General features: G+C 45.0%; 1 protein-coding gene and 2 long non-coding RNA genes across 5 annotated transcripts; 1 reads left to right on the plus strand and 2 right to left on the minus strand.

Moving 5' to 3' along the window:
• The first annotated feature begins 20,313 nt into the window (after positions 1-20,313).
• On the plus strand, positions 20,314-30,846 carry LOC307222504. Of its 2 annotated transcripts, none has more exons than XR_013841786.1 (3): positions 20,314-21,900; positions 22,175-22,547; positions 24,833-30,846. It is a non-coding gene; the product is annotated as an uncharacterized lncRNA (long non-coding RNA). The 2 variants fall into 2 exon arrangements; XR_013841787.1 differs by having other exon boundaries at positions 22,175-22,295.
• LDLRAP1 (low density lipoprotein receptor adaptor protein 1) lies at positions 26,227-94,384 on the minus strand. 2 transcript variants are annotated; one of them, XM_079987792.1, is made up of 9 exons: positions 94,171-94,384; positions 64,616-64,758; positions 62,842-62,954; positions 55,475-55,589; positions 50,141-50,213; positions 42,996-43,073; positions 38,404-38,534; positions 37,120-37,154; positions 26,227-31,221 (listed from the first exon to the last, which is right to left on the minus strand). In XM_079987792.1, exons 1-9 carry the CDS (start codon positions 94,253-94,255, stop codon positions 31,071-31,073), a joined length of 924 nt encoding a protein of 307 aa, XP_079843918.1. In that variant the 5' UTR covers positions 94,256-94,384; the 3' UTR covers positions 26,227-31,070. The 2 variants fall into 2 exon arrangements, with proteins under 2 accessions (XP_079843918.1, XP_079843919.1); XM_079987793.1 differs by lacking the exon at positions 94,171-94,384 and adding an exon at positions 66,883-67,078.
• An 18,597-nt stretch (positions 94,385-112,981) lies between these two features.
• On the minus strand, positions 112,982-120,284 carry LOC307222509. Its single transcript, XR_013841792.1, has 3 exons — positions 120,257-120,284; positions 115,794-115,859; positions 112,982-113,085 (listed from the first exon to the last, which is right to left on the minus strand). It is a non-coding gene; the product is annotated as an uncharacterized lncRNA (long non-coding RNA).
• Positions 120,285-144,179: the final 23,895 nt, after the last annotated feature.

Below are 144,179 nucleotides of genomic sequence, written 5' to 3' on the forward strand. Positions count from 1 at the left end.
CAGAGGTAGTATGTCTCTGAATGCCAGCTGCTGGGAATTGCAGGTAGGCAGAGTTGCTGCTGCACTCAGGTCCGGCTTGTGGGCTTCTCACGGGAATCTGGTAGGCCACTGGACTAGAGTGGCCATTGGATGGATTCAGCAGGCTCTTATGTTCTTATCTGAAGACACATGGTCTCTGATTCTGGAGGGAATATAAATTACTAGCAGCCATTGATCACTTCATCCTCCCTGAATTTGTTGACTCCCCTTTTCAGCACAGAGGGAGGCAGACATTGGGCCCCCACTCAGCAGAATAATCAGGAGGGCTCCCTAAACACAGTAGGTAGCTGACTTACCACATACTGAAGTAAGCAAAGCAATAACCTTTATCACCTAAGAGAAGGGGAGGGAAAGACCATTAAGCCCAAATTACCAAACAGCACCACAGTATACGAGAACAGGCCTTCTGTTCAGGCCTTGCCACGAAGTTGGTGAGTGGGTTTTTGTTTTGGTTTTTTAATGCTCCCTTGGTTTTGTGCAAATGCAGCAACCCTATTCCTGATGAGCAGAAAGAAACAGAGGTTGAACCTGCCAGCATGTTATTCTCTATGGAGTTGTTTTCCTTTCCTTTACCTCAAAGGGTGAACCTAGGACAATGATAAAAACTTGAAGCTGCAGCTGAGGGACTCTTGTGAATTGCCTGTCAGACTCAGTTCCTGAGGAATTGATGGCAGAAGCAAAGATGCTGTAGGAACACCAAGAGCAAGTCTCCTAGTTGCAGTGAGGCCAGCAAGCAAACCTGACTCCATAAGCTTTTATGGTGGCCTTGTCCACACTTTGCTTGTCCCGTGCCTGGAAAGCACAAGTCTGAGAAGTTTTCTGGTTGTCCTGAGCTTTCCCTGGAGATACCAGCTCTTTAACACTGAATTGGAACAAACACCCATTCACAGAAAAACGGATTGATGCTTGCTCCTATTCAACAGAAATAGCGGGTTTCCCTCGGGGAAGCAGCAAGGCAAGTGGAAGTCTGAATGAGCCTGGTGATAGAAGAGCCTCACCTCACTTGTTCTGGCCTACAAGTGTGCAGTAATGCTTCCTTGGCTGGTTTGAGACAAACCTGGCCTTAGCAGCTATGGTGACACAGAGCCCAGTACTGTACTCTGCCAGGATTCTCTATGGATGCAGAGCTGGTTGTTGCTTTATCCCTGCAGTGAACATAGTGGAATTTTAAACTGGCCTCATGTTGCATCCGACCACTCGTCCAACTAGCTCAGTATCCTCTCCACTGAATGGAAGCAGCTCTTCATGGTTTGGGACAGGGGACATTCCCAGCCTTCCCTGGAGATGCTGGGACTCAACCTGGGACCTCCTGCATGCAAGATACGTGCTCTCCCGCTGAGTATTTATTTGTTCGTTCATATTTATTTTATTACATTTCTAACCTACCTTTTCTCTAAGGAGCTCAAGGTAACACAGATGGTGCGGCTCCTCCCCGTTTTTCATCTTCAAAACAACCCTGTGAGGTTGGTTAGGCAGAGAGACTGTGACTGGCCCAAGGTCACCAAATCAAATTGACAGCTGAGTGAGGATTTGAATGCCTGCTGTCCCAGTTCTTTAACAACCACACTATGTTTTAATATGTAATATTATTTTATAATTGATATTTCTATGCTGCTGGCTTCATTTTTATTTTTGTGTGTGAACTTGATTTAACATCTGATTGCATTGGTATTTTTAATATATGTTTTATGTACATCTCTTAGAGGTTATGTAAATTAGGTAAAATAAAATAAAAATAAAATAAATCTGAGTGTGTCAAATTGTCAGTAGGGATTGCAATCCGTTGGTCACAGGTCCAAAACTCACAGTGGATTCAGAGCCTGGAAAGAAAACCCTGCTAAGTAAAGATGCAGGTGGAGTCCTCAATTCTACTTTGCAACCAGATTCACATCACATAGAAAGTGCAAAAATGAGGGTGGCCCCTAATGAGGGACAAGAGTCCACTCACAGTATAGAAAATCCCCCAATTATGCCTAAGTGCAATTGGAAACAATCTTTCAGAGAGGAAAATATATCTCTTTGCCCTCTAAGCAACTAAATTAATTTCCCTTTAACCTTAATAGTTCTTAGCTATGCAAAATAAGGGCCACTTCTGTACTGCAAAAAATAAATAAGAAAACTTTACATATCCCCACAACTTAGCCAGTGCACAGTCAAGGTGCCCAAAAGATTTCTGAAAAACAATGATGAAATGGTTTGCTCCGTGGTTGGAAAACGCCCTGTTGGAGTGCTAAATGCTTGGCTCTTCTCATGGGACCACTAAGCCTTGGCTAAACACATTTGTCATCTTTACAGTAATTCCATCTGCAGGGCAGTGCAGGGCAACGGGTATCCTTTGGGCAATTATGTTAAGATGGATATACAGCTTCCAGGCTATTTTGCAGGCACCAGACAGATATCATCACACTCTTTTTCTCCAGTGATCTCGAACTGCCAGAATATCGATTAGGTTAAATGCTTCTGACATTTTGTGTGCCTACTGCATACGTCTGGGTAAGAAATGGAGGGCTCATCAACTCCCAAGACTCCCAGTGCACGCTGAGCGAAAACTGCTCCAATGAAGCCAACATTGCAGCGTCAAGGGGCAGCAAGTAGCAGAGGTTGCAAAGGCAATTTCTGAGTAACTAAGTATATGTGATTCCTCCAATGGACTCTGGTTGCCCAGGTAGAACTCAGAAAGGGGGAGGAGGACAAAACAAGAATTAGTTGGCAATGTCTGCCAATGGCTCTGGCTCCACCTAATGTTGGCCTCCCAGTCTTCTGCCCTACCAGTACTAATGTCCACCAGCTTCCACTGTCTACCAGTCTCCTTCACCCCTTATTTGTAAGCAAGTCAGCCAGGATTCCTGCCTAGTTGTCTACTCTCCTTCATCTTGTGCATGGTAGTCCTTCAGAATTAACATTGACTTTGACATCCCATGTATTAGGATGACCAGATCAGAGAAGCTAGCTTAAGGCTACCAGACGTCCCCATTTCCCGGGGACAGTTCCCGGATTTACAAATCAGTCCCCTGATAAAATCCACTGAAGTTGAATAGTGTCCCTGGATTCATTAAAAAAAAATCTGGTAACCTTTAGCTAGCTGGTCTTTTAAGTTCCAGCTCTATGACTGGGACATGTGGATAGCTCAGTTGGTTAGAGTGTGTTACTGGTGATGCCAAGGTTGCAGGTTCGATCCCTGTGCAGTGCTATTTTTCTAGAAAGAGAGGTGCCAGAACTCACAATGAACGCCTCCCTTGTTCTCTTATAGTGGCAATAGTGCTCACCTGAGAGGTGCCAGAACTGAGTTCCAGTGAGTTCTGGCTGAAAAAAAGCCCTGCCATATAGGACAGCTGTCTTCCTGCATTGCAGGGGGTTGGACTAGATGATCCTCAAGGTCCCTTCCAGTTCTATGATTCCATGATTCCAAGACGTGTTGCCTTCTGTCCACAGAACAGATTGGTGCAACACTATCATTCATTCCTGTTCCAGAATCTACAAACAGCCTTCCCCATTAACAATCAACCGCTCTTCCCAGGGAACTGTGGGAATTGCAGCGCTGTGAGAAGAATAGGGGTCTCTTAATGGCACCCTTCACAAACTACAGTTCCCAGTATTCTTTGCGGGAAGCCACAATTTGGTAAAGTGGTATCATGGTCCTTTAAATGTATAGTATGGAAGTGACCTGAGCAGGCACACAAGCTACATGCTCCCCCACCATGAGAAGATAACACCATAGCACTAGAATTCAGGGACATCAAATGAATGTTGGAAGATAAAAGAAAGTACAGATAAAAGAAAGTACTTCTTCACGCAGTTCATAGTTAAATTACAAAACTGGCTCCTGCAGAAGGCAGTGATGGCCACTAACCTAGATGGCTTTAAAACAGGATTAGAAAAATTCAGGGAGGAGAAAGCTATCAGCAGCTACTAGCTTATGTTCTACTTTCCTTGTCAGAGGCAACATGCCTCTGAATATCAGTTGCTGATAATTGCAGATAGAGTGCTGCTGCACTAAGGTCCTGTTTGTGGGCTTCGCACAGGAATCTGGTGGACCACTGTGAGAACAGGATGCTGGGCTATTGGACGGATTCAGCAGGCTCTTATGTAAATACCATAGAAGCACAGTCTCACAGTTATTTCTAAATGTGCAGCTATGCATATCAATTAGCACATGCAAATCTGTGGCATCTTTTTTGGTGATGCAGTTGCTTAATTTTATTTTATTTTTGCAATGTGGTATAGACCATCCTCTTCTATACTTAAAACATGCATACAAAGTCTTTTATTTAAATACACACACATACACACTGCCTCCGTTGAGCTAAATCATCATTTATGCATGCTGCACAGCAGTTAGAAAGATTGGGAGTGGAATGTCAGGTGGCTGAAAAGAAAATGGAGCAGAGTGGAGTAAACTTTGGGGAATAGCAAATGCTCATTTTGACCCAAATTGTGGTGGGATGTGGAGAGAGAGATAGCCACTGCTTCTCACAGGGTCTTTCTCTCAAATACATTATCTGGAGAATTCCAGGCTAGGAAGAAAAGCACTGTGCAGAATTGGATGAATAGAAATTATGTATATTGTTCTACTGCAGGCTGAAAGATGTCTGAAATAGTCAGCCGCAATTACAGATCTTCAGGTACCAGGAATCATCAATATTCCTTTAGAGTATTATGCATTCTCATATTCAGACATATTCACAAGACAACTGTGGGTCCTGGAGGACAAAATTAAAGGAAGACAAAATGTACCTGGTGGGTACAGAATGAGAAAGTTCGCCTCTGGGACATCCTTAGAAAAATGTTACACTAAAAGGGAATTTGACCTACACCATCAGCTCATGCTGATATACCAGCCTTGATTTTTGCCTTATGAACATCATATATGTGCAGGAGTGAATTAAGCAAAAAGGAAAGGGGTGGGGAACGTTGGAAGTCATTTTTCTGACCCCTTTTAGGAGAACACACAATGTCACCTTCTTCGATCTTGGCAAATTGTTGCTTTGCGTCTGCTCCAATTTATCAAATGGTTTCCTCCACCCCCGTCTATCACTTTAAAATAAACCCAGAAGCCACACGACTCCTCAAGGACATAAAATTAGTATACATATCATAGAAAGCAGCTACCTTGACTGCCGCCGCCACCAGTGAATGTATCTGTATTGATACCTAAGAGAGAGAAAGAGAGAGGGAAAGACTCCTAATTAACTGCTCAGTTACCTATATGCATGTATCCCTGGAAAAGGAGGAGTGCTGGCTTTTCCCTGGAGCAATTGTAGCCCAGGCTACACAATTTTGGGTCACATTTACTCCCCACAAAGAATCCCGGGAGCCGTAGTTTGTTAAGGGTGCTGATTCCACAAAGCTACAAATCTCTGCACCCTTAAGGAGCCTCAGTTCTCAAGATTCTTTGAGGGAAGCCATGGCTGTTAAAGTGGTATAAGAGCACCATAAATGCATGGTGTAACCCAGGATATTCTCTAAGTATTCTCAGGCTTCATTGGGCTGCTTGGGTGAAGTTTTGCCCCATTGAATTTCCCTTTCCTAAGGATTTTTGTCCTGCACACTTGTTTCCGTCAAACATACATACTGATGCCTTCCACTTGTGCCTCAGTGGCCCCATTTGGAAAAGAAAGGGGAATGTAGCTTTTTCGGTTATTCTAGACTGTTTTTCATCCAAAAGGAACTCAAGGAAAGGATACAATATAAGATAAAATAAACAGATGCCCAGTGTCGTGTTGTTTCGGTGATTGAATATATTTTTGAATATATGAATTGAATATTTGAATATATTTTTGTTTAAGAAGGCTTTCCCTGAGGTGTGACACAAACATTTATGGTGCAATTGCTTATCTGTATAGGTTAAACCTATGCATTAAAGCCTCCTCTTTGATCTCTATGGGACAGATAGAACTCCCCACACCCTGTCTGCTGTTCAACAACAAAAGCCCGTGTGCACTTTCTAAATTCATGTTCAACATTCCAACCAGTGAGACCATAAAACAGACTATTCCCAAAGAGTTTTTCTTCGCATCCCACACTGCGCATCTCTCACACACCGTGATGCAGTTAAATAGAGATAGGTGAATTTGTCAATATTGGTTTTCTCAGTTTCTCACTTTTCCACTCTTCAGTTCTCCACATTTCCACATCCATTTGCATTTTACAAAAAGTACTCATGAAAATTAATCACCATTTTAGTGCAACTTTCTCCTTATACACATATCAGTGTGCAATTTTGCCCGATATATTCAATTTTGCAAAGCCATGTTCCCTAATATAATGCATTTTTATATGTTATTTTCACTATTATATTATTTCTCTGCATATTTTATCCTAGCATGTGCATTTTGGACATATTATTTGGGTGGAGAAATGCATTGCAAAATTAAGAGAAATGCAAATTTTGAAAGATGGCAGTGTTTCAGTTTATGTACTGTTTTGGAACTTGCAAATTAATTGTGAATTGAATGGAATTTCTCCCCTGTCCCTAGAGTTACCGTAATCATAGCTAACATGATAAGCAACAGGCTGATTTCAATGCACTTAATTAAAACTGAGGAGAAAGAACAAATCAGGATCCCACTAAAACCATCCTAGTCTGAGAAACATCCCAGATTACAAATCATTGCATTGTCAAAGCAAGTTCTTTTATCAATGTCTAAGCTCAGTTGGAAGGGAACAATATGATCACTACTTGCAGAAAAACAGACATTGATTCATTTTTTTAATAAAAGAGAGTAGCTTAGAGGAGGCCTCAAGCCTGGGTGGAGTTTGTCCAACATTTCTCCGATGAAAATAGGGACGTCCCATTCCATAATGATAATTTTACTATTTATACCCCACACATCTTATTGGGTTTTCCCGGCCACTCTGGGCAGCTTCCAACATATATAAAAACAGAATAAAACATGAAACATTAAAAAAACTTCGCTATACAGGATTGCCTTCAGATGGCTCGGGGGTCAGATAACTCCATATCCTCCCACATTTCTCCACTGAAAATAGGGACACCCTAAAGAAAAGCGGGACATTCCAGGATCAAATCAGAAACCGGAACAGTTTCTCTAAATCAGGAACATCCCTGGAAAATAGGGACACTTGGAGGGTCTGTAATCCAGTGGTGGTTGGTGTTACTTAGAGGGCAGAAGGCAGCTGCAGCCACAACCAATGACAGAGCCACCCACGGTCTGGATGTAAGAAAGACAACTGCAGGGAGCTGACGGCTGGCTAAGAGCACACTGTGGTTGGTGGGGCAACCCTAAGAGACTCCAACTCCCATCATACCAAAGCAGTGGGCATGATGGCATGGGCTGATGGGAATTGTAGTCCTGCAACACCTGGAGGGCACCTGGTTGGGGAAAACCAATGTGGGGTCAGGCTCTTATTATTCTGTGGCAACGCAAATACTCTTTGAGTTTAACACATTTCTATAGCATCTTCCAATTCAAAATGTCCAAGTTTTGTAAGAAAGCAGAAAAGGCAATGCTAAAACAACCATAGCAGAAATAAAAACAGACAAGCTAAGGTTAAGAACCTGGGAATATAAAACAATTGCAGCAGGAATAAAAAGAAACATAACTGAGGCTAGAAAACCTCAGAAAAAAGGCTTTGCCTGGTGCCTAAAAGTCCTTTACTGTACAGCTTTTTTCACATGCAACACTGAACTCAAGTACAAGCGATCTCTGTACATGCAGGTCTATTTCCCCACAAATATGGATATGGATTCATACAGCTGTTGTGTACACCATCTTGCAAATGTGGTTCTCGCCTGGAGCAACAGCAGCTTGGTGTGTCATCCTGTCACATCTTACAAGCTAAGAAGCAACAAGACTGGACAATATTTGGACAGGACACTTCAGCAGGGATAATTCACCCCCTTCCCACTTCCTGCTCCTTGTGCCCACAACCCCTGTCCAGAATGCTTCCCAACTGCATGGTATAACTAGGGGTGGAGGAGAAATTAGATTCAATTCACTTTTAAAGGTAGAACTCCTTGGGTGGCTTTTAAAAGAGGATCACACAAATTCATGGAGGAGGAGGCTATCAAGGGCTACTACTTGCCAGGATGTCTATGATCAGGCAGCAATGTTTCTGAATACTAGTTGCTGGAAATGACAGGCAGGAAGGGTGCTCTTGGCCATAGCTGTTAAGTGTCCCTTATTTGAAGGGACAGTCCCTTATTCCAGCGCCATGTTCCGCTACTGTCCCTTATTGATGGATGTCCCTTATATGTCCCTTAAATGATGTCCCTTAAATTTCAAAGGAAGCAGCTCCTCTCCCTCCCTCCCTGCCGGCCAGGGAGGAGGGAGGCTCCAACTGTGTTCCTTGGCTGTGTTGCTCACCCAATAAGAAGTCTAAGAACGACTGGGGGATGGAGCTTGCATGCCTTGTGTGTGGCTAGCTAATGCAAGCTGAGGGGTTTTTTGAATGCTGGACGCCATTTTGTTGCATGTGCTGCTGCAAACTTTGCAGTGCAAAGCCAGGCCGGGGAGCCATCTTAAGTTGAGGCTGCATAGGCCTTGTGGTGCATGTGATTCAGATTATTCAGTTGAACCTCTGGTTACAAAGTTGGTTGGACAGTGTTCTCGAAGCTACCAGCAGGAGTTGGACCAGACTGCAGGAGGACAGGAAGACTGGAGTGCCTGAAACAGATGAGGCTGCAGGTCCCTTATTTTGGCTGCTGGTCCCTTATTTTCAAGGCTGCTGGTCCCTTATTTTCAAATCTGTAAGTTGACAGCTATGCTCTTGGCTCGAAAAAATATGCAAACCAAAGCCATCCATCAAAGTTCACAGTTCCCCAAATTCTGCAAGGTAGTTCTCAAGCCAAGTACAAAATACAAAAATACTTATACTAGGGTAAATTGTGCATAAAAATGCACATGTTTTTGAAAGCAAAATATGAAAATGTGGCAACTGCTTTGCAAAAGCAGGAAGAACTGCATAATACTAGGCTCGGAATGGATGCCACATTCTTGGGTATAATACGGATCAAAAGTGTACATGGCATTTTTCTACCTAACACTAGCAAGACATCTGCCCAATACTCAGATATTTATTCCAGAATAACTGGTAACTTTGCTTTTTGTTGGTCCCAGTGTTGACTTTGTTAACAGTCATTCATTATGCTTGTTAGATACTCTGTTAACTTGATCAGCATCCTTTGCTTCTTCTACTATTATTATTTAAATTTGTTTCCCACTTTTCCATGTAAATTATGCATGAAGAGGCTGACAGCAGAACAAAAATGCAAATCACTACATCATTTCAACAACAATCTGATACTAAATAATATCAAAACACAATCCAACTCCATTTGATTATATGAACATTATAACATTTTAAAGCCATAATAAAACTACCTGTCACTAAAGTGTATCAATTAATGGCAAATATAATAAAAATAGCAACATAAAACTCTTGTTCTAAATTATCTTCAGCACATCTACCTGACTTTATTGTGCATTGACTTGACAGCATCTTTCAAAACAATTATGCTACCCACAGTTAAAACAGTTTTTCAGATGCATCCCCTCTTTAGGACCCTGCTGCATTCCAAATAATTTGCATGCTTGTTTCTTTTGCCTATTTCCCCTCACAGTTGCTTGTGACAAAGGCAGTTCGATTTCTGAGTCTGGCTTTCTTCTGCATTCTTGCTTCATTCTGCTGAACACCTTCAGCAGAATTCAGATAAGTGGCCTGTGTTTTCACAGCTTCAGATGCCCTGCATATCTGAAGACCTTTGTCCAGGACGGATCTCCCTCATGCAGCAGCCGTTCCCCTGAGGACATTATCTCAGAGTCCACATTTAATTCTTTCCCTTATCAGGGACTCTCTCCAGTCACCCAAACCACAATTCTTACTCAGCCTCCTTAATTCTATAACATACTGATCCATAGTTTGACCGGCTTTTTGCATGTATATGAAAAACTTCTGTCTTTCAAACATTTCGTTATTTTTAGGCATGCAGGATACTTCAAACTTCTCCGTTATTTCTTTTAGTTTCATAGCCTCACCTTCAGGAAGCCTGAAGGCCAATGTCTCCTGGTCCCACAACATGTAGGAAAAAAAGGTGGTTTGATCATACCACTTTTCTCTCCTGCAACTCTTGCTACTAGGTAGAGTTCAAATCTTTGTCTGAACCAGTTGTTTTCAACCAGTGTGCCATGGCACCCTGGGATGCCTTGAATGATGTCAAGGGTGCCACGGGCAACACTGGCCTCTGTCCCTCTTCCCTCCCTCCTCTGATGCCCTCTCACATCTCTGCCTGCCAAAGGCTTGCACAGCTGTTTGTTGCAGCAACCCTGGCTACAAGCTCCCCAGGCAAATGGTGCCTCTGGGGCTGGCAAAGGGGTTTTCTCAGGCCCCTGTGGGGCAGTGTGAGGAGGCACTTCTCTTTGGGGCAGGTGGGGCAGCTCAGAGACCAGGGGCGGCTGCCCAGAGGACTCCCAAGGAGAGGGGAGAGGAAATGAGGCTGAAGGAACACTACACAAGGGAGGGTGTTTGAAAAAGGGTGAGAGGCTGCAAGCTCTGCAGGCAAGTGGTGACATAACTGGACTCCTGAGCCCGAGGGGTGCGGAAGGAATAATGTAGTTGGTCAAGGGAGCCATGGACCCAAAAAAGGTTGAAAACCTCATCTAAACCTTTTCCGGATACCTGCAACATCCCCTGACAACAGCAGGCTTGATCATGTTGCTTCCTCCAGCTCTGGTTCCCACAGCTTCTTACCCTTTTCTGTAGCTGTACATTTCAGTGGGCCTTGTTTGAGTAGAACTTAGCTGGATATAAGCCAAAATCTTCAGCCCTGCAATAGCCCCATAACAATACCTCAAATCAGGTGAAAATGGACCAGAAAGCAGGAATTGGATGACTCACAGTGAGACCCTGCTACAGCAATTTTATGCAACAAAACAATCCATGGCCTTTTCAAATGGGGAGGTGTTGGTTTTGTTTGTTACTATGTTATGTATTTTTGTGTTTCTATATTGTAAACTGCCCTCTGATCCTCGGATGGGCAGCTAAGAAATTTAATCAAACAAATAAAATAAAACAACCTCCTAGGAAGTGGTCAGCAGGGGTGTGGAAAAGGTGGTTCCGTTCTCCATAGTTCTGCCCTGTTGGATGCTTGCTTTAGTTGCCTGTGCAGCCCTATGGAAGCTGCACAGCCTTTCTCAGGCTGACTACTATGGCCATCCTTTAGCCATTGATTGGGCTACATTGTTGTCCGATTTCTGCATCCTTTTCGCACTTTTAATATTAACTCGAGTGTTTTGTTTTCAAAAAGCAGCCAGCCAGAAAGGGCCCCAAATCTGGGATTGCGCCATTTGGATAATCTACCTTTGATGGATGTGACAGTTGCTTCAAATGTGTCGTGTGGGTCTACCAAGCTAGCTGTAGACCTTTAAGCCCATAAATTATACAGCTGTTCGATATGAAAATTGTAAAGTCCCCCAAAGAGTGCTATATAGTAATTATCAGTGGAGGCTGGCCTGGGCTGGATAGCTCAGTTGCTTTGAGTGTGTTGCTGATAATGCCAAGGTTTCAGGTTTGATCCCCATAAGGGACAGCTGCATATTCCTGCATTGCAGGGGATTGGACTAGATTATACTCAGGGTCCCTTCCAACTCTATGATTATAAGTAATCTTATGACAAGTGTGGCGCTGCCCTCCCTTCTTTCTGCCCATAGCCAGCCTCCACCAGGGGTGGCATTGTCGTCAGCTTCCTCCTCCTTAGTCTCAGTTGTCCTTATAGAACTCAGCCAGAAGGAGGATGGGGGCAAAACTAGTGTTAGTTGTCACCACCTGTCATTGCCTCTGGCTCCACCTACAGTTGGCTTCCTGTCTTCCACCAAACCAGAATCAAAGGGTGTTGGAAGTTTGGATGCAACTCGTCTTGCTGAGAAGGGGTTCCTTGGGTTAAGACAGATAGAGTAAGGGACCTCCATCTTCCCAGAGTATCCCTGTACCTTTATTGCTATGCTGGCGTTTCTCTATCTCTTTGATGTTTAGACTGGTAAGTCTTAGCTTGCATCCTCTTTAGAACTTCCTGCTCTCTCTCTGAACCTCAAGAGAAGGGGTCATCTTCTGGGTCTGTTTTCTGAGAACCATAGAAGAACTGGAAGGGACCAGAATGATCATTTAGTCCAATCCCCTGCAATGCAGGAATCTTTCGCCCCACACGGAACATGAACCCATGACCCTGAGATTAAGAGTCTCGTGCTCTTTCCCTGTCATAGGCTGATCACTGATAGGCACCACCTCAAAGACACATGAGAAAGGCCTCTGCTGTGCATCTCAGGGTGTGGGCTAGGTGATACTAGTGGAGACAGTCCTTTGGATAGATTCAACCCAAATAGCTGAAGGCTTTAAAGCAGAGGTGGGGAACCTTTTTGCAGCCAAAGGCTGTGCTCTCTAGTAGGCAACCTTCCAGAGACTAAATGCCAGGGGTGTTTGGCACAACTGATGTAATTTGTATCCCTCTACAGCAGGCTATATAAAAGCTGGAGATAGTTGGGATAACTCAGTTGGTAGAGCTGGGGCGTGGGTGAAATATTCCCACATTGGAGGGGGTTCCAACTCTACAATTCTATGATTCTATGATTGATTCTGCTTGCCATTCAGGCAACCAGGAGGCATTATTGCAGTTCAAGGACATATTCCAGTCAGGCAAAAGCAGCAACAAATTCTTGAGAAGGGTGTGGCACAGGGTCAGTGAGGAGGGTGGCCTGAGGAGGAGGCATGGCTTGTGGAGAGCTGTTGACCACTGAGAGGCCTGGAAGACCACATTTGACCCTGGGTTTGAGATTTTTTTCACCCTACATTTAAAAGTTAAAGCCAGAACTTTTATGGGTTCAGAAATGCACCAGAAGCCAGTGCAGCTGGAATGGTAAATATGAATCTGGCCACCTTGCCTTTGTTAGAACCATGGTGGCTGCATTCTGAAGTAGCTCTGGTTTCCAAACAGTCTTTAAGGGCTGTTCCACACAGAGTGTATTACAGTAGCCAAGCATGACTGTGATCAGGGTACGAATTTGTGTGGCTAGATCAAAGCTCTCCACATAGGGCTGCAGTTGGCGCAACAGCAAAGCTGATAAAACACATTCCTAGCTTGCCATAGTCAACGCCTGGTCTGACTGTGCTCCACAGCAAGAGGTGCAAAAAGGGATAGGATAGGAATAATCCCCTCAAGACAGTTGGTACGCAGAGCTGTGCAAATGGAGCTGGGCTGGGGAAGCAAACTGCGGGAATCGGCTTCCTTGTCAAATGGCACAAAACAAATCCATCAACTTGCCGATCAAGCATGGAGCTGAAAGCTGCCCTGCTTGAGTTTTGTCGCTGCTACCTGCACCAGCCCTCCTAATAAAGCCCGTGCACCTGGAATATATAATTTTCTCAGTGATGCACGAGTGAGGAAATAATCCAGCTCATTAGCTTTATGAGTTCTGCAGAGCCAGTGTGGCAAGGGGAGGGAAGGGGCTGAAAAAGCACACGGCAAACCGAGTGAAAAGATACCGAGTCAACAGCACAAACTGATGTAAAGGCAGGCAGCAACACCACGTCAAATAGTCACCTTCTGCGTCGTAATAATACTTCAAGAACAGCAGCTATTGTGTGTATTTTTCTTGTTTTGCAAGGTCCCACTTTCCCGACTCAAAGACTCTTTTCAACAACCACAGGCTCATTTTCTCCAGAGAGAAGGCAGCCGCTCAGCTAATAAATAAAAAAATAAAATAACTCCCAGCCCGCTTGCAAGTATCATTCGCTTGGATTCTTAAAAGTTTCCCTCTGCTGCTCATGTTGAATACGATCAGGCAGGAGGGTGACTGGGGTGTCTTTTGCTTCTTTAGCTGTTCTCCCCCCCCCCCCACCTGCCACAACCCTCTTCTAAACTCAAGAGGCCCTGTCTTTAATCTTGTGACATGCAGCTTGTTCACATATCAAGCAAAGTGTGTAAACAACCTAATACCAAGAATTTTTTTCAAAATCCTCCTCAAGCTTTGCTTTTCAAAATGTGAAGTAAAAGCGTCAACTGCTATGGGAGACTCAGGTTCCCTCCAAACCAAGCCCCATTTGTGTGTGTGTGTGTGTGTGTAAAAGATGATGGGGGGGGGGATTAGGAATGGGCAAATCTGCCCATTTCAGTTTTTCTCAGTTTCTAATTTTTCGAATCTTAAGATCAGTTATCCACATTTCCGCATCAGTTTTTTCACCAATATTTTGTTGCAGAGATACACTTTATTTTGCAGTCTTCCCTAATATAATTCACTTTTGTTTTATTTTCAGTATACAGTATATGCATTTTAATGCACATTTTTGCAAGTATGTGGTTTTAGTACACAAAACTTGGCTGGATAATTGCACTGCAAAATTTGAAGATGTGTCAGTTTTGAAGGATGGCTGCATTTTTATTCCTTTATTGTTTTGGAAGTGTGAATTAGTTAATTTCGCCTTTAAATGCAAACTGAATCAAATTTCTCCCACATCCCTATTTATTGTGAGGGTAAAATGTGGTGGGTGGGTAAGAGAGAATCATGCCTCAACACCTCCTAAAGTTGTATTCCTTGGAGGAAGGGCAAGATATAATGAATAAAACACTCAGCAGGTCTGCTTAGTACCTTTTACAAACACAAAGGATGCATTTGAGGAGGTTGGTGATGATGGAGAAGGTTACCTGTATCCAATGGTTTATTTGCAAGAAGTTTTCTTAAAAATAATTTCCCCCCCGATACTGTGCTGGAGTCTGTATTTAAGCCTCTATTGAAGGAGTGATCAACTTGTAATAATTTAGATATTCTTGTTGCTATGGCTACATTTACAAAAAGCGAAGTGAACCATTATAATTTAAATTTCCAGTTATCAGGAAGAAAAAGAAATAAAGGCGGAAAGCGTTTTTTTTTAAAGGGGGGGGGGTTCCTAGGCATGCAACTGCTTTATTCTTCCCTGTCAGTTGTACTCGCAACATGACAATCAGTTGGATTTGATCAAATTGCCTTGTCAGGAGAGATTTAGTGCATTTTATACATTTAAATATATCCGTGATACTTGGGGCTTCTGCATTAAGCTTGACATTCGTTTGCCTGGACTGTTGCTCAGGTCTCACTCAATGAAGAGCGCCTGGCTCATGGGGCAAATGGGGCACTGCCCCACCACTCTCAGCCAGCTGCCCTGCCTGCCTTCTTACTTAGAGAGGGTGGCTCTGCCTGTCGCCATTGGCTCTAGCTCCACCTACAGGGGGTCTCCTGGCCTTCCATAGGGCACCAGCCATCAATGATGTCACTTTAAAGTTTATGCTGCTAAGAAAGAACAAGAGAGAAACCGCATCCAAACCAAAGGCTCCAGCTTTGGCCCAAAATGGGGGGGGGGGTCCTCAGCATCGTGTCACACCTGTGAAATCACATGGGCCCAGTGCACCAAGCCTGGTGGTGGAACCACCACTGCGCCCACCACAGCCACGGTTGGCAGCAGCGGCGAGGGAAACTGCAGCGGCAAGAGAGCACTGCAGCAGGGCTGGCCGCTTGCAGACCTGCCTGACTTTTCGTCGCCACAGCTACTTCTGCTGGAAACCTGGTGGCAGTGGGAGGTGGCGGCGAAAGAAAAGAAGTTTGTGTGTGTGTGTGTGTGTGTGTGTGTGTGTGTGTGTGTTGCTCTGTGTATTTGTTATTAGAGATGGTGTATGCTCTGGTTCGCCAGAAGCGGCTTAGTCATGCTGGCCACATGACCCGGAAGCTGTACACCGGCTCCCTTGGCCAATAAAACGAGATGAGCGCCGCAACCCCAGAGTTGGCCACGACTGGACCTAATGGTCAGGGGTCCCTTTACGTTTATTAAGCTGAGCAGTTAATGTGCATAACAATAGACCATTATGCACATTCACTACGCTGCATGATCATATATTTAATTTGCATATACTCTAAGCACCTCCAGTTGCCAGGATTCTTGTTTAAAGTGGAATGATATTGCTTTCAATGTAGAGTGCGAATGGGCTCTAATCCACTGTTTCCTCCAATACCTGTGATTGGGCCTTCATTGTAATTCTCAGCGAGGCCTCCTGTCAATTCTGTGGCTGCTTCAAAGTGGAAGAAGCCCGCCCATGTCATCCTCAGCGCTCCACGAGACTACAGAATGCCTTGGGTCCAGCCCTTGATTTAAATATGTCCCAATTATCTTCCCACAAGGGAAGAAAGGAGGAGGGCTGAAATACACAAGCTCAGGAGGACCACAGGAAGCGGTGCCAAAGAATTTGCATAGGTTAGGGCCATAGGAATCGGTCAGCGTCAGAGCACACGACTTGCATACCATCAGTCCCTGCTTCCTAGAAAGACGGCTACAGAATCCGTTGGAAAGTGGCATCCCTGGGCACGCCAACACTCCCTGCAAGCACCAGCCAGCATTTTCATCCTCTTGCTACAGAGAAGCCTTCTTGCAACAGCTCAGACGTTTCCCCCCAAAAGCCTATGTGAAAAACAAGGACCATTGATCTGCGCTTTGTGAAGACGTTAGCCAGGGAGCATTCACTTGCTCACAAGGGGACAGCAGCCATGTATTCATTTCAACAAACAGCCAACCTCATCCCTAAAGCTTTGAGGTTGGTAGTGTTAAAAGATGATTAAAAACAAGTTTCCTGCTTTCGGATTGTGTAGGCACTATATACATTTAAAGCACATTTCCTACCCAAGAATCCTGGGAACTGCAGCCTACCCCTCACAGAACAACAATTCCCAGCACCCTTAACAAACGATGGTTCCTAGGATTCTTTTTTGGGGGGGTTGGGGTTGAGAACATGCTTTAAATGTATGGGGCAGCCTCAGTTTAACCCAAACCCCCAGTTCCATGGCTCACTATATGGCCTTCAAAAGATAAGCTGTTTCCGGCTTTGTGAAGTCTCCGTGGAAAAGAAGCCCCGTAATTGGGAATGAGGAACCGCCGAGAATTCCCTGGGCTCGGCTATAGATAGTGCAGGTGAGAACTTGTGTTATCTTCCGCATTGTATAAATAATTCTCTATGTGCAACACCATCTCTCCTATTGCCTGTATAGCACTTGCCTTGATCTAGCATCAGCAAGCTTAAATAAATGCACCACGGTCTGGTGGTAAAAAAGGCTGTTTACTCCAGTTGCAGCTATTCCCACCCCCTGCAATACAATGAACATTGATGTACATGATTTTATACACACACCCACCCCTACCTATGGGTGTGAAGCGGGGAGTCTAACCTGCAATAATGATTGTGAATACTGTATGGGAAAGAGGGTGGGTTATGCAGTATTCTTGGATATACTGCAAGTACTGCAGTAGATTTATTTTTTTCCTTATTTATCATTTAGAATCATGCTCTCTTGAGCATGTGGAGATCTAACAGAGGCCTGCAGCATGCAGAGGAAAAGAAGAGGCAATGTGTCAATGGACAGGGCGGAGGGAGTTATTCCCTTATGGTAGCAAACTGACTGGACCAGTGCTGAAATGCTTGTGGTCGGTCCATCTACTTCAGGGGTCAGCAGCCTTTTTCAGCCGAGGGCTGGTCCACCGTCCCTCAGACCATGTGGTGAGCCAGACTATATTTTGGGGAAAAAATAATGAATGAATTCCTATGCCCCACAAATAATCCAGAGATGCATTTTAGATAAAAGTACATATTCTACTCATGTAAAAACATGCTGATTCCCGGACCATCCGCAAGTCAGATTGAGGAGGCGATTGGGCCGCATCAGGCCCCCGGGCCTTAGGTTGCCTAAGCCTGATCTAGTTCAATAGTGTCTACACTGACTGACAGCAGCTCTCCAGGGTTTCATGACCTACCAGGGGAGGCTGGGCATTGAACCTGGAGCCTTTTACCTGCAACACACACATTCTCTCACTAAGCCACTCCAGGTATTTAAAGGAGCTCAGCTCCCTTTAAGTTTTACCCCAACCCCCTTCAACCAGTGGTTTCAGAATGCTGCAAAAGAGCAAACAAAAGGCCCACAGGACTGGCCCAAGACATTTTGGCACCTGAGGCAGGCCCCGCAATGATGCCCCTTCCCCATCAGGGAAGAAGGGGTGAGAGAAGAACTAGAGGAGGGGAGATCTACACTAGGATATGTTGCCCCTGTGGATCATGCCACCTGAAGCAGTCACCTCACCTTGTCTTATAAATGGGCTGGCCCAGGTCTCCCAGGGTGTCATGTGCCACCAAGCCTCTTCAGCACCGCAGGCAGTGACATCAGCTGGAGACAACAGGCAGGTGGACAAGAGGGCCAGGGTCTAGGCCAGAGGGCTGTGCCTTTAAGGGGGCTCCATTCTCCAGCAGGAAGGCAGAGCCTCGGAGGAATAATCAGGTTTGAGGATTATACAAGTGCTACATGGGACTCAAGCAAGCCAATTCACTGTGCTCCCTGTCACACCCCATAGATTTGAAAAAGGGTACTCACTGTGCGAAGAAGCCTTGCAGTGCATCTGCCCTAATCCCAAGAAGCAGGAGGAGTCAAGACCACTTCAGTAGTTGTATTTAATGGTGAACAATGGATTAACCACTCAGAAGAGGAGCTAGGACTCACCACAGAGCTAAGCTGAAGGTTCCAACTAGTTCCCACTTAATTATGGAGGTGCAGAAGCACACCTGAAGCAGGTGGAGTTTCTATTACAAACCAGTTGTGTCTCTTAAAGAGACAGGTCACATATACTACACTCCCCACCAGGGTTTCTGGTTCACCCCACCCCACCCCATGGCTACTGAACATGCTCAGCTCTCATTGTACTGTTGTTTTCAAAAAGCGCTTCCCCTCTTAATCCTCCCACCTGCAAATCACGGGGTTCCTCTGAGCACGCTGATTCCTCCCTCTCATTCCTCAGTGGCCGCATTTCCACCCCCAGTGTGGGCACTCACCACCTGCATCTGCTATTGGAGGAAGTGATAATAAGGGCTCAGTTACCACTCATGAGAATAAGCTGTGTTTTCCTGGGACCTGTGCAGGGTTCTGAAGAACGTGGCAATGGTGAAATACTCCACTATCTTTTCTGCACTTGTTGAAGACCTTCCTTCTGGATCCAGCTTTCAAAGCGCAGACCTTTATACTAGTCTGTCTTTTTTCTTACATTGTTTTTACATACAGAATTATTTTTAATTGACTGAATATGGAATTGTTTTCCATTGTATTTACATATGGAATTGTTTTTATTGATGTTTCCGCTGTGAGATATTTTATGGAAAGCAATTCATAAATGGCGTCAATAATAATAATTGCACACAAGACCCTGTCTGTTAGTAACTCTTACTACCTTCCCTGGATCATGGCCAGACCTGATTCCTTGAGACACATGGGGGTCTGGGCTGGACCGATTCTTCTGCACAATGCTTTTCTACGCATTGCAAATGATTTTGGATTGAACTGATGATTACTACACAATTTTTAATGGTGGCATAATCCCTCAAAGATGTATCTACTTCTTTTTCACTGTACCGATATTTTGTGCTGCTGTAACCTCTACATTCAGCCCTAGTTTAAATCTTGGTTTGAGATGTAAACATTTCAGCAAATGTTGTTTTCAACATGCACATTAAAAATAGATGAAATCTGTCTTTATAGGTTCTATTTGTCGACTAAGACTGCAGTCCTAAAGTTGGGGAGGAGGGGGATGTGCCAAAGGCAGATCATCTGCCTCATCCAGCCCCCTGTTGGGCTCCCATCAGTGGGGCAGCAGTGAGAGTAGATCAGCTTTTTTACTCCTAGGGATATAGGACACAACCTTATACAGAGTCAGGCCATTGGCCCATCTAACTTAGTATTGTCTATGCGGACTGAAAGCAGCATTCCAGGCTTTCAAACGGTGATGTTTCCTTCCTAGAGATGCCAGGGATTGAACCTGGGACATTCTGCATGCAAAGCAGATACTCTACCACTGAACTCCACTGAACTACAACTCTTCCCCAACCTTCCTCTGGCCTTGTATTTGCTATTTCCTTCTCCCTTTGGGAACAATGAGAAGGAAATTCACTACGCCACATCCAGGGCTGCTGTAGTTTCCGCCCTGCCTTGGAGGTGTTTCGGAAGACAGTGAAAACTATTTGCCCTGATCTGTCCAGCCATGCCAAGCCCCAGTCCCCCCCCCCCATTTGCTTCCACCAACATCTCAGCTTCAGCAGCAGGGCAAAAGCAACAGAAGATACCAGGGCAGCATGGAAAGGGAATGCAACATGGGATCTCCCACAAGGGTTGCCAGGTCAGGAGCATCCCAGACCCTCAGATTTCAGGGTCCAAACCTTTGACCTCGGGGCAAGCATTATCCTGTCTCCAGTTGGGAAACCATCCTAGGGACTGTAGGGTTGCAGGGTTGTTTGTCCTTCAGAATAATGATACCCCCCTTTCCGTTTTTTAAGACTTTTACCCACACACACATAGAGAGAAACAAACAGGAACAATGAAAGCAGCAACAGAGTAATAAATATAATCCCTTTTAATTTACTGATTTTTGCCTCAGTATCAGCAACTACGTTGTGTTGATGACTTTAATTTCACCTTCACTAATAAATTCTCATTTAATTAAAAAAAAACCTTATACATGTAACTCTTTCCCTGCCTTCTCCAGAAATTGACTGCAACCTAACCCTCCTTACTTGAGAGTGAGCTCCACTGAATTCAATAGGACTTACTTTTGAGTAGACATGGTTGCGACTGTGTTGTTCAATGTGTCATATACAGCATCTCTCATACTCTAACCAGCTATTGATCTGCAGACCTTCTGCATTTTCCCATTTACTTGTCACCTCACTTTGCACTTCTGTGATTAATTAACCCACCAATTCTCATTTCTCAGTTGGCATTGCATCCTTAACGTATCTCAGAATAAATCTTAATGGTCGTAACAGTATAAAGTGAAAGGTAATTGTTCTTAGAAACTCAACAATTTCCTACCAATCTATATAGGTTTCTATACATCCCTATCATAAAATAAAGTCAATTTCTTTAGTTAAGTAGGGCTGCCATATGTCCCAGACATTACTGGGATTTCAAAGGCAGAATCGACGTTCAGGGGGAATTTCCAAAAGGCAGCACTTTGTCCTGGATCTTAGGCAAGTCAACTGAAAAACAATTTGGGGGGTTTCCTGGCAACCCTAATTCAAGTATCCATCCTAGCTAAGATACGGCAGGTAGGAAATAGTTTTGACACAGAGGTGGCAAATGTCCAGCCTGGGGGCCAAATTTGGCCTGGCATGGGTGCCAATTCGGCCCATGAGGCTGTTTCCCCCCAAAACCTTATCCACCTACTGCACACCATATGTGATGTCATGTGTGGGGCAGGTAGATGCACATCTGAATTGGTTGCACAGCAAATCCCTGTAGGAAGCAGGCTGGGACTCCTCACCTATCAGCTGATGAGTGGTGACTTTGACCCCACAGGATTGGCTGTGTGACCGAGTTCCCCATGAAGAGCTTGATCATCAAGCTGATCCCTTCAGAGAGCAGCTTTGAACTCGCCACCCATCAGTAGATAGGCAATGACTTCAAGCCTGCTTGATCAACAGCACTTCATGGAATCACAGAAGCTTATTTGAAAGCCCTGCATGGTGCTTTAAAGTCCCCAAAATATTCTTCAACACCAGGTGATTGACAGATGGGTAACCCCACCTACATGTCAAATCTGGCCTCTGAGAGGTAGAGGCCAGGTCAGGTTTCCCACCCCTCCTATGAGAGACAGAGTTGTCTCAGTGGTGGCCCCTTGTTGATGGAATGTTTACCTCAGAGAGGCCTGCCTAGCAACTGCATTAATGTCCTTTCAGCACCAGGAGAAAATGTTTTGTTCTCCTAGACATTTTTAAAATGTGCTTTTTAAATTACCAGTTTCTGCTGTCTTTTTATGTGTCTTCCACTCCCTGGCATTTTAAAAATTATATGTTACTGCTGGGTATGGTTTTTAACTCCTTTTTATAAATGCTTTTGTGTTGCTCATTGTTCAGTTCAGTTAATTTTATTTTGTTGCAATATTATATAATGCAGCACCTAATAAATTTTGTAAGTGAATAATTAAACGTGACTTACTAGGTTTATAGATGGCCCCGTTCTCACATTTCAAAATCCATATCTGCCTACTCATTTCACTCAACCTCACAACAACCCTGTGAGGTAGTCATATATTAAGCGGTATACAAATGAAATAATCAATTATTCTCTTTTGACAGCTGGGGAACTGAGGTGGAGAGTGAATTGCCAAAGGCCGTGCCAATGAAACTGTGTCTGAACTAGGATTTGAAAAACAAAGTCTCCTCCAGGCAGCATGTTATCTACTGACAATAATTCAAGGTGAAAAAAAATATACTATGCTAAACAGAAAAGATAAGAAAGAAACTTGCATCAGATTAAGATTGCAGCTATTTGCCCTATTTTTATTTTTAATCTAGTGCTGCAGTTGAGTTTTCAAAGCTCTAATTACCTGGATATACTTTACTGCCTTTTACAAACTCTAATTTTTGCACAACCCAATGGAGCAGCTTCTTCAGGAGGAGGAAGATGACCTATTTACATTTCCCCCCTTCATTGAAACGCAGTCTGAAGGTTTGTTTACCTCATTGCATAGCTTGCTTTAACTTCAGTTCTGTTTACACAATCCAAATACAGTGGTACCTCGGGTTACATGCGCTTCAGGTTACATACGCTTCAGGTTACAGACTCCGCTAACCCAGAAACAGTGCTTCAGATTAAGAACTTTGCTTCAGGATGAGAACAGAAATCATGCAGCAGCAGCGCAGCGGCAGCAGGAGGCCCCATTAGCTAAAGTGGTGCTTCAGGTTAAGAACAGTTTCAGGTTAAGAACGGACATCCAGAACGAATTAAGTACTTAACCCGAGGTACCACTGTATAAATTCAGGGGTTCCAAAGAATCTAAAGAGAGGTGGTGGCAGCAGTGGGGACTGTCTTGACAGCAGCAATGTGTTCAGTGGTGCCATTGGGGTAGGGCTTTGGGGACAGAAGACCAGGTCCCCACTTAGAAGCAATAGCAGAAGCCACCCCCGCAAACACAGCAGTGGTGGATTGCAACATTTTGAAGTGGACCTGGAGTAAAACCACTAAGTCCAGAGTCTAAAGTAACCTAACTGTACCACTGGATGTGTTTCTGACATGACTCGTTTCTTGTGCAAAAAGGAAGAAAAAAAACACGTTTAACTCCTAGTGATCGGTTTCTAAGAATTGAGATATGGGTTGGGGGTGGTCTCAAGCCTGCCTGAAAGTTTAACCTGCAAACTCTACCTTCTACTTAACCCCAGGGGTCTAGGAATTAGGTTGGTCCAATGGATTTATTAGATGGTCCACAGGGGTGGGGCAGAACATTATTAGTATTATTACATTGTCCTAGGGCAGGCTACAAGTAAAACAACATTAAAATCAAAACACTATTACACAATATATATATTTTTAAGTTTTAAACAACTTAACATTACAGAAATAAGGTGGATCCTTAAAATATACATCTTGAAAACCAGGATGAACACCTGCATCTTCATATTCCATGAAAACTACAATAAAGGTGCACGTCACACTTGTGTGTGTATTGCGGTGGGGGGGGAGTTCCACAACTTAAGGGCTGCCACAAAGAATGCCCTTTCCTGCCTCCCCCGACCACCCCCAAATTTCATTAGTTTATTACTCCTTCAGATATTAGGAGTGTATCTTATTTCTGTATGCTTGCCAGTGACCCTTTGCATTTGGGTTGTGACATTGTTGACTGTGAGTGGTTTATAGAATTGTAGAGTTGGAAGGGACCATGAGGGTCATCTAGTCCAACCCCTGCAATGCAGGAATCTTTTTGCCCAGCGTAGGGCTCAAACCATTGACCCTGAGATTAAGAGTCTTATGCTCAACCGGCTGAGCTACCTTGTTGTGTGTCTTTATGTATGAGTGGCTGATAGATGTAATGTTTGAGGTTGTGAATGGTTGTTGTGGGTATGTGGAATGGATGGTGAGCAAGATTGGACGAATGATGGTGTGTTATTTGAAAATTTATGTTAAATTTCTCTGTAGTGCTCTCCAATTTATTATTATGTTTATGGATATTTCTATGTATTTTGTTAGGTGAACTATTTGATATGGTTTTGTTGTGCTTATTATGTAAACCGCTTAGAGATCCTTTTGAATAGTAAAGTGGTCAATAAATGGAAATAGTGATGATAATAATAATCAAACAGGCAAGCATGTATTTCTAGGAACCTCCCAATGGGGCAAAATTACACACTTCCTACCCCTGGGGCTCTTTGCCCTCACTAGAGCACTCCCCCTTTCAGCCACAAAGACAAAAAGGGCAACAAAAGGGGGGTGTCCCTCTCAGTGTAACCCCAAAGAGTGCTCTGCAGTGGTTGGATTTAAAAACAATTACAGGAAATGTCATCAGCAACCCACTATTTTACCCTGCTCTTCCTGCATCAGGAGAATTGTCAGGCGACAAACAGTTTTAAGCTGATGATTGTGACGTTTGCTCCCAGTTGGACTTATCAAGTTTTCAACAGATTTTTAAATTGGATATTTTTATCTGTATGGGTTTTTTTAAACCAATTTATTACCTACCCAAGCTTTAGGGATGAGGTGGTGGTAGAGATAAATAGATCAATAATGAAAGGGATTTGCGGAGGGCAAGGCAGAAAGAGATTCTGGATTCCCGAGATTCAACCCAGAAGCTTGAAAAAGGTCACATCAAAATTGAAAGATCAATTTGCTCCATGGCACCTTCATCAGTTATTCATGAGGCCGGGTGGCAGACACTTAGTATTCACAATTTGAGACATATCCTTAGACTGGAACAGCCTATTTAAATAGTAAAATTAACTTTTGGGGAATATTCCACACAGGTACAACACAGACGAAATAGCAGGGCATCTTCGTAAACTTCCGCCTGCTCAGTATTCAACACCCATTTCCAGAGAGTGAAGTCTTTACACTTCAAGTTTACGTTCCATTTCTCCTGAGGTAAAGTGGTTAAAAAAAAAACAAATAAAAAACCTCGTCTGTTTGTCAATAGCCAAAAACTAATAATTTCTTGCTTTTCTTCCTGTTATGTGGCTTAACAATTAAGAGGAAGGGAGGAAGGGAGAATAACGTGCCTCAAAGTAAGTTGAGTATTTGAATTGTGCCATTTGTCAGGGCTATATACAGATACTTCAATGACCAGGCGTGACGGTGACCGATATGCTCCTCAGAACAAGAACACGAAGGCATAAGATGCTCTCTGGGTGTGTGAGTGTCTTGAATCCGAGCAGAAAGGAGGGAACTTTTTAATCCTGAGGGCCACAATCTCTTCTGAGCAGACCTCTGAGGGCCAGCACCAGAGGCAAGAAGAGTAGGTGGAGCATTAGGTGTAAAATTCATCTTTGTAGGGTAGGGTAGTTTCTTCAAACAGCTTCCTCTATTCTCCTTGTAGGCAAGCAGCAAGCGTTTTCCAAGTTCAAGAGCACAATCGAGTCAGGCAGAAACATTCAAGGAGGCTGCAAAATAGGGGTGTTGAGACATGAGGCTTGGGAGGGTGTGTGGTTTGGGGTGAGACCAGAGAGGGGGGGGAGGTCTGGAGGGCTGCATTTGACCCCAGGGCTTGAGGCTCCTCATACAACCCTCCAGTGCATCCGGCTGTTAACCAGAAGGTTGGTGGTTTGAGCCCACCCAGGGACAGCTGTGGGCAGGATTATTGCATTGCAGGGGGCTGGACCTTCAGGGCCCCTTCCAACTCTGCAATTCTGCGATCCGTGAACTACAGATTCCCATTATCAGGCTTTGGTGCCTAGCTGCCTCCTCTTCAACTGCAAATCTGGCAGGCTGAGTTTTATGCCTCGTGCCAGGGGTAGGCAACCTAAGGCCCAGGGGATGGATGCGGCCCAACTGCCTTCTCAATCCAGCCCGCGGACGGTCCAGGAATCAGCGTGTTTTTACATGAGTAGAATGTGTCCTTTTATTTAAAATGCATCTCTGGGTTATTTGTGGAGCATAGGAATTCTTTCATATTTTTATTCAAAATATAGTCCAGCCCACCACATGGTCTGAGGGACGGTGGACTGGCCCACGGCTGAAAAAGGTTGCTGACCCCTGCCTCATGCAGTCCACATGCAGTCAGCTGACTCCAAAAGCCAATCACTGCCCACCAGAGCCTATAAAGCCCTGCTTTTTATGACTATTGTCACCAGCTTTGAATACTTTGAATACTTTTCAGTAGAAGAGTGTGCAATACAATTATCAAAACCAAATAAAAACGGTCTACTGGAAAAAAGGTAGAATTTTTATTTTCTCAACAGCAAATGTACTTTTTACAGCATATGTTTAACTATATACACAGAGGCATTATATTGTTCATGTTCCATACACTTTTTTCCTAGAGATTTCCAAAATAGGTATGTTCTCATAAAAATGAAACTTCTTAGACCATTCTTTCAAGACCTTTGCTATAGCAACAACTGCAGCAAACTCCTGTATATGAAGCCTGGGCAACATAGACAAGGAAATGAGGTGGTAGAGATATGAGGTGATAAAACAGAGTGCATCACATTAGATGGTGGGTGTTGGGAGGGATCACCTTTGTGAATTCTCCTCTGCACTAAGGATGGGGACTATCTGGCCCTCCAGATGTTGAACTATCAACTCTCATCACTCCTAGCCAGCATGTACAATGGTCAGGCATGATGGCAGCTGTAGTCCAGCAATATCAGGAGAGACACCTGCACCCCAATCCTATTCTTCATGAGACTCCATGTGAGTAGAAACAAGGAGTGAGTGGGGCAACAACCCCTCTCCCTGACGTGCTAGATATTTACCTTCAGGAATTATTATTTTGCTTTAATATGGACAGCATTCCAAATTTGAACCCTCACCTGTCCCCTGAAGTGAAACATTCTATTCTACCACCTTATTCTGCTCCATGTAGAAGACAAGTTTCTGTTCATTTCTAGTTAGTTTTGTACAGATGAGGATACCGTCTATATAGATATACATATTTTCAGCAGAGATCTGCAACGGACCTTGCATTGTCAACCCAAATAGAAGAGTTTTTTGTACCTTGTGCTACAAGGCAGGGCATGCTGAGAAGAGATGCCTTTTTGGAGAGATGAAGTAAGTTTCATTAAACACCTTTTCCTCCCAGGGTCAACTTAGTACACAGTTTATAAGAGCCAAGTTTCCAAACTATCTGGTTTCGGAGGTTAATCTATCTGCTGTCTTCTGAATAGTCAGCCTCATTAAAGTTTTACTTTGCCCAGCTGTAGCATTAGCAGTGTTATATATATAAAAAAGATTCTTTGGGAAAAGTGAAATTAGTATTTCAGAAGCCAATTACAAATCTATAAAACAGATTAGTATATTTCCAACAAGGCCACAAACACAGCAAACTGTGCCACAGTGCAGCTATTCAGGATCATTGTTAAACATAATCTCTTAATGACTGTAATCCTGAGTCTCCCATTATTTAGTTTTCTAAATCCAGAGTCTTATGAAATGAGAAATTAGACTGAGAATTTATTTTCTAAGCCTCAGTCAGAGACGCAGGTGGGAAGAAGGAAAGATGTATGTCAGAAATGCACTTATAAACAGCCATTTAACATTAATTTTTTTAAAAAAATAGAAAGCCGAAAGGAATTATTGTTTTCCTTTAATCCAATTTGGCGGCCTTCGATTTAGCGGCTTAAATGGCTGAGAGGGATGCATAGGGGGGACCATGGTAGAACTTACCAAATATTAACAAAAGATGTTTAAGAATAAATATAAGGACCACTGTTGCCTAGTCAACTAGCCAAACCTCAGCATTTGAGTTCTTCCTAGATGGCAAATATACAGAGAAATCTAAGTGAAACTGCTCAGCATCTCCATCAGTGTGATGGATGAGTCTTCAAACATTTTTGCTGCAGCAAAAGAACAAAGGTCAGTTTTAGGAAGAATATCCAACAGCTGCTGTGTGTTTTTGGATGAAGTACTTTCAAAAGGCAAAAGAGAAAGGTTACAGAGCCATACAAACGTGTTCTGACATTTGAAACCATAATTTTGGTTCAAGTTTTTTTTTCCTTTTAAAGTGCAAAGCTATATGTCTTAAGAGAAAGTATGCCTACTCTCTTCTGAAGCTGGCTGAAGAACGAACGAAAGAACCCATTACTGCCCACTGGTAATTCAAAGAGGCGGTTCTTGATCTTTCTCATTTTAACAGCTAACACAATTTCCCTGTTTCCAGTAAGAGCTCAGGAAGAATACAACGAGACAGACCCTGCTTCTGATGGAGCCACCAAAAAGAAAAGCAAACATTGGTCCTTATTTTTTCTCTCTCTTTGCTAAGACCTATTTGAGTGAGAAAAGGAGTGCAATTATAGGCTGCCCTTTGGAAAGGGTAAAAAAAAGCACATCGGATTCAAATTATTGTTCAGGCATGGTGTAGTTCATCACCACAAAGGATCAATACCATGCTGCTTTCCAAAGAATATCACCTGTTACAATCTCTCTTTCCCAACCACCTGTGAATCTTCCTTCCCTCACAACCTTTCCCAGTTGTTGGGGAGGGTGCATGCAAAGGCCAGCTCCACACCATACATTTAACAAACATTTATAGCACTTCAGCAGTCATGGAACCTGAAGTCTACCCCTCATAGAACTACAATTCCCAGCATTCTTTGGGGGAAGCGCTTTAAATGTGTAGTGTGGATGTGGCCAAAAACTGTTCCAGGTATGTATGTATGTATGTATGTATGCATGCTAACCTTTATTGACCCAAGTGCCACATTCATCCCTGGTGACCTTCTGGGGGCCACAAACCAGCAGTGAGCGTGGGCAAAAGTTGGTGTGGATGCATCTTTGTCTGTCTGTCTGTCTGTCTGTCTGCCTGTCTGTCTGTCTGTCAGTCACGCATACACACTAGCTCTCACACATGCAAACAGGCACTCACTCCTGTTTGAGATGATGCATACAGATCAGGTGAAGGAATGGGTTATCACCCACCCTAGCTCATCAAAACACTGATTGATGTGGACGGGGTGATTTACATCCCCCTCAGGGCACTGGGCTGAGCAGTCTACTTTATTTTTTTCTTCTTGCCAAAATCAATGGGGTCTGGGATGAGGAAAGGGGGAAGAAAAAATGTGCTTGGGCAGCCACATCAGATTTTAAAACAACCTTGTACATAAGGACAGAAAAGTGACTAGCCTAATGAATTTTCCAGCAGATGAGGTACAGATACTGCATCCTGTCTCTGGTAGCTCAGTTGGTCTCTGTGATTAGCCTCCACGGAATTCATTTTTGCCTGTGGCAATTAGGCAAGTGGTTAAATACAAGGCTGATTAAAAAATGTACAGCCTGCTTTCTTTCCTGCTTAACAACAGGGCTCCAAAGCAGTTTACAATCAATAAAATAAGCAATAAAGTATTATTCTTTTAAAAAGGCATTGGCAGTGATCAACTTTCCAAGAACAGAAAGTGGTGGGCACGTGTTTTAACACCTGCTCTCCAAACCACTTCCCAACACATTGAAAAGAGGTAAGTCAGGGAAAAGGCAAAATGAGAAGTCTTCTTCCCAACATTAGCTTTCTATATATATGGAGTTTGTTACCCCCACCAAATGGTGAACATCCACTCATGTGATCCATGCATGTGCAGCTTGAAGTGCAGGAACAGAGTTAAGACTTCCACTGCTATTTGGATACATGAAGCTTAAGATTGGGTAGAAACCACCCGGGGCTGAAATTGCCCCTCTCCCTGCATGTCTATATGAACATTTTCCAATGGGCTCAACTCATATCAAGCTACAAAGAGGGTCATGAACCATTGGTGCCCCATTCTGACACATGTTTGGACCAGTTCCACAGGAATTTCAGGGTGGTGCAAACAGACTCCTCATGAGACATGTTCAGATGTCAATTTCCTGTATTCCTGGCTTGAAGCACGTGGCTGTCATTTCTCAGGGGGAAAGAATGTTATATTCCACCTCCACCTCCCAGAATTGTCTACATGGAAAGCCAGCCCTGTGTGTCACACTGTGCACACTACTCCAGTCTCACTATGGTGTCCCAACAGGGACAGGAGGTCCTATCCTGCTAAGTCGAGATACAATGAAACCAGGCTGGTGGCTACCTGGAGGTGGAAGTTGCTATCAGCGGTGTGGCCCCTGCTGTGTGGGAAACAAGAGAAGAGGCAGAGCATGCCTCTCCAAGCATTTACACATGTCCCTGCCCCATGTGGCTCATTACTTCCTTTCTCCGCAGCATCTGAAAAGGGCCTAGGCATCAAACAGGTTTGATTTCATGGATCAGTAGGGCAGTTTCAATAGTTCTGGTCCACAGATTAGGCAGCTGCTTCAGCTTGTGTGCCATTAGTATCAAAACAACCCTACTGATGCTTATTAAAAGCATCTAGCTAGGCTCTGTCCACTCAGCTGCTGTGGGTTGGCACCAACATGCCTGTGGGAGGAGCCAGCAGGTCCTAGAGAAAAGGGCTAGAGGGCCACAGCGTACCATTTCCCCACCTAATGCAGCATCACGTAACCCATAGTAACCTTCCCTGCTTGAACCAGCCAGAAAGCCAACTCCGCCTCGCTGTATCTACCTCAGAGCAACCTCCTTCCTTGTTGGGCTGCTTCTCTTCTAGAAAAAGTAACTCAGATCACTTTGATGTTGCACCGCCGGCACCCACCTCACAAGACACAGCTGATGCTATCACAGTTTACTACGAGTATTCCAATGGGAAAAGCAGTCTAATACTGTAATGTTAAGTTAGACAATGTCACTTAATTTCCATAATATATGTAAACTGAAGGGGTTCTTGAATAAATATGCTCAGGAGTATCTCATCATTTACATAAAAAGCAAAGAATTTTTTTTAAAAAAAAGAAATATATTTATACATATATTTATTTTTATATATAAAGATTATTAAAGTATCTAAAGCTTTGGTCTAAAGAGTTATATGGTGACATTATAGCATCCATCTGGATCAGATGTTTGCCTCACCCACCCTTCTTAAGGAAAACCCTCCGGTTAAAAAAAATCACTCAGAATGCAGTGCATCAAGTTCTCAGTGGTTATGTACTGTAACTTGAAAAGCTGGTCAGGAGAAAAGGAAAGAGAGAGAGAAGACGTCAGAACCCAAAGAGGTGGTCGTCTTTCCCCGCCACTGTAGAGGAATCTACTTTGTCCCAGTCAACAGGAGAGAGGATTTCGGCGCTTTGGATATCTTGTGCAGTCAAGCCAATGTCGAGGTCTTGGGGGTTAGTTCGAGATTGTGCCAGTCTGAAAGAGGAAGAAGAAGAAACCCTGTGAAGGGACCTGGAGAGAGTTGTGTATGCAGGACCACCACCAGAAACAGCACCATGGGAGGCGGGGAGTGAGAGAAGTGTCAACAGGTTTGGTAAAGGAGGTGGACCACTTCTGACTAAAGTGAGGGTTACTTCTGAATGTCCCTCTCCTCCCCAGGGTAGGGAGTAGGCAACCCTGAAAGCAGAAAGCCAGCTCTTCAGGGAGAAAGGTTCTAATGCAGGCATTTGCATGCTGGTCCTCCTGATATCCTATTGATGCGGAGTGCTTCAATACAGAGCAGAATTCCAAAAACATGAGTCCTCCCTCTCCAGTATAAAGTGGTGTAGTCTTTTCTGTCATTTATTACATTAATATCCTGCCTTTCCTCCAGGGTGCTCAAAGTGGCATGTATGGTTCTGCCCCGTAGTCCCATTTTAGTCTTACAACAGCTCTGTGGGGCAGGTTAGGCTTTGATCGTGCAACAATGATTTATAGCAATTTTATCGAAGCCCTTTTTCCTCCCCCCCCCAGCTAGTGCATAGAGGGTCACTGTTTGCTACAAAGCTATTATTGTCACTCAAAAGAAACCGAACTATTTCTGCTGCCGTGTACCTGCTTGTTGGTGTGAACAAAGGTTCAGAAAGTGATCTGTTTAGTCTCTATGTAAGGGGTTAGAAGGCTAATGGAAAATGAGTGATGTCTTCCACCTGAGGTTGATCAGAAATACAAAGTTTGTCTGCATATGGAACCTTGTTGTAGCAATGCATCCAAGAATGAGTGGGCATCGCTTGGAAATGCAGTTCAATAAAGGCATTTCTTAAGGAAACTGGTGAGAGTTTGGTCAGATAACTAGCTCTAAAATGCTCTGTTCTCAAGAGTGGATACCAAAGGGAAAATCTGGTGTTGGCTGCAGGTCCCTTCTGGATTCTACCCAGAAGAACCAACTTATGGACTTCTCTGCCACAAAATGTGGTGATGATGACAGGTAACGGGAACCTCTGTGTTTGGAAGGAACCATGGGGGGAGCCTGCTGCTATCTAAGCTGGTGTGCTTCCCAGACCTGGTTGTAGCCGGGGGGGGGGGGGGGCAGGGAGGGGCAGCTGCCCCCCATCAGTAAAAATCAATAAAAATATATGGTTGAACCCCCCCCCACAAAAGGCCTGCCCAACTAACAAAAGGCCTGCCATCCCCCAACAAAAATCCTGGCTACACCCATGTTCCCAGAAGCATCTAACTGGCAGTGGTAGAAAGCAGGATGGATCTTTTGCAGTATGCCTCTAAATACCAGTTTCTGCCAAGTCCAAGACAGAAGAGGTGCTGATGCATTTGCAGGCATCCCAGGGCGATCTGGTTGGACATTTGGATGCTGTTGAATGCAATGAGCCATGTCTGTCTCTCTCTGTGTGTATGCACAGTTCCAAAACTCACAAATTACCCTATTTATTTAAAATTCACACGGGTGGGTGGGTGTGTTCTTTGAATTCCCAAATAATGCCAGGCACTCCCTGCTAGTCTATACCCCCCACACAGACCACTCACTCTAGCAGGAACTTGACACATCATTAGCTGAGGCCACATCTCACAGGCAAAAGGCCACACTGACCAACAGCAGCAGCAGCAAATATATATATATACGAAGTGCCACATTGGAAAGTCTCAATTTGCCTCCCTGCGGGGCGATTTGTATGGACAGGCCGCCACAACGTCTCTCCAGCACTGTCTGCATTAAATTCCAGTTGCTCATGGCAGCACTCGATGTTTCTGGAGATGCGATCAGGAATCTTAACTCCTCAGGACAGCAGCACAGTGGCAAAGGGATTGGAAATGGCAGCAGCAATCCCAATTGTTCAGCGTCTGCTGGCATCACCAGAAATTTCAGGGCAAGGGAGATTTCACACACACACACACACACGAAGTTCTACTTGCATATCCATTAGGATTACTTTATTGCAGCACTGTTCTGTTAACCTTCTCATGCAGACACTGAGTATGTGGGAAGCAGAAAGACTGGTTGCAGACTGGGTCAGATAGACTGTTGCACTTAGGATGCTGCAGTTTAGGGGCTCCACTTAAAATCCCCCTCCCTTTTGCAGGCTGCTGTTAGCTATGGAGAAGGCAATAAGCAGGTGTTGCTATTAGCAGGCTTCTATCACAGAAATGGTACAGGGAAGAGTTATCCCTGGCACTACAACCTGATCTAAACTAGAGGAACCTGTGGCTGCTTTTAAGCCCTGTTCTCCAAAGTGGGGAGATTCGAATGTCCCATGCAAGCATGAGCAAATCCAATGATTAAGGTTTTTGTTTCTCGTTTTTCCAGGCTTCAGTTCACATTTTCAAATCAGTTTGCCTCCCCCCTCCCCGCCCCCCAAAAAGGCCTCATAAAAATTATCTGCGTATCAGGGCACCTTTCTCCTAATGCACAGATGTTTTGCTATGCAATTTCCCCTAATATACATAGAATTGTAAATACAACTTTCCTGATATAATGCATTTTTGTATGTTATCTTCACCAACCTATTAATTTTGGAGCACACTTTACCTTGCAGAACTGCTGGTCAATGTGGACAATACTGAGGTACAGTGGTGCCCCGCAAGACGAATGCCTCGCAAGACGAAAAACTCGCTAGACGAAAGAGTTTTCCATTTTTTGAGGTGCTTCGCAAGACGAATTTCCCTATGGGCTTGCTTTGCAAGACGAAATGTCTTGCAAGTTCTTGCGAGTTTGTTTCCTTTTTCTTAAAGCCGCTAAGCCGCTAATAGCCGCTAAGCCGTTAATAGCCGCTAAGCCGCTAATAGCCATGCTTCGCAAGACGAAAAAACCGCAAGACGAAGAGACACACGGAACGGATTAATTTCGTCCTGCGAGGCACCACTGCAGATGCACAATTGGCTTAGTATAAAGTCTGCTTCCTATGTTCCTGGTTTATGCATTTTCTGTACACATTACTTAGCTGAAGAACAGAATTGCAAAATTTTGAGAAATGAGAATTTTGGTTTCTGTATGGTTTCTGAAAGTGCCAAGCAGGCAGGCTTGCCTTTAAATGTGAACTGAATTGAATTTCTACCCCTTGGCTGTTATGAAGATGGAGGTGGGTGGGTAGAGGAGAAGGAGCAGGAGACAGCAAGCTCCCCACAGAGCCATGCATATAAGGAGAGGAAAGAACCACTCCCTGCTCCTAGGGATCAGTATTTCAGGCTACACTCAGGGCAGAAGACAGCACAACTCAGATTCAATAGAAGCCACAGCATATCACCATACACCCTTTACAATTAAATCATTATTATTTTTTTAAATGTCGGAAAATTCTGAGACGTTTTAGCATCTAGTGAATTTCTGTCTGCTCTTTGAGCCTGGGAGATTTTTTTGGGGGGGAGGGGTTTGCTCTCCCACAAGGGTTGGGGAACCTCTTCCAGCCAGAGGGCTGCATTTTTTCACTCGGAGCAACCTTCTAGGGGCTGTAAGCCAGGGCGGGCAGAGGCAAAAAGTGGAAGGAGCAAGAAATGCAACTCTTGCCTTTGTACAGCAGGCTACATTTCAGCCCTGCAAAAGTCAGAGGCTTCTACAACCCCCCCCCTCTCCATCTAAACAAAAAGAGGCATTCTCACTGTCCACATCCCCTCCAGACAAGAAGCTGTGTGAGTGAGGGGTATGGACTGAGGAGAGGGAATTTTGTCTAGGGTGGAGGTGTGACTTGGGGAGGCTCCCAAGGGCCAGGTAGAGAGGCCTGGAGGGCCACATTTGCCCCCTCCCACAGGCCGGAGGGTCTTGTCCCCCCGCCAATAACTTGTTCTGTTTGGATTCATCTTCTGTGCCCCTCTCAAGTTGCACCACAGATGAGAACCAGCACCATCAGGCAACCAGGGCTGTCTCTTTTTCCGCAGAGAACATTGTACACTGACAACCTTGCCCAAATGTGTTTGTAAAAATGACAAACATGTACATTTCATTACTTCTGCATTCGTAAAGCTCCGAGTTCAATGCTTCATCTTAAAAATAATAATAAATACTTTGCGCTGTTTCAGCCTTAATGGTGGTCAGCTGCTTGCAGTGCTGCATTTAAATGAGGCTTTACATTTTAAGGGTTGCATTAATGGTGCATTGTGGTTTTTAATGAACCTGATCCCTTATATTTCGGACCTTAGCTCTTGAGTACAACGCAAAACTTAATGTTTAGGGTTTTGTATCAAGGAGGATAAAGCTGTCAGCAGCTCCTACCTCCACTTTCGGAGGCAGCAATGCTTCTGAATACCAGTTGTTGGGGATCAGAAGCGGGGAGAGAACTGTTGTGCTCATGCCCTCCTTGTGTGTTTCCCACAGGCATCTGGCTGGCCTCTCTGAGAACAAGATGCTAGACTAGAATGAGTTTTTGGCTTCATCCAGCAGCCAGCCTCCAATTACATACTTGTTTTTTTTATTAGGCACCTAATTTTTAAGGCGCTTGGTTGTTACTGCTGTTGTTTTGCTGCGTGGCACCAGGTTGCCCTGCTTCCCTATGTCACGAGGAGAATCTCTGCACATCACTCCACATTCAGAAATGACACCCGGGAAGTTCTAAGAAGTGCTTTTAACATCACTTGAGAAAACACCCTGCCGATGTGGCCATGCATACGGAACACAGAGCCAGAGGAAGCTGCCATACACTGAGCCACGTCAGGGACCGCCAAACATTTTAGGCCTGTGGTCATATTTGGAATTTTGAGCAAGTGCTGTGGTCACTTCTCCCTTTGCCACCAGATCACACACACCATGTCTGAGAGGCAAAGAGAGACAGACAGAGAGACAGACAGAGAGAGAGAGAGAGAGAGAGAGAGAAAGCATGTACACATACAGACACACTCACACTGTTTTCTCAAGGTATCTGGCTAAAAGCTGGATCCAACAGAATTCATCAGTCTTGGACAAGACATAGAGCTGGAAGAGGAAGTGAGTAAGAGTGTCCCTCTTCCAACTTTTTCCATCAGCTCTATGTACTTTTCAAGGGAGAAAAATGTAGCCACTCTTACCACCTCATGACCAAATGAGCAGTGAGAGGGAGGCTCAGAGGTTTGTGGAGAAGACACCAAGGGTGCCATTTTGATAATCCCACTCCAGACAATTTACAGGAATGATTTTGGAGCAGCCGCTGAGGACCTCTAGAGGGTGGGCAAGGGGCACCAGAAGACGTGGTAGCTAGCAGTCCCTGCATCCCATCCTTTAAGAAACCAGCCAGGGGGCCAAATTCCTCCTCCTCCTCCATTTCTGGGGGTGCAAAAATCACCTATCAGACTATGAAGTGTCTCACGTTTATGTGTCTGGTGATGCACTGCCGCTATTGCAGTGAAATAAAAACATGGAAGAAACTTCTTGTTCTCCTACCGCAGCACAAAGGCGGGCAATATTTTTTGCCCTTCCTCCTTGCCTCGCCCTCACCCTGGACGTGGGTCGCGTAAAATGTTGTGATTTCTAATGTGGCTACTGTGGTAAAGTGATTCTTTTTTTGGTGGGAGGAAGTGCTGATAGAGCTCCTTGCCAAGTGTGCAGAGGTACCCCTCTGCCTGCAGGTCGGGATCTGAAATACTGCGCCTTCAATTTGCTGCCTCTGCTCATGCATACGGCAAACATCTTCTAGCCAGGGCTACATCATTTAGGGAGTTTAATTCCCCACCTTATGCACAAATTAGCTCCTGCCCTAAGAAGTTATCAAAATATTTGACTTATCCAGGCGGCTGCAAATCCCATCGTTCAATTAGGCAAACAGAGCACCTCTGAAAGGGTCAGAGCACAGCAGACAATTTCGATTAGAAACATTAAAATGATTTTTTTTTTTTTTTAAAGAGCAGTCACTAATCAAGTCTGTTTCCTGGGCAGTCCCCTGGTGGAAAGACACTCGTGAAACAAATTAAGAAAATTACCTTGAAAAAGCTTCATCCAGTCCGTCGTCCATTGCCTTTGTTATAAAGAGAAGGGGGAGGAAAATTAGACCAATCTGAAATGACAGTTACCCAGCTCCCAGCTAGCATGCAAGCATTACAGGGTGGGTTTTGCATTTTCTTTGCAATTTCTTAAAAAAAGAAGAAGTGTGTGTATAAGGGGGATGACGACAATGACTACAGAAAGCAGTAGTTTGAAAAATGTTCTGAGGGACCAGGGGGTGCCTTGGAGACTTAGTCCAGTCTGTTCTATCTGGAATGGTTTCACTTGTTCTTATATCTCTTTATATATCTGTATACTGTTGTAACCCTCCATGGATCATTATGAAGAGTAGGTAAGAAATCTTTTATGAATGAAATAAAATGACCAAAATCAGGGGATCCTCGGTGGGAAGTTTTTGTTATTTTTTGTTAAATTTGTATACCTCCCTTCATCTGAAGCTGCTGCCTATCAGCGTGGACCAGTGATGGGCCAACCTTTTGAAGTTGGGGACTGTGTTCCCTCAAAGAAAAGTGGTCAGGGGTTGCAGTCCCATGGGGGGCAGTGTCACAGTTGGCTATGGGTGGGGCCAAAGCCAGAAGTGCAAAGAAAGACCCCCTTTTCTCCCTCCCACCCCCCTGCCCTCTCTCTCTGCCCTTCTTCGTCCATTTATCCTTTATCTCATACACAGACACCACGAGCTTCATCTATGCACACATACCTCATTCATCCAGTTCATTCTTTCTTTCATACATGCCATTCATTCTTCCATCCATTCTTCATCTTCTCTTTCTCCACATGCAAACATACACCCTATTTATCCCAGGACTAGTGCCCCCTGCCAATGTCCCTTGCTTATCTATCACTCTGTTTCCCCTGCATCTTTGTGTTACATCGCCGCCAGGAGAAAGATAAATGCCACCAGGCAGATGTCATATTAACTATGCTCATTATGAGAATGAGCAACGGGCTCTCACACTCCTTTCCTCCTCCTCCTCCAGCACCCTGACAAGGATGGGCAGGGAAGATTCTGATTAATCATAGCTTGTCAGGTCTTCTGACCCAAGAAACTGTGGCTTTACATGATGTACAGTATAGTTTGATGGCTTGTGAAATTGCTTGTTTCAACAAACCACAGTTAACATGTACCACAGTTTAGGGCTTTGTCTGAACCTTAAACTGCAGTTAATCTAAACTGCAAGCCAAAGCTTCCTCACTCCTCCTCACAGTTAGCACTTGAATTCTGCCTCCTGCACATTTGTAATATGCACGCACGGCACACTTACCCACATGACGTTGTTGTTTTCTGATGAATGTGGCCCAAAGATGCTTCTGTCTGACTGCGTGGAGTTTGCATTGACAGTCAAGGGAGTTTTAGCAACATTCTCTAGGTCTAACAGGTTCCCTGTGGTGACTGCTGCAGGTTGACAGAAATGACAGGGGGAATTAAAGAAGATGAGGCGTAGGAGAGAGAAGGTTTGTAAGCAGGGTTGGAGAACCTTTGGGCCTCCAGGTGTTGGTGGACTCCAACTCCCACCAGCCCCAGCCAGCATGGCCAATGGTCAGGGATGGTGGAATTTGTAGTCCAGTAAGAATGGGAGGGCCAAAGGTTCTCCACAGCTAATTTAGAGGATTCCTCTCCACCAAGTATGGCCTCTAATAGAGACATCCTCTTGGATTCATCGGTCGGTCTTTAGAAAATTTATATACCACTTGATTATGGGGCTATTGGGGAGAGATTGTTTGGAACCATCTAGGGGCAACATGTTCTACCTGCTGCATCCCAGCAGCTTTATAAGGAGGAGCTGCCACCAAGCTGTTTGGGCCCTCTGACTGCCCTTTTAGCACAGACATGTACGTATTTGGTTTTTTAATAGCTTTTGTCCCTGAGTGGTTTAACAATTAATCCCTCTTCCTTGGGAACTCAGGGAATTGAAGTTATGTGAGGGGAACAAGGGTCTCCTAACAACTCTCAGCACCTTAACAAACTACAATTCCCAGGATGCTTTGGGGGAAGCCACGACTATTAAAGTAATCTGACAGTGCTTTAAATGTATGGTGTGGAAGTGGCCTGTTTGTGTGTTTTGGAGGGAACAGACTGAGCATGGCTTGTCACTGGAGAGAGATACAGGCACTCTGCAAATGGTCAGAGATAACTCTGTTACTACTACTTCACAAGCTCTAGGAAGCAGTATTAAAACCAGGCTCTGAGATGGAGTCCTAATGGCCTACGGCATGATATTTATTTCATCCTCTTCAGCCAGAAAAGCATCATCCTCCACTCCCACTGCAGAGCAACCACATTGATCCCATTTTATACTCTGCCCCGAGCACAACACAGTACCCCTTTCCAGTCTATCCTGCTTCGATTTAAGATCCTTCAGCTTTTCCAATGAATGAAAATTCCTGCAGGACCTTTTAGGAAAACACATCTTTGCATTCTACTAGCAGTATGTCCTACTTTTCTGTTTTCTCTCTCTTTCAAATAAGCATATATTTGAATTGCAGAAATCCTTTACGATGCACAGGAGTTGGGAGTTTTTGGAGACAGGCTGCAGGGCACCAATTCATCTGCGGGCTCCTCCATGAGGAGTCAAGCTGAGGGGGAGATGTCAGCTGGCAGATTTTGGGTGCCATTAAGGATGGCAGAGTGAGAAAGAGGCAGATGTGTCTCGCCTGTGACGTGACTCACTAGGAAAGTTCTTCTGTGCTAGCTTAATCTTGGTGTGAGGTGCACACAACAGGAACATAAGGAAAGCCTGCTGGGTCAGACCAAAAGCCCATCTAGTCCAGCATCCTGTTTGTTATGGTGACCAACCAGACTCTGATGGGAAGCCCAGAAGCAGGAGCTGAGCACAACAGCAACTTGCCCTGCTTGTGAGTTCCTTGCATTAACAGGCATATTGTAACAGGCAGAACATAGCCATTGATAGGATTCACGGAGGATATGGCTCTTTCAAAGCCACCCAAGTTGATGACCATCACTTGAATTCCATAGTTTATCTATGTGCTGCATGAAGGTAAGGAGAAAAGTCTTTGGGCTCATTCGCAGTTCCATTTGTCCCTGGAAAAACCTGTGGTATAGCACTGTATTGGAGCAAATGGCAATGGGTTTTCCGTGGATTGCTCTTTGTTCCGATTTACCGCTAAAGAGTGGGTTTTCTGGGGGGAAAGTAAAGCAAAACTGCTCGGATCTGTGCCTTAAAAGCATGGGGCAAATGGAAAAATGTTTGGACCTGTGTTTTCTAAGCATGTGACAAGTGGAATGGAGGGGGCAGCCCTTTGCCTGGCACATAAAAAACCAAACTGGGTGCCAGGAGTGCCTCCAAGGTGAAATCATTCCACAAGAGGGGGCCACCACTGAAAAGGCCCAATCATGTGTTGCTGCCCTCCCAACCTCCCATGGAGGGGGCACACAAAGAAGGGCCTCACAGAGAAGCATCACGTCTCAAGTGACTTAACGTGTGGACTACCTGTTGATTCATACCACCTTAGTCACCAAAATACCTAGAGCAGTCATGTACAGCAGGAATGGGGAAGCTTCCAGGGGCCACATGGCAATGGTGGGCAAGGCCAAAGGCCAAATAAATGTGAATGTTACCTTTGCACAGAAGGCAAGTTTCTTCACACTGCCACATCCTATCTCTGTCCTCCATGCAGGTATGCCAAGAACATTATCAGTGTTCGAGGACAAATTCCATCCAGGCAAAAACAGTAAAAAAAGGTTGCAAAGTCAGGCTGGTTTAGGGTGCAGCTTGGGAGGGTGTGTCCCCCAAGGGCCAGACAGAGAGGCACGGGGGGCCGCATTCAGTCCCCAGGCCTGAGCTTCCCCCATCCCTGATCTATTGCCTCCACTGAGTGGCTCTCCAGGGTTTTAGACAGGGAATCTTGCTGGGGACTGCTGCTGGCGTGGTGTAGTGGGAGACCAGGGTTCAAATCCCCACTCAGCCATGGCACTCACTGGATGACTTTGGGCCAGCCACAGTCTCTCAGCCTAACCTACCTCACAGGGTTGTTGTGTGGATAAAAATGGAGAGGAAGAGAACCACACACACCACCTCAAGCTCCTTGGAGGAAAGGTGGGGTATAAATGTAATGATAAATTAATAAAATAAGCTGGGGGGTGGCCTTTGGCATGCAGAGCAAGCGGCAGAGCTACAGCCCTTCCTTCAGAACCTCAGGAGGCACCTGTAGCCGAAGCTTCAGCAACATCCGTATCTGTCAAGAGGCAGATTAACTACTTTGAAATCAGCTGAAAGACCCACAAAAAAGCCCAAACTCCAGATTCAAAGATATTGGACAAAGCCAAAGCAGAGGTCAGATTTAAAGATTCTGGGCACGGAAAGTTTATCCAGCCCTTCAGAGCCAGCCATTTCGTCGACTTATATCTGTGCTACCCTGAGAGGCATTTTTGGAATGGAGTGGATGTTAAAGAGGATTTCTTCCCTATCAAATATACATGCGGATCAATATGACGCAGCCGCTTTGGACGGGAGCCCCTTTTATGGATGACTTCCTCAGTGCCACTTTGCAGCATCTCACCCGCCAGGAGGGGAAGAAGACAGGCTGTCCCCTCTTTGCCTCCCCCCTTCCCTGCCCCGCCAGTTCATTTGAGGCTATTTGTGCCATGCAAGCTTTAGAAGATAGCCTTTGCCACCAGACAATTGCAAGGAGGATATAGCTTAAAAACAATACTCGGAAGGCATGACCCCATTTTTGCAAGCTGCACAATCCAGACCGCTAAGAGTTTTAATGGGTCCCTGGGAGCGGTTTTCAGAAAGCTGCTTGCAGGAGTGTGGAGGGCTGCCTCCCTCCCTCCCTCCCTCCCTCCCCCTTCCTTTCGCCTCCCTGAGGAATAACAGGCACGTAGGATGCATGATGGAGGAGTCGCAGAGGTCAAAAGGACTGCTAAGTCCTTGATGGATTTCAATCAGGGGGTCAGTGACATCTGTATACATGACATGCACCTGAATCTGAGTGTCTCCAGGAGAGGAGGAAGGATTTTCAGTTACTAGAGACCACTGACAACCAGAGATGGAACTGTACCCACCCACACCCTCTCTTTAGTTTCTGCAAGACTTGTATGATGAACGTTTGTGTATGTGTGCAAGAGAGGGCCCTTAAGAAAGGAACAGTTCATAACTGTCTCTATCTTCAGTGTTTGGACTGTGAGTGCTGTTCCTTATGCTGCTAAAAAGGTACCACCCAGGCATCAGGAGGTTTTAGCAGGCTTGGAGAAATCTCAATGTTTCCAGAATTTAATAATAATAATAATAATAATAATAATAATAATAATAATTTATTTATATCCCGCCCTCCCCAGCTGAAGCCGGGCTCAGAGCGGCTAACAACAATAAAAGTAACACAACATTTTAAAATCAATTCATTTAAAAAAGAAAAAAGGGGGGGAACCTTTGAGTGGGTGGGGAGGGCTGTTGGCAGTGAAGAGCCCAATTTGGACTGAGTGACAAAAGGGGAGGGAGCAGAAAACGCTATTAGCAGGATAGGAGAGCTGAAAATAATGCCAATATATTTCAAATCTGGCAACCAATGCGCCACTTTGGTTTCAAATAGTACATGGGCTGACAAGTCTAAAAAGCCCAGGACACAATTTTTCACAGCCCTCTAGCAACTATGGTGGCTCGTTTACCAGAAGCAATGTATCTAGTGTTAACTCTGGAAGTGTATCCTCAGTTCTGACCAAACTAAGCCTAGGACCTTCTGAATGCAGAGCAGATGCCGTATCTCAGCAGCTGAAGACCCTGGCGAGAGGCTGCAGGTACTGGGCAAGACAGACCAGTGGGCTGGCATGGCACACAAGGCAGGCAATTTCACCCCACATTTCCTTTGAACAGAAACTGTTTCTTTAGTCACTTACTTCCTTTTGATGAGGCAGAACTATCCAAACTTGGACTGCTGGTACTTTCTCCTTCCGAGATGGCCTTTTCCCGCTTTTCTGTGGTGGGGACACAAGACAGACAAATACACCGTTTAGACTTCCGGGTTGGCGCCATCGCCGAATGGCGGACTCCCTCCGAGCTCCGGAGGGAGTCTGCTCGGCAGGGGCTGGGTTCTACCGCGCCGGCGACGCGGGGACCCTCAAAAACCATGGGCGCTGAAACCCATGGGCATGGTGACTCGGCAGGCACCATTTGCGCCCCCCCGACCACGCGAAGGAGCCTTTTTAAAGGCTGCGGAGCGGGTGACGGGGGTGGTGGTGCTGTGAGTCCTCCGCTTCCCCTGCCGAGCGAAGCCGCATGCCATTTGGCGGAGAGCGCTGACTTCTTCCATTGAAAATCTGGACTTAAAAGAATAACCCGTGAGTAATTGGAACTTGGATTAAAAAGGGGAATAAATTTTTTCTTAAATTCGGAGCGAGCGGGGGAGGTATAAAAAGGAAGTCAACCTCCCCCCTGTTGTAGAGGAGCTAAAGCAAAGGACCTGACAACTAAGATCGAGTGCAACCTTTTTTTTTTTGATAAAGTTATTAATTTCGCGATGGAAAATTATAAGCTGGGCTGGAGGAGAAGAGTGGAATGTGAATTAAAATACAACCCCCCCCCCCCGGAAACCCCGGGAGCGATCCGTGAGAGAGCCTGGAGAGGAGAAATAGAGGTTTTGACAGCTGTCAAAGGAGCTGCCAAAACTGAAGAATAAAAAGAGAACTTTGTTACGAGGACTTTGCTGGTTACATTTGTTATAAATTGGATATAAACTGTTTAAAACAAGGAATAATAAGTTACTTTGACTGGTGGGTGAGATCGGGAATGAAACTGAGTTACTATAATCCCTCTAGAGGAGCTGTGGGTTATTACAAGTATCGCTGGCATGGAATTTGAATCGGACTTTTTATCTCCTGGGAAACTGCAGAAATGGAACACTATTTTGTCTACAGAGGTCTACACATTAAAGGAGACAATAGATTTATCTATTGAAGAATGGAAGGGACTTGACGTAATGTTTTGTTCCTGAATAACAAAGCCTCTGTAGAGGAATTACAAGCTTTTTGGAATTAGAACATTTGTGCAGGAGAGCAGGGGGGAAAAAAAAAAGAGGAGAAGAGGGAATAACAAGAACAACAAGAATAACAAGAACTGGACAAAGTTGGAAGATAGACCCCTTCCAAGATTGGACATTTGAAATTAAAGATGATTAAAAGACGGTAAAGACTATTAAAAAGACGGCAAAGCGGACTGGTGAAGGATTATGGCTTAGATGTGGGAGCTCCAGGAGACAGTAGATATTGATGGACATTGGGAACGCAACCGGGAAAGGGGGGAGGGAAATTTGGAATCCAAAGGGTGTTAAATTATATTTTATTCTTTTGTTTAATTTTTTTATGTTAATCTGTATCTTATATTAAAGAGGGGAACTCGTGGAAGGGAACAGGTTGATTTTAGGGGATGGGAAAATATTTTTTAAATTGGGTTAATGATAATAATTTTAAAATTTGGGGTAAGAATTTGCTGAATCTATTTGAAAGAACTGGAATATAAGAGGGGGTGGGGAGGGGGAAGTCCTGGAAAGATGATATTGAAAATAAGTCCTTAAATTTGGATGTTTTTCTTTTTTTTGTTATATTTGAAAATCTTTAATAAATATTATTAAAAAAAAAAAAAAAGACAAATACACCGTTTAGTTTGTGGCTAAGTTTTAAAGGCTGATTTCTCTAACAAGCCACAAAGCTGCTTCCACACCTTGCAATGGGGTGAGAGGCCTCTGGCCTGTGGGCCAAATGCAGCCCCTTTAGGTCTCTTGGGATGCTCTCCAGGCCATACCCCCTACTGGCCCTGCTTCACATCCTCCTTAAGTGCTTTTGTCTGGCCGGAATGTGTTGTTCAGCTCTGACAATGTCGCTTGCTTGTCTGGATGGAGGCCAGAGAGAGGTGTGTGAGTGTGTGTAGAAACGTAGCCTACTGTACCAAAAGGTTAAATTTACATTTCTTCTTGCTCTGCTCACTTTCTCCTCTGGCCCCGTCCACCACTGGGATGTGGCCCTTGAAAAGCTACCCAGCATACCCAGGCTGTAAAAGGTCCCCCCCCCACCGCCCGCTTTACAACATCCTCTTCAGTCCTAATGTAAGGACAGAGCAAATGAGCAGCAGCGTCGGAGGCACAATTTCTAGCACAAGTGCACTGACTGGGCTGGCAAGAGGCAGAGTTTGGCTCCAAGGTTTAAGTGGCGCAGCTTTCTCTGTTAGGATTTTTTTTCATTAAAAAAACCCTTTATTGCCTTTATTCTCTGGAGAGACTTGAAGTACCTAACAGAGCAATAATAAGAATAGCGGGCTGGATTTAATAATATAGTTATTCAATAACATAGCTACACGAGTGGAAGCCAGCGCAGGGATTTAAGGATTCCAATCGCATATGATAAACATTTATCTGCACCAATGCCTCCCCTGGCTCTAGCCCCTGGGGGGAGCTTTCCCTGCAAAAATGGTCCTCTGAATCATGGGGGTAGTCAATGGGGGGGCAGCTGCCCCCCATCAAGTAAAACAATAGAACTACTTAACTGACCAATCACATTGGCTCTGCCCCCCCAACGAAAGTCTAGCCCCCCCCCCCAACAAAAATCCTGGCTATGCCCATGCTCTGAACACCAACAACTGAAATTTCCCACAGTGCCCCTGCCACAGCTTGACTCCAGGGCATTGTGGGACTGCTATTTTAATTTCCCACAATGCCCCAGAGCATTCCTACCTTGAGGGCATTGGGGGGAAATTAAATGAGCACTAGGAGGGAAAAAAATGAATGAGCAGTCCAGAGCAGCTGTTAGGAGGTGGCTGCAGCAGATGGTGATCTGAACAGAAATGGCACATTTGATCACCTGGCATAAGGGGGAAAAAATCATTTCAACTGATAGAGTACAAGCCCTTTCCCGCATGGAAATGGATCTCTGCATAGCAAATCGTCATATACGAAGTGTCCCTAAGATGGCCTAGCGCCTACATGACTGGAATCTAGTACCTTATTCATGTTACTTGACTGTGCTATCTCAAGGCCTCGAGAGCTACAGATGCATTATTTCAATTCATATTTTTATCCTGCCTTTTGGCCAGGGTGGCTGAACAGCACATAAAACACAAATGAGGCCACTGTTAAAATAAATTAAGATCTAATTAAGGGAGATAATGGACACCAGTCCCCAACTCCCAGATGCCAATGGTCTAACCCCAGCTTCCAAAAGCAAACTGAATACCAGAGAGAGCTCTTACAAGGATGAGGCTGTTGTAAATGTCTGGCAGGGGGAGATTCGATTTGCAGAGGTCTGGGTTTCCTGGCGCGCAGGCGGGCACTGCTTGTCGTCTACCTTAGGCATGGAAATGTGCGGAGGGCAGCGAAGTGGAGAAAGGGGTTTCCAGGGAACAAAATATCTCTCCCTGCAACCAACCTTTCGCCAGTGCCAAATTGCTGAACATGTGCAGGCGACAAGGAGGGCTTTTTCATACTGGCATGACCCCAAGACTTGGGAAGGCCACCCAATCAAGCCTACAGCCTGCCTGGAAAGCTGCCGATCTTGCTTGCAGCTGCGCTAACCAGGCCATTGCTGACAAAAGGACAGATGGTTTCTAGTTATCAACATATCCTCCACTGGCACCACACAGCTGGCCAAGACTAGAAGGCCCAGCATTTCTTCAGAGCCTGTGTGAGATGGCGGTGATGGATGAGAATGGCGGGAAACACTTGGGAGTGGGGGTTGCCTAGCAACTACCCACCTTGCTCCTTCTAGTGCCCTTCAGGTTTTTATGGACTCCCATCCACCTCAGCCAGCATGACTAATGGTTAGGGACACCAATAGCTGGACAACAGCTGGAGAGCCACAGGTCTCCCTATCCTTAGGCCGGGGTGGTTGCTAGGCAACCACCCATGTGCTTCTATTAGAGAGAGAAAAGGGAGTTATTCCCCCATTGAAGCATATTATAATGTGGCTTTGTAGGCGGTGGCTCAGTGGCCCGGGTAGTGTTTGGAGATCCTGGATTCAAATCCCCATGCTTCCAGTTGAAAGGCTCTCAGGTCACAGGGCTGATAAAAGCAGAGCTAATCCTGGAGAGCTGCTGCCAGTACGAGCAGGCAGCACTGAGCTAGATGACTCATCTTAAGGCAGCTTCTGTGTTCATATAATACAGTTTATACAGCACTAACAATATACCCGGTGCTTTACAGGCTCCCATAAGCCAGAAACAGTCCTCTGCCCAAACGGCCTTTGCAAACTAGATTTCAGCCGAGGGGAGGGGAGGCAGAGGGGTTGTGTTGCCAACTGTCAGGCTCCTCAGAAGGGCCGGAAGAACAAGGGGAAACAAGGGAAGCTTCTGCTGGCAGAGAGATGAAGGAGATGGGAGGAGCATCACTTGGTAAGTTTCTGCAAGTCATGCGACTATAAGAAACATAGAGGAGAATGGGGAGGGGGGAAAGGTGAATGAGGGTAAATGCAGTTACAGGTACAGTGGTACCTCGCGTTAAGTCCTTAATTCGTTCCGGAGGTCCGTTCTTAACCTGAAACTGTTCTTAACCTGAAGCACCACTTTAGCTAATGGGGCCTCCTGCTGCCGCCGCGCCGCTGCGGGCCGATTTATGTTCTCATCCTGAAGCAAAGTTCTTAACCCAAGGTACTATTTCTGGGTTAGCGGAGTCTGTAACCTGAAGCGTATGTAACCTGAAATGTATGTAACCCGAGGTACCACTGTACGTAGGCCAGAGATGCATACATTTCAAAAGTTAACTGAACCTCGGAGCTACTGGCAGCTGTTTCAAGGAAAGACTGATGGTGCAGAACACTGATTGGCTGGCCCTTGTGACAAACACAAAGTCACCTTCAAGAGTGACCGCTAAAAATAAATAAATAAATAAATAAATAAATAAATAAATAAATAAATAAATAATTTATTACTTATACCCCACCCATCTGGCTGGGTTTTCCCAGCCACTCTGGGTGGCTTCCAACAAGAGATTAAAAATACATTAAAACATCGGTCATTAAAAACTTCCCTAAACAGGGTTGCCTTCAGATAAGTCAGATAGTTGTGTATTTCCTTGACATCTGATGGGAGGTCATTCCACAGGGCGGGCGCCACTACCAAGAAGGTCCTCTGCCTGGTTCCCTGTAACTTTGCTTCTTGCAGTGAGGGAACCGCCAGAAGACCCTCGGCGCTGGACCTCAGTGTCCGGCAGAACGATGGCCACGTGAATGCCACATGAATAAAACAACAACAACTCAGTTTTGTTACTCATAGTAACATTTGTGCCTCATAGTAGTGTATGTGTGTGTGTGTGTGTGCGTGCGTGTGTGTGTGTGTGTGTTATATGTACTTATATGTAAAGAATAGGCTTTTCTATTTAAAAAGAGAGACACAAATTTCACAGGGCTGGAAGGAATCTTGGGTTTTCCCCTTTTTTGTTTAATATAGTCATGTATATTGCCATTTCTGAGAAACTGATTCATAAACAAAGGGTATCCCAGGATGCAGCCAAACCTATGGGTTTTGTCCCCATTTGGTGGCTATTTGTTACTCATATGACAGGCCAATCAAGGCAATGGCTAGTCCGGGTGAAATATGGCTTTTATCTGGTACTCATAACATTTGTTTTGTCTTCTCTCTGTATCAGGTTAGTTTTTGTTGTAGCATCTAATTTATAGTGTAGTCCCTTGAAAATGTATTTTATTTTATGTGGTAATGTCTGTGAAAGCTGTTTTTGTTTTGTAGAAGTTCTCCCCCACCCTCCATTCTTTTCCTTTCTGTTTTTATTCTAAATCTCTTACCAGGCTATAATTTTAACTTCATAGTAAAGTTTTGAAAATTAAAAAAAGAGAGAGAGAGAGGCACAAATGCTTATTTAAATAGCTAAACATGCTGGGTGCCTGAGAAAAAAAAGTTAAGAAGCTCCACCAAAAGCCTGCCTGAAGCATTGTGTGCTTAGAGTGTGTGTATGCATGCAGATCAATGCTGCAAAGACAGACATGCATCTCAGTAGAGAAGTGAAGGAGAAAAGATGTAGCAGAAAAATGTGTGAGTCTTGCCTGACAGGAAAGACATCTGTTTCACGCCTTTCTTTCCATTAGGGATCAAATCTTAGGGTTAAGAAAAACACTTGGGGGAAGTGGGCTTTGAGGAGAGAAGAGTGAAGTGGCATTGCATCAGTTTTCTGGGAGGCCATTTTAGGCATAAAAGCAAGGAAGGGGATGGTTGCTGGTATAATTTAAGGGAAGAGACCTCTGGGTAACAGCAGATGAGTAGGGAGGCATGAGACTTTAAACCCAGGCACAGGAGATGGTAGCACACGGTGAGATTCCCTGAAAAGTTCCCTCAGGACAGTGCTATGAAGTACTGGGAAGCTAAATGAGATCTGCCACCCTTGACCCAAAATTCCTAGACCAGGAATATCTGTCCACAAATGCACTAGTTCAGGGGTTCCCAATTGGGAAAACATTTTTATTTAGGCAAGTCTATCCAGATATGTGGAATGCTGTTGTGCAGTTTAATCTGTTTTTTAGCTGATGCTAATTACTTCTGAGTGTTTCAAATGGTTGTTTTTAACAGATCTTTACTGATAATTTCATTGTTTTAACCTTTTGTAAATCACTTTTTTTAACAATCAAGCAGGATATACCGCAAAAACTGTGAAACAGCAACTTGATAAATAAACAGGCATGTGCTTAGATGAGCTAAGTAATCTGAAATATTATTGACTGAGCCTTGGTTGGTGGTTTTTTGTTTGTTTGATTTTTAAAAGTGAAGGGATAAAAAGACCATTTGCTCCTAGGGAAAAAGTCAAACAACAAGAACAAAAGGCATGCATGCACACACATACACAAAATACACCAGCTACACATTTTCTGGATATATCAGCCTTCTGCAACCTTGTGTCCTCCAGATGTTGTCAGACTCCAACTCCCATCAGCCCCAGGGAGCATGGCCAACAGTAAGGGATGATGGAAGCAAAACATCTGGAGAGCATCAGGTTAGGGAAGGCTGGGATGTGTCGAAAAGGCAGCGAGAGGCAGATGTAAGTTCCCACACTCACCTTCCTTGGACGCCTGCCAAAATTCAAATGCTACTTTGAACGCCTGAGCAACTGTGAGGGTGACGGCTTGAGCCTGGGAGAAGAAGAAGATACAACAGCGATTATAACGGTGTATTAATAGACAGTTCTTCATGTAGATTTAAATCATTTGGAGGTTCCGCGCAGCTGAGAGATGTTAAACCAGGAACTCGTTCCTCATTCTACGGCTCTACAAGTCCCATGCCACCATTCAAGTCTTAATTCAATATTGATGCCAGCAGCGGCGCCCACTGTTATGGAGAGAGGCAGCTGCAGAACTCGGAGAATTTCAGACACTCGTTTGGGGGTACTTATATTCAATCTGTAATGACTTTTTCTTGGGGGGGGGGGAGAGAGATGAGGGCTGACAGCCAGACTGAACAAGCCCATACTAAAGTGGTCATCTGGATTTCTCAATCACACGTGTGCTTACAGACCAGTTTAGCCATGCCACTGTGGACTCTGCAATGACAGGCTGCAGCAGGACTTGGGCTAAAATTCTGCGTGTGCGCATGCAGAGAGGGGTGTTACTGACTCACCCCTGCACTTGAAACGGAAGGACTGGATTCCTTACACAAAATCTGTCTTTAAAAATACCAAAATCAAAAGGAGCTGTAGCTGCACAAGTGCTTCTCAGTGTTGATTGAAACACGGTATACCAAAACTTCTATACCGCTGAAATCGAGAAAAATTATCAGAGCAGAGTGCACCCTAAAATTAACATCTACTATATATTTTTGGAAACAGCTAAAAATAGTTTAAAGTGCATTACCGAACACAACTAAATACAGATTTTAAACAAAACAAAACAAGCACCAATGGCACCCTGCTGCAAAAGCTTGTCAAAATAAAAATGCATTCAATTGTTTCCGGAAAGCACAGGTAGTGGGTGCACGCCACAGTAATAAAACCAACAATAAAGACTTTGGCATTTAATCAACTGAGGCACACGTCATTACTTGAAATTTGTGAGATGTGGTGTGTGTGTGTGTGTGTGTGTGTGTGAGAGAGAGAGAGAGAGAGAGGGAGGGAGGGAGAGGATTTGAGGGAAGCCCTGCTATGCAAGCGGAAGGCCAGACATGTTGCAAACATCAGAGGAATGCACTGTCAGTGGAGCTGTTCTGCCAGTGCAGATACAGGGTGGGAACCCTTGGGGTCTCAAATTTCAGCAGCGCCCTGTGCAACCCAAAAATTCGGTGCCCCCTGCCTCTCGTGCTCCTTTCTAAATTATAGTTGCAGTGTCCCTGAGGCTGCACGCCCAGTGTGACCAAACCAGCGACACTCCTCTAAAGCTGCCTCAGGCAATGGGGGTGGGTAAAGCCCATGTGTGTCATATCCTGCACCCTGTCAATCCATAGCCACTTCCTTATCAATACCTCCAGCCCTGGCACAAGAATTTCACTCCACCAACTTAAGTGAGAGGAGACCGATAAGGTAGCCACCCCCATGACAGGGCACAAGATAGAGAGGATGGTCGTTCAGAGGGACCATCACTCAGATGACAGTGAGCATGGCATGGCGCTGGAAGAGGACACTGACTCAGTTCACACTTAATGGCAAACCTGTCTAATTCACACTTTCCTGAAGCAATACACAAGCATAAACACAGCCATCCTTCAAAATCTCCACTTTTCTGTGTCCTGTAATGTGATGCTCTGCCTAGGTCACGTGTATAAAAATGCACAGACTAGGTAGGGAAAGGCGTGCATAAAAATGCAGATATCTGTGAAACAACAACATACAAAATGCATTATATTACTTTGCAAAAACATGTGCATTAGGGAAAATTGCATACAAGCTTGTAAACAGGAGAAAACTGCAGCAAAATGCTGGTAAAAATAGTACCTGCTTGTGTGAAAATGGGGAGAATAGAACTAATGATTGGAAAAGTAACCAATTCAGAAAAACTGAAATTGTCAGAAAACACCCATCCTCAGTACAGGGGGCTCCAGAGAAGCACTCTTCAACTTGCAAAGGGGAGTGGTGATGGGGAGAGGGACCAGCAGAGGGTCTGCAGGCAAGTAGACAAAGGTAAAGGTAAAGGGACCCCTGACCATTAGGTCCAGTCACGGACGACTCTGGGGTTGCGGCGCTCATCTTGCTTTACTGGCCGAGGGAGCCTCCGTACAGCTTCTGGGTCGTGTTGCCAGCATGACTAAGCTTCTTCTGGCGAACCAGAGCAGCGCACTGAAACGCCGTTTACCTTCCCGCCAGAGCAGTACCTATTTATCTACTTGCACTTCGTGCTTTCGAACTGCTAGGTTGGCAGGAGCAGGGACCGAACAATGGGAGCTCACCTTGTTGCAGGGATTTGAACTGCCGACCTTCTGATCGGCAAGCCCTAGGCTCTGTGGTTTAACCCATAGCGCCACCCGCTTGGGACTTAAAGTCACTGAGGGCTTTAAACACTAATGTGAAGGCCCTGAACTGGACCCAGAAACAAAATGGCAACCAGTATATGCATGTATGTTTGGTCCTGACCCAGGACTCACCAACAGCCTGGAATTACCACCTCCCTTCCCAATTTACAAATCTTACGACTGGGTGGCCTGCAGGCAAGTTTTATTTGCCACAGGGGAGAAGCAAGTTAGGAGATGGACAAAACTTGTATCTGTGCCAAATCTCATTTGAAAGACTGAGCCATTTATATCTTTGGTGGAAGAGGAAAACATTTTTTCTTCTTCTTCTTATGATGGGTAAAGAAGAACAAACAACAAAAACAAAAACCCGCTCCTTAAATATGGTAATTAAGTATGAAGCTCCTCACAGCTGTTTACAATTTCGGCTGTCACATTCAAATCAAGTTTAATAGACCCAGATACGGGTGAGAATTGCCCAGCCGCTAAAAATATAGACTAATTATATGACAGAGATGGGGAAACTAAGACATACAATCAAGGTCTCTGCACTCTTTCCCCATATTTCTATAATGTCACATATTTTTGTCCACGGGGAGAGAGAGAAGAACTTCGTTGTTCTTTCTGCATCAAAAGTTTACAAGGTCATTTAGAAAATGACACAGAAGACTGAAGTCGTCATTAAGAGGATTTTCTTCATAAGGCAAATGTGATGGTTTGGCAATTTTTTAGGGAAGCATCAGAGACTGGTAGGCACCTGCTTGACCCAGCCTTTGTCAACCAGCTGCCCCCTTGATACTTTGGACTACAACTCCCATCAGCCCCAGCCGGCTCTGCAGATAGGAGTTGTAGTTCAAAGCACCCTTCCACTATCCACCAGTTCTCCTAGGTAAACACTCCCACATGGAGGGTTCATTTTTAATGCTTTTTCTCCACCTAGGCTCTGCAACAGAAATAAGTACCATATGCAAAGAGGGGTGTTGAAAGGTACTATTATTATTTATTGAACTTATTAGTTGCTTTTGTTTACTGATGTAACTTAAAAGCGATTTACAACAACAAATAACTAATATACCTTAAAGCCAGCATAAAACAAAGCACAGAAGGATCAAAACACATTTGTATTTTTAAAAGGTGGGATTAAAACGCCCCATCCACTGAAGAAGCCAGTGTAGCACAATGGTTAGGGTGTCAGACTAGGACCTGGGAGACCAGGGTTCAAATCCTCACGCAGCCTCAAAGCTCACTGGTTGACCCCAGGCCTGTCACCTCTCAGCCTACCCTCCCGCACCGGGTTGTTGTGGGGATTAAACGAGATGGGGGGGGAGAACCATATATGGCACTTTGAGCTCCTTGAGATAAAGGTGGAATATAAATGCAATCAATCAGTAAATAAGTAAGTACCGTATTTTTTGCTCTATAAGACTCACTTTTTCCTTCCTAAAAAGTAAGGGGAAATGTGTGTGTGTCTTATGGAGTGAATGCAGGCTGTGCAGCTATCCCAGAAGCCAGAACAGCAAGAGGGATTTGCTGCTTTCACTGCGCAGCGATCCCTCTTGCTGTTCTGGCTTCTGAGATTCAGAATATTTTTTTTCTTGTTTTCCTCCTCCAAAAACTAGGTGCGTCTTGTGGTCTGGTGCGTCTTATAGAGCGAAAAATACGGTAAGTAAGTACCATTCCGTCTATAAGACGATCCCATGTATAAGACACCCCCTCTTCTGGGGGATTCCAATTTAAGAAAATGGGGGGAGATGGCCCCTGTGTATAAGATGCCCCCAAATTTTGGACATTATTTTTTAGGGGGGAAACCTAGTCTTATACATGGAAAAATACGATAAGTAAGTAAACTGAAAGGCTTAATGGGCTCAGGCCCATGACACAAATTTGCGCATACTATTTTTTTTTGTATAGACATCTCTGGGAATATTAAGATGCTGGGTGGCCAGGGTCTCACTAGCCCTGTAATTTAAAATGTGCTCAGCCACCTTGTAAGCAATGAGTGTTTTTTCTTTAAGTTTTAAAGCAAAGAAAGAAAAGGATGGGAGATCCAGGCCTGAACCCTCCCCTCCCCCCCACCGCCTAGAGAAGCCACAGATTGAATCTGAGATTGTCTCCATGCAAACATGCATGCAGCTATGGCTGTTCTCCAAATAGAACATAATGAATGCGGAACCAGGTGCAAAGACCACATGCAAGGTTGCCTTATTTTCAGCATTTGCATCCCACCTCTCTAGCAAACATGCAGGGTTTGTATCTGCATCGAGTCTTTTCTTGATGATTCACATATACCTGTCACAGCACACTTGCAGAATTTGACAGCTTTTAGACTTGGGGATGGTGATGATACCAGGAAAAACAACAGAAGACACTTTCAGTTTTATTTGCTCTAGGTCCAATATCCTTAATATGTCTTTATTGGTTTAGATCAGGGGCAGCCTATGTGGTCTGAACTACAACTCCCACCATACCTCGCTATTTGGTTATACTGGCTGGGGCTGGGGCTGGGGCGAGTTGGGAGTTCCAGCATCTGGAGAGGATGACATCATCCATCTCTGATTTAGACAGATAGGCAGACATAGGTCAGACTTACATCTGTCAAAGTTATGTCTTCTTCTCCTTATGGGTTCAAGTGCCAATCTACTGCTACAAACCATGCTATTGATTCTGCCAAGTGACCCATCACTAATCTGTCAGTGTGGTTCAAGTGAGCCACTGCACATTTAAAGCTTATCCACCCCCACAGCAGAACTTCACACTCAGGGATTTTGGATAAGCTTTTGAGGAACCCCAGGATACTCTTAAACATAATCTTATGGTCTTACATTATCTTTGCAAGGTGCATTATCTGCACCTTGTCCAAGCTGTGCTCACAAGAGGTGCTTCCGTCACCCCACCGTTGTCACCTCACTGCAAAGAAATGCATGCATTGCTCAACCAGCTATTAAAACACAATACTGACCATTTTCCGTTTGGTGCAGAGGAAAGCGTGGCACTCCAGGTTCTCATTGTGCTGGCTCTGTGCAATATAGGCAAACACCTTGTCATGCACTTTGTCTGCTGTGCAGTAGGATATCCTGTGAACATTGGCAAAACAAGACAATTAAATACACATTATTTTTTTTTAAAGGGGGGGAATGCACTCTACACCCAGGCCTCCCTTCCTCCAACACTACAGGTTCTAGCTCTGTAAAATTCGGCAAACCACACATGCAAGGGGTCTTACACAAGTGTCTCCAAACTGACTGAGGCTGATGGGAGTTGCAGTACGAGGTATTGGGGGGGGGCACCAGGTTGGTGAAGGACGGGATAAGGCAGGGGCAGGGGGGACCTCTGGCCCACCAGGGTGTCCAATTTAGCTTGCAAGGCCATTTCCCCTAACTACACCCACCTGCCAGTCAGTGGGAGTTTTAAATGTATGGCATAAATGTGGCCTATGTGCTGTGTGAAGAATTGCCTTCCTTTTGTCTCTCAGGAATCTTTCAACTTTGGTGGATGGGTCCAAGTTCTTGTATCATGGGAAAGGGAGGAAAACTTTTCTTGTTAGAAACCAAGAGGTAGGCTGCTGAAGAGGAAGAGCCCTAATTCTCTTTTGTCGACTTATGAGCCTGAACATGCCACATTTTATAAAGAAACATTTCACAGAAAGCTTTCAGACCTGTCACATGGTAAATACGGACTATCAATTATTTTTATTTGTTTATAAGAATTTAAAAGCCCTCGGTCAAAAAAATCATTAAGTAGTATACATAGAACAATTGAAAGCTATAAGACCAGCAAAATTTAAAAGCTATATATACACACGTGTAACTTGTTCATATTTACTGCCTTACTACACTGATATCCCACAATGGATATATTTGCATATCTGTCTATCTGTCTATCTACAGCAGGCGTCTTAAAACTGTAGAATGAGTTGCAGCAAACCCCAAGAGACAAGAGTGCTCTTGTACCAAACGAAGTCCTGCTTAAGCAGACTCATTAAAATTAAGAAACCTACAGTAGTTATGTCTATTAATTTAAATGGGTCTACTCTGAGTCCCCTCCTCGACAGCATTGATTTTCATGCCTGATTGTGTTTTTACTCTCAAAGAGCTTTGATTGACTGATAAGGAAGGCAAGGTAAAAACACTAAATAATAATTTTATTAAAACTGTTTCTACCTTACCCTCTGTCAAAAAAGTCCCTATAGGAGAAATTAGCAATAATGTTTAATACAGTGTAAAATACACAACAGAGAAATAAAACAATGGGGGGGGGAGGGGAAAACACACACACACACACACACACACATAATTAAACAGTGAAACCAACCAAACCAAACTCTCAGTAGCAAAGCACAGCAGTGTGGGCAACAGTATATATCAATCAGCCGGTACTTTTCAGAAAAGGTCAAGGGTTTTCACTGCCTGTCAGAATGCAGGCAGCAATCGAGGCAGGTTGATACCTCCCCTTCAGAGAGGGCATTCCAAAACATTGGGTGCACAATCAAAAGGTCCCAGATGGCACACTTTAGATGGCAAGGGGGCTTGAAGCAGGCCTTCAAATGTAGAGACGAAAGCGGGAGCGGGATGTGAGATTCTGAAGACATCCTAGTACAGATCAAAGCTGTTTGTAGGGGCCAGGTGCTCAGAGCACCTTTTGTGTACCAGTTGCATGCCTCTTTGCTTCTGGGCCTAATTTAAAGAGCTGCAGTTAAACCACAGAGCCTAGGACTTGCCGATCAGAAGGTCGGCGGTTCGAATCCCCGTGACGGGGTGAGCTCCTGTTGCTCGGTCCCTGCTCCTGCCAACCTAGCAGTTCGAAAGCACGTCAAAGTGCAAGTAGATAAATAGGTACCGCTCCAGCGGGAAGGTAAACGGCATTTCCGTGCACTTCTCTGGTTTGCCAGAAGTGGCTTAGTCATGCTGGCCACATGTACGCCGGCTCCCTCAGCCAATAAAGCAAGATGAGCGCCGCAACCCCAGAGTCGGCCATGACTGGACCTAATGGTCAGGGGTCCCTTTACCTTTAATAGCCTTTAAAGCCCTACACCAGGGGAGAGCAATCCTTTTTCTGTCTGGGGTTACATTCCCTCAGAGGTAATCTGTCAGGGGCCACACACCAGAAGGAGGTGGGGCTGAAGACCAAAGAGGCTGGGGCCATCCCCTTTTCTCCCTATTTCTGCCAACATCTTGTCTCTTTCTTTCACCCACTTTCTCACCATTTCTGCCTCCTTGGCACCCACATGAAATCTGGCTAAAGGCCATACCTGCTCTACATGGTTTAGAACCAGGTTCTTTGAAGGAACAGCATATGAAGTGAGAAAGGGAGAAGCCAGGAACATTAGAAGAGGAGCCCTGATTCCCAATGGGACTCCTGGATTGTCTTGCCTCTTTACAGGGTTGAAGCCCTGACTGAGCAGCCCCTGGCCAGTCGCACTAACAATAGGGTGCCATGGGTACCTGAGCACCCACAACATTTTTGGGGTTAATCTCTCTCAGCTGTGCCCAGTGTTTTCCTGTAGGCAAGAGAAATCCCCAACCTTGAGATTAAGAGTCTCATGCTCCACCAACTGAGCTACCCCAGGCAGATATAAAGCACCCACAATACTGGAAATCCAACTCAGCCTCCCCACAGTAGTTTCTGAGATGATCAGTCCCTGGCTACTTACTTCACAGCTAATATTTTCACCATAAGGCCTAGAAACTTTAAAAAAAACAAAAACAGAAGCTGATAGGATGCTGAATTCTAATATAAACCTCTGTGCTTTGCACCAAACAGCACAGCACTTATATTGTGAGGCTTTGCCTTACAAATAAGAGAAACAAATGAAAGTTTCAGGCACACACCATGCACAGATTCATAGAGTTTGCTTATCAGATCAAAGCAGAGAGAATGCAATTTTCCAGGCTGAGATCTTATAACGCTAGGGAAATGCAGAAAAACAAATACCCATCCATCTTCCCAAAAGCTCTGCTTTCTAAGGAGTGCTTCCATTTTTAAAACAGGAGAGTGTGTGGGGTGGGTGGGAGGAGTACTTTGAGCTCAGGAAATCCTGCCAACTCTTGCTCTTCTGCGATGTGCCCACCCCATTCTGTTAGAGAAGCTGAAAGCCAGCATGGGCATCACACCAGGAGGGGCCACCCTATCTGCCCACCAATATGGGAGTGAGTGATGTGCATTCCAGGTGCTTGGAGCAGCCAACTACTCCTTAGCAGTTATTGCCACGCACCCACCCACCCATCAATGCCCTGATTATACAAAAGCCTAAAAATGGGCCACTTTGTATTTAAAAATGTCTGGCTATAAATCCCCAGGGCAAGATGTAGGCTTCATTCTCCCTGCCTAAGAAAGGCTACTAGGTCTTCATCAGGCTTCTCAGCACATTTCTACCAATTGCTGTTCTTGCTTGTAGCCAAGGACCACAGACAGTTGGGGAGCACGGCTGGGGTTGGTGGAAAGGGAAGTTTCAAACACATTTCCAATCTAAGTGGAGAGCTCCCTTCTGAGTTGGGGAAGAGCTGCAGCTCAATGGGAGAAAGACCCCTTGTAGAATTTCTGATATCTCCAGGAAGGGCTGGGAAAGTCCCTTGCCTGAAATCCTGCAGAGCCACTGCTACTAAGGATAGACCAGCCTCCACCAACCTGGTGTCTTACTGATGTTTTCAACTACAATTCCCATCAGCCCTAAGCTCTTTGTTGGGAAGTGCCACAGCTGTAGTGGAGCATCTGCTTTACATGCAAAGGTCCCAGGTTCAATCCCTGAAATCTCCAGGTGTGGTTGTGAGAAAACCTTGCCTGAAACCCTGGAAAGCCACTGCCCGTCAACACAGACAATACAGTCGTACCTTGGAAGTATAACAGAATCTGTTCCGGAAGTCCGTTCGATTTCCAAAACATTCGGAAACCAAAGTGCAGCTTCTGATTGGCTGCGGGAAGCTCCTGCAGCCAATCGGAAGCAACGCCTGACATTCGGCTTCTGAAAAATTGTTCCAAAATCGGAACACTCACTCCTGGGTTTCAATTGTTCAGGAGTCAAGGCATTTTGAGATCCAAGGCACAACTGTACTGAGCTAAATGGCCAAGGGTTTGACTCAGTATAAGGCAGCTTTCTATGTTCTTGAACCTCAGGAGAGGGCTAGAGGAAAAGAGGGCATAGCAATGAGTGTGCCAAAAATGCACAAGGAGGACTCAAATCAGGCCTAGTGAGGAATGAGGCTCGGGAGGGTGTGTGACCTGGGGAGAGGCCAGGTTGAAATGCCCGAAGGACCACACATGCATTCACCCCAAGTTTTGCAACAGAAGAACATGACTTGAAGCAGAAAATCACTCATCGCTTGCAGGGAGCAGCAGTTCAAAGCAGCATAGTCGGTGCATCTTGAATTATCTTTCCCCCCACACCAAGCCTGATGAAGATCTGATGACCTTTCTCAGGAGGAGAGGATAAATCTTGCCCTGGGGGTATATAGTCTGTCATTTATTTATTCAGCAGCACTGTGTCAGAGCGCACTTAAGTTTCAGGACAACTCAGAAGCGAGCTGTCCACTCGATGAAGAGACTAGTTCAGCTTGCACATCTTGGGACTGCAAATGCGTTTTGACACTTCCTCCCAACCCCAGCGCTGTCCCCCAATTCTCTGTGGTCCTTGGCTACAAATGATAAAGAGAAACTGATGGAAAGGTGTTGAGAAAACGCTGCCTGCGAAGATCATCCTCAAACTCTCACAGGTTCAAGCATCATTAAAGCAGCATGACGACAGGCACTCAGCCCATGAGCTGAGGAACATCCCTTTTAGCAGGATGATGCTCCCTTGGACTGGGTGAAAAACAGCTTTGAACTCTACAAGCCAATAACGGCTGGTACCTGAGTGATGTCTTTCTAACAGCATTCCCCAATCTGGTGCCCTCCAGATTTTGTTGGACACCAGCACCCAGAAACCTATCCACTGGCAGGGGTAATGGCAATGAAGTCCAAAACACCTCTCATAGGCAGGAGGTTGAAGAAGGTTGTCTTACAAAAACAACTGTGGGTATTTCACCTATTCTTGGAAGGGCATTCACAGATAAGCAGCGTGACAGAGAAACTGGCCTTGCTGACCATTGTGCAGAACGATGTCCATATCCGACAGGATTGTGAAGAAAAAAACCATGGTTTGGTTTAGTCATCTGTGTAACAACTTGTGGTTTGTTGAAAAACTATGGCTTGGCATTGTGAGCGAACCAGCTTCCTATGTTTTCTTGTATTCTGCAATGCACCATGCATATTGATGGTGCAAGAGTGATAAATTAATCATAAAAATACTACTGACGTTGGCCCCAAAACTGTAATACCCTCAAATGGCTGTCCCATAGCACAAAGCTGTACCAAGCATCCCTTTGTCATGAGCAAGGGGTTGTTCCTCTTGAGGAAAGCAGTGCCTGATCTACCAGTTGAGTTTTCCAGGATTTAAAATACATTCAAAATTAATTTACATTGCATTAAGTGTCTTGTTGTGCTCCGGTGTGGCCTACATTTGTCCTACATGGAGCTTCACAGTGCTTTGTTTTTATAAGAGGCACTTATGTTTTCCCTCTTTCCCTGTAATTGGATTTTTTTAAGCTGTTAAATGCTGGTTTTTGTAACAGCAGTAGAGACTCTGAAATCCATTCAGCAAGCAAAAAATGAGTGTGTTTTTAGAAAAACGGGTTCCAGAGGGGCCCTCCTAGGTGACACCTACAAACTTTATTCATCTTTAGGAGTAAAATACCACTCCTGGTAGCCTCTGAAATTAATGATTTTTTCCACACAGTGTACACAAGAGGCTATGAAGAAGAAGGCCACAGACGTCACCCAGAACTACTTTCAACTAATGACCGAGCTTCCCGGGAACCTCTGAAGGCCTCTGACAGCTCCCACCTGCTTTCTTACTTAAATCCAGTCCCAGGGTGGCCCTGGCTGTCAGCTTTCTCCTCCTTACTCTCCGCGTTGCCATTATAGAACTCAGCAGAGAGGAGGATGGGGAGGAAACAAGAATTATTTGGCTCTGACTCTCCTTGGCTTTGGCTCCACCAACTGTTGACCTTTCTGCCTTCTGCCTACCAGCCACCACTGGTTTCAATTCTCCTGCAAAGGGGATTTCAAAGGGAGGCTACAGCATGAAGCTGCAGAATGAGAACTTATCAAGACATCTGATTCTATTCATTTGGGGATGATCACAGCGAAGGCTTCCTGCCCCGCTGCAGGCGCTAATTAGCTCAGCAAAGCTAAGATGACTGAGTCATCACCAAATAAGTGCTGTTGGGAACGGCTGCAATGTTTATCAGGGTACGTTTAAGCTTCAACTGAATTATCACAAATTGTAATTTTTGCATTTCATGCTATCTGAACCCACTCTTTACTTATTTACCCCCATTACCTTTGCAGCCTAAATAAATAAATAAATTTATATGCTGCCCATCTGACTGGGTTGCCCCAGCCACTCTGGGCAGCTTCCAACAAATTAAGAAGGATAGCTCAGCTGGTTAAAGCACAGTGCTGATAATGCCAAGGTTGCAGGTTCAATCCCTGTATTGTAGCAGTTGCATATTCCTGTATTGCAGGGGGCTGGTCTAGATGATCCTACTCTACAATTCTATGATCATTGTGTAGAGGCAAAATGATAAAACCACAGTGAAATAACAGACATTAAAAACATCCCTATACAGGGCTGCCTATAAACATACACACACCTTTCAACTGGGGGTAACGCATCTGATGAAGTGCAGCTCTTTTCCACAGCACATGAGTCTTTAAGGTGCTAGGAGACTGTATGGCTGCATTTGCACATAACAATGAGGCTGTGAGGAGGAGGCTGCTGTGCCTGTGTAAGTCTTTGCAGGAAAACCCACCAGCAATAAATCAGGTCAGTCTGGAGGTCATGCCTCTCCTCTCAGCGTGCAGAGATAAAGCAGAAACACTGAGCGGGAAGCATGGGCCTGGTGAGAAATCAGAAAGAGGAAAGCTGAGAGAAGCACAGGAGTGGATAGAATGAGAAGTCCAAGCGGTGCACCTATTATAAAAGGAGACTGGTGAAGCCTAAGGAAAGTGGGGAGAGGGGCAAGTTCAGGGGAGTCCAAAAAGGGGGTCTCAACTTGTATAGCAATGGCCCCACCCAGTATACAGTTTAGAGTATCTTGTGGAGGGATGTGTGTGAAGTGGTGGATAAACACAGAGGGCATATGCCAGTATCTATTAACCTGGCAAGGGAATCTGAGAGGTGTGGGGCCACCACTGAGAAAGCCATGCTCCTTGCACCTGCCAGTTTCACAGTTTTACCAACATGCCTTAAATATTTACTCTGCGTCTTTAAAAACTACAAATGGAATGTACCTGTATATTGAGATGTTTTCGATTGCCTCGTTTGTTACACTGTCATTGAGGATTATCCCTCTGGGAGACACTTTTAGGGTTACTTTCCGAAGCTTTCTGCCACTTGCTTTTGCCTTGAGAAAGAAAACATTCAACATGTTTCATGAGTCTGGTGGAGATAAATCAACTTATCTAAAAGTCACATATTAACTATGTAAAGGAGTAACAGGCAGATGTTGTTACTTGGAAACAGCCCCCAAACCTGCAAATATTTTTTTCCACCATTTTGCTCCTCTTCAGTAAACCTTGTGAGAAGAGGAAGAGAACAGAGTATCGTGCAGGAAGGCACTGAACAGGGACGCTCTGCAATGAAACATTTGGCTGCAGGTTCTCATTTCTTCAGCATATTCTTATTTCTTTCTCTAATATGAAAACACCCTGGTTTACAAACCAAGGGATTTGATTTTGCAAACAATGAGCTTTTCTCCTCCTATCCACCAGGAGAATATATGCAAGTCACAGCACAGGTAACACATGAGAGGTAACACATGAGAGGTAGCCTTTCATATGGCCTAGAACAGGAGCATGAGGGGCCTGTGGCCCTCCCGATTTTGTTGGACGTCAACTTTCCAACCACTGACCATGTTTGCTGGGGTTGGTGGGAACTGGAGACCAACAAAAATACCCAGGGAGCCGCAGGTTCATCCGTGGCCTAGAAACTCTTTTGCGAATTTTGAAAACTGCAGAGGTTAAATGAGGCTTCATGATGTCACAATTCATACTAATTCTAATTCAAGGAAAACAAATTGAATGAAGCATACAAAACAATAAAATTCAAATATATCACATAGCGGTTTATTTGGCCCCATAAAACACCTCCACACCCCATGGGAGCCCTCCTATGGATTGAGGTCATCAGATGGGTCCCTGCTTAAGATATTCTTCCTCTTTCTTCATTTGATGGGGACAAACATCAGGATCTTTGCTAGCTACCACCCCAATCCACTGCCACAAGAAACCCGCCCAAGTATAACTCTACAGATTTTTAGCAAGATATGCAAAGCCTCCTTTATTCAAGCAAGTTTTTAGTAACTTGCTATAAATCAGGCCACTTTTATGTTGGCTAATTTCCTATAATTGCAAAGCATTTTATGCATTTTATGAACTGCTTTCTGTTTTATGAACTGAATTTTAATGGTTTTTAATGTCACTTGAACGAGTTTCCCCACTGTTCTTGAACATAAGTTTAGAGTGCATGGCTATAGGCCGAATTGAAGTGTTAACACATAGGATCTGTAGCAGAAAGTTGCAGTGTGAAGTGCTGCCGTTCAGACGTCTAGTCGCTCCATCCTATTTCCCTCCCTCCTCATTTTTCCACCCCTCCCAACATCTAACCAGAATTCCATGCCCACTGAGCACTTGTTTGGGGTTCCCCCTCTGCACCCCTAATTCAAAAATTTCCTTAAAATATGTTTTGTACTTTTGTGAATTTTGGGGGTTTTTCAAACCTGCTAACACCCTTCACTTGACCACAGAAACAGATCCCCCATCTGAGATCCTACAAAGAATTACAAAAACAAAAGCACAAGTCATCCACATTCCCAGTAAACTTTCAAACCTATCTGAAGTTTGAATGGGAGATAGAGCCAAAAACTCAGCTTTCAAGCACTGCTCTGAATTCAACAGGACAGAGCTATGGAAGCTGCATATTTACTACTATGGCTGCTACCCTTCTAGCCTAGGCGTAACGGAGGACATTTGGGGGTGTGAGGATATGAAGTAAAGGGCAGCTCACCGTGGCTACAATTCTTTTGACAGCAGCAGCGGATAGCTCTTCACCTTTGGGTTGTTCAACGAGTGTCATGCCCAGGTACTTCAGGTTGAAGAGCATGCCCTCCAATAAGGTTTCTCTGGTGTCGGTCCAGTTTTCCGGGAGCTCTGTGGAATTAAGAAGGTTTATTGTTTAAGGGTACCTGGTACGAAACATTAAACGATTGGATAGAAGGGATATGCCCCAACTGCCCCCCACCTTCAACCTGGGACACTTGACTTGATGTTTCGGGTTTCATAACAACTGGTTGCACTCAGGGCAGGTGGGATAAAAAAATAAATAAATTTATAAAAAATAATAATTAAAACTTCTAGTTCTGTGTTGCATTTTTCACAAACAAGTAGGGATGCTTTAGCAACCCCTTCTGTTAAAAGGCTTGTGGAGGAAGGAAAAATGACTCCTTAATTGGTTTTGCACTGCTGGAAATATGGAAGAAAAACCCAGAGGTTGCGTATAACTTCTTTTTTGAAGACTGCCCTGTGAGTCATCAATGGTTCATGCAAAGGCTGGGGATGCATTCTGTGAACTCCTGTACTCATAAGGCTCCTCAGTGCCGGCCAAAGTTATAGCATGGGAATGAAAGAGCAACAGACTTCCTCAATATATGCTAGTTGGAACAAATTCCTAAGGATAATATGCATGGCTGGGCCAAGAAATATGAAGGTGTTATGCTTCATTATAGATTGACCCCCCTCCCCCGCAAACGAACTAACAGCTGTCTCATTTGTACTAATTAACATGGGGCACAATCGGCAGGTATTTTTTTCTGAGCAAGCTTCCATCAACGCACAAGAGCTGAGCAACAAAATTACTGGAACATCCTGCTGGATCGCACTGGATGGCTCAGCCGGCCAGCCTCCCACTTCACAGCCCATAATGGCTCATCAAGAACAGGGCTTAAGGCAGGGTGCCTTGAGGAGTGTGGTGGTAAAAGGAGAGAGAGTATAGCTGCATTCAGGCTTCAAGGGTTTTACTGTGCTCTGGCAAATGTGATAGGCAACTGGTCTCCCTCCCACCTTTGAAGTTGGCAGGGTTGGCAGGAATTGTCCCAGAAGATAAAACAACAAGAGCCCTATGAGATCATGCCAATGGCCCCATCTAGTGCAGCATCCTGTTCTCACAGTGGCCAAGCAGATGTCTACAGGAAGCCCATATGTAGGACATGAGAGAAATAGCACTCTCCCACTCCTGATCTCTCAACAGCTGCTTTTCAGAGGCATATGGCCTCCATCTGCTACTGGAGGTCATATACAGCCATCATGACTAGTAACCAGTGATAACTGCCCAGCAGTGAATAAAACTACCGTATTTTTTGCTCTATAGGACGCACCCGACCATAGGATTCACCTTGTTTTAGAGGGGGAGAACAAGAAAAAAATATTCTCTCCCTCTTTGTGCAGTGCCCCTTCAGAGAAGTGGCAGGAGAAACGGAGCCCCTTCCAATTCTTCTCCCGCTTCGCTGAAGGGGCGCTGCACAACTCTCCCTCTCCCAAATTGCCTTTGCCTTCCAGTGAAGGCAACCCGAAGCCTCCGGAGCACAGCGGGAACGCCCACTGCACTCCAGAGGCTTCGCGTTGCTATCGCTGAAGCCAAGGAGCCTGCATTCGCCCCATAAGACGCACACACATTTCCCTTTAATTTTTGGAGGGGGAAATGTGCGTCTTATAGAGCGAAAAATACGGTACACAATTCCTCCCCCCTTCCCCCCTACAATTCCCAGGGTGGTTTAACAGCCAATCCCTCTTTCCAGAGAATTATGGGACTAACAACTCTCAGCACCCTTAGCAAACTACAGTTCCCAGCTCAAGATGACTTTGTTGCTCCAGCAAGCACAGCTGGAAAAGGAAGGCCTTTATACTCCTTCCTGCTCAGGAAGATCCAATGGCCAGCTGGGGATTATGATTACAATATCTTTATTGTCATTGTCCCTTGCAGAACAATGAAATTGAAAAACTACATAAAACTACATAAAAACTACATAAAACATTCAAAACCCCCTAAAAACTCTAAAACCCCATTTTAAAATACACTATACTACAGAGACCCCTTAGAGACTGGGGATAGGACTAGATGAGCCTCATGGTCCTTTCCAACTCTACAGTCCTGTGACTCAATGGTCAGAGGCTGCTGGGAAGGTTCCCCAAGCTTCCACCTGAAAGTTCAGTGGTTCACCACATGGGGTAGCAACACTAAAGACACCAGCAAGTATAATTCTGCATCTATCTACTTGCTGCTCAGGCCTCGGACCATATTTTTGCTTTGGCACATCCATTTGCTGGTATGCAGCCTCCAGAAAGTCACTCAAGAGGAAAAGCCGCCCTGGGCCTGGCGATGGGGTGGGGAAGTTTTCCCAACCCTGCTCTGAAGCTGGTTTAGAGCACAGTCTTCAGAGCCACATACAGGCAACTTTCCATTTGTGCACATTCAAGGCATGCATGAGCGCTTGTGGTGTTTGCGGCCTTTTTCCAACAGTGTTCCCGATATATGCAATTTCACTTAAACGTGTGGTGCCTCGGAATGTAACCCCCACGTAAATGGGGAGTAGCCTGTACCAACTAGAAAGCAGAAACTATAACCCCGCCCCCCAGCCTGAGCCTACCCAGTCAAGCATGGAATACAAAGCTCAAGAGGGCAGGAATGACCTGCTGCACAGCATGATCTGTGCACTTGCTTCTACCCTCTCCCACAATAACTGAGCAGCCTCAAATCCCCTGCCCACTTCCAAACCAGTTATCAGAAAGACAAACCATCTGTGCACAGGCTTAAGCAGGCTCTCCCCTTCATTAGCTTTTCACAACCTCAAGGCCTGTGTAGTGTCTAGTGATGTCACCCAGCCAGAAGTACTACCCTCTTGGCTAGTTGCCAGGGCTAGAAGGATGCACAGCCAGCAATTTATTTTTTACAAGCTCTTCTTTCTGATCCTGTCTACGTGCTTGCTGTCACCGTGCATAGGTATGCACTACTAAATCACTGGGCAGGAGGGGGAGTGAGAGAGATTGTTGGCAGGGGAGCCCTCTGCACCATGCATTTAAAGCAACACAGTATAATATAAACAGCCATGGCTTCCCCCAAAGAATCCTGGGAAATGTAGTTCTGTTTGCTAGCAGACATCCCTTCCCCTGAGCTACAATTCCTAGAGTTCCCCTGGGAAGAGGATTGATTTTTATATCACTCTGACATTTGCAGCTCTCTGAGGGGAAGAGGAGTCTTCAGCACACATGAACAACTAACTGCAGCTCCCAGGATTCTTTGCAGGAAGCCATGACTCTTACTAGAACAAAAAGACCTCTAAGTGGGTTACAGGAGACAGTCTAAAATAATATGTAGAAGAAGAAGAAGGAGTAGCCAAAAAACAAATCAATAAAATAAACACTAATACCAAGCACTGAAAGAGAGTAGAACATAATTCAATAACATAAAATATAAAGCTGAGGAAAATCCTGTACAGCCCCAAATAATGAACGTTTGCAACTAAAACCATATTTTAAAGGAATTTGGTGATTGTTTGTAAGCTATTTGTCACCAGAGATATCGGGTTGGCAGTCTAAAACAGTAATAAATAATAATTCTGGCCTGAGCTCCATCCCTGTCAAAAAGTAAGGGACAATGGACGAGACTCAAGTTCACATGAAATTTCCCCCCAAAATTCCTTCGCTTCCCTGCTCAAAAGTACCAGGAAATTCCTCCAAACACATGAACCACCACGACCCCCCTGACAGGAAGTCTACACAATACAGATTTATCTCCACTGAGCTCTAGCCCAGCCACAATGAAATGCAGTAAGCAAAGCTCCATTCTAAAAAAACTGCAGGAAGGATATCGCAAAACGAGACCCAAGCAGGAGACAAGAGGCTAAAATTAGGCACCAGTTCAGGCTATCATTTGATGCCAACAAGCAAAAGGGAGAAGAGGTTTTTTTGTTTGCTCAGAAAGGCCTCGGGGACACACTCTCCCTGCAAACCTTCTAGTGGAAACTGAGAAGGTAACTGTATGCGGTTTCTCCTGTTTCCAGCAGCTGCGCCAGGTAGCGCCTCCTCCCCCCACAATAAGTAAAAGGCTGGATTTAAAATGAAACACAAGCAGCTACTGATTTTGAAAAGGAAGGTCCAGATACAAGGAAAGAGGAGGAGAAGGACTAGCAAAATCTGCCCCCCCCCCCATTTCTCAAACGTTTTCTTACACTGTGAAAAGCATTTTGTTCTCAGGCACTGAAAAATTTAGGGCAGCTTAGGGTTTGGAGCTCATCTTATCATCATCACAAGGTGGTCAAAGATAGTGTTTGTGTTTTCCTTTCCTTCAGAAAGATTTCCCTAGCATTCCTTCAGCCTCCCCAGCTGCTCAGACTTCCTGCGTGAAAAAGCCCTATGGGAGGAGTTACTATTTCATTTAACAAAATTTGTATACTGCCTGTTTGCAAGAAAGCTTCTAAGTGGCTTACAAAAATATGAAATAAAACATTAATATTCTTGGGTGGGGGAGTTAAAAACAAGTATCAATAAACATTCAAAAGTAGATAAAGAGATAAAGCTCATGTAACTTCTACATGTCTGTCTAGGCTTGCCTAAACAGAACTGTTTTAAGCAGGGGCTGAGAAGAATATAAGGAAGGCGTGTGCCTGAAATCAATAGGCAGGGAGTTCCAAGGGGAAGGTGTTGCAGCACTAAAACATTCATTTCATTATGTGGCATGTATAACAGTGCCAGTTTTGCAAAGTGAACTGGTTGAGTATATGTGGTGAGGCGATTCTGCAAGTGAACTAGTCCCAAGCCATAAAGGGCTTCATACACCAACACCTTGAACCTGAGCAAATGGGCACCCAGAGCAGATCTCCAGGCACAGGTTTAATATGCAGAGAGGTCTCACTCTCAAGGGAAGTCCCACATAGAGTGCATTGCAGTAATCCAACCCAATGGAATTAATCATGGGTTATGTTATGGTACCTTTCTCCTGGGCTTTAACTGAAGTGCAGGAACCCAAAATGGTTGCAGAGTGCAGATGAAAGGCCGAATAAATAATAATAAAGAGATGTTAGGTTGCAATCCTGTACACCAGGTATGTGGGGAGCTGGTAGCCCTCCAGATGTGAGATGATTTGCAAAGAGAAGGAAAGGACACTGGCAAAAACCTCAAAAGTCAGGAGAGCCCTACAGCCCATGACATGAGATTTTCACCAATATTTTCTCTCCCCTTTGAATTAAAAAAATTATCCATTTCTTTTCTCATTCATTGATAGAGAAAGGCCAGGGGATTTTTTAAAAAAACTGCAGAAATTTTCAGCTCAACTCTAGTTAAGACATAGCCTTGCAACTTAAATGTTAATACTTTGACCATGTTTAAGAATTGCCAACCCACTGTTTTGGACAGCTTGCTTATTTTCGTTCCTGGGCTGGCAGCGTTTTATGTATTTACTGTATTGTCTTAGCTGGTTGTATAGTTTTGGGTGTATTATTCCTAAGATTTAATTCTGCTTTGATTGTATTGCTGTTCGATTTCTTTATTTTTAATTATACTGCCCTGGGATCCATGCCATAGCTGTCAACTGTCCCTTATTTGGCGGGAAAGTCCCTTATCGCAGCGCTGTGTCCCACTGCTGTGCCTTATTGATGATGTCCCTTAAATTTCCCGGGTTTCAAAGGAAGCAGCTCCTCTCCCTCCTTCCCTGCCAGCCAGGGAGGAGGGAAGCTCCAACTGTGTTGCTTGGCTGCGTTGCTCACCCAATAAGGAGTCTGAGAACAACTGGGGGGTGGAGCTTGCATGCCTTGTGCCAATCAAATCGGCCGCGTTGCCTGGGGACTCGCCTTTGCTCAGCACTTCCCAGTGGAGTGGTGATGGTGGTTTTCCTTGCTGCATCCCCTTTGCCGGGTTGCTGCGCTGTGGGAACCACCGCTTGAGGCTTCGTTTGGCTGCTGGCTGGTTTTTCTGCCTTTGGCTTGGAGGGGCTCAGAAGTTGAACATACCTGTGTTCGGAAAATCCCTTATTTTGGCTGCTGATCCCTTATTTTTGAGGCTGCTGGTCCCTTATTTTCAAATCTGTAAGTTGACAGCTATGATCCATGCTTTACACGAAACCGTGCTTTTAGAAAATTTCAGAAATAAAACAAGCCCATTTCTTACAATTTTATCAAGGAACTTCCAGCCCACGCCAGAAAAAATTACTTTGGCATCCCAGCAATGCTCAGAACCCTTGACCTTTTGCCATTCCGGCACATATCAGTGCGTTTCTACTGAGGAGTTGTGAACAACAATGCTTGACAACTTGGGCAAAAAGAGTGATTTCATAAGAACAGAGGGGAGGTCTTAAGATAGGCAGCTTTGACTAAGATACATTTGTCCAAATTCTCAAGCTTTGAACAAGAAAAGCAGTTTCTATGATCGGATTCCATATCAAGGTGTGTGTTTTATTGAAGGAGCAGAATATGCTATGACCAATTCCCACCTGTGAACAATAAGAAGGCATCTGTTTTAAAGTGAGCAAGCAACAACCAGCCCCTTAAAGCTCAACACACCCTGCAAGGTAATCCTACATGACTCATAATTATGCCACCTAATTGCAAAGCAGAATTAGTCAGGGGGGAAATATGCAGGATGACTCAGGAGGAAGGCACTGCGTGCAATAATGTGGCACACTAAAACTGCAGCGAGGGGTTGGACTTACACTGCACACAAAACAGGAAAGCTTGCCTGATTTTCTCCAGCTGCTTCAAACAAGCAGATCTGCTTTAGGTTTTCAGTAGTTGTCTCCCCATTGGCCTCTATGTAAATGTGCACCAACACTAATCAATGCACTCATATGCAGGCCTACTCAGAAGCTGTCATGTGACTTCAACTGGATTTAGGAGAAAAGAGTTTATAGTCGGAGAAGGGAACCTATAGCCCTCCAGATGGGAATTGGGAATCTTATCAACATCAGCCAGAATGGCCAGCAGATGACGGAGTCATAGTCCCACAACATCTGGAGGGCTACCAGCTCCCCACATACTTGGTGTATAGGATTGCAACCTAATATCTCTTTATTATCATTTATTCGGCCTTTTAAAAAAATTATAATTTATTGAAAGTTTTACAGAAATTGCTGATGTTCGCTAATTCGTCCCATGTCTGGGACAGAAATCGATCCAGCAAATATGACTTGTATTCACTGTTGCTGCTGCTTTTGGTCCCCAAATGATACATAACTGATTGTGTTTTCCCCACATTAGCATCGCATTTCCTGTGTGTGGAAATGAATGGCGTAAAGTTAACATAATGGCAATGCAGTTTGCGTATTTAATTTCATTTCACCACAGCGGACAATGAGATGAATAATGTAGTTTTTGGTTAAAGTTTAACCGCAGTGGAAGGGAAACAATGGTGCATGCAACAAATGCAGGGAGGAATGGAAAAGAATGCCTTCTTACATCCCTCCTGGGAACCTCTGATTTGCTTCTGCATAATGTATAAAAATGGCCAGATTGTGAGCATAATGTGGCACTAAAGGGCAATTAGTTTACCATGCCTCATTTTGAACTAATGTGTGCCCTTAGGAACAACTTCCTCCCATTATACTCTTAGCAACAGCCTCTTGATTACGCTTACAGCTTACAGGTGTTCTACCCGTCTTTTGTGTCTAAATAGAGACAATGGCTTCCTTTCACACTGTAGATGTTAATCAATTCAGGATTGCCAAACTCTTGCATCACCGATAACTGCTGCTGTAAAGACTCACTATGCTTCTTACATTTCATTTCTTTCTGGCCTCACTGCTTACAACATATGTATCTGTATCTGCAACGGAGGATTAAACTTAATGGATTTGAATTCTTTTAGATTCGAGTCCAGAAAAGCTTATGCCGTAATACAAAATTAGTCCTTCAGGAGTCAAATGTGGAAACGGAGAAATGTCCTCAGAAGCAGGGCTATACACACACTGTCCAGAAAACATATAAAATCCAAGTTCTGCCAAGTTGAATTTTGCAGCCTGTGTGGATTATGCAAAAGCCATGCACATCTGCATATAGCTTAGTGTGCATTATTTATTCTGCTCCTACAACTTATTCGGAAGAACAGAAGCCCACACAGAAATTTCTTCCTGCACTCACTTTAAATACCATCTTCTGCAGGCATAAGGGCCATAAACTTGCCTTTTAAAAATAAGATTCTCAAGATGGGAAATTCTGCAGCCGATACTGAATTGAGATTTTTCTGCTTGGGGGTTCAAATGCAGTATGCAAAGTCTGGTTTTTATGCCTTTTATAGCTTTCTCTGCAAAAGTGGACAGGTCTGGGATGGGGTAGGGTAGAAAAACCTGGAGTTATTTTAACAGAGTGAACACGCATTACATAATGTAATAAACACGACTTTGTGCACTTTCACCAGTAAGCTCTGCCTGCACTACACAATACAGTGAGGTCATGCAGCTGTGTGGGCAGATTGAGCAGATAAACTAAGGCCATAAGTCATAGTGGAACTAGAGTACTGTAGACAGGTAATGTTGACAACTATTGCTCCACCCACTTTTGCCTCTGGCCCCACCCACCAATGGCATCTGGCCCCAGAAGGGAATGTGGCCCTTGAGGTGAAAAAGGTTCCCACCTGCTACAGATGGAGGCAGAGCTTTTACCCACAAGGGCAGCGTTTCAATACGTACCAGTACATTCAGTTAAAGCTTAGTGGAGAGAACAGCTGGTATTGACAAAGAGAAGCACATTAACTTGTTGTTTTTTAAGTATCAGTCTGCAAAATTAATGTTCACACTTACTAAATTACATTTTCAGATAGAATGCTTCACAGAGAGGCAGGTCAGGGGTCACGTGATTGTTGGGTCAAGCAGGAGACATATTTAGATGTTAACACAGCAACGTAACAAACCACTCAGATTAATAGAATCCATCTTACTGCTCAGTTCCACTGAGATTTATTTCAACCATACAGCCCAGTTCTCTCAACAACCCTGCAAGGCAGATCAGCCTGATAAACAGTAACAGCTGGTCCCAGCAGGCCACCCATTGAGCCTCGTGGCCAAGCAGGAATTGATTAAGGATCTATTTTATTACAGTGTGGCTACCCACACCAAAAAATCAACAAAAAACATATTGCTTGTATTGCTAAGTTTGAACCAGCAGAAAATTCTCTAAGTTTTTAAAACAGCATTTCCCTTTTTAATATAATTGTGTAACCCATTCTAGATATAATCTCTACCTTCTTGTTTCATGCTCAGTTAGTTACTACCAACTAGAATTGTCCCTTAGTGCTTAAACATGCATTGAAAGTCATCAAACTAATGAATCGTTTTGTTTGCACCCTGCTGCCTCACTGCAGAAGACAGTGCTTTGCTTGCACCGCATCAAGTGATGGTGATCGTTGTCATTTTTCTAATGGGCCAAGAAAAGGGGCACAGATGGTACCATTTCCATTATCTCCACAATACACCATTTCCATTATCTCCACAACCCTGTCACAGAGGTCACTAGCGCACTCCCTTTAGAGAAGGTGAATCTAGCTGTCTGAATGTTTCAAATATAAGTGAGTTCCAGCATACTTCTTGGAATGCAGTATTAAAAATCAGTTGACAACTGAATGCTTTTCCTTAACTCTGTTCTTTTTAAGCCATTGCCTCTCCAAACACAACCTGTAGCCAAGGATAGTTTTTGAGTGCAGCTCGTGGTTAGCAAAAAGAGAGGTCAACCACAAGTTAAGGATGGGCTACATGCTAAGCCAAACCTTGCCTTAGTGTGCTGTAGCAGCAAAAAGGACTAGTAGGTATGATGGCTATGCTTTCCCTCCAATGCCAATGTCTCCGAATACCACTTACTGGGAACTGCAGGTGGGCTACATGCCACTAAGCTCAAGCCCAGGTTGTGGGTTCCCCACAGGGATCTAGCTGGCCGCTAGATGGGCCATTGGCCTGATGCAGCAGGCATGTCTTAAGTGGCAAGCTATACGAATAAAGAGCATTTGAGCGTGTGACCTTCTACAAGGCTGCAAACAGCTCAGCAACACCCCCCCCATCCCACCCCACCAGCTTGAAAAGCACTTTGCAAGCATGCGAGGCTGTGTGGGCTGGACAGGAACAAGCCAAGAGCTGGGAGCCCCTCCTTCCGATCCCTGCTTTGACAGTTTCTACCAGCTTCGCAAAAGCCACTTAACCTTTCCGCCTCGTTCCTCTTCCACTCAACCCTTTGGTGCAAGGACATGAATACAGAAGACCTGGACCTCCGAGGGGTGGAGGGATGATTAGTGCCTAGCGTTTCCAAGTCCCTCAACTGTGAACCCAGCAAGGAAGGCAAGGGCACCCAAAGCAGAGGGAGTCATTGGAATAGGTGGCTAATACCCTCATTATCTCTGGGAGGCAGCCAGCAAGGGCCAGAGGGCGCCAGGTTCAAATACCACCAATGTCACAGACTCAGCTTGAAGCATTTCTCAAGCCCTGACACTCTCCCGATCCCCTATAAAACGGCAATAAGAACAACCTCCTTCACCAGGTTGTTATGGGGGCAAAGCAGTTTTTAACACGTTCTCCAACCTACAAACCCACCCTTTGTCAAAACAATGGCTCACCTCACCAATCAATTACTACATTTCTTTGTTTAAGGTGACAACATCTGCAACTGCATTTGTATTTGCCCTTGTTGATATCTCCTGTTGACTGTAAGCTTCCAGGGCAGGGACCTAACCACCTGAAGGGCAGATTACAGGCTTTACTGAATCTACTTTCAAAACAAAAGACTAGAAGCCCCAAAATTCATCAACTGGAACTAGCGGGCTACATGGTGGCTCAGAATAGCTAGTTAGCTACTTCACCCCATAAGCCAAATACTGGGATTTATTTAAGATTTTTATATACCATTGGATTGCAATAAAACCTCTAAGTGGTATACAAAAAAATACACAACAATAGCTGTCAATAGAAGACAGCTAAAAACAAGTATTTAAAAACATTCCAAAGATAATCAGAATCGACAATAAGCCAAAAAGATATTAAAACTTCGACTAATAACAATAATTTTATTATTTGCACCTCACCTATCTGACTGGGTTGCCCCGGCCACTCTGGGTAGCTAATTATAATAATTTTTCATGCCTGCATATGGTCACCTAAAGAAATATGTTTTAAGAAGGCATTGGAAATAGTACAGTAAAGGGGCCTGTATGTTGTCAATAGGCAATGAGTTCCAAAGTGTAGGTGCTGCCAAGCTAAAAGATTTGTGTGGGATGACCTTAAAATCTATAACTGGGTTACTATAAATCAGAGAATCCAACATAGAACTCTAAAACTGGCCAGCAGAGCTAGATACAAATAATTAGTACTCATATTGCACAGGTGAGAAACACTGAGGCTGATATCACAAGGCCAAGGGTTTTTTTATAATTGCCGTAAAAAGATTTTATTTTAATGCTACAGCCACCATACTACAAAGCACCCAGACCACCACCAGCAAATCCCATGATTTATCTTTTGGCCACCCCTATATATAAAGCATATATATAAAGTCTTGGGCTTGCTGATCAGAAGGTTGGCAGTTCGAATCCCCACAACGGGGTGAGCTCCCATTGCTCAGTCCCTGCTCCTGCCAACCTAGCAGTTCAAAAGCACGTCAAAGTGCAAGTAGATAAATAGGTATCGCTCTGCCGGGAAGGTAAACGGCATTTCTGTGCACTGCTCTGGTTCTCCAGAAGCGGCTTAGTCATGCTGGCCACATGACCCGGAAGCTGTCTGTGGACAAACGCCGGCTCCCTCGGCCAGTAAAGCAAGATGAGCGCTGCAACCCCAGAGTCGTCCGCGACTGGACCTAATGGTCAGGGTTCCCTTTACCTATATATAAAGCATAAGGTTCACTGGTGGCTAAGAATGGAAGAATCTGTCAATATTAATTTCTCCCATTTCTGGGTAAGTTTGTGATATATATTTTTTTAACTTAATGAAAATGCACCAGCATTTTAGTCCACATTTCTCTTTCTATATTTCTCCCAGTATAAATCTCTTAATAAGCAATGTTTGCCTAATACATGTATTTGCAACCTAATACATGTATTTGCACATTATTTTCACAAACATAAACACTTATGCACACTTACCCAAAAGATTCACATTTTTGGCTTGGAGAACTGCAAGATTCTGAGAAATGCAAAATTCGTTTCAATCTGTGCTTTGTTTTGCTTTGGGAAAATGAGAACTAGGTAGCTTTGCATTAAGATGCAACCCAAACTGAATTTCTCACCCACACCTATGGATTGCCTAACGATAGCAGCAACTATAAGTACACTGCCACTGGCAGTATCCAATTCTTGTTACACAGAAGCCATGGAAGTGCTGTTGATTGAACTTGGACCTTTACACATGCAGAGCATGTGTGCTGCCAATGAGTTTTGGCCTCTGCACTATAATACACAAATAATAAACAGTTTAAAAGCCACACAACTGGCCCACATCTGTTCAGCAAGTGCCTTAGGAGCAAAAGACACTCTGCAACCATTCTTAGTTTGTGTTTACATTCAAGAAAAGTAGATTTCAGGGGCTACCCTCCCTATACAACAAGGAATGACCACTTCTGAGCTAACAGCTGGGATAGGGCTCAACTTAAGCCCAGGCACACCAGGGGTCAGCCCCAGCACCTGTTTGCAACTCCAGGGCTCAACTGTGACTATACAAAGCAAGCACAGACACAAGTGCTCCAAAGTAGCTGCAGACTGCATTATCTACCACCGAGTGATTGCAGAAAGTCCTGGGAACAATGGGTGTTTATGGAGACTGCCTGATCAGAGGGTGCCATTCCCAGACAAACGATCACTCCTATATCTCTTTGTTTCTCAATGTATATGGTTTGACTTCAGGTGTGGGTGGGGCAGGTAAACATGCCAAAGTGGGGTTGCAGGCACCTGATTGCTGATTGGCTGCTTGTCAATGCTTTGAAGAGGGTAAATAAGGTTTGGAATATTAAGGGAAAGTATTTTGAAATCTTGGTCATGGGGCAATTTTAATACAAAAGGGCTGGAAGAGTGAAGTCTAGAACAGCATTCCTGAGCCTGATGCCCTCCAGACATCGGGTACTACAACTTGCATCAGTCCCAAAGCTGGTATAGAAAAATACGGTAAAGTAGGCTCTTTGGAACTACATTTCCTTAAGCTGCAACATCCAGAAAAAAGATCAACTGGCTTCCATCTGCATGCTAACTCTCCAGATGGGACACACTTCACAGACATGTCTGGATATTGCTAAGCATTTCAAGAGGCAGCTATTCACCAGAACGTCTTCCTCTTTTTTTCTTTGAAGACGTGCCTCTCAAACGTCTGTTTTGTGTGTGGCAGAAATATTAGCAAGTTCATGCAGTAGGTTAAGTAAGTTCTGTCTTAAGAGAGGAAAACGCTAATGAGACACACATGCTTTGGCAACCTTTCAACTGGGAGAAAGAGAGCCAAGGGGGGGGGGGGAGAACCGCACATCCATTCCCCCAACTCAAAAATGTAGGGTTATGTCAGTTATCCTGATGTAGCAAGAACCGAAATTGCTCCAGCCTGCAATTTGTTTGCATGCATAACAAGAGGCTGAAGGAAGTTGAGAGAGAGAAAGAGAGAGTCAATGACCGCTGGCAAGATCAGGGGCTCCTGATTCCATCTCCTCTTTAAGTCTTGGTTTAAGTGATCTTTATAAACAAGAGCAGGGTTGTTCTTTGCGGTGGGAAGAATTTTGCAGCCCCAGAGAAATACAATGTCCTGGAATGACTCAAGCAAGACAGTTAGTGAGCAAATGGAACTGAAGCAGTCTGGCCTCCCCTTCGTTATGTACACCCAAGATGGCAGCCTTGATCTTAAAGCAGAGGTGGGGAACCTCAGGCCCAGGGGAAGAATGGATCCATCCAGCCTCTCTGCTTGGTCCCTGGGACTCTCCCAAGGCCATGCCCTCCCCAGACGCCTTGAGTGCTTTGGCCTGATGTTCTAAAGATCACAGTTTAGGAATCCCAGTCCTAGACCATTCTTACCTCCTGCTTTGGAGCCACAGCTCAGGGCCGTCTTTAGCAGATGGGGGGGTGCAAATATCCGCCCAGCATCCCCAAATTACCACTGATAGTGGGAGGGAGGCGAAGCTGTGCACTGCCAGCCATGGGTGGGTGCAACTCTCCCCCATGCCCCTGTGGGGATTGTTTGCCTCCCACGGAGGCTTGGGAGGCAAGCTTCACACCTGCCAGCCATATGGCTGGCGGGTGTGCAGGGAAAAGGGAGGCCGCCGGCAAAGCCGCGCAGCTTCCCCACTCACTGGGGCGCCCCTGAGAGGCCGGCGCCCTGGCGCAACGAACCACTAAGCCCTATGGGAAAGACGGCTCTGCCACAGCTGCCCCCCATCCACATGGAATTGAAGAATATCCTTCCTGCCTGCTTAGTAATAATAGCCTAGAGATGCACAGCAGCAAGGGAAGCGTAGAGTGGCCCATGGCTACCAGCCCATTTAAGCTCTGTTGTGCTACCTGGTCCACCTGCGCAAGAGAATAAATAAGGTGAGGGAATCATGAGGTGAAACAGCAGTCTGTGCCATTTCAGAGTGCATGTGGGGAATGATATACAGTGGTGCCCCGCAAGACGAACGCCTCGCAAGATGGAAAACCCGCTAGACGAAAGGGTTTTCCGTTTTGGAGGCGCTTCGCAAAACGAATTTCCCTATGGGCTTCCTTCGCAAGACGAAAGCCCATAGGGAAATCTCCGGGACAGTGGGGAAGCGCAGCGCGTCTTCCCCACTGTCCTCGGACCTCCTCCGAAGGCTGGCGGTGGGGCAGAGAGACCTCCTCCCGCTGCCAGCCTTGGGATGGCTGCTCCGAAGGCTGGCGGTGGGGCGGAGAGACCTCCTCCCGCCGCCAGCCTTCGGATGGCTGTCCTGAAGACTTGCGGTGGGAGGAGGGTTTTCCTTCCCACCGCCAACTTTCAGAATGCTGTTCTGAATGTTGGCGTGGGGAGGAAAAACCCTCCTCCCACCGCAAGCCCCGGGAACAGAGGAGAAGCGCTGCGCGCCTTCCCCTCTGTTCCCGTACCTGTCCTGAAGGCTTGCGGTGGGGAGAAAAGCCCTTCTCCGCACCCAGCCTGGCAAGCAGTCTCCATAGGAACGCATTAATTGATTTTTAATGCATTCCTATGGGAAACCGTGCTTTGCAAGACGAAAAACTCGCAAGAAAAAACTTGCGGAACAAATTAATTTCGTCTTGCGAGGCACCACTGTAACTGCATTCCTTCCCACAAAGGGGGGGGGGGGGGGAGAACAATTCACGCAAGTGAACAAGCTAGCATATCAGGCAAGGAGGATTCTAGCTCAGCTGCCTCCCTGAGTATTCTATAGTATTCTATAGTATTCTATAGTATTCTATAGGCAGAGTGTTTTTAAAAAATCTCACGAAGAGAAGCACTAAAAAAGAAAGCCCACCTGAAGCCCCAGACCACCTTAACACCATACATTTAAATCTCTATGACACCACTTTGAACTGCAACAGCTTTGCCCAAATAATTCTGGGCGCTGCAATTTGCTAAGGGCACCAGAGCTACAATTTCCAGAGTTCCCTGTGAATTGGGGTTGGTTTATTATTAAAATGGGATGGTTGTTAAACCACACTGAAAATTGTAGCTCTGGGGCAGGAATAGGAGGGTCTCCTTGCAACTCTCAGCACCCTTAACATCATACATCTCCCAGAATTCTTTACGGGAAGCCATGACTGTTTAAAGTGGTATCATAGTTCTTTAAATGCATGGTATGAATGTGGGCCTGGTATAACACATTCTGTCGACTCCTTCATTCTACTGGTTGTCCCCAGTTGGGGAAGGCTGCATATCTACTGCATATCAAGAGAAAGCCTCAGTCAATAGAGCATGAGACTCTTAATCTCAAGGTTGTGGGTTCGGGCTCCACGCTGGGGAAAAGATTTCTACATTGCAGGGGGACTCTTGGGAGTCCCTTCCAACTCATTCTATGAATGTACAGTGGTACCTCAGGTTAAGTACTTAATTCGTTCCGGAGGTCCGTACTTAACCTGAAACTGTTCTTAACCTGAAGCACCACTTTAGCTAATGGGGCCTCCTGCTGCCGCCGCGCCACCGGAGCACAATTTCTGTTCTCATCCTGACGCAAAGTTCTTAACCTGAAGCAATATTTCTGGGTTAGCGGAGTCTGTAACCTGAAGCGTATGTAACCTGAAGTGTATGTAACCCAAGGTACCACTGTACTTGCTTAAAACCACCCCGAGGTAGAAAGTCAAATTGAGATCCTTTCCCTCTAGCTAACACTGGGCACAATCCACTGGGAGGTTCTCCTGTGTAGAAAAAGCAATTCTGTGAACCATGCTCTTGCACAATGCCAATTTGTCAGTGGGCTTGTTCAGAATCGTGCCCCAGCACGTTGGGGCACCTCTGCTGATCAGAGCAGGACCACTGCTCATTGTCCAACTCACTAGTGCTGCCGAAGCTCATTCAAGGCTCACTGAGGTGCGGAGACAGAAGAATGGAAACCACAGGTACCTAAAATGAGACTGGAAACTTTTTAAACAAAACCTGGAGGACTCGAAAGAACAAAAGGTTGCAAGATAAGGAACAGCCTGGAATGTTAAATGAGGAAGATTCCTTATATTGCACCCTTGTCTCCCTGCAAGCTCCCCCCACCCCAAAGTCTCTCCACAGTGAAAGTGAAGATTTAAGGGCTGTAATGGATAAACATTGTTAGGCCTTCCTTTAAAGGTCAGCTTGCAATTACGCAGCAGTATCACACAAGGCCAGTTAAAATTTACCCCACACATCTTTGTTTCTATCAACAGAGCTGTTTTGGTTCAATTATTGTTTGCTCAGCAGTTAGGCCATTTTGCGAGCTTAAGGCCTTAAAATGCCATTTGATAAGCCATAAAGAGTTTCCAACCCTAGGGCACACGTAAACACAGCTCTTGCTTCAGCTTTGTTTCCATGCAATCTCTGTAAAAGCATATTTTTAAAGAAACGCATACACAAACAAACCCCCAAATCACTTTCAGTAAATTCTGCCCCAAGCTTCAACCCTCTCGTGCCCGTCCTTTATTCTCAAGCCTATGAGAAAATTATAACATGAACCAAGATTATTGCCCTTATTTTGTGTTCTCAGACGTTGGACGATTCAGTGACGTTTTTCTTCTTGCAGAAGACCAGAATGTTCTAATTATTATTCAGCATGTGAGATTGAACCTGACCCTGAAAAGTTTATACAGCCAATAATCGGCAAACCTGCCTATTTCATTTCTGCTCGGTTTCTCATTTTCCTCAATCTTAAACTCAAGTCTGCCCCATTTCCACATCAGTTTGCAAAGTTTTTTTTTTAAGGGCTGTATGAAAAGCCATACACTTTTTGTGCATTTCCCCTAACATGCACATTATTGCAAGTCATCTACATTAATACAATGTATTTTTTCTACATTTTTTTCATGGATATGCGCTAGTTTTGTTTGCACACTTCCCCCAACTGTGTGTGTTTCACCAGAAGAACTGTGTAGCAAAATCTGAAGCAGTGTGAATTCTAAACGATAGTTGCATCATTCCGACTTACACATCTCTTCAGGAAGCGCAAACCAAGTAGGTTTGCATTAAAATGGGAACACTGAACATTTTTTTCTCCCTCATCCTTACATACAACTAAACTGAATTCCTACTTTAAAATGAGACCAAGTCTTTTGTTAAATGCTGACACAAGCACACCAGATGCAATCCTGTAATTTCAAAACTCTGTTACAAGAGCCTTAATCCTTTATGAGGCCCAACGTGATCTGCCTCATCCAAGGACTATTGCAGAGTCAAGCCTTTTGATCTTACCTGCATGCCAATAATGAGTTCTGGGTAATCTGGGTGGGAATATTTTTTGGCAGGAAAACAGCTGGCAAGCTCACAAAAACTCCTCTTCATAAGAGATTTAAAACCATTCACTGAGAGCTACAGAATGTAGTTTCTCCCACCCCAAAATCTCTCCCCAGCTAATGTTGATAATTTGGACCAGCTACTGTTGTGTAACATTAGAACACTCAATGTTGTCCTCCTTGGGGCTTCTGCTGGAAGAAGCTACAGGTGCAGAACAGCTGGTTAGATGTAGGCCTGTAGCCTAAAGGTGCTGGTGAAAATCACAGCAGCAGAGACAGAATATTAATTTCAAACAGCCTGATATGTCAAATGTTACAGATTGGCTGTATGAATCTATTACATTCTGCGCTCCCCCAAACCTTATACAGTAGCTGCATAAGAACTAGTTAACTGAATGCTGAAAATTCAGAGGGAAGTCCTAATCCACAAGAGGCCAGACACAGCCACCCGTAGCTACTGTCATTCTGTGGCCACAGCCCACTTCACACTAGAACTACACCCTTCAACTGGAACCAAGCCATGGCGCCTCAAAAGACTCTGTAGACCACAGAGGGTGAGGTCAGAAGTTGCCTCACTGCCACATCGTCTTCGACTCAGAGCATACATTAAAATACCACCTTGCTTTAAAGCAAGGTGGGCAGAAAGAGACAAGGGTGTATTCCCCATATGTAGTAGGTAAATCTTGGTCTGTGCTACTTTCACATTATATATAAAAAATCAAGTCTTTGCTCTCTTTGTAAACAGGGCGGTGGCAACTTTTTAAATCTGTAAAATCCAGAATAGAGAAACTCTTTGGCCTGGCAGGTGAGATATTTATCTCCCCCTCACACACACAAGACAACTTTGACAGGTGAGTGGAACCAGCCACTTGCAATTTATATGACATCCTATTATGTCAGGTGGTTGACAAGTGGATGGTCCCACTCATCTGTCAAAGCTGGTCCACTGGGGCAGAAAGTGGCACATTAAATCAGGCATAGGCAAACTCGGCCCTCCAGATGTTTTGGGACTACAACTCCCATCATCCCTGACCACTGGTCCTGCTAGCTAGGGATCATGGGAGCTATAGTCCCAAAACATCTGGAGGGCCGAGTTTGCCTATGCCTGCATTAAATGATGCACGTCAGTTTCAAGCCTGCCCTCTGCGGGGATCAGCTGTTTGAGAAGCCAATCCAACTGTGTCTCTATCAGCCCCACATATGATGTCTGGTGTGGGGCAGGCAGTAGTCGTTTTTGAAAAATGGCCGGGTAAGGCCAAATTTGGCTTAAGATTCTGTGAAACTCAGCATGCTCCTTTACCATCAGAAACCAATACAGCAAAGAAGGTATCTCCTCTCTGAGTTGCATGTCTTCTAGAATACGCAATGGTAAAAACGGGCAAAACATTCAAGGGAAGTAATAGTACCACTCTATTCTGCCTTGATCAGACCACACTGGAGTCCTGGGTCCAGTTGTGGGCACCAAAATTTAAGAAGGATGTTGACAAGTTGGAATGTATGCAGAGGAGGGCGACCAAGATGATCAAGGGTCTGGAAACCAAGCCTCACGAAGAACGGTTGAGGGAGTTCTCAGCCTGGATAAGAAGAGACTGAGGAGGAACTAGGATAGCCATCTTCAAATATCTAAAGGGCTGCTACATGGAAGATGGAGCAAACTTGTTTTCTCCTGTTCTGGAGGGTAGGACCCGAACCAATGGTGGACTCTCTTTCATTGGACGTTTTACAGAAGAGATTGGATGGCCATCTGTCAGGGATGTTTCAGCTGAGATTCCTGAATTGCAGAGGTTTGAACTAGATTACCCTCTTGGTCCCTTCCAACTCTACAATTCTATAATTCTATGACAGAAATCGCTATCTCCGAATGCACAGGAGATCTAGTAATAAGACATAAAGGAATCAAGGCCACTGATACCCCCCACTTCGCCACACTTGGTGACCTTGCACAAGACACTATTATCTCCTGGCCTAATCAAAACCTACCTCACAAGGCTGTTGAGCACACGCAATCTGAGAACACTGTGTACATCACACTGCACTTCTTGGAAGGTCGACATGAGAACAAATGTGATAAATAACTTGCTTAGAGAACTCCCAAACTTGTTGAGTTCATTAACCCCTCAATAAGCTTATAATAACATTATCATGTTTATTCATGTCACTGCATCCTGGAGGGTAGAACCTGCAATGAGCAGGGTTGGGGGAAGACTGGATGATCTCTGTGCCTCCTTCCAGCTCTTAAAAATTCTATGAAACAGAAGGACAGCCAGTTTCCTGGTTTTTTATTTTATTTTTAATGTATTTTTATTTTAAAAATTCTTGATTTACAAAAGTATGTGCAATGTCTCTCCCCCCCCCCCGCCACGTAACATTTTTTACAAATTGGTTTCATTTGTCGAGACATTAGGAAGGAAAGGGGGAAAGAGGTGGGGGGGGGAGATGAGTGGGGGTGGGGTCAGGTGGCGATGTTTCTATTTTACTTAATATATGTGGGGTTTTGTGTCAGTGTTGCTTGTGCAGGTTCTCTGCTGCTCACTTGTGTTCCTTTGGTGGTGAGAGAGGTTGGGGTTGGCCTAGGGTGTGGCTGTTCATTTATGGTTGGCTGTGGTGGTCTTTATTTTCATGTGTGAGTGGGGTGGGTGGGTGTTTTGGATCAGATTAGCCATATTGATTTGTATGCTGTTGGTGGATTTTTGTCGTTGTCTTGTGGGGCTGTGTATGTGATAAAGGGGAGCCATACCGGGGTGAACGCGTCTTCTTCTATTTGTCCCCGTCAGTTTCAGTTTATTGGTTAATTTTTCTAGTAAGGCTGTTTCCCATTAAGATTTGCAAATCACAATGCCACGTCAAGATGTGTGGGAAGACAAAAGACCTTGGGTATAGTACAACTGATGGCCAGATTTTAATCTCGAGAACATCAGACCCACTTTCAGAAGAGATGCAAAGCAAAACACACGCCTTGTGGTTTTTCATGGGGGGCATGGGGGGCGGGCAAGGCCATTAGTCAAGGGCTGGCTATGCATCACACACTCCTAAGCCCCAGGCTGGCGGATCTAAGTATGTGTACTTAAATTAACACATCCCATTGCTCTAACACCAAGGGCCAGCTGGGTAATGAGGCCACTCAATAAACAGCCAGCTGAGTAATTTGCACTCCATTCTCACCTTTTAATACAGAGGGGGTAGTTTTTTAAGTTCTTTTTGCCTAAACAGGCATTGCAACGTGGGTGAGGGGGAGAACAGCATGGCCCTTTTTGGGAAACCTAAGAGGTTCCAGTGAAGCAGTGGAATCACACAGCTGAACAATCCAGCGGCTTGGGACAGATGAAGTCACATCTTTGGTGTATCCCAGATCAGATGCAGCAATTCATCCCAGATTTACAAAGAGGTTTTCTAGGTACTCTGCAAATATGGTGGTGGTGGTGTTTTAAATTAAAAGAGCACAGGACAGATTGTAAGCCTGCTGGCAGAGAAACTAATACACAATGCAAAAAAAAAGGGGGGGTGGGGTGGGAAGAGAGAGAGCAGGAAAAGGAGGAAATTCAGGCAACAATCCTTCATAAACAGTAATTCTCCGTTTATTTTTACCAGCCCCAAGTGCTAATTTATAATCCACTGTGCTAAAAAACAAAAAAATATCTTAAATTACATAAAACATTACAGGGTGGCTTTTTTTATTAGAAAGAGGCTTTGAAACAGATGCTTTGGGAGAAAGGTTGATATAAAAACGATTAGGTTTGGGGTTACATTTGAATGTGAAATTATTACACATATTGGTGAGCTTCAGGCTACCTTAAATTTTGATGTCGTTTATATGAATTGTTAATTTCACAGGAAAACAGAAATTTTGTGGCATGGGTTCTTTTAGGTGTTACATATGTATTTTTATAAGGAATATAAACAGGGCTTTTTTAGCCGGAACTCACTGGAACTCAGTTCCAGCACCTCTCAGGTGGGAGCCGTTGTCACTGTAAGAGAACAAGGGAGGTGTTCATGGTGAGTTCAGGCACCTCTTTTTCTAGAAAACTAGCACTGAATATAAGAACATAATTTGTCTATCACCCAGAATTACTGCATAGATGGCACCCCCTGTGTATTGCTCTGTAAGCTGCTGTAGCTAATACTGCTTGCAACTAGCTAGAACATGTCAATACTTGTTTATATTGATGCTGTGAGTTGCATACATATGCTAAAGTATTCAGATGTTAAGTGATTAGTTTTCATTAGGTTTCATTCAGTTCTCTAGTACCTAGTAATTGTGTTGTGTTGCTATAATGAGTAAGCGAAATACTTACTTTTGAAGTACTTTGATTGTCCTCATGTTTCTAGAATACCATGGCAGTATGTTAACTGATCAGTTTCCACTATGTTTATTAAGAAAATTATCACTTAAAACTCAGAAGCAAAATTTCCTCCCACTTGTGCAATTGGCAAACAAACTTTATTGTGGTATTAAGATAGGAGATGAAGACACATCATGGACCCCACAGAGCCTGGCTAAAAGATGGACCTCACAGAATGGAGTTTGCTGAACATATCATGAGCTTCCAATATGAAGGCCACCAGAATTTTGGGATTTTGCTGTGGATGACACCAAATATGAAAATCCTGCATCTGATGAGGAAGGCTCAATGTGGAGAACAATTTGACAACATATTTGAAGGACCTGGTTCTTCAACAGAACCCATTTGATAGCTCAAGGTGAGCTGAATGATCTTGCTCATAATCTTAATCTGTCAAAGGCTTTTATCCACAAGATCACAAGGATGAAATCTCCTCCACAAAAAAATCTTATTTCAGAAAATGACGGGACAGAGCCTAGGGCTTGCTAACCAGAAGGTTGGCAGTTCGAATCCCTGCGACGGAGTGAGCTCCCGTTGCTCGGTCCCTGCTCCTGCCAACCTAGCAGTTTGAAAGCATGAAGTGCAAGTAGATAAATAGGTACCGCTCCGGCGGGAAAGTAAATGGTGTTTCCGTGCGCTGCTCTGGTTTGCCAGAAGCGGCTTAGTCATGCTGGCCACATAAAGCGAGATGAGCGCCGCAACCCCAGAGACATCCGTGACTGGACTTAACTGTCAGGGGTCCCTTTACCTTTACCTAATGGAAGCATTGGGACAGCAGCATAATCTGGACAACGGGTGTTTGTCCATTTATTCCTCCAAACTCAGTTTGAAAGCAGTGTTGCTCCACTTTGGCAATAGATACCCTCCTGTCAAGTTTATGCCATCCATAAATTGTATGACAACATGTGATTTCTTCCAGAACACATTCATTTTAATAACTACGCTTGGCACATCTGCAATGTTCTGAAAGTTATTGCATTCCTCCTTGGTTTACAAGAGGGATACACAAAATACTGTTTTCTTTCTGAGTGGGACAGCTAAGCTGGAGCACATCATTATGTTTAGAAACACTGGCCACAACGTCAAGCATTAATACCAGATCAAACTAATATTGCCAATGAACCACTGGAAGGGATTACTTTTCCTTTCCCTTCAAGGAAGGGATAATTGTGGGCCCACAAATCAGGGAAATAATGAAAGACGATATATTTGATGATAGGTTCAATGAAGTTGAAGGCAGACTGTGGAAAGCATTTAAATCCATCGTTACAAATTTTCTTGGAAATATTAAGGCCAAAAACTATGAAACAATTACCAGTGACCTTCTAGAAGCTTGTAAAGTTATGGGATGTAATATGACTCAGGAAATTCATTTCTTTGATACACTTCTCCCAACTTGGGTGCTTTCCACCCAATTGGGGTACTGTTAGCGACAAACAAGGTGAGTGGTTTCACCAATATATTTCTGCCATGGAAAAGAGGTGCCATCACAGGCTTGCGGATTTCTGCTGGTTCAGAAGAAAATATAGACATAAAACAACAACAAAATTCCAGGCATGTTCACAATGTAATAAAGACTCCTATTCACAGGTATTTTTGCCTTGTTTAGTTAAAAAAATAAATTCTGTAGCAAAATAATAGGGGTGACAGAGAATTCAAAGTCATTTCAAAGTTATATACACTATATTTTTGTATTCCACGACTTTTTCTGCTTTTTTTGTCACAGTGTTTAGTGTTGTAATATTATACTTTATTTATTATTATTGTACTCCTGTGCCTAGACTGTGTATGTTTGTGTTTTTTTGCTGTAAATTGCTTTAAGCACAGACGTATTTGTGGGAAATGTGGTATGTAAATAAACTGACTATGACAAAAAAAAAAAAGGCCACTCCATAACACAGTGGCTAAGAGACTGAGCTGCAAATGAGAAAATCCCCAATTCAAATCTTGCCTAGATTACAGGCTTTGCCCTTTGGTTCACTGCCTACTGTTCAGTTGCAAAAAATTGGCAATCCCTTCCCGGGATCTACAATGGTTCCCAATTCCTTTTTACCCCCCACCTCCTTCTGCTCCCATATGAGCATTAAAATCAGAGGGAGTGTGCAAAAGTGGTATCTGAGGCAGCCTCCTCCTTCAGACATTGATGTTTAAAGGAGACAAAGTGCTTCAAAAAGGCCTTTTGTAAAGGGCTTTGAGACAGCACACTTCCTTCAAATATTGGACCAAGAAGGGCAGGGGAGTCCCCCTATGCTCTATCAATTTGTTTAAAAGAGAGGGGGGTACTGTTTCAAAGGGCGGTTTTGCCCCAACATGTGAACAGGTTGACTTAAAGCTGCAAAGTGCTCTTTGAAACAGCCGCTCAACTCCTTTTAGCTTGTAGGTAACAGCAGAGGTGAATAATTCCCCCCTTCCCCCCAGAAACTGATATAAAGTGCCTGGGAAAGGAGGCAGCAGGGGGTTGATAACTTCATGGCTCCCAGGTTAGGAACCACTGATCTACTCTACTGACCTGGAAGCAATGGAGTACAGATTTGGCTCCCCAACCCTCTCCACTTCCTTAGGCAGGAGGAAGAAAACGGAAGCATTCAGACCAGAGACTTGTTTGGAAATGGCAAGCCTCTCTCTGCCTCACAGTAGATGGCTCACTATTGCTAGGGGTTCAGGAGGAGATTGGTCGGTGGTTGATTGCAAACTGGTGGTTTCCGAGATTTCCGGATAGATTACCTGGTACTCACAAGTCCCTAACCCTATCTAAAAATGAATGCCTACAGAGTTATCCCTTCCCCCAGATCTGGAGTAAGGCTGCTAACTAATATTGCCCTATCTGTTGTAATGATTACAAAGGCTACTGGAAGGCTACCTGTAGAGTCAGGGAAATGGAAAACTGGATGGCTAAGAAAATGGAATGGAGTATTGTGCAGAAGGGCATGATTTGCTGACTTGGAACTGTGAACAGGAGCGCTAGGCATGGCAATATTCTGTGGCCTGTCCCTCTGCAAATCAGCTACTGAAGGAGAGAGAAACAACTTCAGGTCCTGCTTGTAAACTTCCCAGGACACCCAGCTAGCCACTGCTGGAAACGAATTTGCTGGGCTAGATGGATTCAGATCAATCTTGTTAAGAAACCTGGACATTCTAAAGCACTTTTTAAAGATAAGCACACTCTTTTTGTTTCAGCAGCGTATGTGAATTCCAAATTGCAAGGGGTCACTCTTTTTTTTTTAAGGAAAAAAAGTGGCAAGCATCAAGGAGGGTGGCAGCAAATTGCGATCAATTTGTGAATGACATTGAAGAGCAAAAGAGACAGCTAAGCTGCCAATGGGCTGCCCCACTTAAGACTGCGGGGCGGGGGGAGGCTCACACAACTGAAAACTCCTCCAAGCACTCACATTCCTTACTTGCAGAAAACCAGCATGTCATGATGAAAGCTAGGACATAACCCTCATCCCTGGCGCCTAGTTCTTTATCTGCATGGAAGAGATGGGGGTGCCTTCCATCACCTGAGTCCCCATCTGCTGTCTCAGATGGTGCAGCCCAGTCACAAACTTACTTTACTGTATTGTTTGTAAGAATTATGCCTTTGAAGGGAGGAAGGAAGCACAAGCTGAACCATCAAGTCACACCCAGATTTTATTCTGCAGCAGTCATTTTGTATAAAGGGAAAGGAGGGATCATGCACAATCTTCCACATAGGGACCACCAAAAAATAAGTTAGTCGAGTGACATTTTATCCAGAATGATAAAAAGGTTTGCTGAAAGGTTTTGCTGCTGCTTGTTGCTGCTGTTATTTCAAGGGGCTTACTATGCTATCTTTACCAGTAATGGAAAGACATCCCCTGCACCTAACAGGCAGTGCTGTATATTGCAGGCATTTAAAATATATGCTACAGGTGTCATTATGGGTGTTCTATTCTAGGAAAAATTGTGACAGCAAGGAAAGGAGTGGTTCAAATAGGCTTTCAAATGCAACACGCCTTATGGACACACAATGGCACAAGCGGAATTAGGCACCACACACAACTAGCATATTTGTTTTTGGAACAGAAAAGAGTAATTACCGGTAATCCTACATAGCGATAGCAAAGTCATTCTCTGCGTATGGTTCATTTTATAGCCGAAATGGCACCAACGGGCTTAGGGAACTCAAACGTTTGCAGAAGTATCCCACCCCAAAAATGGAGGCAGGAAAACCCCCAAATGAAGACTGAGCATTCTTAAGAGAGCGCAGAATTCTGGCAGGTTGTTAGAGGAGGAAATGGAAAAAGGAGGGAGGTGAATGGAGCATCTGAAGACAGGGCGTGGCCGGAAGGCTGGCCATCATCCCAAACAGGCGGAGGACCCCATGCCACAACAGTTGGCTGCAGACCCGCATTTGTAGAAAAAAGAATTAGCACCCCTGGGTCATCATTACTATCACAAAGAAGAAGGGTCAATTTAATTTTAATCTTAATGTTAGGAACATCAGAAGCTACCTTATACTGAATCAGACCATTGGTCTACCTAGTATTGCCTGCACTGACAGTCAACAGCTCAAGAAGGGTTCAGATCTTTCCTCGCCCTGCCTGGAGATCCCGGGGATCAAACCAGGGACCTTCTGCATGCAAAGCAGATGCTCTACCGCTGAGCTACAGCCCTTTCCTCATGGCCATTTCATTATCACTTGTCAGGTGGAACAAATGGCAGGGAAGACAGGGATGTTTATGATTTCCACTTTCAACTCACTGGGAAACTGAAGCATGAAAATATTTATATTTCTTCAAATAAAAGAGTTAATTTGGTCAAAGCTTTTCATAATTGACTGCATAAACATATCCAGTGTCTGTGACTGAGCCCAGAAACGATTAAGGAAATGCAGCTCTGAATCACCACCACTGCCATACCTGACCAGCAGATGCAGGCACAACCCAACGTCCCTTGAAATGTTAGGGATATGCCAGTTCCCCCAAAATTGAGTACAGAAGACACATCTCCAAATCACAGTATTTAAGTAGCTCTATTCGGGGATTTTGATCTGTATAGACCAGATATGAGGAACCCCAGGCCATATACAGTGGTACCTCGGGTTACAAACTTAATTCATTCCAGAGGTCCGTTCTTAACCCGAAACCGTTTTTAACCTGAGGCGCGCTTTCGCTAATGGGGCCTCCCGCTGCCGCTGCGCAATTTCCGTTCTCATCCTGGGGCAAAGTTCTCAATCCGAGGTACTACTTCCGGGTTAGCGGAGTTTGTAACCCAAAGTGTTTGTAACCTGAAGCGTTTGTAACCCGAGGTACCACTGTATGCCCTCCCTCATGACTGCAAATAAAGCATTCCCTGTCATGACAGTTTGACCTCTAACAAGAATAAAGTTGAAAAACAGCAGCTATTATCATAGCATTTGCCATGCTCTCTACTCAATATTCAAGTGCCGAGATGAAGAAGCAAGTACTCCTCCCTCCGAGCCTGACATTGCTAGACTACAACACCCATCATCCCTGACCATTGGCCATGTTGGCTGTGGCTGTTAGGAGTCAAAGTCCAAGAACATCTAGAGCATCTCCATCCCTGGTATACGAAGTAACATAAGAAGCTGCCTTATATCAAGCCGAACAATTTGTCTATATAGCCCAGTCTTGTCCACCCTGACTGTTTGTTGCTGTTCAGTATCTCTGGGAAACAAGGTGATTACAATCGTTTGACAGAAGTGAACACTCAAATAGGGCTCAAAACATACCACCACCAGCCCATCCACTAATTAATATTCCATCAGAATATGGGGGAGAGGGGAAGAGTGAATGTCCTGGGAGCATCTAGTAACTATGACCACATCCACACTATTCGTTTAAAAAAAAAATCACACACCATACCTTTAAGCACACTCAAAACACAAATAATTTCCTTCAAATAATTTTGGACATTGTAGTTCACCCCTGAAAGAGTCACAGTTCCCAGCAAGCCTTAACAAATGACAGTGCCCAGAATTCTTTGAGGGAATAACTCAACTCTCAGCACTCTTAACAAACTACATTTCCCATAATTCATTGCTTTAGACAGAAGCAGCTGTGAACTGGCTAAGGAACCTGGAAGGGGTAGAATTGGGTGCTCTATATTGCACACTGTTCATTATTATTGCACATCAGTATGCATTGTACTTTAAGAGTACAACAGCTCTCCCTCCATCCACCACTGACATGTGGTCCCTGACAGATTACCTCTGAGGGAATATGGCCCTTGATAAGAGTAACCCACCCCTGCAGCAGGGCATGAGAATCATATAATATTTTAAAATGCTGCTTCCTTAGCGGAGCAGTGCTTTGTGATTTCTTGATAGTTTCCTCTTTGAAACCAGAAGTGAGCGAGGTGTTATTCTCCAGATGTTGTTGTCCATTGCCACTGGCCATGCTGGCTGAGGCTGATAGGAAATGGAGTCCCAGAACATCCAGAAGGCTACATCTCTGTTCTGAACAGTTCTCTAATATTTCATCAGAACTTCCAGAGGAATTTGCCTTACAGCCCACTCCTATTCAGAAGCAGAGTAAGTCTGCAGAGTGCAATGAGATTTGCATATAGGATTGTCTCTTTTATTTTGTTTCTCTGACCCTGATCTTTCTCTCTCCAACTTTTCAGTTGGGGAAGGGAAGCAGCTCAGTGGTGGTAAAACATCTATTTTGAATGCAGAAAGTCGCCCCAATGGCATCTCCGGGTGGGGCTGGGAAGGGCCCCATCTGAAACCCTGCTGAGCCGCTGTCAGTCAACGTGGACAATCCTGAATTAGAGAGGTCAGTGGTCCGACTCGGTAGAAGGCAGCTTCCGACGTTCCTAGGTCTCTTAGGCTGCTCCTTGGCTTGCGTAGATGGACTGTGATATTTTTGCAAAGCATCGTGCAGCTTCTATTAAAACTTTAGGCAACTTACAAAAACAAGTAAGACTAGTGCAACCATTTTTAAAAAGAGCCGGCTCATTTAAAGGGGGGGGGGAGAGAAGAGAGAGAGTGTTCCAATGGCGGTATGAGTACCTATGTCTCCGTGTATGTGTGTGTGTGTATTTTGTCCGCCTGTCATCAAAAACTTCTGCCGGACGCTGCAGCCGCTCTCTTGGTCACGTACGCTTCTCTTCTTTCCTGCCTCTCCCGTCCCTACACAAAAGGAGCCCCTGCCCCTGAAGTGACCCCGGCTCCTTGTAATCCTGCCCCGATGCACCTCGCGCGCTCCAGCCCAGAATCAGGGGACCCCCGGAGCACCCCGAGACCAGACCAGGGCGATCGGCGCAGCAGCCCACTCTCCCTCTCCGAGAAACTCCTCTCTCTTTGAGAGCTGTGGGCTAAGAGATCCGAAGCGGAGGCGACGGGGGCGCGCGCCCGCTTGTCTTCTCGAGGACTTACTTTTATGCCTACCGCTGCTCCAGCTCTGCTTGGCGATGCTGGGGCTCCGGATTATGGCCCGTCCGGCGGATTTGAGGGCGTCCATGCGCGCTGGTGTCGCTGCCGAGGCCGCCCGGACGACGACGACGACGACGCGCTCGGGGCTCTGGGACCGCCTCCAGAAACTCTCCGAAAACTTTTCTTTCCCCTTTCCCTCTGCGCGCGCGGCCCGGCTCGCCCCTCCTTCCTGCCCGGCTCGCTCCTCCTTCGACGGAGGGAGGCGAGGGATGAAGATCGCGGGGGGGGGGGCGAGCGAGGGAGGCGGCCCGGACGCCGCCAGAGACCTCTCTCTCTCTCTCGGGGTGAAGAGGGCATTGCCAGCTGACGCGCAAAGCAGCCGCGCGCCGGTGCCAGGCGGGGAAAGGCATCTCTCTCGCCGGGCCTGCTGCGCCAGCTCGGAGAGGAGGGAGGGGGCGGGAGCAGGTCCAACAGGCGATCTTCGCTCTCCGGGGCCTCCTCGCAACCTGCGGCCGCTCCTGTCATCATCCCAGGGCAGATGGCCGCCTTTTCGAAACTTCCGCTGCTCCCGTCCCTGCAATAAGAGCGTTGCCAGCAGCTGAGCGAAAAACGCACAGCGAGGGCGCGCGCGGAGTTGGGCCTACTCTGCCCCGCTGGATTCTCGCAGGGCGCCAGCGAGGCGGCGGGTTTCTTTCCCACTTCAGCCGTTAAAGCAGCACCGCAGTGGTGACTAAAAAGCGGGCGAGGAGGCTATCCAAATGCCCCGAAAAATATCACAAAGTACCAAAAAATATTACAACATCTGGAGCAAGTTTTGCATTCATGAGAATGCCTCTAATGGTAAAATTGTATTCGGAAAGTTTAATAAAATTCCGACAAAAAGCCTGAAGATAATTTGTACCTTTGCCATAAATTGCATCTGTTGCTATGTACACAATACTTTCCCCCTTAAAAGGTTGTTTCCAGTCCATTTTACCATATTAATTTGATGCATTAATTGCCCTTAACACTTCATTCTTAGGGACAATATTTGAGCCTTTGGAAATGAGTAAAACATTAATCAACAATATAAGAGATAATCCCTATATAAAATAACAGTGTTATGAGTTGGGGAGGGCGGGAATAGGCAGTAGGCCAAGAGCCTTTTAATTTCTGGATCCAGCAAGTGTTAAAATCCAAGCAAGGATTCAAATTCCTGGAATAGCCAGGCTAGCTTCCTGGTGAAGTAATGGCCTAAGTATGGGTCATTAAGGTAACAAAGGCAGTAAGTCTGTGGCAGATGTAAAATGGGTGGGTCCCCCTTCCTTCAACTTGCTGGTACTGTAGTTAGAAAAACAAAGGTCAGAGTTGAGAGTTGAGATATGTGAGCTAGAAGCCAGAAGCAGCAGGCTGGGAACTTGAACAATTCTTGATTTCTGCTTGAATCCAAGGTTGTGACTATGGGAGAAGCAAGACCCTTTGGGAATGTTAATGCTGTGAAAACCTTCATTGTTGACTCAAGTTGTAGATATGTGTAAATAAACCATAAAGATACTGCAGTCTCTGCTGTGCCTCATCTTGCACCACTGGGAGATTGGGGTGGTGTGCAGCAATATTCAATATCCTATCGTGTATAATTTTTTCTAGACTTATGCTACTTCAATCTATATTTCACCTAATAATGTGTGCAGATTAATTGCAGCTTCCACTTTGTTGTTCCAGTACAAAAGGAATACACTCCGTTTCTCAATAAACTTCTTTTTGCCAACTCTTTCAGACCCATAGCGTACTTGTCAATTTTATCATGTGTAAGCCGTACTCCCAGTTCTTCTTATTCAGGTTTCTGTAGGAGGATCTGGTTTTTCCATTCCTGACATAGCCTGGGCTACTGCTAATGGTCCATGTTCTCAATATCTTTCTGAAGTTCAACTCCTTTAAGACATTCATACAATATAACTATTATATAGAGATGGAGTGACTCTCCGATGAGGAAAGGCTGCAGCATTTGGAACTCTTTACTTTAGAACAAGGGCGAGTTATGAAGCTGAATGTTAAGAGGATTCAGGACAGATAAAGTACATAGTTAAACTGTGGAACTCCCTCCCTCAGGAAGCAGTGATGGTCACCCACTTGGGTGGCTTTAAAAGAAGATTGGATAAACTCATGAAGGATAAGGCTATCCATGGCTATTGCCCATGATGGTTATGCTGCTTCCACGTTCGGAGGCAGAGGCGTAGCTAGGGGAGTGGGCACACTGGGCGCCACACCACAGGGCCGGCACTTACTGTGGGGCCTGCAGTGAAGGGCCCGAGCCACACATCTCTCCTGGGAAACGGCAGCTGAGAGGGGGGCAGCGGGCAGACTCCCTGCAAGCAGCGTGGGCCTGCAGGGTGCTGGAGCGGCTCGGGCACTGGGATTCCACTCGCCCTGCCCGCCCAAGTCGCTAGCTACACCACTGGATTCAGTTACAGATAGGTAGCCGTGTTGGTCTGCCATAGTCAAAACAAAAGAAAAAAAATCCAAGAACTAACTTAGTTGGTCTTTAAGGTGCTACTGGAAGGAATTTTTTTATTTTGTTTTGACCACTGGATTCAGTAATGCTTCTGGAAACCACTGAAGGGAGATGGCTCTTGCGGGTTTCCTATAGGTATCTAGTTGGCCGCCATGAGAACAGGATGCTGGATTAGATAGACCACTGGCCTGATCCAGGAAGCTCTTATGTTTTGGTAATCTTTTATTTTTTTCACCAAGACTGAGTCCTAGTATTGTGTGAGCTTTGGGGAGCACATCCTAAAAAGCCCCCCAAAAAATCCCACCAGAATTCTCCAGAATAGGTTTGCTCCTTGTATATCTTGCCTTTGTCCCAAGGAGATGAAGCTGCCATACATGACTCTACAGGTCACAGTGACACCATACATTTAAAGCCCTCTTATAATACTTTCAGCTGCCATGGCTTCCCACAAAGAATCACAGGAAGTGTAATTTAAGGGCGCTGGATTTTGTAACTCTGTGAGCAGTGCTTTAAATGTATGGTGTGGATGCAACCCCCACTCGTCTCCTGCCCCCTTTTGTCCTCACAACAACCATTTGAGGCTGGATTTTAAACAAAATGGGAGAGAGAAGAGGGAAAATATTGACGCCCTCCAGGCTGCAGTTAGCTGGAATGCAGGTGGTGCATCCGGCAGACTTAATTAGATTAGACCCTGCTAGGAGCAAAACGTACCAGGTTGCACACTAAGGGCTGCTTAGGAAGGAGGAAACTAGAATAAATGGTCCTATTTTATATGAAAATGGATGGGTGTGTGTGTGTTGTTCAAATCTATCCCCAGCTGTAAGCACAACACACTGTTCCCTCATAAGGTAGTGGCTAAACAAAAATGTTGCACACTAGATTTTGGATAGGTCATTCTGTCCTTATTTGGTCTCAACAAAGAAATGTCACACAAGTCTGCTACTGCCTCTCATATTTTGCAACCTTTTGGCCCTACTATTAAGGGTGTGATTGTTGTTTTCGCTCTGTGTGTGTGACACACACACAGAGAGAGAGAGAGAGAGAGAGAGAGAGAGATCTCCATTTACTGAGGAGAACACTGACAGCCATGGTTCAGTAATCCATTATTTAGAAGCCTCCAGGGTAGATGGCTGCAATGTACTGCCCTTTAAGAGTGTGGCAAAAGTGCAGTTAGTGTAGAATGTGGCTGCTAATTGGGACTGGGCATTAATGACCCCATTATGCATGTGCTATGCCAGTTGCAGTGGATCCTAGTCAGCTTCCAATTCCCCTTCAAGTATTATGACCAGGGTGCTTGAAGACCTGGCTATCTCCACACACACCGTCTGACACATCAAGATCTTCAGTGGAAGAACTCCTACATGTGCCACCCAAGATGATACTGTGGATAATGGAGAGGGAGACTTCTCAGTGGTAGTGCCTAGAGTTGCCATATTTCAAAAAGTAAAAAGGACCCCCCCCCCAATTGTCAATCTTTTTTAAGGAAAACCTGGAAGTTGTTGCTTTTTTAGACAACCCCCCTTTTTTTTAGTAAAAGCTACAAGAATTTTTGAGTTTTGGAGCTTTTTAAGGCATTTTCCAGGACATTTGCCCAATTTCTGAAAAACAATCCAGGACGCCATTTTCAGAGGCAAATTCCAGGACACGTCCTGGAAAATCAGGATGTATGGCAGCCCTAGTCGTGCCAGAGCTGTGGAATGCTGCCCCCGCTAGAAAAGTCTGCCTGGCATCTAAGGTATTATTCTGTCCGTGTCATGGAAATGTCTTTTTTTAAATTTTCCTGAGCTTTATAGATGCGTTTTTGATCCTACTCTGTTCTGTGCTGCTGAAACAAAAAAAGAAGTTGTGGCTTTTATTTTATTTCTATTTTGCATTTACATCCTTTGTGTAAACCACCCTGTGAATGTGACACAAGGGCAGTATAAAAATCCATGCAAGAAATAAACCTTGCATCTGAGGATGGGGGCTGCTGCTCACAAAAAAAATCTGCAACAATACATCTTTCAGCAGGCCAGACACTGAGTTCGCAGGTGGTCCAAGCAAGGAGCCCTCGCCTACCCCCCCCCCGGGGCACCATGGCAGCCCCCCCCAACAGATTACCTGTGGGGAGGGAGCAGTGAGAGACTGATACAGTCTCCCCACTCAGGGAGCAAGTGGTTAGAAGTAAGTTTTTCTCCCTTGTAATGTTAGAACTTGTGGACTTCCAATGAAGCTGAATGTTGAAAGAAAGTACCGTATTTTTCCGTGTATAAGACTAGGTTTTTTCCCTTAAAAATAATGTCAATAATTAGCAGGCTTCTTATACACGGATACATCTCCCCCCATTTTCTTAAATCTGAATCCCCCCAAATAGGGGGCGTTTTATCCATGGGGGGATCTTATAGACGGAAAAATATGGTACTTACTCAAAGTGGGCTTCTCATGGGCATCTAGGTGTTGTGCTAGGTGGGCCTTTGGCCTGATCCAGCCAATTCTTCTGATTTCATTTCATTTCACTTTTAATTTGTATGCCGCCTTTCTATATTACTATTCACAAGGTGGTTTGCAAGCTGAAGAAACAACAAAATATACAACAAAGATCACACACCTTATAACAATCAGTCAGTAGGGCACGAGACTCTTAATCTCGGGTTGTGGGTTCAAGCCCCACACTGGGCAAAAGATTTCTGCATTGCAGAGGGTTGGGCTAGATGACTTTCATGGTCCCTTCCAACTGCACAATTCTATGACTTTTCTAATACAAAAAAGTCATAGTAAAACATAACTCTAAAATAAACAACTTATATCAAATAATTTTCAGCAATCTATTAGAATATAATAATACACAATAAAATTAAATATCAGCAAATAATAATTAAACGGAAAGTCACTCTTAACAAGTACACTAAATAATTACTAAACTGTGATCAGTAAAAATAAAAGCAAGTCACAATGCATAAAATATCGCAATACATACAAAACCATGTAACAGGATTAAACTGAGAAACAAAGGTGGAATCTAGACACATATAAAAAAACACTGTGAAAATGCTTTTTTAAAAAACACATTTTGAAAAATATATTGAATTTGCCGTAGCTCACCATCTCCACCTAGTGTTCCATTTGTATATTGAACTTTACGACACACTTAAAATGTTTTATTTGTAGTTGTATAGCTGAGTACTTTGGACACACAATTCATAAAATTATTTTTAAATATATATATATATATATATCCCTGAATCCTCTTCTTTCTCCCCAGCTGCTTCTGCTGTTCTTAAAGTCATGGTCTGGAAAAGGTTTCTAGGGCTGGAGGGTGGAGGCAGAGACAGAGGTGGAAAAATCCATTGCCTGATGGCCAGCCCAAAGTCTCTCTCCCCTTATGTTCTTATGGGGAATCTTGTCAGATTAAATGGTTTCAAGGAAGATCTCAGTTAAACAGTTTTGTCCTGCCAGGCAGTTAGGGATGGCTCAGTCAGGTATTGTTGGGCAATAGGGGCGTGCCAGAAATTGTTTTACTACTATCTTTTTTTGTTCCTATATAAACTACACTTTCATATAAAGGACCAGAAGGGGGAATAAAGACTAAGAAGCACAGTAGTACAGTGCCACTGTTAAATGCTGGCTTTAGGATTTAAGACTGGGTTTGATTTATTTAATAACTTTAACAGTGTGTGCGTCTGACTCCCAATATAGCACTGTTAATTGCCTTGAGGATTCATTACTGGCTGAGATGGGAGAGTAGAACGTTAATTAAATTAAACAAATAAAACTTCCAGGCATGATAAAACTCCTTGTTAAAAGTTTAGCACTGGAAATGTGTTAAGTATGTGCATTCTGCCTTGTGCCTATAAAATACCTGGCTTACCTGTTTCTGACAGAGGAGGGGTCAAGGCTTCATCACACCTTGACAAAGCGCACTCTAGCAAGGTAGGCTGGTAATCTTGCCAGATAGCAACCATCTCGGAGAGTTTTGTTCTCTTTGGAAGTCACTGGATGTTCATTGGTATTTTGCAATATTTACATTCATTTACAAATATACAGGTTGTGCTTAGCTGGAGGAACACAGCATAATTGCTCTAACAGCTATTTCATATCAATCTCTAGGGCAAGGGTTGCTAACCTTTTGTGACCTGTGACGCTCTTGGAATTTTGAGAAAGTGCTTTGGGGGCATAACATAAGCACGACTGAAAGGGCAGGGGTGGGGAAAGGGAACTCATAAACCCAGTGCTTTTTTCTGGGGGTACGTAGGAGTACGCATACCCCTAAACATTTTGTGAATCTAAGTTTGGCCTCATTGAGGGGCAGTATTTCAATATGAGTAGGAAAATGACAGTATCCCTAAACATTTTTTGAGGGGGAAAAAGCACTGCATAGACCCCAAATGTTCCAGGGAAAATGGGCCATCCTGTTTTCTCATGCAAGAGCATAGGGACCAGTGCTCCCCCCCCTAAAATAATGTTTAGGGGTACTCTCATTTTCCTACTCATATTGAAATGCTGCCCCTCATTGAGGCCAAACTTAGATTCACAAGATGTTTAGGGGATGTGTCCCCCCAGAAAAAAGCACTGACAGGGACTATTTTGGGTGATTTCACACAGCTCGCCAAAACACACATTTTGGGGTGCTGTGAAAGCACAGCCCTGGAAACACACGTCTTTGGGGTTCTGTGTTCTCACACAGGTCATGTGACTTGCATGAGTGGGAAGATACACATCCAGGTTTTGGGATTCAAGATGTTGGAGGGCATGGGAACTCAGTAGGGACAAAACTAAAATGAGTTGGCTCTGCCTCTCATTGAGCTCTGGCTGCCCCTACTGTTGGCCTCTCTGCTTTCCTCCCGCCAGTGTCCATGGGCACCAGCCACTTGTGAGGCAAAATCTTAACTTCCCTTGAGATGCCCCAAAGCAGCAAAAAACAGAACCAACCTTGAAGCAGGCCTGTCCAGGTTCCTGTGTGGAGCTGCACTGTTTCAGAAGGGCTGCTTCAGAAAATCCCAAAAAACATAGCCGCCCATGCTGTATTTCAGAGCTTCCACTACTTTCCAAAGCACCCTTGTGGAATAGCATCTGGCAGACGGACAGCCTGCTCACTCGTAACGAAGTCAATATTGTTTCTCTAGGTCACAACAACACTGGCCGCCTACGATTCCGTGCACCGGACTTTCCCAGCTGGTTTCATGGATGTCTGGGAACAAACAAAACATCACCAGCTGATTACCATTGCCGGCCATTTTGCAGTTGCCAGCAGCTGACCACGTCCAGACTGATTGTGAGGAGCAGCAGAGAAACAATCTCCATGCAGTGGGCGGTTTGTGTAGCCGTGATTTATACTCCCCTGACTCTCCCCCATTTTCACCTCCCCTCATGCAGTTTTATGTGTTTTGGACTAATCATTAGCTAAATATATCATCTCCCTCTTTACTTGGACAGCAGGTGCTTTGATTCTTTTCGAGCCGTCGCTTCTCTCTGCGCCTGCCTCTGCCTCTCTTTTCCCAGCTCCCCCTTTTCTCCTGCAGATGTTTGACAAAACTGGTCACTGGTCAGAAAGAATAGCAAGCAATGTCGCCTGCCACCTCAGTGGCACCCACAGCTCCCAGGGCATCCAACAGCTCTTCGGGGCTCTTCTTGCTGCCAACTCACCTGTGACCTTTTAGCTCGCTTCAAGGTGTGTGCCATGTACTTGATGCTTCAGAGGTTTTGTGGGGTTTTTTTCCACCCACCCCCGCCTCCAGAGGATGAGCCTCAGCTGCACTGTTTCTTCTCTTGTTTATATTCCCCCCCAAAATGTACTGATGCTGCCACCATCAGTATTGTTTTTCATCCCCCCCTCCCTTGCATGGCACAAGTAGAAGGCTGCAGAAACAGATTTAATCCAAGCTCAGACAACAACAACAGGTGAGCTCTGAGTAAAAACTCCTCTGCTCTGCTTATTAAATGCAGGAGGTGGGGGGAGGTTTCCAGGGTAAGGGCCACATTCCTTTCTGAACAACCTTCTGAGGGCCACATGCCAGTGGTGGGCAGTGCCAGAAGCAAAAGCTTTGGCTTGTTACCTTTGGACAATAGGCTGTTATCTATGCAGGCACACACCTCTCTCTATTCTCCATCCAGCCAAGCAGGCTGGCATTATTTGAGTTCAAGGATCATTCCAACCAGGCAAAAGCACCCCAGATGTGAAGCAGGACCAATGAAGGGCGTGGCCTGGGGAGAGTTCCAAGGGCTGTAGAATGAGTCTTGGGGGGCCACATTCAGCTTGCCAGCCTGAGACTCCCCATCTCTGAAATTGCCCTGAAGAAGGGCCACCTGTCTGACCTGAAACATTTCATTCCGAACTGCCTAACCCTTCCAGATTCGGAATAAATCCTGCTCCCTCACCTTGTTGTGCCACATTGCTTTTGAGAGCATCCTTTCTCCCCTGGATGTTTACTTCTCTCCTGACCATATTGAATATGCCAGCTCCAGAGCTAATGGTGTGTGGGTGCAGCAGAACATATTTCTCCATCGTGTCAGAGCAGTTTGAGGTTGGGAGACCGTGACAAAGACACGACAACAGGCCTGGAGAGAGCAGAAATCAATCAAGGCTGTCCCCCTCCAGCCTCTCCCCACGAGCACCGATTAGCATTTTGAAAAGCAACTATGTGAAGATATACAAAACACTACCAAGGGCTGGAGAAGGAGAATATTCTGAGCATATTAGGCTGGGAAGAGACAGTGCCCTACAATTTCTACATGTCGTGAGCCCTGTGGAGAGGGTGGTCAGATGGCGAGGAGTGGGAGAAGTCTGACCCACGGGAAGGTTCCAGCAGGCTGGGATTTGGGGATCAGGAACCCCAGGAGGAGTCTGATCTGGGGGGGCAGCAACCTGGGCAGAGGAGACATGGACCCCAGGAAAGGGCCGAGCAGGTTGCCAAGGAAACTGCCCCCCCTCTGTGTAATCAGATATGCCAAGAGTTATGTCACTGTCAATTGCAGTGGCTCATGTGGCTCCCCCTGCCGATGAGGAGCCAACTTTATTGGGAGAGGTGCTGGGGGGGGGGGTTGCCTGACAGTGAACTGGCCCCCGCCAACTCTGACTCCCAGGGGCACAGGTGCTTTGCACGCTCAGCCTACACAGAGGAGTGCCTGCTGGCTTGCCTGGCCCTGTGACTTGGACTATGTACCACTCAAATACTTTCAAAAGGAGAGCGCAGGTGGCATGCCAATTGTTGGAACAGCGCCTTAGCTCATGCTTAGGCATGTGTCTTAGAGCTCTGTGCTGTGACTCATGACTTTGTAGCCTGAAGGTGGGCCCATGCTGGGACACCCAGCTGAATTCTTAAATAAAACCTTTAAATCTAACCACTCTGGGGAGACTTCAGGTTCCAAGTTTGACAGTGGAAGCTGGGAATCTCCCAATTATCCTGCACTCTCACCCTAGGACAGCACCACACCCCCCACACACTCAGCCAAAACACAACCATGGTGGGCAGGGGAGCTTGCCCTCATTGTGCTCTGATGCTGCCATGACTGTTTATAGCTCTAAGGAGAGAAGTGGGAAATCCAGCACCCAGGAAGTCCAGCCCACATTCCAATTGCATGGAAGAACCAAGTGGCAGAGGAGAACTCTCTGGATAATGCTGGACTCCCAAGTCCCATCGGTCCCAGGCATCATGGCTGGGGATCAACAATGATAGGAATTGTAGTCCAACAGCATTTAGAAGGCCACATCCCCTGCCCTAGAGGAGCTCCCCCGCCCCCCAAAAAAATTCACACCATATATCTAAAGCGCATAAGGTAAAGGTAAAGGTAAAGGTACCCCTGCCCGTACGGGCCAGTCTTGACAGACTCTGGGGTTGTGCGCCCATCTCACTTAAGAGGCCAGGGGCCAGCGCTGTCCGGAGACACTTCCGGGTCACGTGGCCAGCGTGACATCGCTGCTCTGGCCAGAGCCAGAGCCAGAGCCGCACACGGAAACGCCGTTTACCTTCCCGCTGGTAAGCGGTCCCTATTTATCTACTTGCACCCGGAGGTGCTTTCGAACTGCTAGGTTGGCAGGCGATCTAAAGCGCATGGCTTCCACCAAAGAATCCTGGGAATGGTAGTTTGGTAGGGGTGCTAGGAATTGTAGCTCTAGAGGTATAAACTACACTTCCCAGCATTATTTGAGGGGAAGCCATGGGCTTAAATGTATGGTGTGGATTTGGGACTCAGGACTCAGTTGTAAGCAACTGCCAAGCAAAAGCTGGAAATCATCAACCTGGGAATATTGCAATTGCCCCGGCACACATTCTAAGCAAGCCAGCATGGCTCCAGCACTACGCACGACTATGACTTTCACACACCAGGTGAAGATCTGGCTGCCTAGGAAATTTAGCATTCTAAGCTTGTTCATGCTGGAGTTTATTTGTGTCTGAGTTAATTCCCATTTCTGCTACTTTGTATTACTTTTATATTGTTAAAATTTGTTTTGTAATGGTCTAAGGTTTGGAAACAAAGAAAGGAATCTGAATCTATTATTGAAAAGCAGGAATACCAGCTTCACATGGTACAGTCAGCCCTGGACCAAATCTCTTTGTTTAAACCACCCTGTTTCCCATTTTGTACTCTGGCTAGCTCAGGTATCGCCACCCGCCTGATCTTAGTTCTCCTCAAAACAGCTCATGCACTTCTGTTATAAGCCTGAGTGGATTTTTTATAAAAACACACTACACACCTTGATTTATTATTTTGCCCCCATCCATTTAATGGCCTGCTGTTGTGACCCAATATAAAATCCAACTTTATAATCCTTCCATATATACTGCTTGACTCAGCTGGGGTTGAGAAACCGGTGGAAGGTTATATTTGCTATCACTACATAACAGTTTACAATTGAATTTCTTACTTTGGTCTCAGCTTTTTATATATTTCTGCCCACTGGGGAGCCTTTGTCTGAGCGCAAGCAGGCTGCGATAACAGCAAGAGATAATCATAGGAGGAACTGGTGCTGATGCAATCAACGTCCATCAGTATGGAGAGGATCCAGGAGGGGGGCACCAAGGACAGGTAGGCAGGATTAGGCCCAGTTCAATTACTGAGTGCATCCCAGCCAGGGTGGCAGGGAGAGAGGCCACAAGAGCAACTATTACAAGGGGTGCCATGGGATCTGTAATGACTACAAGCCTCAGAGTTCAATTTTCTCAGAGGAAGCTAAGTGGGAAGCGAAGTCTCTCCAGGGAAAGCCTTCAATGAAGACTCAATCACACCCTCCTTTGCTCTCTTGGCAGCCATCTTCGGCACCAGCCAGCTTTATAAACACCAGCCCCACTCAGAAAAGCACCGAGAAAAACACTGCCGTGGGCTGGCCAAATCTGGGCAATGCAGATGGAGGGTTTGCTGAGGACCCGGTGAAGGGCTCAAGTGGGATGTGGGGGTCTCTGCCAGGATTGGGCCGGTCTCCATGACGAGAGTCACGTGCTCCACCTCCCTCTCCACATCTGTCACAGCCTCTCTCTGCCACTTCCATGGCACCTGTCACGCTGCCCATCCTGGTACTGTCAGCTGTTGGGAGTAGCTTTGACTTCCCAGAAAGGGGGTGGTGGTGTTCCACTTCTCAGGAGGCAGAGACACCACCCCCATCACTTAGGTCTAGAATGAGCGGAAAGCGAAGAACAGATGGTTCGGTCTACTACGCATACCGAGAGATTGTAGAAACACTTACTGCCCTAAGTTGTGCCCACCCCTTTCCTATATTTAGAATACCAAGGAGGTGTGACAGTGTTGGATCAATGTCTAAAACTTCGGCAGTTAGAGAGCCTGCCTTTATTGCAGCTGTATTTATCAGGGAAGTGACAACCATTGCAGGTGAGTCCCGCCTTCCCACCTACAAATTCACCAAGGTAGCTTGAAGTTACAGAAGTCTGATTTGCCTTTTCTTTTACTGAACGTAACTAAGGTTTAATCATCCTTTATTCCTATTTTTAAAATTTCTTATTTCATGAGACCCCCAAAGAGTAAGGAACACATTTCCATGTCCAACAGCTGCTTGCGTGCTCCAATATATTTTGAAAATGGATTCCAGGTAGCAGAGCTTCCAGATGACCTGTTTGTTTCCTCTCATAATTTTTTTTATAATGCAACAAGGGGGGGGGACCCAAATCTATATAAAAACAAAAGCAGAAAAAGAAAAGAGAGAGAGAGAGAGAGAGAGAGAGAGAAGCATGTATAAGGGGGAAAGGAAAGGAAGAAAAAAGCAAGAAAAAGAAAAGAAAAAGAGCTTCAGGTTCTCTGGCTGTCAGTTATGTAAGAATTATACAAAACATTCGCTCCATGAAAACACCCAACTATTGTACTTTCTACAAACCAGTATTTTTTCACTCTTCAAACCCAAATATCATGTGTCAGTTTTCCTTTTCACACAAGAAGTCCGAAAGTGGTTCCCAATTATTAATATTGATTTTTCTCTAATTAAATGCATCAACTGTACCTCCAACAATTTCAGCAACCATACATCCATATTAAATAATGGTAAACCCTTCCCTCTTTGCGCAAATAAGAGTTTCTCTGCTGTGATAACATATTGAGATAATATTCCATAATCCTTTTATTATGATGTATGCAGTGGTCCACACTTAGTTCTGTATCTTCAGTTTACACTTTCTGTTGTATTTGCCATGTTTTTCCAGCCTTATCTAGTATTGACTCCTTGATTTGCATTTCTTCCATTCTTTTTCCAAAAAAGAATGCCAGAGATTTAATAGCTTCATCCCCTGGGATTACTCCAAATCATAGGTAGAAGTCTTTCTCTCTCAGTTCCATTAATGTCTGATTATCCAGGTATCTCTCCATCTCTCCATTTATAACTTCATTTTTGTTTTCCAAAATCTCAGCTTTATCATTTAGTTGCTTCATCTCTCCATACACTTGCATAGTGGGCTCTTCCATTTCATCAGTTGTTCCTTCTAGTTTTGCCATAGTTTCATCTCTCAGTCCTGCCAGTTCTTTGTCATCTCGAACCTCTGTGTCATTTCTGATTACGTTTTCCATTTTATTCATCTCTGATTCAATTTCATTCCTTATTTCATTCATTTCTGATTTGAAATATTTAATTTGTTCAGCAAATATCTGCTGAAGAATGCCAGCAGTAAGCGGAGTGTCCAAAGTTGCCTTTCTGTTTGTTGAGCATTCATCCCAATTTATTTGCAGAAAGGTTATGGGGAAGTTAGACAATTTCTGGCTGTTTATTTATTCTGATTTGTTGGCGGGGATGTTCGACCATGCTGGATCAAGCAAATATTATCCAGCACTTTCTAGTTCATGTTCCCATCACTTTCCTTATTGCAAAAATACCAGATAAACTTTAATTTGTGCAGCTTGAACTTGCCAGTCTGTGATTGAATCCCAACCAAAATAGTGACACAGTCTGGAAACACCATCCTTCAAACATTCCAGCTTTATTATTTATTTATTTCTCTAATAAATTTATATACCACTTGATTGTAAAAAAAAATCCCATGAATTTTGAAGGACAGCCTGGTTCTGGTTAACATATTATTTTGGAAAGTGTGAATTAGGTAAGTTTGCTTTTATATACAAACTAAGTCAAATTTCGCCCCCTGCCGCTAGTAAAAAAACCAGAGAAACAGAATTGGGGGGGAGGGAGAGAATCTGCCTATCCCTAGAAATTTTGCACAACTGTCTTCTTTCACTCTTTCACCATAAAATATAACTTACACCCAATGATGCAGTTAGGTAATTCTAGACTCTAGGCTATCAGTCTAATCAGTGTGTGCATGTGTATATGTGGACAAACGCCGGCTCTTTTGGCCTGAAGTGAGATGAGCACCACACCCCACAGTCGCCTTTGACTGGACTTAACTATCCAGGGGTCCTTTACCTTTAACCTTTACTCTTTAGATAGCAACATGTATTCCTCCACTGACTTCAAAATGTGGTCAACCACACCTGTCGCTCTGGGGCCCTCTCTGCCCATTCTGCTGACTGGGGTTCCTGGTTTCTGCCCCCATCTTGCCCTGATGCTGGCACCTCTTGCACCTTCCTAGACCATCGCCTCCAAATCATGAATGAGACTCCTTTTTTTGGTTGTCTGCCAGCTGTCTCTCCTAAGCTTTACGCTCTCTAATCCTTTTCTGTGGCGCAAACAATCAGTTCGTTCCGCCAGAAGTCAGCGCAAGTCACTTCATATTAACATCAACCACAACCTCAGGTGGAAGCTGTGATCTACTTTAGCCTGCCCCAACCTGGTGCCCTCCACATCAAGAAGCAAGCGAGACATTGGAGAGTGAGGAGATAATGCTAGACTACATGGATAAACAGCCTCACCCAGTATAAGGCATCCCCCCTATATTCCTATTCCCCCATACCATATTCCAGTCCAATGCCAGATCCCACAGAGCCAGCCACAAGGCTGCAAGCACGACAGACAGCACCATGCAACCAACTTACTCCAACAAAGGTGGGGCACAGACTGAGGCCTTTTATGCCTCTGTCGCCAAAGGGGGTGGAGCCTTGTAGAGAACGTCAGAACCTTAAAGGGCCAGTGCTCTGGTCTTGAAGATGGGCACTCTTCCTCTGTCCATAGCCTCCCTTCTGGTATGCTTCCTTAACTACTGGAGCGATCATGTGCCCACTTGGCTCCTCAGGGGAAGGTTCCTGTGAAAGTCCAGTCTTTGGCCCTTTAGGCCCTGGGGTCTGGGAGGTTACTCTGGGTGCTCCTTTCTAACAGCCTCAGTTGCAGTCAACTCAGAGCCCTGAAGTGGACATGGCTCGTTATCTGGAGCCTTTGCAGCTTCTGACTCAGTGGGTTGTATCCAATTCTAATTCTACCCAGAGTAGCCCCATTTAAATGACTCATTAGAGAGTTAGTGTAGGCTGGTGGCTAAGAGACTGAGCACCTATGATATGGGTGGTGTTAGGCAAGCCATGGTCTCTCAGCCTCAGTCCCTACCAAACTACCTCAATCCCCCTTCTGGTTAGATTATATTGATGTGCCTGCCTTGCAGGGCTGTTGTAAGAATTTCAGCTAGATAATGCACATCTCTTTGAGCACTTGGAAGCACTATACTAGGGTTGCACAACCTTTGGGGGCCTGGGGGCACATTTGGAAATCTAAGGAACTGTTGTGGGCACCTGAAAATATCCATTTTTCAGAAGAAAAACTGGTGATGCTCCCCCCTCCCCCCCAAAAAAAACCCAGGCAAAACCCACTGAGACTGGTAGGGCAGAAGAGAAGGCACCCAATAGGTGGCACCAGAGCCAATCATAGGCAAAGCAGGTGAGAGCAGACTACGGTTGGTGGCGCAGTGCCCAATTTGCCCTAGTTGACTGGTCTCCACTCCTGCCAGGTCTACTCACAGACCTATGTTCCCATCCACCTCCCTCCCTATCTGACTCTCCCCTCTTTCCTTTCCAGTCTCAGATACTGCCCTCCCCTGCCATCCCTCTCTAAAAGGCTGGCTGAGGAGCATAAAGTCCTGGTCAGATGAGAGGTGCTTCAGCAAATGGAGCTCCTAATGCAAGCGCTGATGGAATTAATTTCAAAGAGGAGAACAAACCTTCTAATATTAGCAGCACTATATAGCTCAGTTTCTACAAGCTCTTAAAATCACAGCCATTTCTCAGAGCGGCTGCCACAGAAGATCCTGCCAAGAGGTCCCTCCGTTTGCATCTGCGCAAGCGCCTCCATTCTTCCCTGGGCTCCATTGGATCCGAGACCTTCTTCTCACACTTGGGTTTAAATTGCACATGCGATTTGTATGACATGAGCTTGTAATTTATATGCCAGAAGGTGAATCGCGCACACCCAACAAGCTGTTCAGGAATGACTAAGCTTGATGCGTACACTCTGCAACACCGATGGCTATACGTATGTTTTTATTTTTGCAGCCGTTGCACTGACTGCTCGATTTGTTCTTAAGAAAAGTGTTAACATTAACAACGACAAACCTTCTCCACCAGCACCTCACATTCACACACTTGCCTGCCTGGCCTGACACACACACTAATGCTGCTGATACAGCCCTATGTTGAGAAAATTGTGTTGTTTTTATTTTAAAGTCCAGGTTGTAACAGAACATTAAATTTCATGTGCAGCTGGCCTGCTCTCAACCTTTGAGGCCGCATGGATGTAAAACAACAGATGGACGTCAGCCGGCTGTTCTAGCTGGGAAGACTTTGAAGCTAATAATAATTGTAAACATCCCTTTTCATCTTCTTTTAATCCTCATAATCTCCTTTACTCAGAAGCCCAGATTGTTGTTTGCTCTCTGTACCAGGTTCCCTCCTCCCAGTGTGGCCAAACCCACATTAGCTCAGGAGATCTGCTTTGCTTGCTGCTGCTGAGTCCTGAATGTGGCTGTGATTCTATTGGCATGATATTTTGGTCAGCATCAGTGTGGCATAGAGATTAGATTATTGACCATTAAAAAAACAAGCAAGTTCCCAGCTCTCATTGATGTGGAGGGATCTGTTGAAGAATGTGCAGGATCTGAAATGGGTTCCAAAGTACGGCTTACTTTCATTTCAATGGGGTTGGGTTCAGCCAGTGGCGTAGCGTGGGTTATCAGCACCCGGGGCAAGGCAAGTAATTTGCGCCCCCTAACCCATGGATTTGCGCCCCCTAACCCGTGGATTTGCGCCCCCTAACCCGTGGATTTCCCTAACCCCCAGATGTTGCGCCCGGTGCGGCCGGCCCCCCCTGCACCCCTCACGCTACGCCACTGGGTTCAGCTGTATGTTAAGTAGTGGGGATATGATACAATCATTTGGATTTCCCCCCCTCAAGTATCATAAATATATTTGGAAGGTGGAACATTCAAGTAGTATTCAAGATAAATTGGTGGTAGAATCTGTCAGGAGGTTCAAAGAGCAGCACAGTGCTGTTTACAAAAAGGCTTTTAAACAGCCCTGCACAATTGTCTGAATCCCTTATGCAATGAAACAATCGGAAGGTCACTTAAAGTTCCCAGCTGTTCCTTGGAAGCCCTTACCTGCCACATAGGTCGACACAGATATAGGCATAGATTCATTAAAAATACACTTTCAAAAGCCTTTTTGTACTTTTGTAAAACTTCTGGCTCCCCTAAGCCTTCCTCTCATTTCATTAGCCTTGTTTTGGTGGAGAAAGCCAGAAGGAGTCTGAGGAGATGTAAAACTGCATGAAGGAATCACATAGTGTGCTGTGTCTATGGCTATAGGCCTCTCATTATCCGCCTGCCATGCACTATGCTTAGCGAGGTCCTCATGTTTTCCACCAGCCTGGTATTGCTCAGGCCAAATCAGTCTAACTCTTTGGAAATCTATCCGCTTTCGACCCTCCAAGGAGATGTAACAGACCCTTGACAGTGAGATGATATTGATAGCTTTGTCAAGTCAAAGATAACTGCTGTGAACAAACATTTAGGATAGAAAGAGACGTTAGCTCCTCAACTCAAGGGCAGCCGGCTGGATAGATGTTTTGTACAGAATTCGATAGCTCAATGTTGGTGAGGGCAAAACATATACTGAGAAAGGGATGGAGGGATTTGGAACCAAATATGAGTGGGTGGTGTAAGGGTTGAGCATCCTGCTGCTTTTCTGCTCCTACGCACCCCTCTTTTTAAAAGATTTTAAAAAAAATCTTTTAAAAGGAGCATGGGGTAATGCTACACATTATCTTTTTGTAATTTCTTGTTTCGTCCTGAAAGATCTTTCAGTAAGTCTCTTCAGATCTATCACCAGGCCTGGGGAGAAAAACAAATGGATCAGCTTTAATCTAAGGAAGCTGATGTAGGTTAGCATGTTTCCAGGGGCACTTCCCAATTGTTATTTTGTGGGTGGGATTCAGCTGCAAGCTGGCAAATTCAGGTTACTCGGTACAAGTGGATTTGGCACCCTTGCACAACAGACCCGCTCCCCTCCTCCACACTATTAAGAACCATCCTTTTTTTTTTTTTGCAGAAAGAAAAATAATGGGTAAATGACCCTCAGAGCCCCTTCCAATTCTGCAATTCTATGAAATGCACTGGGAAGTGTGAGATAACAACTGATTGATGTGATGTTGTATAACCTCCCAACAAACAAGTCAGAATGAACACTCAATAAACAGGTCGTAGTATCATAGAATTGTAGGGCTAGAAGGTGTCCGCAAAGGTCCACCCCCCCTTCAGTCTGTAACAGAAAGCCATCCAAACTCTGTTCAAAAACCTCCAGTGAAGGTGAGGCCACCACCTGCCAAGGTAGTCTCGTCCACTGTCAAACAGCTCTTACCAACAGAAAGTTCTTCCTAATAGTTTGTCGGTATCTCCTTTCTTGCAATTTGAATCCTGGCTGGTTTGGGGCCTACCCTCTGGAGCAGTTCCATCTTCCATGTGTCAGTGGTGATAATATCACCTCTCAGGCTTCTCTCCAGGCTAAACAGACCCAACTCCCTCAACCGTTCCTCATATGGCTTGGTTTCCAGACTCGTTCCAAGTCACCTGGAAGTGATGTGTCTGTTAGATAAAATTACAGAAAAAAGTGCTGTAGATTAGGAGAAGCACACTAAAACAATGATGAATTTTCATGAGGTCTTAAAAAAATAATATCACAAATCGGTGGAGAAGATTGTAAGAACATGCTGGACCAGGCCAGTGGCTCATCCTGTCTAGTATCCTGTTCTCATGGCAACCAACCAAATGCCTCTGGGAAGGCCACAAGGAGGACCTGAGCTCACCAGCACTCTGCAGTTTCCAGCAACTGGTAATCAGAAGCACACTGCCTCCAACAGTGCAGGTAGAGCATTGCCATCATGGTTAGTAGCCACAGACAGAAACAGAAGCTGAGAGAAACTGAAATGGACAGAATCACCCATCACTGCTCAAGAGGAAGACAACTGTAAGGCTGAGAATTCTGAATGCCTTGGTGAGGCTGCTCCTTCTGATAAGCCCGTGAACATGGCTTGGCACATGTAGGGGCTCCATATATACACCAGAGCTCCTGCTCACATGAGCACCTAAATAATTATAATTATAATTATATATTTTTATTTATACCCCGCCCTTCCCAGTTTAAAAACCGGGCTCAGGGCGGCTAACAGCAAATATAAAACATTGATTAAAATGCGACTTAAAAACAGCATAAAACACAAGATAAATGCAGCATCAATATCAATAAAATTCAAAAATCCAGGGGTCATTTTGGGGAGGGGGGAACCCCCAGTCATCAAATGATCACCAGGGCTAACTGGCCAGGTTGGTCCTACTAGGGCCAGCTAGGAGACTAGGGAAGAATTTAAGTGTGGGGTTCCAGAAAGGGACTAGTGAGGCAACAGGTTTTTAAAAGTGGGAGTGTAAATTGGCTGACTACCTGACAAACCTGGCCCCACGGCCTTTATCTGTCCTTTCTCCAGCAATTGGGAAGGGATTGTTTGAGAACACCAACTGTTTGGGGCCTGTCACGGATGTTTTGAGGGTCATCCATATTTATGACACTGCAGAAGTGAGTAATAATTACAATAATCCAATCTGGCTAAAACACACGGCCATCTCTAGCAGCAAATGTGTTTTTGATTTGTGGCTTTAATTTGGGATTGGCTGGCTCCGGTTGTGTGCTGTTCATACATGGCGCTTAGTAAATCCATCACACACACACACACAACTTCTCCACTTCACACTAAATCCAAACCTCTGAAGGAGTCTTTTCTAAGAACAACCACCTGCCCATCAACTCATCCTCCCTGTGTTGTCTGAGAGCTCCTTAATCTGTTGAAAGCAGATTATTTCTCTCGCATGGTCTGTGGGAGCTGGTGGTGTATTTATTAAAAGGGGGGGGGGAAGCCTTTATTACTGCTGCTGGTAGTTCTATTTCCCGTTTCGCCCTCTCCCCCTCCTCTCCCCTCCACTTCCCTTGTCTGCACCTGCAATTAATGGAACAAAAGAAGGTTAATAAAGAAAAAGGCTCCTGCAAAGGGCAAGCTCCCAGAAGTGGGAGGTTTTAATTAATCAGATGTAAATTGGGATATGTCTTAATGAAAGAAGCCCAATCAACCCTGCTGCTGGAGACACGCTGGGAGGTGGATTCCTTTTACGATGGTGTTTTGTCAAGAGAAGGAAGGGAACAAGAATGTGAGTTGCCCCAAGACTGCACAATAAAAGTGGGTCTGCACTATAAAAGTGGATTAAAGCAACCTGTTGCCCGAATGCAACAAATCCACTTTAAAGAAGAAACAGATTTTGTTGCGATTAGGAAAGTGACAGGGAAATGCATTGAAAAGTGTAGAAAAATAAACAGGAAGATGTGTCAACATCCCACAGGCAAACCAGGATGAATGTTTATTGATGTATAGTCTTCCTGCTAAGGGACGCGGTTGATGCTATGGTCTAAACCACAGAGCCTGGGACTTGCTGATCAGAAGGTTGGTGGTTCGAATCCCCATGATGGGATGAGTTCCCGTTGTTTGGTCCCAGCTCCTGCGCACCTAGCAGTTCGAAAGCACGTCAAAGTGCAAGTAGATAAATAGGTACTACTCCGGTGAGAAGCTAAACGGCATTTCCGTTTGCTGCTCTGGTTCGCCAGAAGCGGCTTAGCCATGCTGGCCACATGACCTGGAAGCTGTCTGCAGACAAACGCCGGATCCCTTGGTCTATAGAGCAAGATGAGCGCACAACCCCAGAGTCGTCCATGACTGGACCTAGCAGTCCGGGGTAAAGGTAAAGGTAAAGGGACCCCTGACCATTAGGTCCATTCGTGACCGACTCTGGGGTTGCAGTGCTCATCTTGCTTTATTGGCCAAGGGAGCCAGCGTACAGCTTCCAGGTCATGTGGCCAGCATGACTAAGCCGCTTCTGGCGAACCAGAGCAGTGCACAGAAATGCCGTTTACCTTCCCGCTGGAGCGGTACCTATATATCTACTTGCACTTTGACGTGCTTTCGAACTGCTATATTGGCAGGAGCAGGGACAAGCAACGGGAGCTCACCCCATCACGGGGATTCGAACCACTGACCTTCTGATCAGCAAGTCCTAGGCTTTGTGGTTTAACCCACAGCGCCACCCGCGTCCCACACAACAGTCAGAGGTACCTTTACCTTTAACCTTCCTGCTAACAAATCTGTCAGGAGCGGGCCAGCAGTACGTCATACCATGCAAGTTTGAGTGGAGTCTTTATTAGCAAGATCATGTTCTGCACAGGAGTATCAGGCCTAATGAGCACAGCAACTCACCTCCAGTAGGTCTTGCCCCCATGGAGCAGTCCAGGCAGGGAAGCAGAGCATCATGAAGCCACTTGCCTGCAAGAGGAATGATTAGAGTTAAGGCAAAAAAATAATAATCTCAGGGTGTGATGCATAGCCAGTGAGAGGGGGCAGCCTGGGGAGAATTTTGAGGGCCATACAGAGATGCCTAGACCACATTTGACCCCTGGTCCTGAGGTTCCCCAGACAGAGTGTTGGTGCTGACCTTTAAAGCCCTAAATGGCTTTAGCTCTGTATACCTGAAGGAGCCTCTCTACCCCCATCTTTCTGCCCGGACACTGAGGTCCAGCTCTGAGGGCCTTCTGGCGGTTCCCTCACTGTGAGAAATGAGGTTACAGGGAACCAGGTGGAGGGCCTTCTCAGAAGTAGCGTCCGTCCTGTGAAACGCCTTCCCATCAGATGTCCAGGAGATAAACAATTATACGACCTTCCATAGACATCTGAAGGAGCCCTTTATCAAGAAGCTTTCAATACCTGATTTTTTATTGTTGCTGGATCCCGAAGCTAGGGTCACATCTACACTGTAAATTTCAAGTACTTTTATAACACTTTAACAGCTTGCTAGCTCCTGGATCAGAACCAAGTTCCATACATGGGACCCTGCTGCTCCAAGACTCCCCAGGACTCGATGGGGGACTCTTTTTCCCCTGAACTGTGCCCTGCTCACTGGCTGGCTGAAGTTGGCATGGCAGACTACATCCTTGTGTCTGGACTGGGGCCACCACCCTTAGCAAACTGCAGTTCTTTCAACGTGCTTTAAATGTATGGAGTATTCACAGCCTGAATCTTTAGCCTTCCTCTTTCCCTGCCCTCCATCAGAAGTGCTGATCAGGCTCCGGAAGACAGATTTAGGGGTCTGAGACAACGGGTGGTTTCTAAGTGCCCTGCGAGGTGTGAAGCAGGATCGGATAAAGTGCTCGTGCTCACCCAGTGCATTAACCCCTGTCTTGGAGCTCTTTGCAGTGAACAATTCACAGGCATCAATTACCTAATTGGTACTCTGCATCTAACCTTCGTTAAGAGGAGCACCTCGGCTGCCTCACTCCCGCTGCAAGCCATTCTCGGTTACCAATTTCCCCAGCTAAGCAAGAAGGACCAGCTTCAGGTCTGAGTGGACCCCAAGCAAAGTGCCTTCTATTCACTGCCAGCGTTGTGACCCTGAGACATAGGAAGCTGTCTTACACAAAGCGACGCTATTGATAGGGTGGCCATATGTCTGGAATTTCCCAGACATATCTGGAATACTGCAGAATGAAGCAGTGTCTGGTCAGAAGTCACTAACATGTCCAGGAAAATTCAGACGTATGGCAACCCACATTGGCAGTGTCATTGTTGGCGATTTTTCTTAAGGCAAAACTAAAAAAAAACTCCCCCCCCAAAAAAAAAGCTCAACAACTGTTCAATCAATCAATCAATCTTTTTATTCGACCGTCAGTCAGAGAAAAGAATACAAATACATTTGTCAATACACAGTTAAAACATCCAAGAAGATTTTAGAGCCTAGCCAACACTAAAAGGGCTAAACAGATAGCCCCATGTCAATACAATCAATTATGGTCTTGCGACGCTTAAAGGCTAAAAAAAGGAATTTGGCTACCAAGAAAGGTATAGCTCTAGTGACATTCTTCAGCAAGTATAAAACCTGGTTTTCTCCGGTTAGGAAACTAAGTTGACATAGGAGTGGGTCTATGAAGTTTTGTCTAAGCTCTGCATAAGAAGGGCAAGTCAAGAGAATGTGTTCGGTGGACTCAACCACACCGATAGCACAATGACAGGTTCTCTGGGCGTATGGTACTCCCCTGTACCTTCCCCACAATATTGCAGAGTCAAGGACATTTAATCTAGCCGCTGTAAGAAGTCTGTGGTATTCCACATAGTGGATTTCTGCAAGGTAGGGGGCTGGTATGGTCTGATAAATCTGGTCCCCTAGGAACATCCCAGGTTTTACCTGGGCTATGTCCTCTTGTCTGGCAATATCACTCAGTCTCCGGGAGATCACATCTCTGGCTTGATTGTACGTCATAGACTCAAAGTAAAGGTGAGACAATCCACAGGATTGAACCTCGTTAATGACCTCCCTTTCCCACGATGATTGAAAATCATCCCTCAATATCAAGGGGGCAATACCCACTGGTTTAAAACAAAGCTTGAGCCATAGCCAGAGCTTCGTCTTCAAGGCCATGTACCGTAGAGCTTGTTCAAAACCCTAGCTACTGAGGTCCTTCGAGGTCACTGTTGCCCACACTGACAGGCAGCCAGTCTCCAGGGTTTGAGGCAGAGGTCCTTCTTAGCTCTACTTGGAGATGCTGGGGATTGGAGCTGGGACCATTTGCGGGTTGTGCATGCGTTCTACCACTCAGCCACCACAGGAAGCTAATTTTCTTAGGAACATGGCACCAACATGGGGGATGTCATGAAGTGGATGGGCAGATCCTGAGGAGAATTGGGAGGAGATAAAGGAGCTGGAGCTGGACAATCTGAGGAAGGGTCCTAGCAGGATGGGGGAGATGAAAACAGGGGCTCAAGAAATGTCTGAGCTTGCTCTCCTTTCTTATGGTTCTTTATCTTATTGAATGATTGATTGATTGATTGATTGATTGATTGATTGAATTTATATACCGCTCTATACCCGGAGGTCTCAGGGCAGTTCACATAAAAAGATCACAGTATATAAAATAAAAATAAAAGCAACAACCCAATAATACCCCTCCAAAAAAAGAGAGCCACGTTTTAAAAGGGTATGGGATGTTGATCAGGTCAACCAAAGGCCTGGTTAAAAAGGAACGTTTTTGCCTGGCACCTAAAGGCACCAAATTATTAAATGAAGGCACCAAATTATTATTATTACCAGGCGAACTTCCCTGGGAAGAGATTCCAAGGACGGGGAGCCACTGCAGAGAAGGCCCGTTCTCGTGTTGCCACCCTCCAGACCTCTTGAGGACTGGCCAGCCCTTCAAATGGAGGGCTGTCCTCTCACAGCTTTTCAAAATGGAGGGTGGTCATCTGTAAAGTAGGGCAGCTAGTAGCTGATTTATGGCCTTCTCAGTAGTGGTGCCCACCCTGTGAAATGCCCTCTCACCAGATTTCAAACACATAGGCAACTACATGATTTTTAGAAGACATTTGAAGGCAGCCCTGTAGAGGGAAGCTTTTTATGTCTGAGGTTTTATTGTGTTTAAAATATTTTGCTGGGAGCCACCCAGAGCAGCTGGGGCAACCCAGTCAGATGGGCAGCATATGTAGTAAATATTATCACCATCATCACCATCATGTTGAGCAGCTCCATGCCATTAAAACTTTGCCTGCTGGCTTGCACTACATTCCTGCACATGTCTACTCAAAAGTAAGTCCTACAGAGTCCCATGGGACTCACTCTCTGGTAAGTAGGTATATAACTGTAGACTTATGTTCCAGAGTTTCACAGAGGGAAACAGGGGGTCACACCCATGCCACGTATTTAAAGCACACAGCTTCCCTCAAAGAATCCTGGAAACTGTAGTTTGTTAAGGATTTTAGGAATTGCAGCTGTGTGTGTGGAAAACTACAGTTCCCAGGATTCTTTGGGAGGTGGGGGTAGGAACCGTGACTGTCAAAGCGGTACGATGTGGCTATGACTAGAGTCAAGTCTGTAATATTCCTAGTCTCTCACCAGGGCTTGTTTCCCAGCTCAAGGTTGTCCTCCCTGCCACTCCTCCACCTCAACAGATTACTCCATCTGCTTCGTGCTATATTCATGTAGTCAGAAACTGCTGGTCTTTCACTATTTTAAAAGTCAAATAGGTGTTTGTTCTTTAGGTTAAAGACATGCTAGGAAAAGCATAATTCTCCTGCAATCTGTTACTGGCAATTTAAAAAGCATCTTGCCAGCATGTGAAATTGAGGCACGAACAGATCAGCCTATTTTCCTTCTGTGGCACTTGCACACACATTCATCCCTGGAGTCTGCTTCAACCTATTTTCCATGGATATTTTTAAAACCGCATCGAACATCTGCATTTAAATTGCATTTTCCCTAATATATGCATTTTTGAATGCGTTTTCTCCTAAAATAGGCATTTTGCATACATTTTACCCCTTAAATGCACATTTTTGTATGCTTTCCTCTAAAATACATTTTATATGCATTTCCCCATAAAACAGGCATTTCTCTATGCAGGTTTTATTGAGAGATTGAGAGAGAGAGAGAGAGAGAGAGAGAGAGAGAGAGAGAGAGAGAGAGAATTTGTAGTTCTCAATCTGATTGATAACTGCACTGTGAGCCGCGTATAAATTCAGGAGCTGACCATCACTAAATAAACAAAACAACAATAATTGCTCTTAAGGAAAGAGCTTTTAATAGTACTTGCTGTTTTTAATATCTGCATCTCAACGGATTTGCTTTTCCATCATTTTCATTTTGTTATATTTTAATTACTTTTAAACTACTCTTTTACTTTTTATATGTTTTTAGGTATCTGTGTTTTATCCATGCTTGTTTTATTTATTGTGAGTCCTCTTGAATTGCTGTATTATTATTATTATTATTATTATTATTATTATTTGAATTTATGTTCTGCCTTATACCCAGAGGTCCAAGGGCGGTTCACAGAATAAAATCAGAATATAAAACCACAAAATACATAATGAAAATAAAATCTACAATCCAATAAAAAAAACCCCAACCACATTTTAAAAGGGCATATTTTTAAAAGGATATTTACACAAATTAGACCACACTGTATTTCAGTTCTGGCCCTTCTGCCTTAGCTCCTTGCATGTCCCAGCGTGACCACCACATTATGTTTCTGGCTATGGGCCTGAACTTGATAAATCTTTGGCTAGTGGCTGAATGACGGGCAGTCCTGCGAGTGGATAAATGATGGATGCAGACCATCGTTTGCAGGGAGGGGGAGCACATCATCCAGTCCCGCATGCCTGCTCTTCATCCTCCTTGAGTTTATAAAAAACCGATGTTGTGTGGGGAATGATCTTAAGGCCTTCAGAAGAGGGAGGCCCGCTGAGAATGCAAGGCATATCGACATAGTTGCATCCCCATAGACATCTTAAGTGCCAGGACATCAAGGAGGATAAACCAAGGGGGAGGGCTGCTGCTACAAAGAGATCTCGACCAAGGGAGTCAGTTCCAACGACCAAATGTTTGACAACACACAGCTAACTTCTTCCTCTCATCTTCCAAGCACAGAGCCTCAGAACCGCCTCCAGTGCCTGGAAACATCCGCAAACCTTTCTTATCTGCAAACAAGCTGTGATGGGCACCCCCAGTTGAGCTGAGAGCACTTGTGGCTTTTTAGTTGAGCAACAAAACAAGTATCAGGAAATGTTAGAAATCCCAACAGGATGCGCGGGGCTGGACTGTGGTGTTCTGGCACCAGAGGCAGACGGTCCAAACGGCATCCATTGCTGCATGCTAATTAACATGGGCCACAATCCACAGGGAAGGAGTCCTGCATGAGCCCCACTGAAATAAGCAGGAGAGGGAGAAGAGCAGGACATAGGGAGAGAACCTGTGGGTTTCTGGATGCTGTGGGAATTCAGTACCCATTAGGCCACAGCCACAGGTTTAGTTTCAGATTTTAATGCGGACCTAACAAATTTGCACCATCTGAAACAATATGTGAAATGAAACACAGCTATCCTTGGAGATTTGCATGCCTCTGCATTTATTTATTTTTTTGTCTTTGCAATGCAGTTGTCCAAAGAAAGTGTGTGAAAATGCACATACTGGAGAGAGGGAAGTGAGGAATACAATGCATCTATTTCAGACAATAAATGCATTATGTTAGGAGAAATTGCTTGCAAACATGTGTATATCGTTTAAAACTGCATACAAGGATGCAGAAAGTTGTGTTAAACTGCTGGTGAATTTTCATGAGGGCTTTAAAAAGTAAAAATGGGAAAAATCATGGAGAACTGAACTGAAGGCCGGAAAAACAAGAGAGAAAAACCAAATCTGACAATTTCATCCACTTCTCGTAACTGGAGACAGATGCTTATATATCTTAACAATATTTAAATCCTTATTTGTTTCACATGAGTATAGCATCAGAGCTTCACAACAACCCTGCATGGTTGGTTTGGCTGAGAGATAACCAGTGGTTTAAGTTTGGCAATTTAGCTTCATAGCCTGGCAGGGATTTGAATCCTAGTCCTTCCAGTTCAAACTTGTATCTCAGACCTGCCAAGTGCCAGTCCCAGAGACAGTCCCAGGTTTACAGAAGCCATCCTGGTTTCTGATTTGATCCTGGAATTGCCCCCTTTTCCTTAGGATGATGCCCCTATTTCCATCAGAGAAATGTTGGAGTTATGCAACTGACCAAGCCAAGGAGATAAGTAACTATACAACCTTTAGAAGACATATAGGAAAGTTTTGTAATGTTTTATTATGTCTTTATATATGGTGGTGCTGTGGGTTAAACCACAGAGCCTAGGACTTGCCGGTCAGAAGGTCGGTGGTTCGAATCCCCGCGATGGGGTGAGCTCCCATTGCTCAGTCCCTGCTCCTGCCAACCTAGCAGTTCGAAAGAACGTCAAAGTGCAAGTAGATAAATAGGTACTGCTCCAGCAGGAAGGTAAATGGTGTTTCCATGTGCTGCTCTGGTTTGCCAGAAGCGGCTTAGTCATGCTGGCCACATGTATGCCAGCTCCCTCCGCCAATAGAGCGAGATGAGCGCCGCAACCCCAGAGTCAGCCACGACTGGACCTAATGGTCAGGGGTCCCTTTACCTTTACCTTTTATATGTTGGAAGATGCCAAGAATGGCTGGGACAACTTAGTCAGATGGGCAGGGTATTTATTATTATTATTATTATTATTATTATTATTATTATTATTATTTCACCTATTTTCAACGGAGAAATGTTGGAGGGTATGGTATCTATGCAATGTTGAGAGCCTGGTTCACACATGACGCGAAGCCATGGTGAAGGTCTTTCTCCGGAGCCCAGGAAGTCTCTGAGACCTCCCACTCACTGTCATGAGCTGGAAATTGGCTACCTTTTTCTCCCTTCAACAGCACATAGTGCTGAAGAAGTTAGAAGAGTGACATGCTTTCCCACTTCCTCTTTCAGTTGGAAATGGAAGAGGCAACATTACATTTCAGTCACTGGCCGGAAGGTCAGGAAATAACATGCTGATAGTGGGGGAAAAGAAATCTTTTTTTAAAGGGACCTAGTGTGAACCAGAGAGCTTTATTATACTAAGAGCTGTTTAGATTTTTTTTATTATTACAAACCTCATTATTTTTTAAAGAAAAAAAGATCCATCAAAAATGTACCAGGAAATCTGTATTGCCTGCTGTTCGGTTAAATGGTTCCCATCTTGTTGTTAGATGCTACGAGTCGATTTATCAGACAAACTATGTATCTGTGGAACAACTGCTTTCATGTCAGCTGCCCCCTGGGCTGCCTGGCAGAGAGGAGTGTGCTTTGTCAATTTGTGGCCATCTGTGCTCATTTTCTTTCTTTTTCTTTCATACCTTCTATTTTTTATTTATTTACTATTTTTATATCCTTTCTCCAAGCAGCATTCATAACTCTCTCCCCTGCCCACCTCCGTTTTATCCTCACAACAACCCTGCAAAGTAGGTTAGGCTGAGGGATAGTGACTGGCCCAAGATCACCCACCAAGCTTTGTACACATTTGAATCCCGGACTCCCCAGCCCTAGTCTAGCACTCGTCACAGTGTCCCGTTGCGCCAGAAGCGGTTTAGTCATGCTGGCCACATGACCTGGAAAGCTGTCTGTGGATAAACACCGGCTCCCTCGGCCTGAAAGCAAGATGAACACCATACCTCACCATACCTTTGACTGGACTTAACCGTCCAGGAGTCCTTTATCCTTACCTTTTTACTTTAATTTAAAAGTTGAGTAGATGTTTGTTAAAGATACACTAGAATATATATATATATATATATATATATATATATATATATATTCCTCAATATGTTATCAACAGTTAAAATAAATCTCACCTGCTGTAGCATATGGAACGGCTGGCTGTACTCCAAATAAGGCCTTGTTGCTCATGCGGATGCATTTATATAGGCATGCGACTGACTGACAAGGTGCAGGTGCTTGTAATTCAGTGGTAAATTCCATTCAAAAGGTCCTCTGTTCTATTCCTGGCATCTCCAGGTAGTGCTGGTCAAGTTACTGAAACCTTGGAGAGCCCCTGCCAGTCCGTGCAGACAAGAATTCCCCAACCTGGTGTCCTCAAGATGCTGACAAGCTACAACTCCGTGACACCAAGCCATGATGCTTGGTCCACCAAACTCAGTGTTGTTTACACTGTCAGGCAGCTGCTCTCCAGGACTTCAGACAGGGACCTTCCCCAGGTGCATCAGGAAGATACTGGGGATTGAATCAGGGACCTTTCTCCATGCAGAGCATATGTTCTGCACTTGTGTTACGTAACCTCCTTCCTTTCCAGGTCTTACACAGCTGAGATCCTGGGTCACTGGAGGCATGAAATGATTTAGGACTAGCCCCATTCCTTTTGCTGCTTCACAGCCTTGCAACTTAGCTGCCCCCAGTATATCAGCATTTTCCAGCCTGTGGGTTCATGACCCACAATGGGTCACAAGGCCTGTACAAGTGGGTCACGGGCTTATAAGCAAACACCAGATAATTGCTTTCAATCCTTAACAAGCTTGAGGAATACCACTTACAGCTTGCAATCAAATCTGTTACAAATTGCCACCAAACATCAGAAAGGCTCAAGTCTAACAGTTGAACCCTTGGGAGCTGCTTTCTGCTGGCTGGTGGCAGGTGCGGTGATAGTTCATCACAAGGTATTCATATAGGGAGTTGTTCTGAGTGACTTTTACAGCTCCCCTCCGATATACAGGAATATGCTGCCGTCAGATGGTTGGTGTTCTTTTGAAACTGTGAATAGCTTCGTAAGTACTATAAATATTGCAACAAATTTCACATTAATAGGGGAGTTATGTAAATTTTGCTTAGATGCCTCAAGTAATGGTTATAAAATAGGCATTCTTTCAGTTAGAATGCATGAAACTGACAATTGCCGAAGACCCTAAGGTCCAACATTCATGTGACAAGAAATCGATGGGTTGCCAAAGAGGTTGGAAACTACTGCAATATATCACACAAGAGTGTGATATATGCATTTTCTTTGCAGCAGTTTGCAGCTATTGTTACCAGCATGCTATTATTTTTACAGGGGTTCCTGCTGTGTGTGCCCAAGGATTCAGTGAAAAATACATGGTGCTTCCTGTAAATGTGGCTGCATGAGGCGAAACAGGAAGGTGCCCCCTGCCTGAAGCATCGCTTACCAGTGGCATGCAATTGCTGCAAATCTTCCCAGAAGTTGCTGCAGCTGTGCAACTCTAGCAGCAGTAGGGGCGGGCAGGGTGTCCACCCCACAGGATTCCACCACCCAAGGTGGCTGCTTCAGTACCTTTCTCGCCCTGATCTGGCCACAGTGATCCATGCAACGGTCACCTGCAGGTTTGATTATTGTAACTCGCTCTACGCGGGGCTGCCCTTGAAGAGGACCCAGAACCTCCAGTGGGTGCAGAATGCTGCGGCGAGGCTCCTTACGGGGTCCTTGCCATGGGATCACATTCATCAAATGCTTTACCAACTGCACTGACTCCCGGTGGAGTACAGAGTCAGGTTTAAGGTGCTGGTTTTGACCTTTGAAGCCCTCTGCAGCCTAGGACCCACATACCTACGGGACCGCCTCTCCTGGTATGCCCCACGGAGAACCTTAAGGTCCACAAATGACAACATTTTGGAGGTCCCAAGTCACAAGGTGGTTAGATTGGTCTCAACGAGGGCTAGGGCCTTTTCAGTACTGGCCCCGACTTGGTGGAACGCTTTGTCACAAGAGAATAGGGCCCTGCGGGACTTAACATCTTTCCGCAGGCCACCTGGCCTTTGGTCTGGACTCAGCCTCACCCGTTAGGTTTCCCTCCCCTTATGGTTTTGATCTATGAACTATTATTAAAATGAGGCTGCATTTTAAATTGTATTTTTAACCTGTATTTTAAGTTGTTTATTTCCCCCCTCCCCTATTATGTTTTTATTGTAATTTTACTGGTGTTAGCTGCCCTGATTCCGGCTCTGGCCAGGGAGGGCGGGGTATAGATAAAAAATTATTGTTATTATTATGGGTGAACCCTGTCTGGAGAGATTTAGGTTCCCCATCCCTGTTGTACAAAATCAGACCTTTGGCTTAGCATTTACCTCCTGACAGTGGCTCTTCAGGGTTATGCAACATCACATAACCTCCCCACAAACCAATCAGAATGAATGTTCCCTAAACAGTTAACTATTGTTATAGGTTTTTTTAAAAAGTGCTTTTGGTGCTGCACCTGTTTTTGCTTGTTTAATGTATAGAAAAACTGATTCGTACATTTATAAAATATCTTAAAATGAGGAAGAAAAAATGACTGTCCGTAGAGTTGTTCCCTCCTCCTGTTTTTTGTTTTGGTGTTAGTCAATGTCAATCTGCCTCGTGTCTCTTTAAATTAGCACCCCATGCTGATCGCTCAGGAGGTGAGGATGCAAGACAACGGGAGTGCAAAAGAGACGGATTGAGGTTAGCGCCAGCTGCAGTGGCAAAAGAGATTGACGGCTTGCTGTTAATAACTGCAAATGCTGTTCTTTGGGCTGATAGTTTAGCACTTAGAGTAAGATGGGGAGAGAATGATAATGAAGGGAAGAAAGTGCTTACTTTACTGCTCTGGATTCAGGTGTAGGAAGGCTCTTCACTCTTTACGCTGGCCCACAGTCTGAACCAATCTTTGTTCCCCTTTCAGGTTGGACAGATGGTGGCTTGCGCCCATTGCGGCTGGCAGCATGGAAGGCGAGGAGGAGGAGGAGTTGTGGGGTGTGAAACATTCCTAGAGTGGACATTAAAAATGGGGATGTCTGGACCAGCCAGTCGGAACTTCCTTTTTCCTCCTGGGCTGGGACAAACTTCCTCTACATGTGACCAGAGGTGGGTGTGACCTCACCTGTGCAGGTAATAAAATAGCACAGTGGAGGCAGCCATCTCTCTCTGTCTGACTCCATTCCTCGAAGAAGCAACATCTCCTTAGCCTGAGATGCTCTCTTGGCTTCCAGCCAAGAGAAGACAAAGGAACTATCTCCTTATGGGATAGATTCCATGTGTATATATTCTGTAACCTAAGTCTGCCCTCTAGGATCCTTCTGTGAACAGAATGTGAGTAAACTATTTTATATACTTTTATACAAGACTGGGCCGTGTTTATTCTTTTAAGAGGGAATAAAGGGGATTACCAGGAAAGTTATTTTAGAGGCTTATTCAAGCCTGGCAAAGACGGTATCCGCTGTGCAAATTTAAAAATGGGAATGTTACTCTGCTAAATTGTAGAACTTGTTAACATAAGTTGGGAAGGATATAATTAAACAATATATCCTCTCCTGCCTCCCTGAACATTCCCGCAGAAGTCAGAGCCGATAGCAGGGAAAGATAACTAATTCTAGGTTTGTCCCCATCCTTCTTTCCATTGAGTTCTAGCAGGACACTGACACTAAGGAGGAGGAGGAGGAGGACCGGTTATAAGAAAGAAGGCAGGCAAGCTGAGGCTGGACTGAAGTTGGCGGGGCAATGCCTCATTTGTCCTAAGGGACCATCCTCCACTGGACTAGACCCTAGTCCACCTAGAGATCGGCCTGACCTTAAATAGATGAAAAATGGTCTCAGTATCTCTGATAACCAGCAAAAAATGAGGTGCTGGTGGAGGACCTTCAGCAAATACCTGGCAAAAACTAGGTGACCCTCTGGATCCCTTTCAACCATAGCTGTTAACCTTCCCTTTCTTTGCGGGAAATTCCCTTATTCCAGCGCCGTTTCCCGCTGCTTCCCGCTGCTATCCCAGATTGATAGATATCCCGTAGACTGTCCCCGGGACAGCTGAGGCTGCTGATCCCTTATTTTCAAATCTGAAAGTTGACAGCTATGCTTTCAACTCTACAATTTTATGATTCTATGAAACTGTGGAAGAGCACTGGGTTTCTTTTTTCCTATAGGTCAACTTCACTATTACGTGGTTCACTGTAAAAGCCCCCACCTTCCTTGGTTCCTACCCTTTTGAGCTCCTTCCTTTGCTCCCTAGCTGATGAGGACTTTTTGTTAGCGCATAATATCATTTATTATAAAGAGCGGTAATTTGTACTTGGAACATTTCAAGCATTTTTACAAATGAGGCGATATTGTCCCTGCCAGCGCTTCCATGGCAACCTCTGATTCCATTTGTTTCTGAGGGCTGCATCCTAATAATTAATATACAGGTTTCATTCATGCGATGTGTGCTCAGAACACATGTGGAGGCGGCCACTGCTGGGATTTACCTGGGTCGTATGAAATATTCATGGCTTAAGGAAGCTGGAAGCAAATTGTTCTCCCCCCCCTCTCCTCACTCCCCTCAGCTCAGGTAAGTTGTGGTAGATGTGCCAGAAAACATAGGAGTGAGCCTATCAAGGCCTAATTTTCTGAGCTGCTGCTAGCCCTTTGGGTTCTTCAGATTGCTCCTTTTAGATGCAAATATGCTAGGGTTCCTTGTTACATTTTACAAAGGGAAAGTAATAATGCAGTAACCAGGATATCAAGACTTCCTGGTGGTCCATCATGAACTAAGTGATAAACTGCTCCTTGTAATGACTTATTCATGGAGCATGCATCATGATGATTTGCTTGCACAAAGCTTACATGGAGAATATAGAGGCAGCGTCCGTTTTAGGCCTGTCCGATATGTGTGTGAGTGCGACCACACGCCTCACTCTGAACCCAAAAAGTCACCAAAAAAGGCATGGGGCAGGGGCAGAACAGGTTGTTTGCAGGCTTTTAAAATGGTGTTCCAAATACAGTGGTACCTTGGTTTTTGAACGTCTCGGAAGTTGCACGTTTCAGTTTTCAAACACCAAAAACCCAGAAGTAACTTCTTCGGTTTTCGAACACTTTTCGGAAGTCAAACATGGCACGCGGCTTCCATATTGAGTTTTCTGGAAGTAAATGCTTTGGTTTTCGAACGCTTCGGAACGCGAATGGTCTTCCGGAACGGATTACATTCGAAACCAAAGTACCACTGTATACACAATTTCACTTAAACGCGTGGGTGCCTTGGAACATAATCCCCGTGTAAATGGGGAGTGGCCTGTACAATGTCTGGTCTTTATTGAGTCTTTGATCTGATCTGTTTGTGGGGAGGTCATATGACAATTGGCATTCATCCCGATTTGCTTGCGGAGTGTTTACAGGCCTTCCCATACACACTTTTCAGTACATTTCCCCCATCAGCTTCCTTACCACAAATTTGTTCTTTCAAAATGATAGTAGTAGTAATAATAATTTGTTGCTTGGTGTTTAGAACACTTTAATTCACTTTAATCCACTTTTTGGGAGCAAACCTAAAGTTTCAGTATGTCTTTTGAATCCTTCACACAAAGTACTGAGAATCTGGAGGCAACCAAAGTTAGCTGATGTCCAGGATGGAAACATCTGTATTATTATTATTGGTAGCAGTAGTCCAATCCAGTCCAGGAACGGACTACAACTACCATTAATAATACAGATGTTTCCATCCTGGACACCAGCTAACTTTGGTGGACTGGTCATGTTGTTTGGATGCCCAATTATTGTCTTCCAAAGCAACTACTCTATTCCAAACTTTAAAATGGAAAGCATAATGTTGGTGGTCAACAAAAGAGGTTTAAAAACTCTCTCTTGGCAAATCCAAAAAAAAGTACCGTATTTTTCGCCCTATAGGACGCACTTTTCCTCCTCCAAAAATGAAGGGGAAATCTGTGTGCGTCCTATGGGGCGAATGCAGGCTTTCGCTGAAGCGTGGAGAGCGAGAGGGGTCAGTGCACACCGATCCCTCTCACTCTCCACGCTTCAGGAAGCTATCAGCAAGCCTGGGGAGCCCTGCGGGAGTTCCCGCAGGGCTCCCTAGGCTGCGGACAGCAGCCTGCTTGCCCGGAGCACGGGGCGCGCTGAAGCAGAGCGCCCCACGCTTCGGGCAGATATTCGCAGCCTAGGGAGCCCTGCGGGAGTTCCCGCAGGGCTCCCTAGGCTGCAGACAGCAGCCTGCTGCCCGGAGCACGGGGCGTGCTGAAGCACAGCACCCTGCGCTTCGGGCAGATATCCGCGGCTGGGGGGGAAAATAATTTTTTCCCCTTTATTTCCCCCCCAAAAAAAACTAGGTGTGTCCTATGGGCCGGTGCGTCCTATAGGGCAAAAAATACGGTAGTATAAACACCAACAATTGGGAAACACTGGCCTGCGAGCGCTCCAATTGGAGAACAGACTTTACCAAAGGTGCCATGGACATTGAAGACGATCGAACTCAGGACGAAAGGGAGAAATGAGCTAAGAGGAAGGCACGTTTGGCAAGCCCTCACCGTGATCAACTCCTGCCTGGAAACGTACGTCCCCACTGTGAAAGGATGTGTGGATCACTGCAGACACATGGAAGACAATCTTACTTGGCTACGAATGATCACCAAAGAAGAAGGTAGTAGTAGTAGTAATAAATATTGGGGCCAGATTCAACTGAATAGTTGGACTAGAGGGAGCCAGCACAATGTGTCCTGTTAGTGCAATGGTGCTTAACTCCTGCCCCCCCCCCCAGATCTGCTCTGGAGGGTCAGGAGAACCCCGAGAAACAGTGCATGGTGGGGGGCGAGGAGAGGAAAAATCATTTAGTGTGGGAAGCAGAAATGCTTGCGCTGAAGGAACAATTGTTTTAGCATGACATTGAATTTCACCCATTTATTATTAATTTATATGCTGCGTATGTGCTAAAATGGCTTCTAAGCGCTTTACAACCGTAGAATCAATCCATCATCAAAATGCACAGTACCATGAAAGCATCGCAGGTGGCGCTGTGGGTTAAAGCCTCAGCGCCTAGGACTTGCCGATCGAAAGGTCGGCGGTTCGAATCCCTGCGGCGGGGTGCGCTCCCGCTGCTCGGTCCCAGCGCCTGCCAACCTAGCAGTTCGAAAGCACCTCCGGGTGCAAGTAGATAAATAGGGACCGCTTACCAGCGGGAAGGTAAACAGCGTTTCCGTGTGCGGCTCTGGCTCGCCAGAGCAGCGATGTCACGCTGGCCACGTGACCCGGAAGTGTCTCCGGACAGCGCTGGCCCCTGGCCTCTTAAGTGAGATGGGCGCACAACCCCAGAGTCTGTCAAGACTGGCCCGTACGGGCAGGGGTACCTTTACCTTTACCTATGAAAGCATCCATAGTTAAAATATACAATTAAACAAACAATTAAAAAGAGTTTTAAAAATACTTTTTAAAAAAACCCTGTTGTTTTTTAAAAAGAGTATTTTTTAAAAAGAGTTTGGTCTCCTGGCCTTCTGCCCTACCAGTCCCAACCACCGCTGCTGGTAGCTGGTAGCCATCACTGTTAATTAAAGCAAACATCTTCCAGCTCTCAAAAGCCATTGACTAAGCCTCTTGAGCTGGCTATTTTTTGTCACAAAACCCCCCAGCAGCCTAACATCAGGTGCCATTAGCAAGCAATCAAGCTTTACAAAAGGCAGCCATGGTTTCACTTGACACCAGAAGCTTCTATTTCAGTATTTTAGGTTTTCCTGGCCTCTCTTTTGGTTTTACCCTGCTGCTGCAGCTATAATAATAATAATAATAATAATAATAATAATAATAATAATAATTTATTATTTGTACCCCGCCCATCTGGCTGGGTTTCCCCAGCCACTCTGGGCGGCTTCCAACAAAGATGAAAAATACACTAAAATGTCACATATTAAAAACTTCCCTGAACAGGGCTGCCTTCAGATGTCTTCTGAATGTCAGGTAGTTGTTTATCGCTTTGACATCTGATGGGAGGGCATTCCACAGGGCGGGCGCCACTACCGAGAAGGCCCTCTGCCTGGTTCCCTGTAACTTGGGCTTTCACAGTGAGAGAACCGCCAGAAGGCCCTCGGAGCTGGACCTCAGTGTCCGGGCAGAACGATGAGGGAGGAGACGCTCCTTCAGGTATACTGGACCGAGGCCGTTTAGGGCTTTAAAGGTCAGCACCAACACTTTGAATTGTGCTCGGAAATGTACTGGGAGCCAATGTAGGTCTTTCAAGACTGGTGTTATATGGTCTCGGCGGCCGCTCCCAGTCACCAGTCTAGCTGCTGCATTCTGGATTAGTTGTAGTTTCCGGGTCACCTTCAAAAGTAGCCCCACGTAGAGCGCATTGCAGTAGTCCAAGCGGGAGATAACCAGAGCATGCACCACTCTGGCGAGACAGTCTGCAGGCAGATAGGGTCTCAGCCTACGTACCAGATGGAGCTGGTAAACAGCTGCCCTGGATACAGATTTGACCTGTGCCTCCATGGACAGCTGTGAGTCCAAAATGACTCCCAGGCTGCGCACCTGGTCCTTCAGGGGCACAGTTACCCCATTCAGGACCAGGGAATCCTCCTCACCTGCCCGCCTCCTGTCCCCCAAAAACAGTACTTCTGTCTTGTCAGGATTCAACCTCAATCTGTTAGCCGCCATCCATCCTCCAACCGCCTCCAGACACTCACACAGGACCTTCACCGCCTTCACTGGTTCTGATTTAAAAGAGAGGTAGAGCTGGGTATCATCCGCATACTGATGAGCACCCAGCCCAAACCTCCTGATGATCTCTCCCAGTGGCTGCATGTAAATGTTGAAAAGCATGGGGGAGAGGACAGAACCCTGAGGCACCCCACAAGTGAGAGCCCAGGGGTCTGAACACTCATCCCCCACCACCACTTTCTGAACACGGCCCAGGAGGAAGGAGCGGAACCACTGTATGACAGTGCCCCCAGCTCCCAGCCCCTCAAAACGGTCCAGAAGGATGTTATGGTCGATGGTATCAAACGCCGCTGAGAGATCCAGCAGAACTAGGAAACAGCTCTCACCTTTGTCCCCAGCCCGCCGGAGATCATCAACCAGTGCGACCAAGGCAGTTTCAGTCCCATGATGAGGCCTGAATCCTGACTGGAAGGGATCCAAATGGTCCGCTTCTTCCAGGCGTGCCTGGAGTTGTTCAGCAACCACTCGCTCAATCACCTTGCCCAAGAATGGAAGATTTGAGACTGGGCGATAATTGGCCATCGTGGCCGCATCTAAAGATGGTTTTTTAAGAAGCGGTTTAATAACCGCCTCTTTCAGCGGGTCTGGTAAGGCTCCCTCACGGAGGGAAGCATTCACCACCCCACGAAGCCCATTGCCCAGTCCTTCCCGGCTAGCTTTTATAAGCCAGGATGGGCAAGGATCCAGGAGACAGGTGGTTGGCTTCACTCGTCCAAGCAGCCTGTCCACATCCTCGGAGGTAACAGATTGGAATTGATCCCACACAACTTGACTAGACAGGACTCTAGCACTCTCCCGCCCTGGCCCTGCTCCCACGGTGGAGTCTACTTCTTCCCGAATCTGAGCGATTTTATCTGCAAAAAACTTTGCAAAATCATTGCAGGAGATCATGTGGCCCGTACTAGGCCCCGATGTCGCAGGTGGTTCTGCTAAATTGTGAACCACCTGAAAAAGTCTCCTGCTGCTGTTTTCTGCAGATGCAATAGAGGCGGTGAAGAAAGTCTTCTTCGCCGTCGCTATCGCCACTTGGTAGGCTCGACGTTGAGCTCTAACCTGTGTCCGGTCAGATTCGGAATGAGTTATCCGCCACCGGCGCTCTAGCCGTCTCAACAATTGTTTCATTGCCCTCAGATCTGTGGAAAACTACGGGGTTGTCCGGGCTCCATGCAATCGGAGAGGGCGCTTCGGAGCCAAACAGTCAATAGCCCTGGTTAACTCCACATTCCAGCGGGCCACCAGGGAATCAGCTGAAAGGCCATCAACATGGGATAAAGCATCCCCTACCACTCTCTGGAAACCATTTGGATCCATTAAGTGGCGGGGGCGGACCATCCGAATCGGTCCCACCTCCCTGCAGAAGGTGTAGATTTATTTGTAACAAACAACATCTGGAGAATGTGACACTGCAGTTTCTGAGTCCCTTGACAGGCTTTGAAACAAACCTGAAGCTGTGGACCGTAGCTCAAGTCTTTTAACCTTTTGGCAAGGCCTTAAATAATAATAAAAAAACATGATATAGCAAGTAGTGCTTTGTGAACCATTAGGAAATTGGAGAAGAGCGGGGAGAAAAAGGCTTTGTCCAGGTGTTACTGCAGAACATCTGCATGGCCCAAGGATTTGAATCTGATGTTTAGGTATGAAAAATAGCACACCCATCTCCCCCTCTCTCACATTTATTGTGTAGCCTGGTTCAGGTGGAAAAGCCCATTTAGTCTCCCATTCTGTTCTCATAGCGGCCATCCAGATGCTAGGATGCCTCAGAATGCCAGTAGCTGGGAAACTGCAAGTGCACAGAGCTCCATTGCACTCAGGTCCTGCTTGCAGTCTTTTCATAGGCATCTGGTTCCTCTGCTGTTACATATCAGACAGGTGTCATCTCTACTGTCTTTTCGGCTCCTGTCGAAGACTTTCCTTTCCCAACAAGCCTTTTAAGTGGAGAACTTTATAATAATAATAAATAATAATAAATATCATCTATGAGAACAGGATGACAGCATAGATGGGCCTTTGGCTCAATTCACCACCAGGGCTCTTCTTAGATGGTCCTATGTATGCGTTTAAAAATAAGTTTATTATCATTTAAAAAAAATATGTGTAAATCTCCAGTATTTACTCCTCACAAGAAAACTGACCTGTATGCTGGTCTTCTGTGGATTTTTCTAAAAACAAACAAACCCACCAGCATTTTAGTGTGAATTTATCACAATATACACAGTTTTGTCTGCATTTTTACCTCATAGAGTGGCTTTCAACTGGATGGGACCCAGGACCCACCTCTGACTCCCAGGCTACAACGTGGAACACACTTCACATTTTCACTTTTCACAAAATGGCAACCCACAAAGCAATATACTGTACATAGTGTTACCTTAGCATGACTGCTAAATGAAAACCAATCCTGCAATGTGGCAAGAGAAAGGCATGAGCATGTGGCTGGCCAGAAATATGCATTGTATTAAAAAATGACTCTGCAGCACTCGTGGAAATTGGTAATTTTAATCAGAGGAGCACTTCCTTATCCAGAAATGCCTTATCCTTTGGTCAGGTCAGCCTAAGCTGGAATCCAACCTGGTGACATAGCTTTGCTGAGACCCATGTGGTATGGCCTCGTGACCCAGCTGTGGGTCCTGACCCACTGGTTGAAGACCTATGGCTAATATAACATCTTTGCAACAAAATTGCCCCTAATATAATGCATTTTTCGGTGTTACCTTCACTAATATATGCATGTTAATGCACACAAGACCCCGGTCTATGCATTTTTGTATACATGACTTCGCTGGACAGCATAATATCGAGAAGTGCAAGTTTTGAATTTGTGTTGTGTTGCAGTTCATATCTTGTTTCAGAAAGCGCAAATTGGGTTGATAAGCTTTTAAATGCGAATGGAATTGAATATCTACCCCATTACTATGTTAGTGACTCAAGTTAACATCATAGAATCATAGACTTGTAGAACTGGAAGACATCCCAATGATAATCTATCTAGTCCAAGTCCTTGCAATGCAGGAATCTCAGCTAGAGCATCCCTGGCAGGTGGCCATCTACCCTCTGCTTAAAAACCTCCAAGGAAGGGGAGTCCACCACCTCCTGAGGGAGTCCATTGCACTATCGAACAGCTCTTTTTGTCAGAATGTTCTTCCTGACGTTTAGTCAAAATCTCCTTCCTTGTAACTTGAATCCATTGGTTTGGATCCTAGCCTCCGGAGCAGGATAAAACAAGCATGCTCCATCTTCCGTGTGGCAAGTCCTTTAGATATTTGAAGATGGCTAGCATATCTGTCTCCTCTTTACCAGACTAAACACACCCAGCTCCTTCAACCGTTCCTCATGAGGCTTTAAGCAGCCTTGCAGTCACACAGTTGAGGACTTCCCTCTTTCTCAGAGTTCATTATGGAAAAGGGTGAATGAAAAAGCACCAAGCTGGAGATTGGGAAAGGGTCTCCTGCCTGCCTGCAATAATAAAAAAGGATATTTCTGCTTAAGCTTGCAAACGACCTTCTGCGTTTAAACATTAACTTTGCAGAAAAACAACCACCAGGGAGCATTTGCTGGGTTTTAATAATTGATGCTTTTATTAATCCACAGGCAACGTTTTGAATAACAAGTCTTTCAAAAATTAAATTCCACTGCCGTTTTGGGTCCATGGGGTGAAGCAATGAGCACTTGTCCCCGGAGGAGAGAGAAAGTGTGAATTTACGGCCTGTGGCTTCTTGTCGAGGTAACGATCATCAACAGCTAGAGCCCAAAGTGTGTGACATTACTGGAAGCTTCAAACATATTTCCCCTCCCTTTTTTTTTTTAAAAGTGCACTGAGGGTTAGTAGCAGCGACATACTACAAATATCTACTGCAGAGGCTCTGCAATCTGTTTGTTTCTTTAGCAGCAAACTCAGCTAAGTTGGCCCATAAGAAAAGAAAAATCAAAACCAACATTAGGGCGATACTTTTATTAGACCAACCACAGGCTCACCAAATTGTGTGCAAGCTTTCAAGTTTGCTAGAGCTCTTCATCAGACTCAAGTCCCCATGGAGACACCTCAGGTCTTTCTGTCTGGCTCTTGGGACTCTTCCCAGGGTACTCCCTCGCAAGGCCACCCCCCTCTCCTGCCCTGCATGGCACCCTCCTTGGATGTTTTTGCCTTGCTGGAAGGTGTCCTTGAAATCTGATCATACCTTTTGCTCACCTAGATCAGAGGTGGATCTACTGCACTGGATGCCAAGCCTAGGGGGGTGTTGCAACTATGACGTAGTGAATTGAGCAGAATGGAAGGGGAGAGATTTGCTGGGGGGCAAATATTGCACATGGCGCCATTGAAATTTGAATGACTGGAGTCCACAGGGATGGAGAATAGAGGGGGTGGGGTGTAGAAACAAGTCTACTGTACATTTCCCATTCATTGGCCGCTGGAAAAATGCCCAGAAGGCAATGCAGCCCTTGTGCTGCAAAGGATCTCCCACCCCTGCGGTAAAGCAATGGGAGGAAGCATCTGCCCATTTTTTCCTCCCTCCCCTCCCTTCTCCTTGGCCAGGAGGTGAGCAAGGCACTGTGGCCAGATCTGTGCACTCCAGGAAGGGGAGCTGTTTGTGCATCAGCAGCTGAAGATGGGCAAAAGCATGGCTGGCTGCAGAAGCCCCCCCAGGCGTCCAAAAACGTGGTTGGTTTCAGAAGCACTCCTAAATTGTGAACTGGATCTTTCAGATGGAGTGCAACTCTGTCCAGAACAGGCTGTACTCTCCATGCTGAATTCACCCATCGACTGGACAACGGTACCTCTGACTTGAGCCTCAACTTGGTAACCCCCATCCATTCTTTCACCATATCCACCCAGGCAGTGGTTCAGAATTTCCACAGCCTCTTTGGCATTAGTTGAAATGGAGATAGCACTAAGGTTGCCAGAACTCCGGGTCTAACCTGAAGTCTCTAGGTTTGCGTTTGCCTGGGCCCCTCCAGGAAGAGGCCTTGAATTTCCAAGTGAGGAAGAATGTCTCTAATTTTAAAAAGAAGACCGTGAAGGCAGCTTGCAAGCTTCAGTCCAGCAGAGATTGCAAATTATAGCAATTTTGTGGGGTTTGTCCTCCTCTGCTCTGCTGTCCCAATTAACCTCCGTCTCCAGGGCCTGCCTTCATGACATCACCAGGGGCCACTCCTAGGTCTCAGGTTAGGCCTTGAAATGCTCCTGACCTGGCAACCCTTGCTAGAGCTCTCAAGTACAGTATCTCATTGACATATATCAACACTTATTATCATCTGAAAAGGTAAGCCATCTCCACCTCCTTAACAGATTTGAAAGTCCTATAAATCATATAACCTGTTCCAGTCAATGTGTGGTATTCAGGTAAGTTTTACTCAGAGTATCTCCATTGGAACTAATGGGCCTATTTTTGTCATGTTCCTTCATTTTAGTGGGTCTGCTGTGAGTAAAACCACACTGTGCCTAGAAAACATGAGTTCAATAGGTTTTCCCCCCTTGCTCCACTTTTTCCCCAGGGAAAACTCACTCTTTAGCTCTAAGTCAGAACACACAGCAAAACCCGATTGCCATTTGCTCCAGCTGAGCACTAAAGAGCAGTTTTCCCCAGAGGAAAGCAGTGGGACAAGAGGAAGTGTGGATATTTGGTAAGTTGAATATGACCAGATATGAAAAAAAGTATTTACCTAAGAGAGAGTTATTTCTATTCTCAGCAATAAGTGGCTAGAGATAGTGGAGCATCCCAGTAAAACAGAGCACCATGTTTTCTCTTTGGGCATCTGGCTGGGCAATATCTAGCCACCTGGTCCCAAGGATCCCAAGCCCCTTTGCAACTGAAAATTGCTGCAGAAATGTGGACCACTAAACCTAAGTTTGGAAGAAGTAGAAACTGAGAGAACCAGCAAGGACAGGTCTGTCCATCCCTACTAGTGGTCCAGACCGGTCATGGCAGGTAGACTGCAACATGAACTGTCAATGGAATGTCCTGGCTTTGAGCAGGACACATGACCAGGAATGCATCCATTTAACAAAAGACGAAAAGGAGCGGGGGCGGGGGAGAAGGGTCCTTCTCCAGTGCGTAAGCTTTGCTTTTGTGTGAAATGCTGCTTTGTGAAATGCTCAAAGTCCCACAGTGCGGCAGTGGAGAATCACAGCGTGAGAAGGAGGCTGGCTGCTGATGTCGTGCCTCACGCTGTGGACGTATAGCAAAAAGACTGACGAGGCTCCTTTTTCTAACCGCCTCCCTCATCAGTAGCTAATCTGGACTCCCGTTGCTCTCCTCCTATTTCTTTCCTTCCTCACACACGTCACTGAGATCGCTTAAACCCATCATTGTTCTAGGACAGCTCACAACATTGTGATGGGGGGGGGGGGGAGGAGAACAGCATCATCACTAGCTCCGTCAGGTAATTTTAGACAGGACTGAGGAACTTTTAAGACCCAAGCCCATCTTTTCCTGCTTTACACCTGACATCATGTGGCATCGGACCACCATGACATTTGTGGCTGGCTGCTGTTCCAATACTATCATACTAGTAAGGTGCCACCATCCTTCCTGGGAAATCGCCTCCATATTTCACATTTATTTGCTCCTATGAGGTGTGATGGCTTTTGACTAGATGTAAATTGAATTCCTTACAGCTGATGGAGCTGAAGGGACATTTTGGTGCTTGGTGTAGGATGGCTAGTTAGTCTTAGAATCATAGAATTATAGAATAGTAGAGTTGGAAGGGACACAAAGGGTCATCTAGCCCAAGCTCTTGCAATGCAGTCATTGCCTAGTTAAATGCCTGAAGTAGAGGACCTAGTAACTTTTTACTGCAATGCTAATTGTATTCAGACCCGAGGATCTAATGCCACTTGCCCATTATGGCTGGGATTAGAAATAACTCTCTAAGTAAAAATTTTTTATTCATATTGACCAGCACAGATTATTATATAACATATAGGTCTGTAAATCTTGTTAAATTGGCTTTAAGGAAGCAGAAGTCACTTATGCTTTCAGATGATAATAAATGTTGATGTATGTCAACGAGTTGTTGTAATGGTGTAATTTTAATTCTCTTCTGGTATGGTTTAATGCTTCACCATTGTTTTTCGATGGGCTACCTTCCTAGGTGGACAAGCCCCACCTGCCCCTGACTTCCCTCTGCTGCCATCTTGACCATTCGACCCACTATTGGTTTCATTCACATGAATGTCTTCGCATGCAGAAGAAGTCCCTAACTCACCCAGAGTTTGAAACCCATTGGCTCCCCTCACCCAGCAGCTTGGGGGGGAGGGCGCTTTCCTGCTCCTTCTGTTGAGTGGGGCCCTGGACATTTGCCCCAAGGGGTCCTGCCTTGATGACATGTCAGCATTACACCAGCCCTTCCAAACACACTTTTGGAGACCTACTTCTCAGACCATATATTTTTACATAGGGATAGGCCACCGGCCCACCAGCTGAAGACCACGAGAATGATTCCCACAGCAGAGATATCATAAACTTGTATTCACACATCTTCCTTTGCTAGCCCTGCCTCAATAAACTCTCCAAAATGCACAGGTGGTGTCTAGATATTTAATGTTTGCTGCAGAAAATACTGGTAGGATAAAGCTATCAGGTTTGGAAACCAGAAATGCTGGATAGTAAAAGCCTGTTTTAGCTTACCATCACATTTATTTATTTGCTTTAGCAAAAGCTGAAGATTCCAGAAAAACCTGCAGACCTGCATTCATTTGGAAAAAGCTGGTGACAGAGGCATCTCTCTCTTTCTCTCCATTAAGCTACAGGCCTTCTACAGTTAAACTTTGATGTGTGATTAAAACAAAAACAAAAACCAGAGCACCTAGGGGGACAAACACTCAATCACATACAAAATTATATAGGCGTAAGCTTGAGCATTTATATATTTAGACATAGCCAATGTGTGGCACACACCATCATTATGGCTCTCACATGAGAACAGAACAGACAAACCTGACCTAACTGCAGCAATTTTCAAAATGCATGTCACCTTTCCAAACACCCAGCACGCTTCCAAATACAGATTAAAACACACTTATCCAAGTATAGCTTACATTTCTTCTTGAGCCATCATTCATTGCCATCCCGCCTAAATTTAGAGGGGAAATAATTGCAATAATTATGCAAGAAGCTTCCTTTCAATCTGCAGAGGAGATGTCAAAATCTGCTAAGTGGCGGAAAGGAAGATTTTTTCCCTTCTGACAACACAGTCCTAAAACAATGCTTTGCTCAAACTGCCAGAGAGAGGAAATTTAGAAATAAAAAGATGCTTCTCTTTCCCTTTCAACTTTATTGGATTAGTTTCTCTGGTCTCCCCCACTTTCTTATTAAAGATGATTTGCCGCAATGCTTCTGTGGCATTTATCAGGCAGCATATCAGAGAAAATGGGATTCAATTAAGGTACAAAGAAATTTCAGATTTGCTCTCTTTTTCTTTTTAAAAAAACCAATACTAATTAGTATTTTGAGTAAGCTATAACACTAGCTCAGCTGTCCCTTCAAAGAAAGGGAAGCATCACAGGCTTTTTCTATTCATTCTGGTAAGGCTATTTATCTGCACTTTCTCCCACTCTTTCTCCAAGGCATTCAAGGGCCTTCCCTCTCATTTTATCCTCACAACAACCCTGTAAGGTAGTCTAGGTGGTTGTTATTGCAATCATTATTATTTAGACTTATTAGTTGCTTGATACCTAAAAGGTCTCCAAGCCACTTACATTTAAGAACATAAACATAAATACATTATACCACAGAAAAAAATCAACATTTTCATATAACACCTGCAATTCAAACACCCATTTGCACTCCCCCGAAGGAGCAGGTTTGCAGTTTGGGGGTATGTCTGAATCCAGCTCTGTCACTGGAGACTCAGAAATACCTTTTACCAACTGCACCTACAGCCATACCTGGATCTCAACTGTGCTGGGCCGGGGGTAAACCCGAGGAACGCGGTCCCGGTCCGGTCCCGAATCCATGGATTCTGCGAGGAGTCAGTCCAGCAGGGCAAGGGAAGTCACAAGGCAGGAAACCAGGCTAGGTCAGGCACAGGATCACAGGCAGGTTCTGGCAAACAGCAACGTTGCTCCCGCAACCTGGGGTGGTGTCCGACAGCCTTTTATCTCCATCAGAGTAATGGCCGGTCCTGATCCCCGGTGACTCACCTCCCTGTCTCGCCCGAAGGTGAGCATTCCTCCTGCGGGCATTCCTACATTCTCTCAGACCTGAGTCTCTGCAGCTTGGGAGATGTCGGTGGGTTACTAGGCCCAGAGGCCATCTCAGCCTCTCCTGACCCAACAGGTAGTGGAGCAGCTGTACGTGATTACCCAGCAGAGGGTAACGAGGTAATCCCCGCATCTGGAGCCAGGGCAGGCTCAGGCCCTGACTCCGCTCAGCTGGAGCTTGTTGCAGGGGAATCTGTGCAGACTGGGGCTCTTCAGAATCAGGCCCCAGACTCAGTTAAGATGATGCCTGAGGCAGAGGATCCGGTGCGGACTGAGACTCCTCCGGTTCCGGTTCTGGTTCCGAGCCCGAGTCCTAGGCCATCACATCAACTGCCCTTCCTGCTGTCTATCCTTAAGCCTCTTTAGATTTAAGGTAGACTTGGACCAGGCCTGGACCATATTTCAAATAGGATTGTGCTTTGAAAAGTAAGGTATGTGGGGTTGTATCCCATACTAGTCTGACTCAGAGTGGACCCATTGAAATGGGCATGACTTAGGCCCATTTCAATGGGTCTAAGTAGATACCTACAGAACTTTCTTCTCCCTCAGGAACCATTTTGGAGAGCCTGCTCTGGTTACCTTGCAGTTGAGGTATGGAGTGGTATGTGAATTATCCCTGAGAGGGCCTTCCTCACAATGGCACTGAGGCTGTGGGGCCAATTTCCAGCTCCTTCCACCCCTCTGCTTTTGAACTTCTGGTGACGAAAGCTACATGTTGTTTTAATTTAAAAAAAAAGTCATTGCACCTCTGAGCCACTGTGGTGAATATTTCCTCTTCTGCTTTTTTCCTACTCCCCTATTTGATCTTCTGCTTTTGCTGCATTTCTGCATTTTAAAAAAAAAATGATGTTGGCTGCCTTGAAACATTTATACAGTGGTACCTCAGGTTAAGTACTTAATTCGTTCCAGAGGTCCGTTATTAACCTGAAACTGTTCTTAACCTGAAGCACCACTTTAGCTAATGGGGCCTCCTGCTGCTGCCGTGCCGCCGGAGCCCGATTTCTGTTCTTATCCTGAAGCAAAGTTCTGAAGCACTATTTCTGGGTTAGTGGAGTGTGTAACCTGAAGCGTATGTAACCTGAGGTACCACTGTATACATAAATACAATTTCTATAAAAAATACTTTTCAGAATTTAGACGCTGTCAGGCATGGACCTTTGGGTCAAGTAGGAACAGCCTGGTGGCTTCTGACATCTTACCCAGACTGAGGAATGATCTAGTACTAAAAGCTTTATATAGCAGGCAGTGGCATTGGATTGGCTCCCTCATGTCACCAGATTTCCTCCTCACTCCTCCCCCCCCCCAAGCCAAAGGGATTCTGGACAGCCATGCAAGTGCCCCTGTTTAAATTGCTTCTCTGCAGTTTCCTTGTCCAATCAGTTTTTGGCATCATTGCTCAGGGTTGGTTTTTTTTACCAGAATCATTATATAGGACTTCAGAAAAGGACTGGAAGGGGGGAAAGTGCTTTTTTTTTTAGTTGGATCTATGAATAGAACATTAATCCTTCAGATTTCACTGAAAAGGGGCTTAATTGAGATAAATCCGTGGATGCATAATGAATGTGATAAGTAAAACTGATAGGGGCATTCTCTTCGCATGGATTCATTTCCAAGTAAGTCAATCATTTGGGGCGAACATTATACTTGAAGCTCTTCTGTTAGAAGTCTATTATAAGCCAAATTTGTTATAATCCAACCTCCCTCCACCCCCTTTCTCTGCAGTCCTGGCTTCACAATTTGGCAAAACAGAAAATAAAAGTTGATGAGCCAATTGAAGGGATTTTCCTCTTCATTTCAAGCAGTTCATATAACTGTGTATCAAAGGCTGGCCAAGTGCAGTTCCCTTTGTCTAGAATGATTGCCTTCCATTCATTTCTCATTGCATATAAAAGATACACACGACATGCTTCACACACAGTTTTCACCTCTCCTAACTCATAATTTTAATTGGGACAATGTAATGTCTGTCGTAATCATCCAGGAAGGATAGCAGAGTTCACAAACTGCATTGCACTTCAATTTAAGAATGCTTTGAGCATTTGGCATGCTTTAGGAGGAAAGTAAAGATCTTTGTAGGAAATAAATAAAACAATGTCATTTTTCAGACCTTCGGTCCATTTTTTTAAAACCAATTGATGATTTGGTTTGAGTAAACAGATACCCAGAGCTAATTTTGTCATGTGTAGAAGGAAAAACGTAGGGTTCAATGTCCATCAGGTCGCCCTATAGAGTCTGGCTAAATTTGGTTTGTATTTGAAGCACTCTCCAGGCACATGGAAAAAAATGTATTGCTTAACTATGGTTTGTTTCCCTTAACCAGAGATTCTTGTTATTTCTAAGACTGTTGTTAAGGATTAGGCACAGTCAGGGCACACCAGTTGTCTTCTTGCAAACATTCTCCAGGAAAAGGGCTTAACTTGGCAACCTAATACATTCGGGATCTTAATGAAGTTAAAGCACCAACCTATGGTTAGTGTAACTCATGGTTAAGCGCTTGCATGGAGCAGAACCTACCTGATCAACTGGTGCCAAATTTCTAGGTAAGATCAGACATAACAGATTTTACAAGCCAGGCAACTATTCCCTTT

This window comes from Podarcis cretensis (genome assembly GCF_951804945.1).
Source record: "Podarcis cretensis genome assembly, chromosome: 8".
Taxonomy (NCBI): domain Eukaryota; kingdom Metazoa; phylum Chordata; class Lepidosauria; order Squamata; family Lacertidae; genus Podarcis; species Podarcis cretensis.

What these genes read in the sequence shown, in the direction of transcription:
- LDLRAP1 (XM_079987792.1), bottom strand. Translation starts at nt 94,255, where the DNA reads ATGGACGCCCTCAAATCCGCCGGACGGGCCATAATCCGGAGCCCCAGC. An exon ending in GAAAACATCTCAATATACAG is followed by an intron (nt 55,590 to 62,841) that starts GTACATTCCATT and finishes CAATGTTCACAG; the next exon opens with GATATCCTACTGCACAGCAG. An exon ending in TTCTGCCTCATCAAAAGGAA is followed by an intron (nt 38,535 to 42,995) that starts GTAAGTGACTAA and finishes GTCAACCTGCAG; the next exon opens with CAGTCACCACAGGGAACCTG.